This window comes from Mytilus californianus, unplaced genomic scaffold (genome assembly GCF_021869535.1).
Source record: "Mytilus californianus isolate M0D057914Y unplaced genomic scaffold, xbMytCali1.0.p SCAF_1, whole genome shotgun sequence".
NCBI lineage: Eukaryota > Metazoa > Mollusca > Bivalvia > Mytilida > Mytilidae > Mytilus > Mytilus californianus.
The window spans coordinates 78,907,565-79,042,318 of record NW_026262581.1 but is presented as its reverse complement, the minus strand read 5'-3'; the positions used below and the strand labels follow the sequence as shown (position 1 = coordinate 79,042,318).

Genomic DNA, 134,754 nt, shown 5'->3' with positions numbered 1-134,754 from the left:
CTCTAGTGATAAATGTCCGTCCACATTATTAATAAATGTTGTAACATTACAGATTTTGGCAAGTCCTTTTTATATCTAATACATATATTTAACACCTTAGCTGCTAAAAATCATCTAGACTTTAAAATTTAGAAACCCCTCTTTGCTTGGTATTCTTTTAAAATTTTCTGTGAGAACTTTTTTTTTCAATCAGACACAATCGTGCTAACATGCATTCATTTGTTTTAATCCCACCAATATTGAGAGTAATTGGAAATGTTTTTTTAGTGATAATAGTAACAAGGATGTGTAAGATTCTTGAATTGAATTATGTATTCAGATCTGGTTAATAAATGTACATACATAATGTTCAAAAATTGCCATTTGTGAAAGAATGAGCCACTAGGGATTCATTTATTTTTGTTGCTATCAATTTTCGTGGATTGAAAATTATATATTTCGTTGATACATGATTTTTATTGTCGAGCCTGCGACTTTTGTCGCAGAAAGCTCGACATAGGGATAGTGATCCGGCGGCGGCGGCGGCGTTAGCTCACTTCTTAAAAGCTTTATATTTTAGAAGGTGGAAGACCTGGATGCTTCATACTTTGTATATGGATGCCTCATGTTACGAACTTTCCGTCAGTCACATGTCCAATGTCCTTGACCTCATTTTCATGGTTCAGTGACTACTTGAAAAAAAAGTTCAGATTTTTTGTAATGTTAAATTCTCTCTTATAAGTAATAGGATAACTATATTTAGTATGTGCGTACCTTGCAAGGTCCTCATGCCTGTCAGACAGTTTTCACTTGACCTCGACCTCATTTCATGGATCAGTGAACAAGGTTAAGTTTTGGTGGTCAAGTCCATATCTCAGATACTATAAGCAATAGGTCTAGTATATTCGGTGTATGGAAGGACTGTAAGGTGTACATGTCCAACTGGCAGGTGTCATCTGACCTTGACCTCATTTTCATGGTTCAGTGGTTATAGTTAAGTTTTTGTGTTTTGGTCCGTTTTTCTTATACTTTATGCTATAGGTCTACTATATTTGGTGTATGGAATGATTGTAAGGTGTACATGTCCAACTGGCAGGTGTCATCTGACTTTGACCTCATTTTCATGGTTCAGTGGTCAAAGTTAAGTTTTTGAGTTTTGGTCTTTTTTCTTATACTATATATATGCAATAAGTCAACTATATTTGGTGTATGGAAATATTCTATGATGTACATGTCAGTCTCGCAGGTTTTGTTTGACCTTGACCTCATTTTCACGGTTCATTGCTCAGTGTTAAGTTTATGTGTTTCAGTCTGTTTTTCTTAAACTATAAGCAATAGGTCAGCTATATTTGTTGTATGGAAGGATTGTAAGCTGTTCATGTCTGCCTGGCATGGTTCATCTGACTTTGACCTCATTTTCACGATTCATTGGTCAATGTTTAGTTTTCTTGGTTAAGTCTGTTTCTTAGAAACTATAAGCAATAGGTCAACTATATTTAGTGAATTGAATGATTGTAAGGTGTACATGTATTTCTCGTTTGGTTTATATGACCTTGACTTCATTTTCTTGGATCATGTTAAGTTTATGTAATAGTTGTAGTAAAGCTTTCATTTAGGACTATCAACATAATATCAATGGTTAGTAAAGAAGGCGAGACATTTCAGCGTGTCCACTCTTGTGGTTTTACAAAAGTTTGTATACTTTCCAATGAGAAATTTATACTTCGCTGAACATTTAAATATTGGTTTATCTATCTATTCCCACGAAATCCATGAAAAATGGTATCCAACCCATAATAATGAATCCACAGTACATGTATAAAGGTACATTCTAATCAATCATAGCTTGCCGCCTCAACTTTGAATATAAAATTAATATCAAATCTATATTGAGTGAACCTACCAAGTACAGCTTTAATTCTAGTATTAATGTAAGTATTCTTGTAGTATACAATTTTAAAATCTTGTCCTACTCTTACTAGTAATTTTCCTCATCAACCTTGAATTCTTAAAACAATTTTATTCTTATTATCCACTGCAATTATCAATTGTGCAAATTTATTACAAAAATCATAGCCAGGGTGACAATTTGGATTTCTACTTCAAGAAAGTGTCCAGTTGTTTTGAATAGAACTAAACTTAATAAAAAATTAATGAATTTTTGTTTTAGAAAAAGAAACAACTTAACATTGTCAAGTTGTGAACTACATTGATTTAAGATAAAATATAGTTTGTACATATGAACACCTTTAAATTTATAATATAGAATACATTATAAATACGAGTTAAAGAGTGGTCAGGTGTACACATTCTTATATAAATTGAATATTGGTAGTTTAAATTCAGCAATTATATTTATGCATTTATAAAGGTTAATCTCTGAAGGCATAAACTAATATGTTTAAAGTTTATGTCATAATGTGTACACTACTGATGTAAAATTTTGAAAAAAATTATCGATATGATTTACTTATTTCATTGATAGTATTGTTACATTTTTTTTGATTTATACAATATTCACAGATCCATATATTTTTTTTGTATGAGTAACTGTCAGAGCTTTTCATCATAACTTAATTCTGTTTTCACCTTATCTGTCTGTTTATGATAAGTTTATGCTCCATTAAAACATTGTTATTGATTTCAATAAACTTGTGAGTTTTTGAAATTTTTTTTTTTGCCCCTGCCGTAGCGGATGGGGCATTAAGTTTTACCCTTGTCCTTCTGTACGTAAGTACGTCCCAAAATTGGTTTCCGTTCTCTAACTTAAGTTTGCCTCAACCAAATGTTATGAAAATTATACACAATGCTTATTACCACAAAACACAGATCAAGTTTGAATTTTGGTGGCGTCACTTTTACCGTTCTAGAGTTATGCCCCTTTACAAATGGAAAAACGCTGAATTTATCGTTTCCGTTCTTTAACTTTAGTTTGCCTCAACCAAATGTTATGAAACTTATACACAATGCTTATTACCACTAAACACAGATCGACTTTGAATTTTGGTGGCGTCACTTTTACCGTTCTAGAGTTATGCCCCTTTACAAATGGAAAAAATGCTGAATTTTTCGTTTCCAATCTCTAACTTAAGTTTGCCTCAACCAAATGTTATGAAACTTATACACAATGCTTATTACCACAAAACACAGATCAAGTTTGAATTTTGGTGGTGTTACTTCAACCATTCTAGAGTTATGCCCCTTTAGAAATGGAAAAATTGCTAAATTTTAATTTTAAATGCCCCCACCGTAGCGGAGGGGGTATTAAGTTTTACCCTTGTCCGTCTGTACGTACGTACCAAAATTGGTTTCCGTTCTCTAACTTTAGTTTGTCTCAACCAAATGTTATGAAACTTATACACAATGCTTATTACCACAAAACACAGATCAAGTTTGAATTTTGGTGGCGTCACTTTTACCGTTCTAGAGTTATGCCCCTTTACAAATGGAAAAACGCTGAATTTATCGTTTCCGTTCTTTAACTTTAGTTTGCCTCAACCAAATGTTATGAAACTTATACACAATGCTTATTACCACGAAACACAGCTCGACTTTGAATTTTGGTGGCGTCACTTTTACCGTTCTAGAGTTATGCCCCTTTACAAATGGAAAAAATGCTGAATTTTTCGTTTCCAATCTCTAACTTAAGTTTGCCTCAACCAAATGTTATGAAACTTATACACAATGCTTATTACCACAAAACACAGATCAAGTTTGAATTTTGGTGGTGTTACTTCAACCATTCTAGAGTTATGCCCCTTTAGAAATGGAAAAATTGCTAAATTTTTATTTTCTTCTAAATATCAAGTAATTTTATTAAAATTGGAATTATCTTCCTTTGTCCATGATTATAGTTGAATCAACTACAATCAATGCTTTATACAATGCAATGTTTAATTTTGACTTCCACTGATGAAACACAGATGAAGTTGAATTTGGATAGTGTCACTTTAATCATTATTGAGGTATGCCCCTTTATAAATCGAAAGATTGCAAAATTTTTAGTTTCCATTCTGTAACTTAAGTTTGCCCAAACCAAACATTATGAAACCTATACACAATATTCATTACCACAAAACTAAGATCAAGTACAAATTTTTTGTTTCCGTTTTCTAACTTTAGTTTGCCTCAACCAAATGTTATGAAACTTATACACAATGCTTATTACTACATAATACAGATTAAGTACGAAATTTGATGGCAACACTTTTACCATTCTTGAGTTATGTCCCTTTATAAACATAAAAATTGCTGAATTTTATGTTCCATTCTCTAATTTTAGTTTTTCTCAACCAAATGTTATAAAATTTATACACAACCGTTCTAGAGTTATGCGTGTTTACAAATAGAAAAATTGCTGAATTTTTAGTTTCTGTTCTCTACTTTAGTTAGCCTCAACCAAATGTTATGAGACTTACACACAATGCTTATTACCACAAAACTCAGATCAAGTTCAAATTTGGGTAGCGTCACTTTTACCGTTCTTCAGTTATGTCCCTTTATAACTATATGATATGCAAGCGGGGGCATCATCTGTGTCCACATTTATCTTCTAAATATCAAGTTATTTTTATACGACCGCAAAAAATTTTGTGGTCGTATATTGGTATGACGTTGGCGTCCTCGTTGTCTTCGTCGTCAACTTCGTCGGAAGACACTTTGGTTTTCGCACTCAAACTTTAGTTTAAGTGAATGGATCTCTATGAAATTTTACCATAAGGTTCAATACCACAAAAGAAAGGTTGGGATTGATTTTTGGGGTTATGGTACCAACAGTTAAGGAATTAGGGGCCCGAAAGGGGCCAAAAATAAGCATTTTTGTAACTTCCAGACATAACTTGTGTGTTAGTGTATGGATCTCTCTGACATTGTACCACAAGGTTCCATATCACAAAGGGAATGCTGGGATTGATTTTGGGGGTAATTTCCTCAAAATTTTAGGAATTAGGGCCAAAAAAGGGGCAAAAAACAAGCATTTTTCTAGTTTCATGACAATAACTTGTGTGTAAGTGTATGGATCTTTCTGAAATTGTACTACAAGGTTCCATATCACAAAGGGAAAGCTGGAATGAGTTTGGGGGTAATTGCCCAAAACGTTAAGGAATAAGGGGCCAAAAAGGGGCCAAAAATATGCATTTTTCTAGTTTCCAGACAGTAACTTAAGTTCAAGTGTATGGATCTCTCTGAAATTGTACTGCAAGGTACCATACCACAAAGGGAAGACTGGGATTGATTTTGGGGGTAATTGCCTGAAAATTGTAGGAATTAGGGGCAAAAAAGGGGCAAAAAACAAGCATTTTTCTAGTTTCAGGACAATAACTTGTGTGTAAGTGTATGGATCTTTATGAAATTGTACTAAAAGGATCCATATCACAACGGGAAAGCTGGGTTTGAGTTTGGGGGTAATTGCCATAAACATTTAGGAATTTGGGGTCAAAAAAGGGGCCTAAAAACAAGCATTTTTCTAGTTTCCAGACAATAACTTGTGTTCAAGTGTATGGATCTCTCTGAAATTGTGAAATTGTACTGCAAGGTACCATACCACAAAGGGAAGGCTGGGATTGAGTTTGGGGATGATGAATCATAAGGGGGTTCAAAAAATTTGGGGGAGGGATTTTTTTTTCCTTTTTTTCCTTTTTTTTTTCTTTAAAATTTTCTATTTTAGATTGGTTATTTTTTATTTATATATAAAAGCAAATAATAATGATATGGTTTGAATAGGTAAATTAAATTTTTTTAAGTTCTTGGACCACATTCATTCTGTGTCAGAAACCTTTGCTGTGTCAAATATTTAATCACAATCCAGATTCAGTGCTGTATCAAGCTTGAATGTTGTGTCCATACTTGCCCCAACTGTTCAGGGTTCGACCTCTGCGGTCGTATCAAGCTTCGCCCAGCGGAGCATTTTATTAAAATTGGAGTTATCTTTCTTTTTCCATGATTATAGTTGAATCAACTACAATCAATGCTTTATACAATGCAATGTTTAATTTTGACTTCCACTGATGAAACACAGATGAAGTTGAATTTGGATAGTGTCACTTTAATCATTATTGAGGTATGCCCCTTTATAAATCGAAAGATTGCAAAATTTTTAGTTTCCATTCTGTAACTTAAGTTTGCCCAAACCAAACATTATGAAACCTATACACAATATTCATTACCACAAAACTAAGATCAAGTACAAATTTTTTGTTTCCGTTTTCTAACTTTAGTTTGCCTCAACCAAATGTTATGAAACTTATACACAATGCTTATTACTACATAATACAGATTAAGTACGAAATTTGGTGGCAACACTTTTACCATTCTTGAGTTATGTCCCTTTATAAACATAAAAATTGCTGAATTTTTCGTTTCCGTTCTCTAACTTTAGTTTTTCTCAACCAAATGTCATAAAACTTATACACAACCGTTCTAGAGCTATACGTGTTTAGAAATAGAAAAATTGCTGAATTTTTAGTTTCTGTTCTCTACTTTAGTTAGCCTCAACCAAATGTTATGAGACTTACACACAATGCTTATTACCACAAAACTCAGATCAAGTTCAAATTTGGGTAGCGTCACTTTTACCGTTCTTCAGTTATGTCCCTTTATAACTATATGATATGCAAGCGGGGGCATCATCCATCTGTGTCCACATGTGGACACTATCCACAATTTTTGTTTTTTTTAAAAGAATCTAATTGTAATGCCGTGCTGTAAATGTTTAGGTAAAAGATTTACCGAAGTCATTTCATCCATATTTTTCTTTACCAGGCGAAGGGGGCATTAAGTGTTTCCCTTGACGATCCGTCTCATTTTCGTTTCCACACTCAACTTAAGTTTTCTTCATCTAAGTTTAATGAAACTCATACACAATGCTAAGAACCAAAACTTGTAGACAGAATTTGAATTTGGGCAGCGAGTCACTTACAGTTCTAGAGTTATGCCCCTTTTTAACTTGGAAAATTGCTAATTTTTATGCCCCCGCTGTAGCGGAGGGGGCAAAAAGTTTTACCCTTGTCCGTCTGTACGTATGTCCCAAAGTTGGTTTCCGTTCTCTAACTTTAGTTTGCCTCAATTAAATGTTATGAAACTTGTACACGATGCTTAATACCACAAAACACAAATCAAGTTTGAATTTTGATGGCGTCACTTTAACGGTTCTAGAGTTATGCTCCTTTACAAATGGAAAAATTGCTGAATTTTTCGTTTCCGTTCTCTTACTTTAGTTTGCCTCAATCAAATGCTATGAAACTTATACACAATGCTTATAACCACAAAACACAGATCAAGTATGAATTTTGGTGGCGTCACTTTTACTGTTCTAGAGTTATGCCCCTTTACAAATGGAAAAATTGCTTAATTTTTGGTTTCCGTTCTCAAACTGTAGTTTGCCTCAACCAAATGCTATCAAACTTATACACAATGCTTATTACCACAAACTACAGATCGACTTTGAATTTTGGTGGCGTCACTTCAACTGTTCTAGAATTATGCCCTTTTACAAATGGAAAAATTGCTGAATTTTTTGTTTCCGTTCTCTAACTTTAGTTTGCCTCAACCAAATGCTATGAAACTTATTCGCAATGCTTATTACCACAAAATACAGATCAAGTTTGAATTTTGGTGGTGTCACTTTTATTGTTCTAGAGTTATTCCCCTAAACAAATGGAAATATTACTGAATTTTTTGTTTCTGTTCTCTAACTTAAGTTTGCCTCAACCAAATTTTATGAAACTTATACACATTACTTATTACCACAAAACTCAAATCAAGTACAAATTTGGGTAGCGTCACTTTTACTGTTCTTCAGTTATGTCCCTTTATAACTTTATATGATATGCAAGCGGGGACATCATCTGTGTCCCTTGGACACATTCCCCATTTATTTTGTTTCTGCACTAGCAATGACATCAAATGCTCTCAAAAGGTATTTTCACGTATTATAAGCAAGCATGAGCGGGAGCATTCATGTTCTCAGACACTTTTTTTCTTTTATTTGTTCTAAGTTCATATTTCAAAATCCAATGGTTTAACAGTAATATTTCATCACCAAAGTTCTTTAATATAGTACAACATTACCAGGGTAATCATCAACAATGAAGTCACTGTTACTTATATGTCATGCTTGAGTGATTTAGATAAATACATGTATTGAAGTGTTTTTCCAGAAAAAGGAAGTAGGCATTAGCAGTTCACTTGGCAAATTTACATAAAACTTGAAAAAACTTAAAAAAGAGGAAATCTTTGACCATTATAATTCTGTTTTATATTTTTATTGAATATTAATAAAGAACTGTAACATCCTTGGCTCCACTGGATACCTACATTGAAAATGTGTTCTTACAAACTGAAACAGTGTTGTTTTGCACAGTGTGACAAATTCTCCATGAAACCAGAAAACAGTCAACAATTAACCAATCACTTCAGGGAAACCTAAAAAATGAGCAAAATTAATTTCCACCAAAAACTTGGGATGAACTAAAGCACTCTGCAAGAGTAAAAATGCAGGTATGTTCAAGGGAAAACATTCTTTTTAGATATTATTTTGGTGAAACAGCAGTAAAATATATCTTCTATAAAAAAAAATTTAAAAGTACACTAGAAAATCAAGAAATGGCCTCAGACTGTGATTTTTATACGACCGCAAAAAATTTTGCGGTCGTATATTGGCATCACGTCGTCGTCCGCGTCGTTCGAAGACATTCGGTTTCCGGACAATAACTTTAGTAAATGTTAATAGAAATCTATGAAATTTAAACACAAGGTTAATAACCACAAAAGAAGGTTGGGATTGATTTTGGGGGTTATGGTCCCAACAGTTTAGGAATTAGGGGCCAAAAAGGGGCCCAAATAAGCATTTTTCTAGTTTCCAGACAATAACTTGTGGAACGGTGTATGGATCTCTCCGAAATTATACCACAAGTTTCCACACCACAAAGGGATGGTTAGGATTTGCTTTGGGGTGTTATGGCTCAAATCATTTTGGAATTAGGGGCAAAAAAGTGAGAAAAAACAAGGGTGACCTGGTTAATGGACAATTACTTAAGTACAATGTTGTGTTTGAGTTACCTCCCTTACACAGCTTTTAAATTATGTATAAAGAAATGTTGTATTGTCTTGAGGTGATTTAAGCTGTCAATTTATTTTTAGAAGTTACTATTTTAATAGTTTTAAAAATGCTGATTAAGGTATATTAATTTTAGCCATGATTATGTATGTCATTTTCTATTTTAAGACTTTTATGATGTATTTAAATGGGTTATTATAGTTGCAAACTCCATTGGAAATTTGAATTGAGAATATGACCATATCTTGAGGGAAAGAATTTTTTTTGTAAAAGGGGGGCAACAACATAGTGTATTGCACAAAAGCAAAAAATTGAATATAAATTCAAATCATATAACCAATTCTAAGTTCTTTGACTACAGTTATTCTGTGTCAGAAACCTATTATGTGTCAAATATTTTATTACAATCCAAATTCAGACCTGTATCAAGCGCGAATATTGTGTCCATTTTTGCCCCAACTGTTCAGGGTTGGACCTCTGCGGTCGTATCCAGCTGCGCTCAGCGAAGCAATTTATTTAACCTGAAATATGAAAAAAATTGGATACTAGAACTTTTCTCATTTTTTGCTTTGTTTATTTTTGTTGTAGACCAAATAGTTCAGATTGACATACTAATAACCTTATATGTAATGGATAAATTCCCTAAGATCTGGAAGGAAATATAAAAGAAATTTTAAAATCGAAACAGGACTTTCTTTTATCAATCCCAACAACAGCATACAGTCATACAGTAAATTGATCATAGCAAACTGGAGTTAGTGTGTGATATGTGAAAAATTTGTCAAAAATCTGGCTGTTAAAGTCACAAAAACCCTGGAAAAACAAGGCAAACAATTGTTCAAAATAGAAAGGCAGCTTTCTCTTGTTAATCCTTATGTTGGGTTAAAATTTCATGAGAATTGATTAAAGCAAATTTATGTTTTTGTATAACATGTTGACATACAGACATATGGCGGGCATATAAAAAATGGTCAAAGTCCTGTAACAAATTGTTAAATCACACTAAATATATAGTATAGTGGAGAGAATATGACGAAAAATAATCCTAACAAGTATGCAAGCTTTCTGTCTCTGAGCATTGGCGTGTTTTGGACATATGGACAGACTGATGGACTGATACATATCCCAAGCGACAAGAGAGGGGGACAACAGTTAATATAAATATCAGAGGAGTAAGACTAGTTCAATGTTTATCATTTGTTTTTCAATGATTGGCACTGAAAGTGGCAACTATTAAAATGGCCGGCTTATGTGAATTTGTGATCATAAAAAATAACTCTCTCAAAAAGAAAAGAAAGAATATCGTGTATCCTTTGAAAAGGTTGGATTTTGAATAAAATATTTCGAATAGAGGTTAAATTTCGCTTAATATAATCTTAAGAATAAGAATTTGTGTCCATAGTACACCATGTTCTCCTCAAACTATATTTCTATGTTCAGTGTACTTTAAAAAATTGTCAGTGTTATATAATATATAGATTCCATAAAACATCAAATCTATAAATATAGGTAATCTATTGACTTCAAGTCAACTATTTTTCAAAATACAAGATCACCTTTTATACAAAAGATTAAAAAATATTTTTGTTATGCATAGTTTATTTTGAATTGTAAATCATTAATGAATTAAGAGGGTGATAAAAAACCCCATAAAAGAAATTTAAAATAAATGGGGAATGTCTCCATGGGACACAGCTTGCATATAACATAACTCAAGAACGGTAAAAGTGACGCTACCAAAAGTTGTACTTGATCTGTGTTTTGTAGTAATAAGCTTTGTGTATAAGATTCATAACATTTGGTTGAGATAAACTTAAGTTAGAGAACAGCGGAAACGAAAATTTCAGCAATTTTTCCATTTTTAAAAGGGCATAACTCTAAAAAGGCAAAAGTTACCCAAATTCATACTTGATCTGTGTTTTGTGGTAATAAGCATTGTGTATAAGTTTCATAACATTTGGTTGAGGCTAATTAAAGTAATGGAACGGAAACCAATTTCGGGACGTAGGATGGACGGACGGACATACAGACGGACAAGGGTAAAACTTAATGCCCCCTCCGCTAGGACAGGGGCATAAAACATCGTTGTAGAGGGGAAATAACTCTTCATGATGTTAACACAAACAGAGGTATAGTTTGCTTACTTTTTTTTAATTTGAAAAGCTGTGTAAAGGGTTATATATTTCATTTACTGCATTAACATAAATGACGTGATTATCAATTTTAAATTAATCTAAATTTGGGCTGATATAAATTCCTACTACAAGGACTTCAACTGGACTCATTTCAAACTTCAACATGTAAATTAAAATGCTCTGATAGGTGAAGCTTGATACGACCGCAGAGGTCGAACCCTGAACAGTTGGGCTACATTCAAGCTTGATACAGCTCTGAATTTGGATTAAATATTTGACACAGCCTAGGTTTCATAGTTTAATTTTGGAACTTAATGTGGACTAATTTGAAAACAGGCCCAAAATAAATATACTGCTTTGCTGAGCTCAGCTGGATACGCCCGCAGAGGTCCAACCCTAAACAGTTGGGGCAAAAATGGACACAATATTCAAGCTTGATACAGGTCTGAATTTGGATTGTATTAAATATTTGACATATTATAGGTTTCTGAATAAATGTAGTCAAAGAACTTGAAATTGGTTATATCAATTGAATTTATATTCAATTAAAGATTTCTTGCTGTTGTGCAATACACTGTGCTGTTGCGCAATACTTAGTAAATCTGTTGTCAGACTGTAAACAATTAAAGTTCAATTAATTCTCAAAGTCATATTAGAAATTTATTACAATGTAAAGTGAGCTTACATCAATAGATATAAACAATTCACCAAAGTTTCATGAGAATTGCTGACAGCATTTTTGAGTTATTGTCCGAAAACTGGAAAATCCCCCCTTTTTTAATGAATAAAACCCCCATAACTCAGAAATGTAAAATGTAAAATTTATAAAATTATAAACGGAGCTTACATCAATAGATATAAACAATTCACCAAAGTTTCATAAGAACTGCTGAAAGCATTTTTGATTTTTTGTCTGAAAACTGGAAAATCCCCCTTTTTTATGAATAAAACCCTGTAACTCGGAAACGTAAAATCTAAAATATATAAAAATAAAAAGGGAGCTCATGTCAATAGATATAAACAATTCACCACAATTTCTTGCAAGTTGGTAAAAGCATTCTTGAGTTATTGTCCGAAAACTGGAAAATCCCCCTTTTTTTAATGAATAAAACCCATAACTCGGAAACGTAAAATCTAAAATTTATAAAAAACGAAAGGGAGCTCATGTCAATAGATATAAACAATTCACCAAAGTTTTATGCAAATTGGTTTAAGCGTTTTTGAGTTTATGTCCGACATGTTGACGACGGACGGACAGACGGACAACGGTATACCATAATACGTCCCGTAAACGGGCGTATAAAAATCTAAATACACGGTTAGCAAAATGGTTAGATTCAGCATATCAAAGAACCCCAAGAATTCAATCTTTGTTGAAATCAAACAAAGTTTAATTTTGGACCCTTTGGACCTCAATGAGGACCAATTTAAAAACGGGGCCCAAAAATCATAAATCTAAATATATGGTTAGATTCATCAAATTAAAGAACCCCAAGACTTTGAACTAAACCCCATTGAAATTGGTCAAGAAATAAGTAATTTATACAAAGTATTAGAAAAGTATTGTTTTTTGCCCCTTTTTCCTAAACAGATAGGACCATAACCCCCAAAATCAATCCCAACCTTCCATTTGAGGTATGGAACCTTGCACAATTTCATAGAGATCCATACACCTTTATTATTATTGTTATTGTCCTGAAACAAGAAGAATGCTCGTTTTTAGCCCCTTTTAGCCCCTTAATTCCTAAACAGTAAGGACAATCAACCCCAAATCAATCCCATCCTTCCTTTTGTGGTATGGAACCTTGTGGTATAATTTCATTGAGATCTATGGACCTTTACTCAAGTTATTGTCTGGAAACCAAATGTCTTCAGACAACAACGCTGACAACGCCATAACATTATATGACCGCAATAATTTTGCTTGTATAAAAAATAAACAGATTTTTTAGGCCATTGACATTATCTGAAGTAGTTTCGAAGCATTAAACAATCTCTATGAAAATCAAATATAAATAAATAAAGAATGTGTCCATGGGACACAGATGCCCCCTACAAATTCTGCAATTTTTGTCGCAGAAAGCTCGACATAGGGATAGTGATCCGGTGGCGGCGGCTACGGCGGCGTTAGCTAACTTCTTAAAAGCTTTATATTTTAGAAGGTGGAAGACCTGGATGCTTCATACTTTGTATATGGATGCCTCATGTTACGAAGTTTCCGTCAGTCACATGTCCAATGTCCTTGACCTCATTTTCATGGTTCAGTGACTACTTGAAAAAAAAGTTAACATTTTTTGTAATGTTAAATTCTCTCTTATTATAAGTAGTAGGATAACTATATTTGGTATGTGCGTACCTTGCAAAGTCCTCATGCCCGTCAGACAGTTTTCACTTGACCTCGACCTGGTTTCATGGATCAGTGAACAAGGTTAAGTTTTGGTGGTCAAGTCCATATCTCAGATACTATAAGCAATAGGTCTAGTATATTCGGTGTATGGAAGGACTGTAAGGTGTACATGTCCAACTGGCAGGTGTCAACTGGCCTTGGCCTCATTTTCATGGTTCAGTGGTTATAGTTAAGTTTTTGTGTTTTGGTCTGTTTTTCTTATACTGTATGCAATAGGTCTACTATATTTGGTGTATGGAATGATTGTAAGGTGTACATGTCTAGCTGGCAGGTGCCATCTGACCTTGACCTCGTTTTCATGGTTCAGTGGTCAAAGTTGAGTTTTGGTCTTTTTTTCTAATACTATATGCAATAGGTCAACTATATTTGGTGTATGGAAATATTTTATGATCTATATGTCAGTCGCCCAGGTTTTATATGACCTTGACCTCATTTTCACGGTTCATTGCTCAGTGTTAAGTTTTTGTGTTTTGGTCTGTTTTTCTTAAACTATAAGCAATAGGTCAACTATATTTGTTATATGGAAGAATTATTAACTGTACATGTCTTCCTGGCATGGTTCATCTGACCTTGACCTCATTTTCATGGTTCATTGGTCAATGTTTAGTTTTCTTGGTTAATGTTAAGTTTATGTGACAGTTGTAATTAAGCTTTATATTTAGGACTATCAACATAATATCAATGATTAGTAAAGAAGGCGAGACATTCCAGCGTGTGCACTCTTGTTAATTTACAAAGAGATATAAAAAAAAAAATGACGCCACCCAAATTCTAACTTGATCTGTGTTTGGTGGTAATAAGCATTGTGTATAAGTTTCATAACATTTGGTTGAGGCAAACTCAAGTTAGAGAACGGAAACCAATTTTGGGACGTACGTATGTATGTACAGACGGACAAGGGTAAAACTTAATACCCCCTCCGCTAGGGCGCGGCATAAAAAATATATACATATATTAAAATATATTTCTTATATAATAAGGCAATCTGGCGCAATACCCGCAAGGGTAGTCGCCATTAAACTCTATTTACTAGTAGTTAAAGCTCAGTTCATTTTAAGCAAGGTATATTTGGCTGAGAATGGTTTGTCAAATAAAATCTATTTGATGTGAAGATGAATTATCTCTAATTGTTTTTACAACTGAGTACTATTTTCAAGATAAAACTATCAGAATGGTGAAGTGATTATTTCTCAATGAATGATATTTTTTGCTAAAACTGTAATCACATTTTTTATTTACTAATCTTTTAAATTTTAACTTTGGTAAAAAAAGTTTAATAGTATTAACAAATTTGGCAATAAAGCAAAAATGTATAAGGGTGAGTATTTTTCATGATCAGTACCACAGCGATCTTACATCCCAAGTCCTTTGTTCTAACAGGGGTGATCTGAGTCGGATAACCCCTTCCAGATCACCCTACCTTGAGTTTCTTTGTTCTGCATGCTTTCCTTTGTTCTGTAACATTTTTGTGGGAATGTTGAACACACAATAAAACTTAGAAATATTTATTCAGAATAAAGACTATCTTTCAAAATTTATGTAGAAAAAATCCACTAAAATTCCAGTGTCTATGCCGGGAATCGAACTCAAGACCTTGAGCATGTGATGCCACGATTCATACCCCTACACCAGGACGACTGGGTACAAACTCACATTGTTTCAATGGCTGGAACAAAATATAATGATCAATAATCATGACATTTTGTCCTGGGGGATATTTTTTTTATAGGACAATATTTTGCTTTAGTACATAAACACTGTAAGCATCAGTCATACATTTTCATGTGTTTTCACTTTGTAAACTTGCATGACTTACAAGGCCATCACTGTTACTTGGAATCTGATGTCTATCGACAATAATTTATTTCCAAAATGTATCTACCCCAATGGACATTAACTGCCAAATTGTTGAATTCCAAACCAACCTATCACTTCTGGTTTAACTTTTAGAGGTGAAGGATATGAGGGAGGGACAAGGCAATTACAATATAACCCCTACTTCTAGAGTCAAATGAACTTAACTAGTATAATCCTGCACAAAAGAAAGTTTTCTTCAGAAAATATTAAACACAACGTAAAATTCAATCAATTTATTTACAATTTTCATAAATAATTCATACAATTATACAAAAGTTTATTGCACTAAATCTGCTTCTTTGAGAAAATAAAAACTAACTAAAGTAAATTATGCATACCTTACTTAACACATTAAAGGTCAAAAGTAAACGAAAAATAACCATTTCATTTCTCAAATAATCAATTTATTTACCTTCAGAAAAATAGGATAGCATGTTTTCTCTTTAGCGTCTAAAAAATGTAGAAGTACATCTGAATGGTATAATACATGTATTATTATATAACAATATTGAATTGTATAATACATGTATTATTATATAACAATATTGAATTGTATAATACATGTATTATTATATAACAATATTGAATGGTATAATACATGTATTATTATATAACAATATTGAATGGTATAATACATGTATTATTATATAACAATATTGAATGGTATAATACATGTATTATTATATAACAATATTGAATGGTATAATACATGTATTATTATATAACAATATTGAATTGTATAATACATGATTCTGTGTTGGTTGCTTAATGTCCTGTGACTCATTTCACAAAAAATCTTACAAGAAAACATACTTGTAAGTCATGAACATTTCAGTATAACTTACAATCAATTTCGATCATTAGATGTTTTGTGAAAAGACCCCCAGTGTTGAATATTACAACAATGTGTACTGATGATAATGATACTACTAAGAACAATAGTGTATTTCTAGATTTACTTAACAATAGTAACTAATATCTTATAATAAAGCCTTTAACAAACTTTTTTTATGAAGATGCTGGTCTCAGAAAATACTTCAATATTAGATGACACAAGGGAAGATCTAATATGTAATTTTTGAACAACATACGGTACCTTGAAGAAAGTTAAATCTTCTATAAATATGGAGCATATAAAAGTGTTCATAAGAAATCAGTTTTGGTAAGAAATAACCTCATGGAAGTGAAGATATATGAATGATTTTTCACTTTGGCTTAAGTATTATATTATAAGTACTGAATAAAAAATACAACAAAGTGATAACTGAACAGGAATTCCTGTTCATTCAAATCTTGTTTCTGAAGCTCTCCATCAAATGTCAAAAAAGGACTGAAAATATCATCCAGTACATTTTTGTATTTTCATTTCACTATGTAAAAGTTTCCAATCAATTACAACAATGATCACAGACATCTTCACAACATTAAGTTCCTTAAAAAATCACATGGATACTGGACAGCTCATTCCGAGCGATTTTTAATATAGTTGGTCCTTCTAAATATCACATTTTTAATTCTATCATACATTTGAATCATTATATATGAAAACTTGAGCTAGTTCATCATGTTCATAAGTCCTTTTCAGGAAATTATCTGTTAACCGCAATCCTGATATTGTCTGAAAAAAGAGAATATTTGGATATTTTAATATAAAGTACCTAGAAGGTAAATTTATGTCTTCTTTGGTAACCTTTGAAAGTAACTTGAATGCCATATTTTGTACTCTAGCTTTTATTTGATTATTGAAAATATGTTTCATAATTTTTGTTAGGAGTGATACCATGATATGTTCAACTCCACAATTTAAAATAAACTGTTAACACAGAGATATGTCTCGCCTATTTGTTATTTTGATAATGCAAATGTTGAAATTAAAATAGCAATACTTTAACATGTAAGTTATGCAAATATTCAAAGTCAATGAACCATGACTGAAGGTACAGGGCTAAACAATCTCCATGGAAATGAGATGTGCCAATGCTAATACAACTGCATACCAAATACCATTGACTTTTCATAAGTCGTTCCCTTTAAACAAACCTTAACACAAACATTAACTTGTAAACTATGTAAAAGTTTCAAAGTCAATGAACCATAATGAGGGGGTGGGGTTATATAATCTCAATGGAAATGAAACCTGCAAATGCCAATACATTTGCATACAAAATATCATTGACTTAACATTAGTGGTTCATCTTAAACAGACCTAATCACAAACTAATACATATGTAAACTAAGCAAAAGTTTCAAAGTCAATAGACCATGACCGAGGGGGCAGGGCCAAATATTCTCAATGGAAATGAGATATGCCAATGCTTATACAACTGCATACCAAATATCATTGACCTACCACTAGTGGTTCCCCATAAACTGACCTAATCACAAACTAATACATAGATCTACAAAGATATCGGAGTCAATAAATACATGCCTCCTAAAACTTATATGCAGTAAATTAAGCATGAAATATAGGTCACCACAACCTTCTTTGGTGTTAAGCAGTCAGACAAGATGTGTCCTCATATGAAGTAACATAATTGCAGATTACTTAGTATCCCATAAATGAACTAAACTCAATGATATGTTATAATCCTTTACCAATTCAGGGGCAGATCCAGCCATTTTTAAAAGGAGGGGGGGTTCCAATCATATGTCCCATTCAAAAGCATAGATCGTCAAAAAAAAAGGAGGTTCCAACCCCCGGAAACCCCCTCCCTCTGGATACGCCACTGCAATTAAATTACATATATGTAGGTCACATAATATTCAATGAATGAGGTCTGAAACTTTAACAAAAAAATTTGTAATGGGTTCCGCAGAATCCTGTGTCTTGCCTGCGATTGCTGCTGTCAGTGCTAAAAGTGTAATGTTGACTTAAAAAGTGAGTCCATTTATCAGTAAAATACAGATTGTTAAAAAGATCCAAACTTTCTCTTTAGATGCTATTTCTTGGTCTTGTTTCTAAGCTTCTGTCAAAGTTTCATAACAATCCATGAAGGTTATCAAACTTATCAAAGCAAAAAAAAATAATTCCAGACTGTCAGTAAATGTTAACTGTCAAAAAAGTCCATCTATCAGAAAATACTGAAAATAAAAACAAATTTTCAAAAGTGTGCTTCAGACATTATCTCTTAATCATTAAAAAGTTTCATAAAATTTAATGAATATATTTTCACAATTTTGCTCTGGATACTGTATTTTGGTCATAAACAAGCTTCTGTCCAAATTTCATCTACCGGTAATTCCTTGTAGTTTTGACAAAGTTATTGATGTCCAAAAAACTTTAACCACAGACTGAACCTAAATGTTGAGGCTGCTCATGCAGCCAACGGAATCTAAGATCGCTATGTCTCCCTTTCGAGAAAAAAATTTCGCAGGCTCAACAAAAATGGAGAATGGACACAGATGATGCCCCTGCTTGCATAAAACATTATAAAGGGGCATAACTCAAGAATGGTAAATGTGACGCCACCCAAATTGTAACTTGATCTGTATTTTGTGGTAATAAGAATTGTGTATAAGTCATAACATTTGGTTGTGGCAAACTAAAGTTAGAGAACGGAAACCAATTTTGGGAAGTACGTATGAACGGACAAGGGTAACACTTAAAGCCCCCTCTGGTGATGGCAGGGGGATAACAAACTTATATATAAAATATAAGCAATGCTACTGACTATGGCAAACAAAGCAATGAGCTTATCCTTTATTCTGTTGGTAGGTTGCTCTCTCATTGATGTATACTAAACACAATATTTTATTGAGATACTAACGATCTTAAAATTTATCAAATTTACCTGTAGACCTGGAATGGTTGCTATGACATTTAATTTTAGATCCATATTTTCATTGGGAGGTAACTTTCCCAGCTGTCTTCCAGATATACCAACCCACACCACTCCAGTACTCTGGTTGTTCTGCAGTACTAATGTCAAATCCATTGTTCTCTCACTGAAAATAAATCAATCTTAGTTTTAAAATAATTATATGAATAAGAAGCTGCAGTCTTTCTTACACTTTTTCACATTAGATTCTATGCAAAACAAAATGAACCGCGAGCTATTGCCACCTAATGATATTTTCACTTTAAGAAATAGTAAACTGGAAGATGACGAAAAATGGATGTTAAAACTACCCTAACAGTAAAGCATGCTCACATGAGCATGATTCTGAGTTCAGGAAGCTCTGAATCAAGTAGTTCCTGAAAAATATGCCATGAAAATTTTATACATGGCCATTATGTTTAAGAATATATAAGTATATTATAAAACAAGAAATAATTAGCAGTAGATGTGAAAATGCCTCATTATCAATAGCATGCTCACATAAAGCTTAATACCAAATTTCAGGTAACTCTGATTTGTAGTTCTTGTAAAAATGCAATAAAAACATCATAATAGCATTTTCAACTGGTTAAAAATGGTCAGACAAATATTTACTGGTAATCAAAATCTTGCTCTCTATCCTTTTTCTTTTTAGAGCCAAATATCCATAATTACCAACATCTGGTCACCTTATTCTGTTTAATTGCTAAAAGGTTTTTTTTTTCATGATTTATTTTAAGTAACTGCTGGAAACATAGGATGAAATTTTGAAATTGGACTTCTTAAGGATGAATGTGGTCAATATTGGTTCTGAATGACCCCCTTTTTTCAAGGAGTACAGTAAACAAAGTGAAACAGTTAACACCAGACACCAAGTTATCATCATATTAGCCCACATTTATAAAGTTGGCAAAAACTACTTTTTAAAATAAACTGGAGAGAAAATATCACAGGGATAGTTTTGATATTTTATGTTAATTTGTTCCACCTAACAGAAGTTCTCCAGAAACTTTGTTCCACCTAACAGAAGTTCCCCTGGAAACTTTGTTATAAACAATGCAATAATATCTGTTTCTGTTAGAACAAATGTTCTATACCCTTTATTTCATAAGAAAGTAAGTAATTTCAGTGGAAAAAATATCAAGGAATATTTCTTCCACTTAGAAGTTATATTATGAAGGAACTTCTATTTCATGACAAATTTTCTCCTAAAAAAGTTTACTATTTGTTAATCTAAATGCAATTTTTACTAAAAATAAATTAAATATACACACATGATAGGAGAAAGGTTATATCAGTTCGATACTTTTAGTTTATATTAGACTTAAACTGTGACACTGAAGATTTGTATTAAAAATATAGTACCAGCAATTGGTTATTCGACAAACAACTTCAAACGTATTTTCTAACAACACTGTATCAGGAACCTTTTCAACTGTAACTCTTATATCACCATAGCCTGGAGCCTTAAAAAAACGAAAATATAATTATATGCAAATTCTTTACAACCACTTATGATGAATACATGCCTAATATTCAGTGGCAGCTATTACATGCATTTTCAGAATTACAGGCTGATGTCATATAATGTGAAGTTTCAGGGATCTGGGTTGAAAACTGTAGGAGTTGATAACATAAATGAAGTATCCACTTTTCCCAACCCCTCGACATCACAATACTATATGCCAGCATTGGACTTCATCCAACCCAGCCCATTTTTTAAGAATCCAAAATAATTTTAACATGAAAAATAACAGTAACTTTTTTTTTTTGCAAGACAAAATATTTAAGAATAGGTTCTTCAGTAAATCTCCTCCTTTGTTAATCATAAAAACATCTCCCTTGTTAAGTTTGGAAAAGTTGACAAACCAATTAAATTCTGGAATTCAAAACATTCCAATTACAATAATTGATATTTGTGTTTATATTTATGTAAATATGTTTCAATATTAATTGCTCAAATAACAATCTTTTTTTCTTAATAACCTGTTCCACTAATAAAAATTCCACTAGATTACACAATAAGTTGATATATGAAGGCATTACCTAGATCAATCATTAAAAGCCATTTTGATGAGTTCTATCCTTGTCCTATATTGGTTTCTGTTATAACTATTGGTTTTGTTCAAAAGGAATCCTTATCTCATTAAAGATTTTTTATCATATCTGTTCAATTATTGGAATTTTGCTTGTTATCAATCACAGTTCCTTTCTTCTGGAACAATCTCATAACTTTTCAAGGATGAAGTCTTGACATTCCCATGCTCTTAATAACAAGTGTTGACCATAAATACTCAGAAAACAAATAATATCATTTTTGTATGTCTTATATCACATTATTTGTATAATTTATCAACAAATTTGACATTTCCCAATTTTTCCCCAGGCTTTACCACAATTTCAGTACCTTTCTGAAACCTTATCAAAGATACTACTAAAAGTAATTTGGGCTATTATTTACTTTAGGGGACACTGACCAAATCGGGCTGGACCCTTTTACATTGCTAGCCCTTACCCTTACTCTATCCTTAACCATATCTTTTTTGCTGACCTTTACCAAACCAATCCCTAAAATATCCTAAACCCTTAACCTGAATATTAGTTGCGGAATCCTCTTTAGTATAATAGGTTGTAAACCATTTTACTTATATCCCTTAATATGAGTGAAAGGTGCCAAGTCCCCTTCAGTATAATACAGTTGTAAACCATTTTACTTATATCCTAAACCCTTAACCTATATATATTGTTAAAGACAAAACTGTTTTACTTACAACCTAAATCCTTAACAATAAGTTAAAGGTCCTCAGTCCCCTTCAGTGAAGGTGCCGAGTCCCTTTGAGCACAATAGGTTGTAAACTGTTTTCCTTACCGGTATATGCTAAACCCTTATCCTTAATATGAGTGAAAGGTGCAGAGTACCCGTCAGTATAATAAGGTTGTAAACCTTTTACTTACATCCTAAACCCTTAACCTAAGTATGCATGGAAAGTACCAAGTCCCCTTTGGTACAATAAGGCTGTAAACCATATTACCTATTTCCTTAACCCTTAACCTAAATATTAGTGAAAGGTTTCAAGTCCCCTTCAGTACAATAAGGTCGTAAACCATAATACTTATATTCTAAAACCCTTAACCTAAACTGAAGTTAAAATTGCTGAGTCCTCTTCAGTACAGTAGATCGTAAATCATTTTAGTTATATCCTAAACCTAACCTAAATATTAGTTAAAGATGCTGAGTCCCCTTCAGTTCATTAAGGATGTAAACCATTTTACTTATATCCTTAACCCTTAACCTACATATAAGTGAAAGGTGCCGAGTCCCCTTCAGTACAATAAAGTTGTAAACCGTTTTACTTATATGCTAAACCCTTAACCTAAATATTTGTTAAAGATGCCAAGTCCCCTTCAGTAAAATAAGGTTGTAAACCTTTACTTATATCCTAAACCCTTAACCTAAACAGAGTAAAAAATGCAGAGTCCCTTCAGTAAAATAAGGTCATAAACAGTTTTATTTACTTACTAAAATGTAATTACCAATACTGATATTTTGAAACCTACCACTCTCTGTAACTGACTAGTCTGTAATCTTCCTCTCTCTCCCATATTAGTTTTCCACACAATATCTAATTTACCGATATTTGTCACACCTTTCAGCACTTTCAGTTCTTTGATTACTTCTGGTTTGGGTGTCAGACAATATAAATACTGTCTGGTGTCCATGGCATTCAGATAATTTACTTTACCGAACACCATATCTGGTCTGAAATCATAAACACTAGTATAACACATCAGATAACAAGAGAATGATCTACTGAATGGTTTGAAGGAACATAAGTGTCTACTACATTCAGTCCTTGTGGATTTAGACAGTACATAATAACAATGAGATTTCTAATGACATATCTATTACTGAATAACAATTTATTTGCTGGATGACAGTAAAATGAGAATATATTTGCTAGATGAAAATCAGTAATTAAATGTGACAAATGTTTCCATTGCATGCTGGGAAGATTTTCCTGCAGTTTAATTTTACAGGATGATACTTGGACCATGTTCATTTTGGTTTTAAAATTATTTTGCTCAAAACTTTTTCATTTTTAACTCTTCAACCTCTCAGAAAATTTAAAGGACTAAAATAAAACTTTCCCTATTAACTTTAAGATTATCATGGGAATTATTTTAGAATATGGTCTAGGGTTAAAATTATGGATAACAGGCAAATCTTTCAAATAAAATGGGCAGGCTCGTATCCAGGATTTCTCTAAGAAGGGGGGAGGGGAGGGTATTTGGGTTCATGAAGCTCTGACGTTTTAAATAGTCAAAATTCAGTCTGAATTAAAACTTTAATAGTCTTTAATACTATTTTTTGTTTGGAGGTTGGGGGATTCTTCTAAACCCTCTAAGCCACCTGCCACCAAAATTCACCCTGAAAGCAGCATTTTGAAGGGAAGAGAACAATAATTTATAGACAAATGTATTATGTTTTCATATGATCTAAGTTACATTTTGAGGAAGAAGGCTACAAATAGCAAAAAGTATGATTATAGCACTTTATGAATTAGTAAGAACTTGGAACAGGCACATAAAGTATGAAGTTTGGTAAAGTTCTTAAGCCTACTAATATATCAGAAAATAAGAAACAGAATTTATGAATGGATATATATTCTTTTAACCAGCCTGTTTCACAGGGAGCACAAATAATTTCAGAATATTTGCTGAAGATCTGTATTACCTATGCACCATGTGAATGAACCAATTTAACCTTACCCCTTCCTAGCAATAACAAGTAGTCAATGAAAATAACTACAGCAACACTGATTCTTACTAGAAGAATACAAACACATGTTTCAGTTTTCAGATAAAGGTATCTAAATATGGCATATTAAATAACAGAACTTTGAAGTGAAGTTAGTGCTATATCATAAAATTAATTATTATCACATAGGTATTAACACCAAACAAATTTAATAATTAGAAACACTCTACCATGAAAGAATTTTAATGTCTATTAAATCTGCACTGGTTATTAAATATGGCAAGTTCAAGGCAATAAGAATTCATAATTAGCTGGTTAGACAATACAACAATCAACAATGAACATGTTTTCTGGCTGACCAATAAAAGTCTCTTTACACCTATACCCAAAATAGTTTTTATTTTGTAATAAATTAATTTGAACAATAACCACAAAACAGATGATAAAACTTAATAATTAATGTACCACATTTTCTACTTAGTATCAAACAGCTCTGCAATATATATCATGTGATTTCTTATTGCAGATCAATCAACTACCATATGCACAAATTTGAAGTAGGAATAGTCACAATATTATTACTAGTACTAAAATATAAATGTAAAGCCTTTTTACAAAATTTATGCTTTTTTAAATAGAAATCAAAATTTAAAGGTACATAACTTAAAACCAGGTCACCCAATACAGTTTGATCAAACAGAATGATGGTGGCCGTCTCCAAATGACAATAAATAATGTGCAGCAAACATTGCATTTGTTCCATCTTAATAATGTATCACTTCATACTAAGATGTCTACTACATGTACTTATAACTCTCTCAATATGGTCTGCATGAAGTTTATACTGGACAATCATGTCTATGAGTTATTCTCCATCTGACATTGTACACAGTCACTGGTCATGCCTGCTAGACTATTTAGAGGGCCTACTGACTTACATTTTACACGGTTGATCAGGTTAAATTGAATAAGATTTTTATGTCTGGTAAAGAAAACTTTGTATAAATCACATACACTTCTTTTCCGTCCAATGTGTTGAGTTCTTCGGCATTATACTGTGCAGAAGGGTCTAAAGTAACACGCTCCATGTAGACTGGGTTTGGTGTTATATTCTGAATCTGAGCCTCTAAAAACACCTCATCTGACTGTCAAAATACAAAAATAGCAATTAAATTGTAAAACTTTAAAATTCATTATAAATTCTACGATCTTTAATTCTCACAAAGGTTATATGTTGGATATGCTGGAATAACAAATTATGTTTAGCAGGAACAAAGGTGATTTTTTTTACTTTGTTGGGTACTACATGTAATATGACTTGGCAGTGATTATCTGCAACCTAATACTTGTTTGATAGTGCTTTATACTTATGCAAATTATTCCAAATGACAACTTAGTTTACTTGCAAATGCAATTCTATCAAAATTTTACCAGAAGCTATTTAAAAAATTATTTGGAAAAAAAAAAACTTTAAAACATTCTGAGTTCTGGTATCTTAGCTCTACCCAAGTTCTTCCTGGGAAATCTTATTCCAACAGACATCAGCTTTTTCAAAAAAAAAATCTGTAAATAAAGCTGACAATACTTCCAAGAAAATAGCTAACCTGATAAATAGCCTCTTCTGTGAACACAATGAGGGACAGCAGTGCCTATGGCTAACCTTTGACAAGTTTAATACACCAACTTATATCTTTCTTTATCTACTGCAGAGGATAGGGCTAACATTCTTCATGTCATATACAATGTTCCTAATGGTTATTTTAAAGAAAATTTTGCTAAAAGCAATATTTTTTTTTAAATTCAAACTGAAATCCAATTTTAACAATGCACTTTGTCTACATTGAAAGACTTCAGTGATGAAAAATGTAAACCAGTTATTTATTATGGTGGAAATAATTCTAATCTTCTGATGCAAAGTCAATTGTATAAAAACCATTTAACACTATTTTACATTACAAAGAGTGAATTTATAAACCATATCACAATATCATTCCATAAAACTCTGCACTGGATGGGTATAACATATTTCTGCTGACTTTTTTGTACTACAGCCCTATATCAATCGATGAAAAATGTGATTTTTTTTTCTGCTAGGAAATAATTGGCACCTTTTTATTCCATCATTATGCAACCAAAAAATATTCGGTATAGTGAAGATAGCGTTTCACATCACCAATTATCTTGCTTTGTTTCTGGTATGTTGGATAATGAAACTAATTGGTAAATATTGATAAAGTACAAGACTACCGAATGACTTTGGTCTATAGAAAGAAACAGAAAAGTACACTTTGTCAGGTGCATAAGAAAACAAAATATAAAATTGATCTTAACCGCAAATAATCATATGAATTCATTGCTAGAATTAAAACCACTAAGCATTATTTCAGTAGGCACGCTGGCTATGTAAAGCACATTTTACTGGTTATAGAAGCAACAAGAGTTCAAATTTAGCTAGAAAATGGAGACAAAAGGAAGAAGTAAATCTTAATAGGATAATTTTCAATATTTGTCATTTTGCAAGTAAACATTTTTCCATCAAATTTCACTCCCTTTAAATTTGTAAAAATAATCACAAGTTTAACATTGTAGTTCACAAATTCATACATGTGGCAAGTACGAGAAAGAAGAAAGAACTGCTTAGCTGTTTACATTATAAGAGCGGGGATAGTTTTTTCTGTTTATGTTTTTTTTTGTTACACTGTAAAAAGTAGACTGCTAGGGTGTTATAGAGCTGTGCAACCTTTTGTTCAAATTTCATAACGATCAGTCTAAAGATATCAAAGTAATTGTGCAAAAACATTCCAACAACAAAGACAAATAACCATGATATTATTATGAGTTAAGCCTTTTTCAACATATTTTTATAGTTTGTTCTTATGTTGTACTGTCACACCACTGTCCCAAGTTACGGGGAGGGTTAGCGCCTTCAAACTAGTTTAACCCTGCCACATTCTATATGTGCCTGTCCCAAGTCAGGAGCCTGTAATTAGGTGGTTGTCGTTTGTTGCTATGTTACATATTTGTTATTTGTTCATTATTTTGTACATAAATTAGGCCATTAGTTTTCTCGTTTGAATTGTTTAACATTTGTCATTTCGGGGCCTTTTATAGCTGACTATGAGGTATGGGATTTGCTCATTGTTGAAGGCCATACAGTGACCTATAGTTGTTAATTTCTGTGTCATTTGGTCTATTGTGGAGAGTTGTCTCATTGGCAATGATACCACATCTTCTTTTCATATGATAAAACATACCATAATTCAAATGCAAATATTTTATCTCTAGACTTTTATTGTATTTTTTTATCCTACAATCTATTAATTTTAAAATGAAAGTCCAAAGACAAGGCGATAATCTCCACTCAACTTTTCAAGCTCAGCAGAAAAGTCACCAGCAACAATTATCAATTCTTGAATTCATTGATAAAAGTTTACCCTCTATATGGCAAAATATAAAATTCAAAAATTTTTACTTCAATTAGTTGTTATTTTTTGTGAAAAGCACTTAAACCATTATAACTACGTAAAATAACCATTGAAAATTGTCAATAATACTTAAACTGCAGACATATTTTGTAAAATATGACAGTCAAGTTGTATTTATCTGGAAGTACAATAAATAAGGCATAAATATGATCTATTACACAAAATCTTGATAGAACAATTGGTATGGCTAGACTTAAAAGCTGAACTTTGTCACCCAGTCACGAATAAAGGTTATGACAGTCAAGAATTATGTCCACTGAGATTATACATCACAGATTGTCTATAGTGCTGGCTATATACAACATACATTAATATATATACAGACATGCAATATACCCATCACCCAACTTCAGGTCACATATGTGTCAATAAACATATATAAGTATTCCCATGTAATGCCTTAATCATACCAACATGCTTCTGGGTATTTTGGTTAGAGCATGATAATAAATCACAGAGGAGAAATAGGGAAAGCAAATTGTGGAACTGATTTATTCATTTAATATTTTAGCTTTTTATTAATATATCAAACGTGTTGATCATAAGTATATGAGAATTAAGGGTATGGAATTTAAACCTTAAAATAACATATTTGGATAGCTATTGTTGTTTATATATTCAATCAACCTGTTGTTTTCGTGTTCAATGAACATGTTGTTTAAATATCTAACACATTGCTGTTTAAATGTTTAATAAACCAGTTAAGTTGAAGTTTAAAAATCAAGTTGTTTTAATGTTTAATGAACTTGTTATAATGTTTTATGGACCTGTTGTTAAAATTCGTAATGAACCTGTTGTTAAAATTCGTAATGAACCTGTTGTTAAAATTTGTAATGAACCTGTTGTTTCAAAATTTACTGAACCAGCTATCATTCTAATGTTAACAGAACCTGGTGTTCGAATGCTAATTTCCATGTTGATGAAATGGTTAATGGACCTGTTGTTTTAATGTAATATTAACCTGTTTTCCCCCTATGTTTATAGGCTTGTTGCTTCTATGTTTGATGGACTTGTATTGTTTCCAGATCCTTTATATTCATTTTGTGTTTTGTTCTTAAATCTTAAAGTAAATTAACAAGTTTGATTATATACTGTTGATATAAATAGTCCCAAAGACATGAAAATATCTATATTTCTTAAAATTGATTAAATCTATTGCAGTTGTAACTGAAGCTATTTGAAAAACCTTCAGTTATTAAGTAAAAAATGCTTAACCTGTATATAGGTAATGTTATCCATGTTTATTTTTTAGGAGATGCCAAAGGTATGCATATTACATCTGTTCAACAAAAAGTTTAGAGGAGTCTGTATTGCTCACATAAATTCATTAGAATCTTAGTTGCAATAAATGCCTCTAGTCTGTACATAGCAAATTCAACATCCTTGTAAACATTTATGTTGGTTTATTTGTTGTTGTAAACTCCATTTTCCATGCCCATTGATATATCATAGCTGCCAGATTTTATTGGCGGAGGAACCAGGATTTCTAAAAAAATAAACTGTTAACACAAAGATATGTCTCGCCTATTTGTTATTTTGATAATGCAAATCTTGAAATTAAAATAGCAATACTTTATTAATATGTAAGTTATGCAAATATTCAAAGTCAATGAACCATGACTGAAGGTACAGGGCTAAACAATCTCCATGGAAATGAGATGAGCCAATACTAATACAATTGTATACCAAATACCACTGAAATCTCATAAGTCTTTCCCTTTAAACAAACACAAACATTAACTTGTAAACTATGAGGGGTTATATAATTTACATGGAAATGAAACTTGAAAATGCCAATACATTTGCATACCAAATATCATTCACTTAACATTAGTGGTTCATCTTAAACTGACCTAATCACAAGCTAATACATGTAAACTACCGGCAAGCAAAAGTTTCAAAGTCAATAGCCCATGACTGAGGGAGCCGGGCCAAATAATCTCCATGGAAATGAGATATGCCAATGCTTATACAACTGCATACCAAATATCATTGACCTACCACTAGTGGTTCCCCATAAACTGACTTAATCACAAACTAATACATGTTAACTAAGCAAAAGTTTCAAAGTCAATAGACCATGACTGAGGGTGCGGGCCAAATAATCTCCATGGAAATGAGATATGCCAATGCTTATACAACGGCATACCAAATATCATTGACCTACCACTACTGGTTCCCCATAAACTGACCTAATCACTAACTAATACATGCAAACTAAGCAAAGATTAAAAGTCAATAGACCATGACTGAGGGGGAGGGGCCAAATAATCTCCATGGTAATGAGATGTGCCAATGCTTATACAACTACATACCAAATATCATTGACCTACCACTAGTGGTTCACCATAAACTAGACCTAATCACAAACTAATACATTGTTGACGACGCCACCGCCGCTGCTGGAAACAGCATACCTATGTCTCGCTTTTTGACTCCGTCAAGGAGAGACAAAAATGGAAATCCTTAACTCGCCATAAGCAGGGGGGACGGCACATAGGAGATTGTGATATGAATGTATTTGCTTAGTGAGACCAATTTTTTTCTGCAAAATGCACTAATTGGAAGATTGTGTATGGAAACAAAGAAATGGCAAAAGCATATGCTGGCCTAATGAGCCAAGTGAGATAGAAACATAATAACTTTTATAATACTGCTGTTTTGGTATTCTAAGTTTCTTTTAAATGACATGCAAGCCAGACAGAAGCTGCATTGAAAGACCAGTTTTAATATCAAATATAAAGAATGACATTTAGTTTTGTTAACTTGTATTGTTAGGTTGATATCTTGTTTACATTTAATGCATGTCTTTTTGAAATACATAATTGGGATGTTTTGCTAATAAATGACTATATGGATCTCAATTTCAGCAGCTCTTGAAAAGTTATGACTAGTTGTAAGAAATATGTGAGTACTTCAGACATTTTTCCAATAAGTATGGCCTTCAACTAATATTTGCTTACCAATTTGTTATCATTGACAAATTGTGTACTCATATTAATAAAGCTGAAATTTCTTCATGAATAAACAAACAGAAATGTTTCAATATTTGGCACAATCACTCATCAAAAGATATTACCAATACTGTGAAATTTTATGGTAGACTGAACATATGAAATTACTAAAAGATATAAGATGATTCAAGTATCTAACATGCAATGAAAATAACCATGCTTTCATAACATCCACATAGACGTAAAAATACAAATATCTAACAAAGAAAATGCAACGTTTATGATGATCAATATTTCGATTCAATTTCTGTTCAGCAATATGATTTTTTTATGTGAATGCCAAAAATAATATAACAGATGACTTGATATGTTGACTTTACAAGAAGCTATCAGTTCTGTCTTCTGAGTTTTGTTTAAAACCAATAATTAGGAACTGAGAAACAGCTCTATTTCACAGCTTCAGCATATTATATTTTTCCTCTTGAGTAAAACACATCAAAATATTTATGGATTTTTTTTCAGTAATATCAATAATCAAAGCATAAGAAAATTTAAAACAAAGCAAAATAAAATAATTTTATTATTTTCTTTTTATCGAAATTCCACCTTTTAGAAATGGATTGAAATTATTGATCATGGAATAATTTTTTGACATATCAACCAAAGCATACTTTACGACAATGACATTGCTTGTTAAAACTTACGACATAATCCTGCATTGGCAAACAAAACACAAAACAATAAACAAACACCTTCATTAGTAAACAAAAATTATTAATTCTATAGCATGCAAACAAACAATCCTGCATTTACATTAAAAATATTTGCTAAGAAAATCATACTAAAAATATCAAAATTCAAGCAAAACCATTCTTTTATAAAATCCTTCCTTAGTTCTAACTTTTTGGAGACTACTTTTGTACTTGAAATACTGAAAGTAACATTTTGTATGTTTTTTGCTATATTTCCTATAACAGTGTGCCAAGACATTGTACAATACCTTGAAACCTGTGTGAACCAACCTCAAGTACACTAAATTCAATTGATTTGTTTTGTAAAGCTCTTACAAATGATCAGATAAAATTCATTGATAGAAAATGTTTAAAAATTGAAATTTAACTACAGAAATTTTTGTTATTGTGAAAAATTGTGACAGGATAAGTTTCATAAAAATAATAACTTGCGTTTACACATTATTAAATTTTGAAAGCATTATTTGTATACAGCATTTCTTCAAAATAGCTCTTAAAAAGTTCTGACTAGTTGTAAGAAATATGTGAGTACTTCAGAAAAAAAAAATCTCACACTTTTGTTCTCGTTCAACAATTACAAAATGCATGCAAAAATTTCTGAATTTACAGTACTCAATTTTGTGTAACCTTAAATCTCTTGTATCTGAACATGAACACGGTATTCACTAGAATACATAACTCATGAGAAATATAACCTGTCTAGCCCGAATCAAATCTCTTGTTCCCATGAGGTTAATTTAAACTGGTCTCAAACATACAGTGCAACTTTTACTAATGAATAATAATCACATATAAACCTACTACCTGCATTCATAGCCATAGCTACACTGCTACAGTACATATCTACCAATTCTACAATATTACGTGCTAGAATGGGTCCAGGTCATTGGTTTAATATTATTCTCAGTACTTTTAAAACACGTGACCAAAAGAGCTCACATTATCAGCCAAATCTTTTTGATATGACTAGCAGTAAATTCCTGCAAAGCATGTGAAGTGATCTGTATCTGTACAGTCTAGTCCTTACTGCACAGACCATTTAGGAATAGTGATATTTTGGTTAAAATGTATTGCATAAGGAAGTCTTTAACTAAGGTACAGTAGGGCAAGGGAAGGACATTTTTTTAGACAATTTATAAAGATTACCTTTATCGATATAGATTTATAGTCATCTGCTACCTGGATAAATAAAGGTATGAAGGGAAGATTACCTTTTCAAAATTAATTTTTATAACCTCCTCTATTTGAAGCAGAGGTTGTATAATGATTACAGTGTCCAAAATTTAATATAGAAATAAAAGATCAACATTCCAATGTTCCCTGTTGAGACACGTATTTTACTCTATCCTAGGGCAAAAACCTTAGATAGTTTTCATACATATCCTACAACAAATTTAGGCAACACAGATCTCTTACAATGAAATTTTCCATGTAATTTGTATTTCATAGGGACATAACCCTAAAATAACCTTACAGGATGAATTTTCAAATTGTTCAAGACATTGCTGATATAAACCTTTTGATATGAATTTTAAATAAATTCAGCAAGAATTGTAGCCCGAGAGTGCTTACGATGCAATTTTCTAAGGAAATTCCAAGGGACAAAACTTCTGTAAAAGTATGTAATCAGAACTAATTTTCAAACTGAAACATTGCTGATATAAACCTTCGATATGAATTCAATAAAATCTTTACAGACATGAAGGCTTGAGAGAAATTTTCCATAGAATGACTTCAATGCATATTTCCAAGGGCCTAACTCCTTTAAAAATAATTGATTGGCACTGATTTTCAAACTGGTCCAGTACACTGATGATATAAACCTTTGATATAAATTTCATAAAAAATCTTGCAATAACTGCACAAATGAGTGTGCCTACAAGGCTAGAAGGACATACAGACAAATGGATGTACACCTGGTATTTCTTTGTCCCCTGAGCTCCCTTGTGTTGGGGTGCAATAAGAATGTGGTATTGTTTGCCAATGAAACAACTTTCCATAAGACACCAGATGACTTGGATGTTAGAAAGATAGTTTACTTTATCTTTTGTTTATAATCCAGTCTGTTTCTTAAATTTAATGACATTTAGACTATCTTAAGTACTTAAGGCATTTTGCACTTCCTAATTTAAAAAAAAATCAAAATGAAATTTGCCTTTGGCATAGCTTCAACAGGGGTAGACAACTCTTCCTTAACAAAGGACTGGATATCATAGACAATTTCTATGAATCTTTCTTACATATTACCATTATGCACCTCATGTCTTAGCTGTAGAACTGTAGCTCTTATATGGTCCTTGTGAAATTTTTGACAATTTGAGGACCCCAAAGACCATAAAGCTATGACTCCACAGCTACTGCTATGGTTCTATATCTACAACTATTCTTTTATCCAAACAACTATTGAGGTCTGTCATAGCAATGCACCGACAATTATACAAGTGGAGAAAGCAAAGAGTATGAAATTGTAAGTTTATTAACCAGGAAACTATATACAGATTGTTTTTGCAGACTTCAACCATTAACTTGTCCAGTAAATTTATTTGCAAATAAATCCTATACAGACTTGTCTAATAGGAAGACTAACTGACACGTATCAATACTCTGTGACAAGACTTAGGTGCTAGAACTGACAGCAACAATATAATTGTCCATATATGTTGTCTAAATCTAAACGAAGACAGGAGAAAAGATCTGATGTTTATCTTAAGGATTAATCTGATATGAGAAAACAAGGATTTTTTAATGGTGTATCTGATTTTTGTACAAATGCAAGAATAAAACAGGGTTTGCCTAATATGCTTGAAAAAAAGGACATTGAAAGCTAGTATGAACTTTTTTTAGCCCTAAAATCAATTTTTGCATCAGTTAATATGTCAATTTTTATCTAAGCCTGTTAAAACTAAATATAAGTTATAATACATATTACACACACATTACCTCAGCATTATAAAACTTTGTTTTTACATCTAATGGTTTCAGCACCTTAAATAGAAAATCGTACAAAGTTATTATTATAGGTCATATGTAACACTGTTACCACAGATAGTGATGACTGCATAAAATTGAATCAAAATGTGTTGAATACAGTTCAAAAAATCATTGACAAAATGCCTAGAGACCAAATATACATTACTAAAAATAAAACATCTGTTCCAGGACTGCATGATGTGACTGTCCACTGAGACATTGTTTGTAGATTTTATGAATTTGACTACTAAAGTCTGTCTTTGATAGGCATATAAAAACTAGAGGCTCTAAGAGCCTGAATTGCTCAATTGGCAAATTTACCCCTTAATTGCCAGATGTTAACTTTTCAAAAAATTCAACTTGATGGAAAAGAGAACCTTCAGAGCTTAATGAGAATTTTTTTTTTGTAGAGGATCTATTCCTGGTGGTTGAAATTGATCATATTATTTCAGAGAAGGAGAAGAAGACTTAAATGCTATTTTCCACCATGTCCAATTGGAACTACCAGCCACAAATGGTGCCACGTTTGCCACCAATTAAACATTAAACTAGAGGCTCTCAAGAGCCTGTGTCGCTCACCTGTATTTACTGATGCTTTGGAAATCATGTAAAATAAGGTTAAAATCATAATTAATAGTATTAGATATTAGATATTATAATGATATCTAAGATAATAACAAATAAAATGCTCTGCAGGGCGCAGCTTGATACGACCGCAGAGGTCGAACCCTGAACAGTTGGGGCAAGTATGGACACAACATTCAAGCTTGATACAGCTTTGCATTTGGATTGTGATTAAATATTTGACACAGCATAGGTTTCTGACACAGAATGAATGTGGTCTAAGAACTTAAAAATTTAAATTGGACATTCACCTATTATGGTCCAATATCCAAAATCTAAATACATGGTTAGATTCAGCATATCAAAGAACCCCAAGAATTCAATTTTTGATGAAATCAAACAAAGTTTAATTTTGGACCCTTTTGACCTCAATGTGGACAAAGTTGATAACAGGGCCCAAAAATCAAAAATCTAAATACATGGTTAGATTCAGCATATCAAAGAACCCCATATATTCAATTTTTGTTGAAATCAAACAAAGTTAAATTTTGGACCTTAATGTAGACCAATTTGAAAACGGAACCAAAAATTAAGAATCTAAATACACGGTTAGATTCGGCATATCAAAGAACCCCAATAATTCAATTTTTGATGAAATCAAACAAAGTTTAATTTTGGACCCTTTGGACCTCAATGTGAACCAATTTAAAATCGGGGCCCAAAATCCAAAAACTAAATACACGGTTAGATTCAGCATATTAAAGAACCCCAAGAATTCAAGAATAAAACCCCATTGAAATTGGTCAAGAAATAAGCAATTTATACAAAGTATCTTCTTTTGCACAATACTGTGCAATTAAATATTTCTTGCTATTGCGCAATACTGTACAATTGACAATTTCTTGCTATTGCGCAATATTGTGCTATTGGATATTTCTTGCTATTGTGCAATACTGTGCAATTGAAGATTTCTTGCTATTGCGCAATACTGTGCAATTGAAGATTTCTTGCTATTGTGCAATACTGTGCAATTGAAAATTTCTTGCTATTGCACAATACATATTATATAATAATTTACACATCCTCTTTGGTGTGTATCTCCTACCATATCATTATTATTTGCTTTTAAATATAAATCAGAAATAACCAACTTAAAATGGAAAATTTTAAAAGAAAAAAAAAAGGAAAAAAAGAAAAAAAAAAATATCCCCCCCCCCCCCAAATTTTTTGAACCCCCTTATGATTCATCACCCCCAAACTCAATCCCAGCCTTCCCTTTGTGGTATGGTACCTTGCAGTACAATTTCAGAGAGATCCATACACTTGAACACAAGTTATTGTCTGGAAACTAGAAAAATGTGTTTTTTGGCCCCTTTTTGGCCCCAAATTCCTAAACGTTTGGGGCAATTACCCCCAAATTCAAACCCAACTTTCCTTTTGTGATATGGAACCTTGTAGTACAATTTCAGAAAGATCCATACACTTACACACAAGTTATTGTCCTGAAACTAGAAAAATGCTTGTTTTTTGCCCCTTTTTGGCCCCTAATTCCTAAAATATTGAGGCAATTACCCCCATCATCAATCCCAGCCTTCTCTTTGTGGTATGGTACCTTGCAGTACAATTTCAGAGAGATCCATACACTTGAACACAAGTTATTGTCTGGAAACTAGAAAAATGTGTTTTTTGGCCCCTTGTTGGCCCCCCAATTCCTAAACGTTTCGGCAATTACCCCCAAACTCAATTCCAGCTTTCCCTTTGTAATATGGAACCTTGTAGTACAATTTCAGAAAGATCCATACACTGACACACAAGTTATTGTCATGAAACTAGAAAAATGCTTGTTTTTTGCCCCTTTTTTGGCCCCTAATTCCTAAAATTTTGAGGCAATTACCCCCAAAATCAATCCCAGCATTCCTTTTGTGATATGGAACCTTGTGGTACAATGTCAGAGAGATCCATACACTAACACACAAGTTATGTCTGGAAGTTACAAAAATGCTTATTTTTGGCCCCTTTTTGGCCCCTAATTCCTTTACTGTTGGTACCATAACCCCCAAAAATCAATCCCAACCTTCCTTTTGTGGTATTGAACCTTGTGGTAAAATTTCATAGAGATCCATTCACTTAAACTAAAGTTAGAGTGCGAAAACCAATGTGTCTTCGGACGACGACGACGACGACAACGACGACAACGACTACGACGACGACGCCAACGTCATACCAATATACGACCACAAAAATTTTTTTGCGGTCATATAAAAACTGCAAAATTTTTGTAAAATTACTATCTCAGGGGCAGCAACCCAACAACAGGTTGTCTGATTCATCTGAAAATTTCAGGGCAGATAAATCTAAATCTGATGAACATTTTTGCCACCTGTCAGATTTGCTCTAAATGCTTTAGTTTCAGAGATATAAACCAAAAACTGCATTTTACCCCTATGTTCTATTTTTAACCAAGTCGGCCATGATAGTTGGAGGCGGGGTCATCGGACAAATTTTTTAAACTAGATACCCTAATAATGATTATGGCCAAGTATGGTTAAATTTGTCTCAGTAGTTTCAAAGAAGAAGATTTTTGTAAAAGATTACAAAAATTTACAAAAAATTGTTAAAAATAGACTATTAAGGGCAATAACTCCTAAAGGGGGTCGACTGATAATTTTGGTCATGACAACTTATTTGTAGATCTTACTTTGCTGAACTTTATTGCTGTTTACAGTTTATCTCTATCTATAATAATATTCAAGATAATAACCAAAACTGCAAAATTTCCTTAAAATTACCAATTCAGGGGCAGCAACCCAACAACAGGTTGTCAGATTTGTCTGAAAATTTCAGGGCAGATAGATCTTGACCTGATAATCAGTTTTACCCTATGTCAGATTTACTCTAAATGCTTTGGTTTCAGAGATATAAGCCAAAATCTACATTTTACCCCTATGTTCTATTTTTAGCCATGGCGGCCATCTTGGTTGGTTGGCGGGGTCTTCGGACATATTTTTTAAACTAGACACCCTAATGATGATTGTGGCCAAGTATGGTTAAATTTGGCCCAGTGGTTTCAGTGGAGAAGATTTTTGTAAAAAGCTAACGACGACGACGACAACGGACGACGGACGCCAAGTGATGAGAAAAGCTCACTTGGACCTTCAGGCCAGGTGAGCTAAAAAGGGTGTTTTGTAGAGGGTCTTTCAATCAATAATCACCTATGTTTGAAACATTTCGGCATGTTGTTTCAGTTGAGATTTTGTAAATTTGCAAAAGGGAATCAAAGATAGTATCTGACAGCAATGTTTTATCATCTGATTTGAACCAAATGAGTACTGGTTGTAGAAGACCTTAATCACATCATTCCTGCAAAGCTTAGCTAAAATAGGATGAGCGGTGAGATCATTAAAACACAATTATTAGAATAAGGAAAGGGGACATAAATATAAAGCTAAATGTTTGAAATATCTTTTCGTATACAATTGTATTTTTAAAATTGTCTTGTGTGAAGTAAGGATCTTTGTTACATCCATTGAAAATACAGATTTATTGTAATCAATTGAAGGATGATTACCTGGAATTTGAAGAACTTTCTGAAAGCCATTTTGTCACCAGTGTTTGTTGTGTAACTAACAGCACATACCAATCTGAAACATAAAAAAGTCGCATTAATCTTCAAATCTGAAATACCTTTATTATATGACAATTGTCAGTTTTCTGGAAACATATGAAATCATAGTAATAAATGTAACAGATAAAATGATGTTTTATTGTTTGAAACTTAACAAGCAAAAAACACCAACTATTAACCATGACAAACCAACTTTTAACCATGACAAACCAACTCTTAACCATGACAAATCAACTTTTGACCATGACTAATGACTAGACTATGCTGATGGCATTTTGAAAAAGAGAAATTGAACAGTTATATATCAAAAGCATCTTCAGACACAGTATTATGCTTGATACATAAAAAGGCTTGATACATAAAAAGGATTGATACAATAATCTAAGATTCATGTGTAAATTTGGGACCTTTTTTGTTCCTCATAACTTGGAATTTATAAATATAACACAAAATTTGTTTTGATTGCCTAAAAGAATTAATTTCACCCAGTTTGGATGATATAAAAATTGTGAGCACTAATTAAAGGTACAATTTCAGGCCTTTTGATCCCTTGAAGAAGAAAAAATACAAGACTTATAATTCCAGCTTTTCAGATTTTTCTTTTTGTCTAAAGACATCAAAAAGACAAAAAAACAGACCATCCCACAGAAAGCATTTAAAATGTATTTTTCGTTTTTTCAAAGTTTTTTCACTATTAAATGCCAAGTTTGCTATATAATGTATATGATTTATCACACAATATTTACATATGAGTTCCAAGCTCTTTGACTTCATGATGTATGACATCATCTATACTGTGGTCTGGACCCAATTCACCAACAGGGTCTGAATTGGCACCTGATAACATCAATCTTTGTGAACTGGTCTGTAGGTCAACCTGCAAATTGAATTATCTTTGCTTCTGAACTTGCTAACAATAATGAAAGGATGTAAATAAAAACATTTTAATGGTTATAACATAAGATTTTGAGTCAAATTTGTAATGTTGGCAGGATAATGATACACAAAGAACTTGAAAGAAGGGTAGATAAAACATTCCTTTTCTTTATGAAAAAAATAAAATAATGTGCACTATGGTATGTAGCTTAAGGATATTTCCAAGTACTAATAATTCAGAAATTATTGCAAGGTTTTTATTAATGCAAATAATGGGACTGGTTGAGTATTGCAATAATAAGAACTTGCATTCTGAATTGGATACATATATCTGTCTGCAAATTTTCCTGAAATCGCAATAATTAATTTTGCATGTTTGTCTATTCTTAAAAAATTGCAATAATAAATGCATGCAATAATTTCTGAATTTACAGTACAGAAAAATGAATCATAATCAATTCTTCGATATTAATTTCTAAAATAAGCAAAATTTGATCAGTTCTGGAACCTTGAGATTGTCAGCAATCATCTTTTATCAAATCTAATATGTTTTTCCTAATATTTACAGATATTGGTGTTAATGACAGATCTTAGATAGTCTATATCATATTTATTAACAACTTTTGTAGACTGTGTGATTTAGAGTTTGAAATATTTTACAGACATGTAAATATTGTTGAACTTTAAATGCCTTCCGTTTTTTTAGTTACTGGATTGCTGTCTCATCAACATATACCCACACCTTCTTTTATTCATATCAAACACTGTAAACAAGAGGCAGGTATACCAAGTGACATTCAAAACTCATAAGTCGAGATAAACTGAAAATTCCATGGCTAAAAACAAAAGATGGTGGGAAAAAAACTGAATAGAAAAATAAAGACTGAGCCACACAAACTCCACCAAAAACAGGGGGTGATCTCTGTTACTTCTGTATTATTGTACCAGATAATATAATATTTCTTCTTTATTCTTATAATAATTATTATTACAACTATGCTATATACAATTACTGTATGATCTCCACATGTTCACTCTATGTCCTATTACTCACTCTGTTGTGACTTTTATGTAACAATGGTAATGTACCTTGTTTGCTTCTGTGCATATAGTGCACTATGCAGACATAATAAAATTGGTGGCAGAAAAAAAATTTCATCCTTTTTACAGTTATGTCTGCTTAACTGAATTTTCAATAAATAGGTGACTTTATTTTTTTCTTCTTGATAAGAAATATACTTCCTGATAAAATTCAGGAGGCTAATCATGCAATCATTAATGATATTGTTTACGAAATAATTCTATATGATGTAATTTTAATATTTAAATGCAAATTCTGACTCAACTTAAACTAGTAAAATTTTAGCTTTACCTCAAAAAACAATATTTCAATGCAGAAAATATTAATTTTAAATTCAAATCCATACTCTGCACAATCTTTCTCTTTTTTTATCTAATGAAAATTTCAGATTGTGGTCAAAATGAAGCAAGTCCCAATTGAATAGCATTGGACAAATGGCTGATATGCTTCTAACCACACTTAACAATCCTTGCTTAATCAAGTCTGTTTCTCTAATTTTGTGGCTATTCATTGTAAAAAATACAATTCATAAATCATATTTTGACAAGATCTTTAGATACACAGTGAGAATCAAGTGCATTGTTGATGGTTCATTAGAAGTCTTTCGAAAACACCAGATGAACTAACACCAAGAGTTAATAACCCTTAGCCATCTTTTTACTGAGTGGACCATTCTTCTGTTCACTCTTTCAATAAGGCATGGTAAATATTTCTTATAGTTAACTTAAGACATTTCAATGCCACTCTGCAACAATTGTTTTCATTTAAATTGTTATGAAAATAAATGCTATTTCAATTTTAGTAAAAAGTGTCATAACAAAATATACCAAGCCCAAAGGTAAATCCAAAAAGGGAAAGTTGACTGCATTAACCAACAAAATGGCTGGAAAATTATTTTGAGAGACACAGTTTCAGTAAGAAAAAGGCTCAAATACCATAATTATTTCCAGAAGTCTTTTTATTTTGTTTTGAAGTTCACTAGTGATATCATGACATGTATCAAATAATAAGAAGACAAGTTAAACTGAGTGTACCTCCAATAGACACTGTGTCCTGCTTTCACACATAGGTCTGTAGAGTGGGTGGCGCATATTCGCCTTGGACACATTTTCGCCGATTTGCTATTTTTTCTGTAAAATTTGTGTGCCTTTACCCAATATTTGCCTAAATAGATGGTAAAGGCTGTTTGTAATGTTACAACTGTCGATATTCCTCTTTACCCCATTTCCAAGGTTATTCGCACATATTGAGAAATACGCAGGTGTTTTTAAATTATTTTGACAATTATGTAAGATTTATATGGCAATCATGCGCAGTCTTAAAGTAAATATTTGTGAGAAAAATCGTATAGGAATGATCTCTCAAGCTAATTCATGTAATTGCAAACATTCGTTTTTATAATATACCAGGATAATGAGGATGGTCATATCATACATTGCGGCGAAAATGTGTCCCCCATGGTACACGAACAACTTGATTTCCTCTTGAGTTTGCGTTCGTTTTTAGAACAATTAACCAATGTTTTGAAGATAATTTCTTTATCAAACATTTTTTTCATATAGTTAAATTTCTGAAACCTTCATAAAAAGTTCCAAATATTCGAATGTAGGTCGGATGTAAGTGGAAATGAACGAATTATGCGGCGAATATGGGTCTCTCACTCTATAAAAATGAGCTATGAGTTGGTATAGGAATACTATAACCCAAAATATAAATAACTTGTACTTTCCCATTTATTACTAACTATTACACACTATTAGATCATCAAACTGACCTATATTTCCACTTCTTTATATCCGAATGGATTCAACAAAGAAGTTCCCTAATTTGAGCTTTGACTAAACAATGACCATAATCACTTGACATACATTTTCTGTTGTTTACATCTTAATGCCATTGAAAACCATATACTTACTAGTATACTTATCAAACATTCCTTAACCTAAACAAAAGTTTAACTTTATCATTAAATCATGAAATGTAGGTCATACAATCTTGTTTGCATATATTTCAGGTATATTTGAAAAATCTTCGTGTGATTAGCACATATACTTCATTTCAAACTTGCCTAATACTTAAACTTTAATCATGATCATTGTACAATAAATTGTAGTTCAAATCATCCTTTAGTTCATAGTTCACATCAATTAAATCATTATACAAAGGTAAAGTTTCCTTTTGATAGCACATGCATTTTATACAAAACTCCTTTAAGAAATTTTAACCAAAAAGATCAACTTGGACAAATTAATACAAATAAATGTGGATTGTGTCCACATGTGGACACAGATGATGCCCCCGCTTGCATATCATATAGTTATAAAGGGACATAACTGAAGAACGGTAAAAGTGACGCTACCCAAATTTGAACTTGATCCGAGTTTTGTGGTAATAAGCATTGTGTGTAAGTCTCATAACATTTGGTTGAGGCCAACTTAAGTAGAGAACAGAAACGAAAAATTCAACAATTTTTCTATTTGTAAACACGCATAACTCTAGAACCATTGTGTATAAGTTTTATAACATTTGGTTGAGACAAACTAAAGTCAGAGAACGGAAATGAAAAATTCAGCAATTTTTATGTTTATAAAGGGACATAACTCAAGAATGGTAAAAGTGACGCCACCGAATTTCGTACTTAATCTGTATTATGTAGTAATAAGCATTGTGTATAAGTTTCATAACATTTGGTTGAAGCAAACTAAAGTTATAGAACGGAAACAATATTTGTACTTGATCTTAGTTTTGTGGTAATGAGTATTGTGTATAGGTTTCATTATGTTTGGTTGGAGCAAACTTAAGTTACAGAATGGAAACTAAAAATTTTGCAATTTTTCGATTTATAAAGGGGCATAACCCAACTAGAGGCTCTCAAGAGCCTGTGTCGCTCACCTGATTCTACTTTGGTTTTGGAAATCATGTAAAAATAGATTAAAATCATAACAGATACCCTAATAATGAGTGAGGCCAAATTTGGTTTAATATTGGTCCTGTAATTTAATAAAAAATCCTGGTGGCCATCTTGAACAGTAAATTGGCAACAAAGTAGCAACACTTAATCAGCACCTCATAAGAAACATTTATGCCATGTTTTGGTTTCATTCCATTCAGTGCACCTCTAGAAGAAGCATTTGTATGTATTTCCCATAGAGTCTTATGTTAAAGGAAGTCCCCCCATTGGCGGCCATCATGGATGAAGGATCAGCTTCAAAGTAACAAAACTTAGTCAGCACCTCATAAGGAACATTCATGCCATGTTTGGTTTCAATCCATTCAGTATGTGGTTCTCTAAAAGAAGACATTTGTATGTATTGTCCATAGGGTCCTTTGTTAAACATTGTCCCCATCTGGCAGCCATCATGGATGAAGGATCGGCTTCAAAGTAACAACACTTGGTCAGCACCTCAAAAGGAACATGCATGCCATGTTTGGTTTCATTCCATTCAATGGTTCTCTAAAAGAAAACATTTGTACGTATTTTTCATAGGGTCCTATGTTAAACTAAGTCCTCCGCTGGCGGCCATCTTAGATTATGGATTGGCTTCATAGTAACAACACTCAATCAGCACCTCATAAGGAACATTCATGCCATGTTTGGTTTCATTCCATTCAGTGGTTCTCTAAAAGAAGACATTTGTATGTATTTCCCGTAGGGTCCTATGTTAAACTAAGTCCCCCGCTGGCGGCCATCTTGGATTATGGATCGGCTTCAAAGTAACAACACTCGGTCAGCACCTCATAAGGAACATTCATGCCATGTTTGGTTTCATTCCATTCAGTGGTTCTCTAAAAGAAGACATTTGTATGTATTTCTCATAGGGTCCCATGTTAAACTAAGTCCCCTGCTGGCGGCCATCTTGGATTTATTATGGATCGGCTTCAAAGTAACAACACTCGGTCAGAACCACATAAGAAACATTCATGCCATGTTTGGTTTCATTCCATTCAGTGGTTCTCTAAAAGAAGACATTTGTATGTATATCCCATAGGGTCCTATGTTAAACTAAGTCCCCTGCTGGCGGCCATCTTGGATTATGGATCAGCTTCATAGTAACAACACTCAGTCAGCACCTCATAAGGAACATTCATGCCATGTTTGGTTTCAATCCATTCAGTATGTGGTTCTCTAAAAGAAGACATTTGTATGTATTGTCCATAGGGTCCTTTGTTAAACATTGTCCCCATCTGGCAGCCATCATGGATGAAGGATCGGCTTCAAAGTAACAACACTTGGTCAGCACCTCAAAAGGAACATGCATGCCATGTTTGGTTTCATTCCATTCAATGGTTCTCTAAAAGAAAACATTTGTACGTATTTTTCATAGGGTCCTATGTTAAACTAAGTCCTCCGCTGGCGGCCATCTTAGATTATGGATTGGCTTCATAGTAACAACACTCAATCAGCACCTCATAAGGAACATTCATGCCATGTTTGGTTTCATTCCATTCAGTGGTTCTCTAAAAGAAGACATTTGTATGTATTTCCCGTAGGGTCCTATGTTAAACTAAGTCCCCCGCTGGCGGCCATCTTGGATTATGGATCGGCTTCAAAGTAACAACACTCGGTCAGCACCTCATAAGGAACATTCATGCCATGTTTGGTTTCATTCCATTCAGTGGTTCTCTAAAAGAAGACATTTGTATGTATTTCTCATAGGGTCCCATGTTAAACTAAGTCCCCTGCTGGCGGCCATCTTGGATTTATTATGGATCGGCTTCAAAGTAACAACACTCGGTCAGAACCACATAAGAAACATTCATGCCATGTTTGGTTTCATTCCATTCAGTGGTTCTCTAAAAGAAGACATTTGTATGTATATCCCATAGGGTCCTATGTTAAACTAAGTCCCCTGCTGGCGGCCATCTTGGATTATGGATCAGCTTCATAGTAACAACACTCAGTCAGCACCTCATAAGGAACATTCATGCCATGTTTGGTTTCATTCCATTCAGAGGTTCTCTAAAAGAAGACATTTTTATGTATTTCCCATAGGGTCCAATGTTAAACTAAGTCCCCTTCTGGTGGCCATCTTGGATTATGGATCAGCTTCATAGTAACAACACTTGGTCAGCACCTCATAAGGAACATTCATGCCATGTTTGGTTTCATTGCATTCAGTGGTTCTCTAAAAGAAGACATTTGTATGTATTTCTCATAGGGTCCCATGTTAAACTAAGTCCCCTGCAGGTGGCCATCTTGGATTATGGATCGGCTTCAAAGTAACAACACTCGGTCAGCACCTCATAAGAAACATTCATGCCATGTTTGGTTTCATTCCATTCAGTGGTTCTCTAAAAGAAGACATTTGTATGTATTTCCCATAGGGTCCTATGTTAAACTAAGTCCCCCGCTGGCGGCCATCTTGGATTATGGACGGCTTCAAAGTAACAACACTCTGTCAGTACCTCATAAGGAACATTCATACCATGTTTGGTTTCATTCCATTCAGTGGTTCTCTAAAAGAAGACATTTGTATGTATTTCCATAGGGTCCCATGTTAAACTAAGTCCCCCGCTGGCGGCCATCTTGAAATATGGATCGGCTTCAAAGTAACAACACTCTGTCAGCACCTCATAAGGAACATTCATACCATGTTTGGTTTCATTCCATTCAGTGGTTCTCTAAAAGAAGACATTTGTATGTATTTCCATAGGGTTACATGTTAAACTAAGTCCCCCGCTGGCGGCCATCTTGAAATATGGATCGGCTTCAAAGTAACAACACTCGGTCAGCACCTCATAAGGAACATTCATACCATGTTTGGTTTCATTCCATTCAGTAGTTCTCTAAAAGAAGACATTTGTATATATTTCCCATAGGGTCCTATGTTAAACTAAGTCCCCCGCTGGCGGCCATCTTGGATGATGGATCCGCTACAAAGTAACAACACTTGGTCAGTACCTCATAAGGAACATTCATGCCATGTTTGGTTTCATTCCATTCAGTGGTTCTCTAGAAGAAGTTCAAAATGTAAAAAGTTTACGCCGACGCCGGACGACGGACACCAAGTGATGAGAAAAGCTCACTTGGCCCTTCGGGCCAGGTGAGCTAATAATGGTTAAAGTAACACTACCCAAATTCAACTTGATCTGTGTTTTATCAGTGGAAGGCAAAATTAAACATTGCATTGTATAAAGCATTGATTGTAGTTGATTTAACTATAATCATGGGCAAAGGAAGATAACTCCAATTTTAAAAATTACTTGAATAATGACATTGATATTTTTGGAAAAAATGAAAAATTTAGCAATTTTTCCATTTGTAAAGGGACATAACTTTAGAACAGTAAAAGTGATGCCCCCAAAATTCAAACTTGATCTGTGTATTGTGGTAATAAGCATTATGTATAAGTTTCATAACATTTGGATGAGGCAAACTAAAGTTAGAGAACGGAAATGAAAAATTTTGCAATTTTTCCATTTATAAAGGGGCATAACTCTAGAACGATTAAAGGTATGCCACCAAAATTCAAACTTGATCTGTGTGGTAATAAACATTGTGTATAAGTTTGATAACATTTGGTTGAGGCAAACTTAAGTTAGTGAAGGGAAACCAATTTTGGGATGTACGGATGGACAAGGGTAAAACTCAATGCCCCCTCTGCTTCGGCGGGGGCATAAAAAACAGACATGCATACAAAACAATTTGTCAACTTGTACTCTCAAAGGACACATGACTCAACAGTGGAAAAATGGAATAACCACAAAATTCTATATAGTACCTAAAGCCTGGTAAGAATAGCTATCGCAAAACAGTGTCATAGAAAGTGTGGAAAGTAAACATCATTAGTTGCAAATAAAACATAATTTGATGTTTGTTGCCAGATTACATTTGAACCTTCAATTACAAATCATTGACACAAAGATTTCCAAATTACTCAGACAAAAGATTTATCATCTGAGAAAAAAAAAGATGATTATACCATAGCAAAAATGTTTCAAAAACACATTTTTCAAGATATTAAAAACTATGTTTGTCTGTTAAGTTTCATTCTGACAATATGAGTTAGAACATCCAATTCTCATCACAGCAGTAGAAGACCTTGAAAATATAAGTTTTTTTTTTGGTTTCGGGATAGATTATGAAATAACTACAAGTAACAATAGTAAAACAATGGTAGATGCTTTGTAGGTAATTACTACAAGCGTGTAACATTATGTTGAAGTTGTGGGAGTTGATGCAAGGATAATGACAAGACAATATGGGGGAAACATCTCTCTTATCATCTAAACACCAACAATTGCACTTCTGACAGATGAATTTATATTCCATCGTTAAAAAAAAAGAATGCATTGCAGGGGAACAAAAAAACCAGCGCAAAACCCAGTGCAATATCTCTTGATGACATAAAAATGGTGTAATAATTGTACTCCAACTGTGTACACCTGATAATGTAAACCATCAAATACATATCTTAACTATTATCATGTAATTATTGGGTTCGTAGACAAATACTGTCATGAGTTATTAATTTGGTTCTTATGACAGAAAGGTACTTCTAACATGTTTATCTTGAGTCAATTCAACATACAGTTGATGATGGTCAATGTTGGATACCAATTAAGCAGTCATGCACAATTTTTACAAATAACATTTAATGCAGCTAGACACCACCAAAACCCATATATTATGGTTTCCGTTCATTTTTCTGGAAATATTTTTGTATGGATTGACAACAAGTTATTTTTAAGTGGGCAATCTTTCAGTATTAAAGTATCTAAATATCATTGACTTTCAAATATTTAGGTTTGAATGTTCCTGGTAATGAAACATCCAGAAAAGCACTTCTGATGCACAAAATGTATATATAATGTGTTATTTTTATTTTCTTGCACTTGGTTGATACCGCTGCTGGTGGACTGCTAGTTCCTGGGGGTATCGTTAGCTCAGTAGTCAGTGCTCCCGTTTTGACATGGTTAATAACATATCTTTCTGAAAATTAGAAATGATTAAGAAACTATGGTTTTTCCCTCAGGCAATATTGACCTTAGGTGGATTTGACTTTTTGGTCCTTTTTGGTCATTGCTCCTTCAGTTTTTAGGTATTTATACATCTTTGGCTTTAAAATAATTGGGTTTGAGCATTCTTGAAGGTCAATTCAGAATAAGAAATAAGAACTCAGATTCTGATATCTGGAACATATATCTGTATGCAGATTTTCCCAAAATGGCAATAATAAATCTCACATTTTTGTCCATTCTTCAAAAATTGCAATAATAAATGCAATAATTTCTGAATTTACAGTATATCTTTTAAATGTCTTTATGATAGATGTAATATTTCAATCATTCTGTTTGAAGGGGACTCGGGGTTATGTCTCTTAAATTAAATGGTCATATAGTAAAGTATACCTACTTTTAGTACTATTTCTTTACATGTATGCATACTATCATTGTGCACACTAATATAACTAGAAAATGTCTCTCCAAGGAAAATGTTCCTAAAATATATAAAATTATAATAAATACCAGTTGTATAATAATATATGCAATAAAAATCAATTTGTATCATTTAAACAGACAATATGGGAAAAAAATGGAAAGCTGTGACAATGTTAACCTAGCAATAGATTCACAGTGACCTTAGACTGGAAAAGTCAAATAAACTTGTACTGATACACATGAGCTTGTTTTAAAATTCCAATATATTTTTATAAGGATTTATATGTACTTTTCCAGCATTTGAATGTATATCACAAACCAAAACCACAACCATTGATTACAAGCATGCCATAATCATGTTTAGAATGCATGCATGCTGCATGCTAGCAGTTTGACAGTAATTGAAACAGTGCATAATGGTTGATTGCGCAATCAAACTGCAAGCAAACTGCAATCTTATTTGATTGCGGTTTTATTGTAGGATGATCATGGTTTGATTGCAGGATGATTATGGTTCAATTGGCTGATGATCACGGTTTGATTGCAGGATGATTGCGATTTTAATGCAGGACAAGAAATGATTGTGCTGTTACAAAGTCTCCTAAACAATGCCCCCATAAGTATAAAGCGCTTGGGATCCCCCATATTATTCATTCAATTCATCTCACAGAAAATATATGGTTTAGGGGTGGGGATCTCAGCCATTTACAAGATATAAAAACATTCTCATATGACAAGGGTGAGGATGACCCCATGGGACTTCTTTTATTTATACCCAATGCAATGTCTCAAATGACAGGGGTCGGGATGAACCCTTGGGTCTCAGCCAATATATCATTCAAATCATAGTGACATGACAAACAGGAATATATATTCATGAATTAGGTGTGGGGATCTTGACCATTTACAAGATATTAGAACATTCACAAATGGCAGGGGGTGGGGATGACCCTTGGGGACTAATCCTATATTTCATTTGATATGTTTTACCATGTAGAACATTTTTAATTCCTTAGATTCTCCAATTTTTTGTTATTTTTGTCTTAATTGATAAATAACGATTAAAGTAAAGTGTGAGTGTCATAAGTGACCCCTAACCAATGAAGCCATTACTTTAATCAAGAAATTTTGTCCCCCCCCCCTTTCCCTTTATATGTTCATAAACATCATACAATGTTTAAATTATATGCCAGCTGAAAGTACACTCAATAGGTACTACAGGATAAAATGTGTCTGAGGACACGAATACCCCTGCTTAAGCTTGCATAAATAATACGTGAAAATACTTTTTGAGAGCATTTGATGTCACTGCTAGATTTTAAAGAGTTCTATTGATCTTGTCATAGGTATTTTTGTGCTGTGTGTTATTTTCATATTTTCACTGTTTTGTTTTTATTTCTTATGTAATAAGTTATAAGTTTTGTTGTTTCCAGTGAATTTCTCAGTTCTTGAATAATGCTTTGGTTCTTCTACTTCTAATTTCTTTGTTAACTTTACTTGTTTATTTGGTAAACTAAGCATTTATGACCTAAATAGTATTTAAGTGAAGTTCACAATTTTTGTCCTGAATGAAAAATCTGAGCGTTGTGCTTAGCATTGTGTATGAGTTTCATCAACTTTAAATGAGTCAAACATATTAAGTTAGAGCTCGGAAAAGAAAAAATTAGCAATTTTTCAAGTTTTAAAGGAGCATAACTCTAGAGCAGTCAGTGACTCACTGCCCAAATTGGAACTCTTATGAGTTTCATAAAATTTCATACGAGTGTGGAAATGAAAAAAATTGCAATTATCAAATTATAAAGGGGCATAACTTAAGAACCGTAAGTGACTTACTGCCAAAATTCGAATTGTGTATGAGTTTCATAAAATTTGCATGAGAAAAACTTTGCTTAGGGGGGGGAGGCATAAAAAAATACTAGTATTAGCTGCTTGCCTCTCCCAATTTGACCTTGATTTTGTAGAAAAAAGCATAATTTGACAATTATTTTAAGTGCATGAAACCAAAAAGAGCTCCTTTTTCTGCCTGCTATTCTTCTCAAACATTGCTGTCAAAACACTGACGACATCATAAATGACATCACTTAAAGTTTTATCTAAGTGCATATCAGTCAAAATATGTTATGCATTCCCTGTACTACCTTCCTGCAATCATTGACTGCCAAAACACTGATGACATCATAAATGACATCACTTAAAGTTCTATCTATTAGTAAGTGCATATTAATCAAAATATGTTATGTAAACCCTGTACTACTTTCATGCAATCATTGACAGCCAAAACACTGATGACATCATAAATAACATCACTTTTAGTTTTATTAAAGTGCATATCAGTCAAAATATGTTATGTAATCCCTGTCCTACCTTCCTGCAATCATTGACTGCCAAAACACTGATGACATCATAAATGACATCACTTAAAGTTTTATCTAAGTGCATATCAGTCAAAATATGTTATGTATTCCCTGTACTACCTTCCTGCAATCATTGACTGCCAAAACACTGATGACATCATAAATGACATCACTTAACGTATCTAAGTGCATATAAGTCAAAATATGCTATGTAATCCCTGTACTACCTTCCTGTAATCATTGACTGCCAAAACACTGATGACATCATAAATGACATCACTTAAAGTATCTAAGTGCATATCAGTCTAAATATGTTATGTAATCCCTGTACTACCTTCCTGCAATCATTGACTGCCAAAACACTGATGACATCATAAATGACATCACTTTAAGTTTTATCTAAGTGCATATCAGTCAAAATATGTTATGTATTCCCTGTACTACCTTCCTGCAATCATTGACTGCCAAAACGCTGATGACATCATAAATGACATCACTTAAAGTTTTATCTAAGTGCATATCAGTCAAAATATGTTATGTAATCCCTGTAGATCCTTCCTGCAATCATTGACTTGCTTGCAGTTTGCATGCACATGCACACAGAAAATTACATAATCATCATCTACCTTGCAGCAAGCATCTTGCAATCAAAAATTAAGCTTTGTTATAGCAGCATGCTTGCAGCAAGCTTGTGACAAGCATAATGTTAGTCTTCAATGCATGCAGTTTGCTCACAGAAAGTGCTAACATCATCTTGCAATAAAAAAATATGATGTTAATTGCCGCAAACTAGCATTCTGGAAGTATGCAGTTTGGTAGTTATTACCCTGAATTTTTACTTTCTTTTAGTTATGTTGACACTGTCTTCACTCCCAGGGGCATATCCAGCCATTTTTAAAAGGGGGGTTCCAACCATATGTCCCCATTCAAAAGCATTGACCGTCAAAAAAAAGGGGGGGGGGTTCCAACCCTGGAACCCCCCCTCCGATACGCCACTGATTCTTAACCATAGACTGCAAATGCCTGTGAATGATCTATACTGGTCTATAGGAAATTTCCAAATACTGTAAACCAACTTATTTTCGCGAGCGATTTATTTTCGCGACTAGAAACTTAACACGAATATAAATCGTTGCGAATATGTAAAGCTTTGATCTTTGCTTATCTTACTACATCAAGTAATTTTGAAAATCGTGAAATTAAATCGTCGCTTAGTGGGCTAGAAAGGGCAAAATGCGAAATAAAGTATCCCCGAAAATAAGTAAGTTTACAGTAGGCCAGTATAATCTATTTAAATATTTTTTTTGATAAAGATGATTTGTTGGGAAAAAAGTTGATCATTTAGTCAGCTGATAAGCAAAATGTTGATTTTCCATATAATTTACAATTCCAACTGTTTTTTTTATGACACTAATGATGAGTCTTATGATGTTACACATGTCTGCCATACCTAATCATCTTTGATTCGTTTTCTTTGTAAATTATTGACAATAATTTTATTGAATTTCAATAGGAAATGTTGCTTGAGAACGCCTACAAAGCTGATTTTCTTTCTTTATTTAAATTTCAAAGTACTATCATATAACTCTGAAAAATAATCCAGCTTCTCTTGATATATGGGTAATGCTGATGTAAACCTTTGACATCATTTTATTGACATCTGACAAGAACTGTAAAAATAACTGACCATGTCAGAGGGATGGACAGGCAAATGCTAGGACATCAGCTTTTCCATATCCCTGGGTATGCTTGGTGGCACGTGAAAAAAAAATGTAAATGGATATAAGTAGAAATGGCTAAGACCATGTTTTGGTATGTGATAACACCAACAATCAATAGGATAAAGAATTCAAATTGCATATACACAACTGTATATCCTGAATAAGAATCTGTGTTAATCTGGACAGAGAACACAGTTATTTCATAGTGCATTTTTTTAAGACAATAAATTCGTGCGTTTCTTTAAGACAATAAATTCAAATAAAAAAATCACACTTGCTCTATCTCAAAATGATTTTTACAGTGTAGTGTACAACTTTTCGGACAAATAATATCAAAATTATAGAAAAGTCTACCAACTCTAACTCAAAATATTGACAATTCTATGTTAAGGGGGTCTATAATTCAGTTTGACAGCTTCAGACATACTAATTTTTTACCTTTTTTAACAGGACCAAATCACTACTTTACATAAAAATTCATTTACACCCAAATTCTTTTAACATGTAATTTCATCCCCCTGCTTAATATTTCATGCATAAAATATAAGGAGATAAATTTGGAAAGTGTATGAAAAAAATTTGCAAGTTATACACTGTCCATACTATAGGGACTATATTTGTAGACAATGAAAATCAAAGTAGGATAACTGTGTTCTCGGACCATCTAGTTGAATTTAGTAAAGCTGTTTTTAGGGTGTAGACAAGGTGTGACACATAGGACAAAGATGATGATGACAACCCAAGGTGACAGAAGTGATCGATATGTGTTACTGGACAATGCAAGGCAACACACTATCAAACTTCTTGGATGTTATAACACTTAAGTGGCTTCTATGTATAACTCTGATTCAATAAGGAAAAATATGTTTTGGGAATAATATATCATGAATTACCATATTTAACAGTGAGAACAATACTGCATCATTTTGTGCCAAGTCATTTTCAGCTGATTTTTACATTTTGTTCTTACATTGTGCTGTCCCAGGTTAGGGGAGGGTTGAGCGATCACAAACAGCTCAGTCTTAGAACTTAGCTTTTAAATTACTCTTATAAACTTAAACATTGCCAATGACCTGCATAATTTGGATCATTAAACCTTCATATTATTTCAAGTTGTTAAATTCACAAAATGCATTTACACACCAAATTATATGGCTTTATGTCAATGAATCAATATGAAAGAGGTGGTTTTGGATGCACACATCAACATGGACACCAATGGTACTCCAATTTTTTATTCAACTAAACACCCTATTCTTATAACCATAATGTACTTTCATCAGTTTTACAAAAATAAGAAAATGCAGTATGATTGACAATGAGACAACTCTCCACCAGAGACCAAATGCATTAGAAGTAGCCACTATAGGTTACGGTGGTCATTCAACAATGAGCAAAACCCATACTGCACAGCAAGCTATAAAAGGCCTGATTTACAAAAATATAAACGAAAAACAAATCTGAGATACAGCAACAAACAACAACCACTTTAGTCTGTATTTGGCAACTTAATGGAGTTTCCTTTAATATTCATAAATTTGAATCCATACATCAGATTACAGCATATTTACTTTAATCCCTGAAACACTTGATATGTTACACAAGGAAATTTAACATTTCATAAAAAGAGGTCTGCAAAATCTTTAAACACATTTTTCTTTTATAAGGAAAAGATAATTTTCAACATTGAACAAAATCATATAAAGACGAGTACTTACCCAAAGTTTTGTGGCAAGGTTAGAAGGTCATCAAGACCAAAGTACGGAAGACCAATAGGTTTGGCTATATCTGTATCATTCAGTTTAGAGAACAGCTGACCAGGCAGATCCCTGTTGTCACTAATCAAAGGGTGGAAAGCCATCAGGCCAGGCTTAGTCAGCCTCATAACTGGAAAAGATAAAAAAAAATCGTTGTAAAATATTATCTCTTGTATTTCAAAGGTAAAATAATAAAGCTTGGCTTGGTTAGGTCATACTTGAAAAGGTATACTGAGTACTGCATTTTTGAAGATGTCACCCATGTGTCTAAACATGAAGAATAATCATGAAATTAATTATACTGTGTGGCAAATACTGGTGTTATTGTATTTGACATAAGGTAACTCTAATTGTAAAATTGATAAATCATAGAAATAAATGTACTGAATTACGTAGAGAAATTTGGATATCAAAATATCATTGTCATATTGGGATTTGGATATTGAGTAAGAAATTTCCTACAATTTTTAGCAGGTATTTCCCTTTTCAAGTAAACAAAAGACATCAAATGATGACCTAAACAATTCCTTAAATTAAACCATGCAAACTACATGTCAGCAAAGCCCTGATATGATATATTTTTCTAAGAAATGTTATTTGTAGAGTGTGGTACAGTAATCTCATTCAGATGATCTAAAACTTATCTATATAGTGTTTGAATATCAAAATAATACAAGAAACCACAATATTGATATTTAAAAGACCTCAATAAATGCTACCTGGAAAAAAAAAGGGGAGAGGGGGTGTCAAACATTCTAAGAGCAGAAAAGGGAAAAATATTTCTGTAAAATTTAACAGGAAACTAGTTTATATACATTTAGTAGTATTTAAGAATATTGAAACATACTCTCTCACTTGACAATTAGGCTAAGCACATGTATACAATATTGTTTGTTGACAAGTGTGGTTACAAACATATAAATCTGTAATTGTAACGCAATGCACAGGAACAATAAAATTTACTTTTACCTTTCAATTTGAGCTGTTTTCCACCAGACATTTTAAAGCCATCTATATGTTCATTAGCATTAAAAAGCATGTCACATCTGTGACACAAGGGAAATCATACAATATACATGTATTTATTGTATATAATTTCCTGAATCATAATTACCACATTTACTCTAATCTTCACCAGACATAAGTACATGTTGTATTCATTTTATCCTTCTGTGTATACCACTTATTACAAAAGTGATTTTATTAAAAAAAAAAAAAGTTAATGTTTATTATGTAGCTACAATTTATTTTAGACATTTAATGGGTTTTAATCTCAAGATGCAAAAAACTTTAAAAGCTTGCATTTGTGGTGTTTATTTTTTGTGTTTGTCATCAATTGTTTCAGCAAAAACAAAAACAAACGTACTTTTTAGAATAAAAAACTATGTTGACACTGGATACAGAATGATTCGGTACAAAAATTAAAACTACAGTATTTTAACTCTAGATTGCTATTAGTTCATGTATTGAAATATTCTGGAGATTGTGGGGAAACACAACATTATCTAACAGTACATTCACATCATATTAAAAAAACTAACCAATGTATAAATGTATTTTAAAAATTTTGCTTTTAGTAAATTACTGGTATTAATTTAAGATTGACTTCTGAACTAAGGTTCATCACTGAAACAAACTTCTTATAGCCAGTAGTCATTTATTCACATATTATTTTAAAGAATTATGAAAATGGTCACCAAGTACTGCCAACTGCCTTAATTGTACCTTTATTCCATTCATTCATTAGAAACAGAATGAGACCATTACAAATTTTACAGGACTCCCCTAATTTCAGTATATTATTCTATTATTGTATTTATCACTTTTACATTTCCTTATAACTGATCAGATAAAAGATGAATTTCAATAAAGGGCTATAAAAACTAGAGCTGCTCGCATAGCCAGACAAATACCCCCTACATACATTTGAGTTGTTGCTGTGAAAATCAGTTTTGAGAAAATGACATTTTGAAATTTTTGGCTTGCAGCCATATGAAGGTTAATGGTCAATCAACTTTTTGGGGTCAAAGGTCAAAACCAGAATGACCTAATCTTACTGACAAATCACCTTCCCATAAGGCATCTGCACTTAGTTTGACAGTTTGGTTAACCTAAGTTCTCCAGAGAACAGTTATGCCCCCAACTCAAATAACTATCATAGGATCAAGGTCGAGGTGACAGAGTGACATTATTTTGGTCTTTGATAGTACAAAAGTCAGAGTCAAAGTTAAGGTCACAGAAAGACAGACAGACAGATGGACAAGGTGATACCTATATACCCCCTACCAACTTTGTTTGCAGGGTGTAAAAAATTAAGCTGTGAGCTTTTCCTGTAAAATTGCAGTAAAATCTAAAATTATAAGTGACCAAGTTTGTTTTTTTTATTTTTATTTAAGGCATTCTGCGTACAATGTTCATTTTCAGCAGCTATGCATTAGTCTAAAATTCTTTTACCAAAATTAAAATATATCTAACCAGCTTCAGAAGCTGTATCTATTAGCCTTCAATCATTTTTTTGCTTTAAAATTATATAATCTAAAATGCATTAAAATAAGTATGCGTCATCCTATCAGCTTTTTGCTGTCTAAAATTTATTATCATCTATAATATCTAAAACGAAGAAAATTGTATCAATTTGAAATGTTATTAAAATGATCTTGTTCAACTGTGTTTATGAATGTGTTACATCTATATTAACAGGCCTTATATCTGTTGAAATATTGTGGCATTTTCAAAAAATTTGACATTTATAATAAATGATATTATGTTTTCCATCTAAATAATCTGTAAAACCAAATTTAAGTGCACATCAAATAACAGACCGAGCATAAATAATTTGTAGGATAAATTCAATACATAGTGAATTAAATTACATGAACTACCATTTAATTGATTTCTGGAAGCAAATACTGAATTTGTATTTACTTATAAAATATATAAATACAATAGGTTTGTTATTTACTGAATTTTACTAAAAGTTAATTTTTATATAATATATGAAAAAAAAATATTGGAAAGTAAAGCCTACTGCATAAAGCATCAAATATTAACAATCAAATTGTCCACTAAGGTAAAACAGATAAACATATGTTAGACATACACAGTGTGTGTGTGTGTGTGAGTGTGCGCAAGGGGGAGGGAAACACTCTCTCCCACCCTAAAACCTCTTTTCCAGTGAAGAGCAAAGGATGTAATTCAACCAGATATTTTGCATACAATAAGAAAAACCAACATAGCACAACAGGTTGCACATGACTATAGAACACTGTCATACATATTCTTTCAATACATATCAATAATACAGAAACATTCACTGCAACATGTTTTTTTTAAACTAAATTTTTTGGAAGGAATTTCAAGAAATTGCAATTCAAATTGAAAAAAAAAATCATTTTTCCATGAATTTGATACATTTATAGATATGTAGTCAAGTTTTTAATTGATTGTTTATGTGGAAGTATAACTATCACATATTAAATTATACATATCATTTTTTCAATAATCAAATGTAGGTCAAGTTCTACATGCATGCAAAATTTCATAAAAATCTGGGGAAAAAAACATGTATGAATTAGTAGGTATAATTGAAGTTAAACTTTATTGGTTTACGTTTGTATTTTTAGCAGCTTTAAGCATTTTAATCAAGGAAACTTATTTCAATTGAAATATTTTAATTCATTTTAAAAAAAAGTTATGTTTGGTTTTCCATTTTTTTTTTCAGCTTTAGAGAATAAATCTATACTAAAGTATCTTAGCAATCTAGCAAAAAATTGAAATTTTCCTTCAGCCAAAAAATCTTGACTTTCTTTTTCTTATATGCTTGGTTAACATCTAAACAGAAATAACATGACAGACTGATTTGTTTGTATGTTACCTCCATCTAACCTGCAAGTCATATTCAAAAACCAATATTTGTTTACAGAAAAAGTCAACAAACCATTGAACATTTGTTACAACGATGATAGATCTAATTGAAGCATACAATGGAACAATGCCAGTAATCAAAAGTCTTCTCAATAGTGAAATTAAAGGAAAACCAGGAAAGTTGCTCATCAGCTTATAAATCAAACTTTGGTTGCTGTCAGCGTTAAAAGGTATATATGCCATGTAAGGAAGGGCCTGTAGGTAGTGAATTTGATGTACAGGCCATTATGCAATTTAAACAATATGGCATTTTGTGCTTTAATTTAAATTATTTTATTTTTCTCTACATGAACATACCACTTCTTTTTAATGGGAATCTGTAATGCCCAAAGCCAAGCATGTGGCCAGGATGTCTCTTATTTGGGGTCATGAGGCTCAGACTTTAATTGTCAAAATTCAATCTGAATCTCAACTTTAATAATCTTGAATTGTATTTTTTGCTTTTAGGAACAGTGGGAGGTGACATAACCACCCCACCCTCCTTTTTGACTGCAGGTGTTGTACCTGTGATTTGTGTATGTCAAAAGGCAGATTGATCACATGAAATTTTTGCTATCATTGTTAAGACAATTTTCACTTGATGATAATCATATACAGACTCCCACTTAAAGCAGATTATTCCATTAACTCTTGAGTCTACAGAGTTGACATTATTCCAAAGTGCAAATGCTAGGTCACGTGTATTCATATACTATTTTCCATTTGATATGAATGGTAATTCCGGAATCAGAAAACAAAATGGATAAATATGAAAAAAGACCACAAGCCTACATCTAAATCTATACATCATTAAAATAGCCAATATTTTCAAGGTTGTATACAAAGGTACTTAACACAATTAATATATGACTGTTAATGTGGCAGCAGTAAGGCACTAATGTACAAAGTAATATTACAAAATGGTTCATAATGAAAACCATGATGACAATTACGAAGAGAAGACACAACAGTTAATAGAATTATATATGAAAGAAGAGAGTGACATTATCATTAACCTTATCCCCATTCCATGCCAATGTTTTCTTTAATCGAGGTAGCATAAAGTTCAGAATATCCTCCAAGTCGTAGCAAAATATTTGACCGGACTCATGTTATTAATTTATTTGTAATGTTTATCCTTCATTTTGTATATCATAGGGAAAACTTCACTTGCTATTAATAACATTAGAAATAAGTTTCATATGATTCTGGCATTCTTATTGGTTAATAGCCTTAGGAACTGAAGTTTTATGACCAAATAAAACTCACATTTATTGGACACACCTGCATTTACTGGCATTACTTTTTTCCTGTTTTTATGTTTTGTATACACCTGAATACATGTTTGTTTTATAATATTGTGTTTAATTTATTGCTGTCCATTGTTGTTTCGAAAATATGCAATTACAAGATTTTTAATTTATATTTTTTGCAGTTTTATTGGCCTGTCATTGGGTAGATCTTGCATACATTTTTTACATGAAGCGCTTGTGCACGTCATCCAAATGTGCTTCAGGCAAAGCTTTGAATTGCCAATAAAGCTACTTAACTTTATAACATAATACTTCCTAGCATCTGATCAAAAGCTACCTCATAAGCTGTTTCAACACGAGTATGTATCATTCACATGGCTTGTAGCTCTCCTTGGTTAATACATAAATGGTTTGGTTTGATTTAAAAAAAAAAAAATAAGAAGATGCTTTTGACAAAAGTAAAAGAAACTAATGAAATAAACATAAAGATTATCAGTTTCACTGTTTGATTTGACTATAGCAAATTAGTTAATGAAATTGGTAGAAAAAACATTTCCAAGTGGTCAGTTTTATTTTTAAGGTTAATAGAACTCTCTGTAATGACTTTTTTCAGCAAGTAACTCACATTAGCTCATTATGTAGCTAGATCTATTCCACCTTGCAATTTTCCCTAGTAAAGGCTGAAGTGAACTGTACAAGTCTAATGTACACTATCAGGCCACAAAAGCTTTTAAAAAGAAAGAAAAAACACTGACCATTCAAATCAAAAAGTATATGCTTTTTTCTTATTGGAATAAAATGGTAGTTTTTATCAAAATCCCTCCATGTGAGGAAACACAGATATTGTGTATATGTAAATAAGAAAACAATCCAAATGACAACTCAAAAACCAAAAGGTCAACATACAGTTTTGAACAACAGGCTAGAGTTTATACATATGTCAAGCTCTAAATCACCCCTTCTACAAAAAAAGCATTTTTCCTGATAATGTGTTCAACTTTTTCAAAATCAATGATAAAATTAACCTTAAAGCATCTCAAGCGGCAATCACAGTGGTTAAATTACATGACTGCAACTTTAACCATTTTAATTTCATAAATTTTAAATGTCAATCAGCATCTCTAAATACCTCATGTCAAGCTCTAACATTTCCTTTGGCTGAAAAAAATATGAATGAATTCAATCAGAAACTATCAAAGAACTACCATTAAGAACTTTAATGATGTTATTTACATGTCAATTGCATATATATCTGTATTTCTGCAGTCCTAAACCTATTTGAAGTCAATGAAGTAATTTGTAATAAAAAAAAATCAATATCATTTACCTTAGAAAAAACTACTTAAATATGTACAGTTAAAATCAGGATTTTCATTTATAGGCACATGTCAATGCAGTAATTTTTACTACTTAATTAACGTTTGTAAAGTCACTTTACATGCATACAAATGATGCAATAAAAAACAAGTACATTCAGGACTAGAAACAAACAAGTATTGACAAATAAATACAGAAAATTTGAATCTGCACTGCTAAAATATGTCAATGCGGGACATTTGCAATTTTTGATATGACATTTGTGCTTTTTTTAATGGACATTTGCGCTTTTTAAAAAAAGAACATTTACACTTTTTCAATAGGCGCAAATGTCCTTTCGTGTTGCAGGTAAAACATCCTGCGCTAAAACATGTACAGTCAATTGGGTAATATTTGAACCATGAAATTTATGAAACACTAATAATCATAATAACATCTTAAGCATGGTTATAGAATTTTGGTTTGTAAGAGTATGAAATTATCATCAGTTAATGAAGAATGTTCATGCAAACCCACACTGTCCCTTTTATAACAGCTCATCAACATCAACTTTAGAAATGTATAGTAAATATAGTCAAAAGAGAAATAATGCCCATCAGGAAAATTTAGTGTGTCTCTATTTTTGCTATTTTCAAGGTAAACATTTTACTGCAAAATTTACCCTATGCAAATATTTCATCTTTCATTCAAATACATTGTACAAGGCCATTTAAAGTTAAAATGGGATACAGCAAAGATTTAACTGCCCAATCCTAGGCCAAAACTACACACACAACCCCATACTAAAATAACCCTATATACAGTAAATGATGTGTCTGTAGGACAGATCGATAATCTACAATATATGAACTATATGTAAAAGATAAAACTTAGACCAAGATGAACCCAGTCCAGTGGGGGCATCCAACTGTAAAATAGTTAAATAGATGGTCAATATGCAAGAATGAATTGTAAATCAAAAAGACAGCAACCTGACAATAAGACATACTATACACTAATACAGCTCCGGGGTACAATAAGTATAGAAACAAATCAATAGTGCTGACAATCTATCTGAATACAAATGCAATTTTCTCAGCATAAAAATTCGTAAGGGTTCCGCGGAACCCAGTGTCTCGCCTACTTATTCTGTTAATCGCAGGCTCAACAAAAATGAGGAAGTAAATCAATAAAAATATTCCTCTTGATACTATCTTTTGATTGTAAGAAGCTTCTGTCCAAGTTTGGTAAAATTCCAGGATAGTTTATGAATCTAATAAATGTTTAAAAACTTTAACTGCAGACTGAATGTAATGTTAACTGGAAGAAAACAAAATTTCCTTCTAGGTACTAGCATTTGATCATAAACAAGCTTCTGTCCAAGTTTGGTACAAATCCAAAATAGTATAAGAAAGTTATTAAAATTTTAAAAACTTTAACCACAGAGTGAATATGTTGTTTCCTGGCAGAAAATCTAAGTCCATTTAAAAGTAAAATACGGAAAAAATAGATTTATTTTTTTACAAAATTTCCTTTTAGATACTAGCTTTTGATCATAAACAAGTTTCTGTCCAATTATGGTACAAACCCAGGATAGTTTAAGAAAGTTATTAAAATTTTAAAAACTTTAACCACAGAGTGAATGTAATATTTACCGGCAGAAAAACTAAGTCCATTTATAAGTAAAATAAGGAAAAAATGGAATTTTATTTTTACAAAATTTACTTCTGGATACTATCTTATGATCATAAACAAGCTTCTGTCCAAGTTTGGTAGAAATCCAGGATAGTTTAAGAAAGTTATAAAAATTTCAAAAACTTTAACCACAGAGTGAATATTTGTGGACGCCGATGGAATGTAGGATCGCTATGTCTCGCTTTTTCGACTAAAGTCGAAGGCTCGACAAAAATAGCAAAATTGTTTGTTGGATTATTTAAGGCTGTTATAGATCTTATTATGCATGGCAGAATTGCTGACTATTGTTATGAAGAAAAAATATATTGAATCTATGTGAGAAGTTCTATTGTTCCTATCACAAAACCAGGCTAATAAAACAAATTCTTTTCAATATCCTGCTGACTGAATACAACAAGAATGTCTTGATATAGATTTAACATATATCAACCCAGTTTTACAAATTAATCACTACTTTCCTATATAAGAAAGCTTAATAAACCGCACTATAAAAAACTAAAATAAACAATTGATCGATAGTTAAATCTAGGCAGATCAAAGCTAAAAGTATCTAGAAGTAAACAATTTTTTTTTATATAAATATGTAATAAAAATTCCCAAATTTTACAAATTATATTATTTGTTTATTTTTTACCCTGAAGTCACTCAATACTAAGCAGTTGTTCAATATATTGAATTTGATACAAAAAATATATAGATTGCATTGTTTCAAGCAATAACCTATATCAACAGTTGCAAATGGAAAACCAGAAACGTTTATTCAATTGCCTCAGCCTTCTGGGAAAACTGCTTCCTATTTTCATTTAAAGGTAATCAATTCATATTAAGATAATTCAAAGTTAATTGATTTAAATATAAAAGTCATTAGTTTAAACTATAGAATTTTATTTGATGAAGAATATAAACCTCTACGTGAAAGTTATATCAATAGAACTTCATGTTTGGAAAACGGTAAAAATTCATTTAATTCGTTGAAAAGGAAACAATATATTGGTAGTGACACAATCTATTTCAAAGGATTACTTCAGAATCCCTTGCGATTTGTTGACAGTAGTTATCTAAAAATGAGATTATTTGATAGTTAAGACTGGTAGGAACGGTTTGGGTTTTGCTTCAGTTCACATTACCGTAAACTCTAATCAACATTGATCATGGATATTTACTCAAACATCATCCATTCTGATTTAATTAATTATTGGGTCCCCCTACCACTTGCATGACTGAATGAAAGTATTTTTTCCGTGCCTGAAAAAAAAACACCAGGTAAGAAGTTTAGCGTTTGATGTAGATAGGCTTTAATGAGATATTGGAGGAATCAATGTTATAATCAAATGTAGTTTTATATACAAGAAAGATTGGATGTGATTAGCTTGGTGAGTATGATTACTCGTATTGATTTTTCATTTTCAAATATTATTGAATTATACAGGTCACTATATATACATCTCTAAACTTGTTTGATGGTAATGACTTTAATTGATATAGCCACTGAAAACATTTTAGTAGGTGTTTTGTATATACTAAGTGCACAGAATCTGTTTCTGCTGTTTACCATTTCTAGTATTTGTTAAGTACGGGTACTTTAGATCGTGCCTCTTTGATAAAGTTAGAAAAGACTTTACAAACGTCATACTTTTACTTTTTTATTATATATATTTATTCGTTCTAACTTTTATAATAACATTTTAGGTATTCTTTAAACAAATTACAAGTTTGATTAAATATACTGTAGATTTGTCATTATTCAAAGGGTAATAACCTTTGTGGATTTCTTTGATATACTGCACAGTGAATTCATTTATTTTCGTGGGTACCAATTAATTTTCATGGATTGAGGGAAAAATGTACGTTCTAGGATATCTGATTTCCTGGTTTTGCCACAGCCTGCATACAAGTTCATGCTAAATTTGTTCTTCGATGAACATTTAATTCATAGTTCACCTATACCCATGAACTCCACAATATTGGTATTGGTACAAATAATAATGAATCCACAGTAGGTGAACTGTCAACATATATTTGTTCCGCCTAATAGAAGTTCCCCTGGAACCTTTGTTATAAACAATGCCATATAGTATCTGTTCCAGTTGGAACAAATATTATATACCCTTTATTCCCATAAATAGGTGGGTCATCAAACTACATATTTTAAAATGTTCCCGCTAAATAAAAATTTCTTTATAGGCTTGTATGCAGAATGTCAAAACCACAAAATCAAGTATCCACTAATATCCATTTATCCTCAACCCATGAAAATTGGTAACCAGGAATATAAATAAGTCCACTGTAATGAAATAGAAGTTTCTAAATATAAAATAGATATAAGACAACATGAGGCTTATTTCATTTGGTCCCTTTCCTCTAATATTTACCATTTCCCAAGGCAGACAAACTGAGTATCTACATTTATATTTTTTTCCCCTAAATCTATAATAATGTAGTTAATGTATACCATGAAATTTTTGAATAATTAGATGCAGTTTCATGTATCTATAGATCCCTGATGTAAATTGATTGATTGATTGATTGGTGTTTAATGTCACTTCCAGCACTATTGCTCTTTTTTGAGGCGAACAATTTTTATTGGTGGAGGAAGCCGGAGTGCCAGAAGAGAACCACCAACCTTCGGTAGGAAAACTAACAATCCTAGTCAATTAAGATTGGAGTCGAGCGCACCTGCCATGTGCCTCACAACCTTAGTTTTGAAAGGCTAGTGAAACAGTAGTTCGACTTCTTAGACCACTCGGTCACTGAGGCCCCCTTTGTAAATTGAAAAAAATATTTTCTTTATAGTCAAATTTTCATCAAATTCCAAAATATGAAACACTGCTGACAATAGTTGACAATAGTAACAGTACTTTTAGCAAAATTTAAACATCAGGCATTCTTCAAATAGAAAGCATTTTAAATTAAAAGATCTTAACAGTTAAGATTAACACTAGCTAGAAAATTGTCAATATAGTGTAACTCATTACCTAGAAAGTGACATTTTACCTAATGAGCTAATTATACGCAATTAAGAGAAAAAAAATATCTCTAAGAATCACATCTTATATAATATCGCTCCCAAATCAATCGATCGATTGGATAAGCTGCCAAACTTCTTATCCTAGTATATTTATGTTGTTTATCCCTGTAATAATGAGATAATTATGTATGATTTCTGCCAAGTATAAATCAATTAAATAATAATAAAGTAATATAGATAAGGTACTCTGAGGGGTTGCCTTATCTTAGGAGAAGGATACAGTAGATCAGTGGCGTAATTATTGCAATGAGAGAAAACATCTGTAAGTCTCTGCACCATACAGGTGTAAAGTACATTAGGAATTTTGTACAAGGTTATTGTTGTTTGTATCATACAAAAACCTACCTTACTCTTTATAATACAGAAGTGTTTGAAATGGATTCATTAAAAACATAATTAAATAAGGTAAGGTCATGTTCAGGTTCAGATTATAAAGTTCTAAGTTTTTATTAATATTGCAGGCAATTATTGATGCAATTAACCTTTTTGAAACTTTTTTTACAACTGGCAATTTATTCTCCATTTGCTTTTATATATTTCAAGACTTTCTAGCAGGATATTACTGCTTCCATTTGATATACAACTGTAATTACTTCATTTTACCATTTTATGCAATTGTTGGTGGAAAATGCAAATTTCTTATTGGGTTTTCAAATATATCCATGCCCAACAGCTCTTCTTAATAAGTTAAATCTAATGCTTGTGTAGAGAGAGTGCCATTATCTCTACATGTTGAAGAACTCTTACATAACTCTTTGAGGGGTCCACAGGTGACATGTTGCCCTGTAAAATATCCCCTGTCCAATATATCATTGTTTTCTAGTGGCAGTCCAAATTTCCTGCTTTCTATCCCTTTCTTCCAATCTTACAGAACCTACCTATCATATCAATTGTTAATAATGTCTCATGCTTAATTTGCATGAAATAGTTGCCACTGAACATAGAGAATGTTCATTAAATTGTAGTCTTTGAATATTCAATTTGTAAGTCAACATAAATATGATTTGATCTATTATTTATGTGACATACTTGTTCTTCTCATGCTACAAGCATAATTGATGTACAATTGAATGCTCTAATTTCTTCACACTATTGGTTAACACATATCACTTTACAACTCAGTTGGTATCAAATAGTCATGAATATGTTTTATTTTGGAAGTCATATTAAAAATTCCATCTAATTCATTAGGGTAAGTGCAACTTCTCCAAGTCCAATCTATATGAGTTAGTTATCTATTCTATACCATGGGTTGTTAAAATTTTTGCATATGGGAACTTTAATGATATTACATGTTACATGTGTCAATGTATATTTGTTCCACCTAACAGAAGTTTCTCTGGAAACTTTGTTATAAACAAATGTCATATTATCTGTTCTTGTTAGAACAAATATTCTATACCCTTTATTCAGTTAGGAAAAAATACTGTAATACTTGTGTTAGTGGAAATAATATTACAGAATATTTCTTCCACATGGAACTTATATTATGAAGGATCTTCTATTCCCTGACAACTGTGGTAGTTTTCTCTACAGATACATGGATTATTCAGGTTTAAATACAGTATAGCTACATTTTTTTATCCCTTTGATTTTGGACAAAAGTTGGACCAACATCCGAGTACACAGTTATCGTCCTTTGATTTTCGTTGTCCACGAATATAGTCCCTAGTGTGGACAGTGTGTTACTTGCCAATTTTTTTTATACCCCTTCCAAATTTATTTCTCCATGTTTTATGACTCAAATAGCAAGAAGGGGGGTGAAATGACACTGTAAAAAAATTTGGGTCATGAATTTTAAAGTAAAGTAGTGATTTGGTCCAGCTGAAAAATGTTAAAAATTAGCACTTCGGAAGCTGTCAAAAGATTTGAAGACCCCCTTAACATAAAATTGTCCATATTTTGACTTAGAGCCAATGAAGTTTCTATAATTTTGATATAATTTGTCCCAAAAGTAGTACAACACACTGTAAAAATATTATTGAGAAAGCGCAGGTGGGATTTTTTTAATTTTCATTTATTGTCTAAAAGAAATGCACTACGAAATAACTGTGTACTCGGACCATCCCTGAACAAACCAAGAACTAATTTCATCAACCTTTGAGTTTTTTGTAGAGCAAATTACACACTAAAAAGAATACTTTAGCTCACAACAGTGTTTTAAGTTTTCAATGGTTCCATTTGTCTATATAAAACAACAAGTCCCTTGCAGCTTGCATTTTTTTCTCTGGTACTTCAGGAAATATATGAATACATAATTGATTACTTTTGATGAAATTGTTTTATTTCTCATACACCACTATAATTTTGATTATTTCTTATCTAATTGTTATCAATTTAGTGCCACTAGAAGCAGAATCATCACAAATTTATTTGTTTATTCTGGTAAATATCTTATTGTAAAGTGTTTTCATTTTCTGATTATGTAATAAACACAAGTATTATAGTTTTTTTTCTCTAGATTTGCTATATTTTAACAAAAAATAAACTCATAAATAATCATGTGTGTTTACATCAGGAGAAACTAAAAACAACTGAAAACAAAATGATCACATAATAAACAAATAAATTTTAGATAATTTTGTGTCTTTTCAACACTTTGTTAATCAAAGAATTCATTCACAAATCCCTTCAAAATATCTTTATGTGTTATATGAAATATGAAGCAAAAATTATAGTTGATGGATAAAATGTGATGAGCTGATTTTTTTAAGGCGGTAATCTTAGACTTGTTGAGAAGTTTGGGAGTTTTGTCAAAGACCTTAGAGTGATTTCCAATGTGCCAGTCACCATATTTCACACTGATCCATAAAAAATGTTTTTCTTTACACATAGGGATTTATCAACCATATCATATCATGGCTGGGGAGGGAACTGTGAGGCAGATATTAACAAGAATTATGTGTCCATAGAACATCACATTTTTTCGATATTCCTTGTTTCGGGCGCCATGAAATCTCGGTCAAATCCCTAATTTGGTATATTTTTCAAAATTTCACATCATTATGACATTCTGTTCTAAGTTTCAATTTGATGTGACCTTAACTACCTTAAACCAAAACTTTTAACCTGATAAAGAATGAACGAATGGACAGACGGGGAAAACACAGTGTCCCCTTACTATTATAGACTGGACATATAAAGTAATTATCCAAACTAAAGTTTTTACAGGATTTTCAAATAACAAGCTTCTAGTACTTGACATGTTGCAGAAGTACAAAACGTTTCGTGCGTACTAACATTGGTTCAGGTGAACTTAGTACAAAAATTTTCAATACCCATTGTTAAGGGGATTGTGCTATATAATTAAATATTTCTATATTAGTACAAGTCCAATTTGATCATGTAAATTCTGTAAATCATTCACCGATCCTGAGTCTCAGGCTGTATTCCCAGGTTACAATTATCTTACTCCATCCTTGCGTCATTCAGTTAATTACATGACACTAATGTGTATGTGTAAGGGTTCTAAGTAGTTAAAGACAATCTCTATGTAAATCTACAGAATATCAGATGTGACAGTACTAACTAGACGTTAGATTCATTCTAAATTAGTTTTATGAAACAAACATTATCTCATAGCAAGAAAGACCAATTCTTGTCAACTATAATTTGTCACACGGCAAAATGTCTCATCATGACACACTTCCAGTGTTTAACTATATATTGATTAGAAAAAAAATATGATAAAATAAATTCAAATAAACAAGTTTGTTGGATGGAGGAAATAACTTTGTCCTTGAAAGAAATTTAAAAAAAAACTGTATTAAAAAATTCTTGGTTGGACAAAAGTTATCAACACGTAGCAATTCTTGCTGAATATTTGAACAGTCTAATAGTTTAATATGAATATTATACCAGCTTTTTCTTGCTAGCTAATAGTAATACAAAAAGACCAAATATGATATCTCTGTCGAATATAAATCACTGGTCTATCAGATGGCTTTTTTACAAGAACTACTCCCTTGCCAGTAACAATTTGAACAACCACCAACCTTGCTGCTTGCTTTCAAAGCCATATGTACCAATATTCAAGGTGACTATCAGCTATGGTTGTTATAAAAAAGCATATTTTAAATTAAGATCATCTAGCTTGAAAGCAAATCCTGGTTACTGATGAGTAGCAGCATCAATTATACTGTATAAAATAAGAAGATGAGGCCTAATTGCCAATGAGAAATATATCCACCAAAGTTCAAATGATGTAGATATAAGCAAATATAGGTCTTTTGTATGGCCTTATACAATGAGCAAAACCCATACTGTATTTTCTTCCACTCAATGTCTGGTTTATCCATTTGTATTATTTTTAATCAGTTGTTAGAGTTTACTGGTTTTCAAAGTGAAATTTGATCAAAATGGTTAATAAAATCTATTTCATAATTGAAATACACTGTATGTAATAAAATCATAATCAGTCAGAAATCTAAACATTTCATTTATTTATACATCTACTAGCAGTTTCTTTTGAAATGTATGAGCAAGTGTATTTTGAAATGCTATTTTTGGCGTGTTTGATGTTTATAAAACAACAATAAAGTAAACAAATGACTTCATTAATGCATTTGATTTAGTTACAGCTAACATTTTGCAAAGAGATTTATTTCATAATCAAAAGGGATGTTATCTGTAATAAACATGTAAGACCAATATTTCTGCTGCAATTCATAATAAAATGACTTTCAATGGACTCAGTACTTGATAAATTAGATGACATTTGTGTCTCTATTACGGGCTAGTGTATATCAAAATTCAGAAAGTTTTCTGATAACAAAATAATACATCAACTGCTATTATATCGAAAGTTTGAGTGATTAATTCAGATTGTTTTTTGCTTACTACAATTTCTAGTCTTGAATGGTTTTGAGTGAAACATGTACAGAAAAGGCACATAATTTTACGTCTGTATTTTATGCCTGTAATATATATATATTTCTTTTTTGATTATAGTTCTTAGCATAAATCAGGCCAATGGTTTTCGTTTTGAAATTTTTCACAATTTATCATGCTATACAGTATGGGTTTTGCTCATTGTTGAAGGCTGTGTGATGACCTATAGTTGTTTACATCCTTGGTCAAAGGCCCTTTACAATCTTCAAGATTAGCCACAGGCCCAGCAGCACAGGCTTGTAATATTGCTCTAAGGCCTGAAAAAATCATCTCTACAGGTCAACAGAATCTAACTAAAATTTTCTAAAATTGAGCTCCGGGGCTGTAGATTTAAAAGTTTATCATGAAGACTGCCTTTAGTCTCTGGTGGATAGTTGCATACAGCATCTCCTTTTTATATATATATTAAGGGCTATAAGTACATAAATGAGTTCTACCGATAGTAAATCATAGTGGGGACCACCTAGAAATTGTTTAAGCAATGTACAAGATTAATCCTATTCTGAAGCCTCGTCTAACTTGCTTAATGGATTACAACAATGTAAGTAATTGATAATACCATAGAAAATTTTCTGTCTAATGGTGTGGTGAAAACTTGTCATTTTTTGGCAAAATGAAAAACATATGAAATGTATCAAACCTGGATAAAAAAATAAGTATATTTCTTGATCATAACCAGCTGCTTACTGTTTACACAGCCTTTGACATGCAAGTAGAAAAAACAAATATTTTGGCGAAGTTCTCATCCTGCTAATTACTAGATACATTTATGTTTATCCTTGTCCCTAAACATTCAAAACAATATGGTAATAATTACCTCCCTTTCATTCCATTGACAAGAAAAGAATTGCGGTAAGAAAATCTGTTTGGCTTTATATTAACCTTTCAATGGATGTAAAACTGTCCGACACATTCCTTCATAAAATACATGTATTTGATACATAATTGTGCAGTAAAACAAATTCATTCCATATAGATATGACTGGAGGTTTGTTTTTTGTCATAGTATGATATTCTTTTTCAGATAAGTATTTGCATCTTTTATTATTCTCTGCTTTATAAAAAAAAGGTCCATTTTCAAATTTTTTTCATACCTCAACTATTCTACTATCAATTATGTTAGACTGAATAATGGTAGCTATATATTTAAAGGTCAAGATCCAAAAATATGAAAATAAACAATATGATTTCGTGCATACAACATGTGTTTCTGGAATAATCTTCATCTGGTTTGCTCGTGACATTATGCATTTCAGAATGTTGGATTAAAGAATGAAGATTAAGCAGTAAGGTTAAAAATGTCCCCCCTTACAACAAACCACTGACTGAACTCTCATTGTAAATTGTTGCCAAATTTTTGAACTTATGATATGACATTTTCTCATAACAAGACTTCTGTATTATGTATGATTCAAAAATAGATATTAGTTGACATCAATGAGATAGCAACTATATAACATATCTTTGCCAAAATAGACATACATGTTTATTGTACAACTTTTAGTGCAAATATCAAACGATAAAATCTAATAATACCCCAGAGTCTGCAAAATCTTTGATGAATTCAATGGAAAGAATGGCAATATCAAAATAAGAAGAAGTGGTATGATTGCCAATGAGACAACTCTCAACCAGAGACCAAATGATGTAGAAGTTAACAACTATAGGTCACCATACAGCCAAAATGAGCAAAACTCATAACGCTACAAAAGGCCCCCAAAACCACAAATGAAAAACAATTCAAACTAAAAAAAAAACAACAGTCTGATTTATGTACAAAACAATAAACGAATAACAAATGATATATAAGCAACAAATGACAACAACTGAATTACAGACTCCTGACTTGGGACAGGCATGTACAGTACATAATGAAACCCCAAGCACACTAGCAGGATTATGATGAGTTGAACATTATCATCCTTGCAGGTACAATGTACAATGTTTGCTTCTGCTCAATACTGAACACAAACAGTGAAATTCAGAGGTTCATGTTCTTGTCATAATCTTTCTCCTGGGTTGCTATTTCACTGACAAACACACTAAATCTCCATTTTTATTCTCCTCTTGATACTCAAAGCAATACTGAAGAAATCGTTTAGCATTTTACAAAAAACTGAAAATCTACATTTATTTAAAGCCTTTAAAGCTAGCTGTCATTATAGTGATAATAGTCTTGTCAATGTATCAATATAGTGTGAAATTTAGACCTGTATTCAATATTAAATCTGATTTTCAATTAAATATTAATGATGGATCAAATCTACCAATAACTACTTTAATGAAACAATTTGGTCAACATGGAATTTCAATTAACATTGGCTATAGATTTCAACATGATTAATTATTCACAAAACTAATAGTGTAGTGGCTTGAAGCAGAAAACATTCAAACTTAGCTTAACTTTGTAAAAAAATAATGCTTAGCTGATACATATTCCTCATTATATCAATTGATGTATTGAATAACCTGACTGTGGGTTACAGGCATACAATTTGATATGTAAAATGGGTAAAATTCATTAAAAGCGATGTTATAATAAATCTTTCATGGAAGACATGTGTCACCTGAAACAGATATTCATTGAATGGCATATTTCATTAGTCCGTGCTTTAGTTTAGGACACCCCTGAAATCTAGGTGCTAAAAAATTCAAATTGGAGTTATACATCTTCAGGCCCAAATCGAGAAGAGCCTGTGAAAGTTTGGTTGGTTTCTAAAGAAGTCTGGGAGGGGATGGAGACTATACATGTATTCCCCTTAAATCAACATTGTAAATATTTGGCTATTGGAAACCAAAGACCTAAGTGTGATCTAAATTAAGGTAGGAATGATGGATTGATTGATTGCTGTTGATATTTAATGCCACTTCAAGCACACTTGGCTATATCATGGCGGTCAGTACTTATTGATATGGGAAGTTGGAATACATGGAGTGAACCATCAACTTTGGCAGGAAAACCCAGTAAATAGAGATCAGAGTCAAATGCACCATGCCACAAGTAGGAATAGAATTCACAACCTCAGTGTTGAAAGCTTTTGATCACTGTAGAATAGTGTGTACAAGTTTGGGTGGTTTCTGTCAAGTGCAGTAGAAGAAGTTACAGATAATTTTTTTTTTTACTAATGACAATAAAGCAAGCAATACATAAAAGTGAGGCGAAAGATACCAAAGGGACATTCAAACTCAAGTCGAAAATAAACTGACAACGCCATAGCTAAAAAAGAAAAAGACCAACAGTACACAAAACACAACATAGAAAAATAAAGACTGAACAACACATACCCCACCAAAAACTCGGGGTGATCACAGGTGCTCCAGAAGGGTAAGCAGATCCTGCTCAACATGTGGCGCCTGTCGTGTTGCTCATGTTAGTACAAACCAGGTAATAAGTCTAATTCAGTAAGTCACATTCGGGGAAAAAGGGATGGGATTGTAGTTACGACATTTGGAACATATCCGCTATCATCTGTGAAATGGATATTCCATGATGGTCAACCAACTCATGATGGCATCCGTAAAATTAACGAATGGATGATTTCAACTTCACCACTTGGAACTCTTGGTTTAATAGCTTCCTTGTGAGCAGCAACCCTCAATCAAGGAAATACAAGCCCTGGAATATCATATCAACTGAGAGATATATACTTTGTAAGCAGGTGCTGCTGGAATGTTGCTACATAGAAATGGAAAGTTCACAATTGGGAAGCTGAAATCATCTCTTTTGTCGTAAAGTTTTGTTTTCAACCGACTCTCATTGTCAATTTCTAAATGTAAGTCAAGATATGAGGCAGACTAACTGTATCTGTTGTATCCTTTATCTCAATGCAAAATGAAAAACACTGACCCTGCAATGTGTAGACAACAGAGAAAAATTACTGAACTAAAAGACTGTCAGAGTTTTATTACCTGAGAACTATTGACCCCTCTCTTGTCACAAATACTGGTACTTAATTTACACAGGAATCTTTCCTTCTAGATTCAATTTCAATTAGTAAAATGTATTAAAGAAAAGGTTGGAAGGAAATTAAGATAATAAGAAAAGCCTCTTTTGGACATAGTGGCTATATTCAATATCTGAAAGGAACAAGACTGATGAACACTTGTACAATCAACTTTAGGTCAAATTACAGTATATGAATGACGTAAAAGATTTTGTTCAAGATTTCAGGTTGTGAAACTTCAAAATGGAAAAATAATTCAATGATCTCTTTCCAGAAATAATACTAAATGAATTTATTTTAACAAGATGCACACTGTGGATTCATAAATATTTGTGGGATACCAATTTTTGTGAATTTATGGGTATAGGAAAACCACAAATTTAAATGTTCAATAAAGTATACATTTTCTATAGGCTTGTATGAAGATTTTGCCAACTCCACAAATTCAAACATTACGAAAATAGATGTATTCCACAACCCACAATATTAGTACCATATAGAATAAGTGAATTAACAGTAATTGTATAATGCAAAAATAATTAGTGAAAAAAAGAGTTCTTAAAATTATCTTCAAATCATTATTTTACAATTACCAATCCACAGATTATTTTACAAAGAATGATAAGTTTTTGTTAATTATAAAATAATCATAGGGGCTTTGATGTTATCAATATATGTATACAAATAAGTAGATGTAGTATAATTCTATAACTATGTTTGTAGTAAAAAACGTTACGTTTTCAAGCTTTACGACATTATGTCAAAAATACCATGTGCAAATGGATTGTAGATGCATTAAAAATGGTACTGTAAATTCTGCAATTTTTGTGATGTTTTAATCATTGTGAAAATTGCAATGGGATAGTTTTCACAAAAGTAAAAATGTGCATTTCAAAGTTTTATTACATTCAGGGTTCTCACTAAGTTAGTCCATGAGTCCTGGACTCATGAAAACCTTTCTGGACTCAAAATTTTCAAAAAGTGCACGAGTCCAAAGAAACATGAAGATTGTAAAATGTTGTATCAACTGAGCATTACAATCATCATTCAATAGCAAAAGTTAAAAAATTATCTAAATTTGATGTTATTTCCTTACTCTGTTTTGTCATGGAGACTAAATGATAAATCATACAGCAATAAAATATCTTCTTCTCACTGCTGAACTTGCCATGGCCAAAAATGGTGAATATTTGGCCTTGCTGTCATATAACTTTCGAGTATGATTTTCCTACTCAGACTTGGAAATCAACCAATCAAAACACTTGCTTTGGTGTTCCGAGCACAAATTTTGTACTCCGAGTACTAAGTAAAGTTTTATGACCGAGAGCCCTGGAATGGCCTTCTTAAATCATTAGTAAGAGTCCTGGCATTATTTGTTTCCTGCATTTATTGAAGTCGCAATGATTAATCTTGTAATTTTGTTCATTGTTAAAAAAATAAATGCATGCAAAAATTTCTCATTTTTACTCAAATTTGAAAAAAAAAAGATAAAAAGACAGATCAGCAAACAGGATATTAACCAGATTTAACAACCCCATCGTCCCACAGTACTTGAAAACTGATAACATGAATATCTCTGCTATACAAGCTGTTCTTCGAGTGCTTCAACCTTGACACACTTGACTCACAACATTCAATAATGTTTGAAAATTAGTTTTATATTGATTCATGCAGGTTTCAATCAGATATCAGTTACCTGTTTCTTAAAATTGAATCAAATGAAAATTATTTAAAATTAACTAGTTAACATTCTTTAAATTTTTTAATGAAGAATTCCATTCAGTTTGGCAATACTTCCTTTTGAACACCCTTCATGTATGTCTATGCCTATTCTTCCAACAGAGAAAATAAAATGCTTCGCTGAGCGCAGCCTGATACGACCGCAGAGGTCGAACCCTGAACAGTTGGGGCAAATTTGGACACAATATTCAAGCTTGATACTGTCTGAATTTGGATTGTGATCAAATTTTTGACATAATATAGGTTTCTGACACAAAATAATGGTGGTCAAAGATCTTACAAATCTATTGCGCAATACTGTGCAAATGAAGATTTCTTCTTGAAACTTTTCAAAAATTCGAAATTTGAAAAATTTTGAAAAAAATATGAATCCCCTAAAAAAATCCCCCCCCCCCAACTTTTTGAAACCCCCCTTGAAGCAATAACCCCAAAACTCAATCCAAGCATTGCCTTTGTAGTATGGAACCTTGTAGTACAATTTCAGAGAGATCCATACACTTAAACACAAGTTATTGTCTGGAAACTAGAAAAATGCTTGTTTTTGGCCCTTTTTTGGCCCCTAATTACTATATGTTTGGGGCAATTAACCCCAAACTCAATCCCAGCCTTCCCTTTGTGATATGGAACCTTGTGGTACAATTTCAGAGAGATCCATACACTTACATACAAGTTATTGTCTGGAAACTAGAAAAATGCTTGGTTTTGGCCCTTAATTCCTAAACTGTTGGCCCCATAACCCTCAAAATGAATCCCAACCTTCTACTTGTGGTATTAAACATTATGGTACAATTTCAGAGCAATCAAAATACTTATACATAAGTTATTATCCTGAAACAAGAAAAATGCTTGTTTTGGGCCCCTTTTGGGCCCCTAAATTCTTAACGGTTGGGACCATCATCCCCAAAATCAATCCCAACCTTCCTTTTGTGGTATTGAACCTTCTTAAAATATTTCATAGAGATCCATTCACTTAAATTAACGTTATTGTCCGTAAACCAATGTGTCTTGGGATGACGACAACGACATCATACCATTATACGATCCCAAAATTTTTTTTGCGGTCGTATAAAAAGAGGAGTTCAAAAAGAAATCTTTTCTTAATTTTGATATAAAAAATTTCATAAGAAAGCAACAGACAGCTTAACCTTCTGTTTGACCCATTTTGAGGGAGGCAAGTGGTTATGACGGTCATGTTTATTAAAAATTCTGTTAGAAAATGTTAGCAATAACTGATACCTTCATGACAATACCAATAGGCACATTCTGAATTCATCAAAATTTTTGTAATATCAAATTTAATTTTTTTTTTCATTTTTCTATTATGAAATTCCCAAATTTTGTAATGCTGTGTCATTTAGTTCTATCTAAGTTATTGGAAAACAAGGTTTGAAAATAAACTTTAAAAGAATGTTTTTGAACCATAGTCTCGACTTTAAATCCTTGAAAAAAGTTTAATAAACTGGACACAAGAAGTTATTTATTATTATTCTTTATTAATAAGCTCTTTTTTTTCAATATATGCCTTTTCCTTGCCCTTTGACCTAGCCTCTATCCTTGATTTTGATGGTGATGGATGGCTGTTTAATGTCCAGTGGCAAATTAATTGCATTCTCAGGACAAATCCTTGATTTTAAAGAAGGTCTCATGTTTTCCTAATTAAGGATTGATTATAACACCTTAATTAATATAATGGAATATAGGATGTTAAATGATGTTAAGGGCTCTATATTGCCTTCAAGCTTTTCCTACAACAAATTATTTTGACCTTTGACCCTCTCAAATGGGAACCACAAATGAATTGCAAAAGGAAAGCTTTATGTTTCCTATAAGATTTGTTCCTATCACTATCAGGTAACCATGATCTTTGAACTCTGACCTTGACAATAAAAATATGTATGTTCTTTACATGTACAAGAATTTTTTTCATCTTCATGTAACAAACAACTCTGAGTACTATTTCAAGGTAATGTTTAAAAATATTCAAGGTACATAAATCATTGTAATATCATGCTATGCAATCAGAAATCCAATTCCTGGTACAAGGGGAGAAAACTGCAAATATACTTTGGTTGAAAAATGTAATGGGAGGTCACTCTTTGGGGAAAATACTCTACAAACATCCTAGATCAATATACAGCAAATCTATTCACATTGGCCATTTGATACCTTTTTCTCTAATTTTATTCCAATATATTACATTTTTATCACGGAAATCCAGAACAACTTAGCCAATATCAATTACAAGCGAGGAAATATGATTGGGAAAAAATCACTTAACCATCTCAATAGTAATTTCTGAGATTGAATCTTTCTATATCAATATATTACAGGTCACAGAAACAAAGATAGCAGCACAAAAGTGTTTCATTGATAGATACTGTTAATTACAAAAACACAGCAGAATTTTTTCTTCTTCAATAAACCATGCAAAGTTTGATTGGAAAAGGTAAAAAACAATGAAACATTTGGATACCAACTTAATTCTGGACATAACTTACTTAAAACTCAACAGAATTATAATATATACTTAAAACAGAATGGAATTATCGTATAAATTTTGAAAAATGCAGAAGGAACAGAAAAATGGAAAAGTTTACATGAACTACCTGTGAGGGAGCTCAGCATATAAAAAAAAAGAAAAAGAAAATTATGTTTTAGTGTTCAAGTTCTATAAATATCAATGGATATACTATTTTCTATAGAGAATAAACACCAGAGGAATCAAGTTACTATTATAGCCAATATGTAACTCTGGAGAATAGTAAAATAATGATATTGGATCATAAAACTAAAGCCATTTCATCATAAACCTATAATCACAGGAAACACATTGCCTGATTGTCTAATACCACCTGATAGTCTATGTGAACTGATTCATAAAGGTTAATGGAACCGTGTGCAGGAAATATACAGATATATATGGATTAATCCTGTATTTACGTAATCTACTATCGTCATAACCGATTTAAAACTACCTACAGAAATGTAACATCTATGAAATGGTGTAAAATACAAGGTAGTACCTGAAAAATCAATGATGGATTGTTTTGCTTTAGTTTATCATCTGCTAGGATATAATTAATTTGTACATAATCAAAGACATTTAAACGTAATCGATTTTCATGATTTTTATGTTCATTCCATTGATGAATTTAGTACTGACACAAATTCTAAGCAAAAATCAATAGCAGATTAAAGAAACACAGATTTTTATAAATGGGATGTTTTGATATGCCCAGGATCTCAGGCATGCCTTATTTATTTCTTGCATCACACATTTTAATGGTGCTTGTCAATAAAATGAATGCCATGACCATTACAGAGACCATTATTTCCATTGTTGACATTAAAACCGACTCGTACACTCCAACACAATCCTCTCTGACCAGAATAATCCACAGAAATTCAATCAATCCAAATACAACATTCCAGCCTTATCCTTATTCCATTTTTTCCGATTTGAATGGAACGTTCCATTTTGACATCAGCCCACCTTCAATCAATGATTTGCTGGTAAATTCCAATCAGACTGTTAACTTCAGCTGCAATGTCGACCATCAATTTCCTAATGTGCTAAATGACAGTATTGGGAATAGGAATCTAATACTGAATAATGACCATCTAAATACCTCACTGCTTGTCACCGTCACATCTTCAGACCACAATGTGGCTAGTATTGTCTCCTATCGCATGGTACAGGGACGGAAACGACTCGTACGCACACCAATACTACAGGAAACAATATCTATGCAAGTAGAATTGAATAATGACCATAACTTTACAATAGAGGCGATGAAAATTGGCTATGTGACATTTTTACTGACACTTTTAGAATCTGAGAGCATTGACATGGCTAAGGCGGGCTATTCTAAACAATTGTCCTCCACAGAATATAATGTGCAAGTTGTACGAGCAGAAAAATTAGCAGATTTTGTTTTTGACTGCAGTGCTGCTGCCGTAGCTATTCTGATTAGTTTTGGCATAGGATGTGTGACAGATACAGATAGTATTAAAAAACAGCTAAAATATCCTGTGTCACTTCTAATAGGATTTTGTTGCCAGTTCTTACTTATGCCTGTGGTAAGTTATTGTTTTTCATAATTTGTTTACATAGTTTTGAAAGATTATGTAAAGGAAAATAGAACTAATTTAGTAAAAGGAATGAATGTAAATGCCGTGTTTTATTTCAACTTGTTATCAACTGACATATTTCATATTTCATTTTATTGATGAAATTTAGTTCTTCTTGAATAAAATTGTGGGAGAAATGTCAATTATTTGACAGCAATCCAACAATAAAGGCTAAAAAATACATTCACAGGTCTTTTTTATATTTGTTTTTAGAGAATACTTATAAAAACACCAGTATATTATATTGAAGTATATAAAACATACAGAAAAATGTATATCATTATTCATGGGATAACAATTATTGTAGATTTTCTTTGGTTGGGAAATATATCTATATGCCACAAATATATACACTCATCAAAATACAAATTTTAGGTTATTTTATTAGGAGCAAATGATAAACTCTCAAAATGGCACTTTTTCTCAAACCCATAAATGTGATACCATAAAGCAGACCATTATTTTTTTCTGGGCTCTTTGATAACAATATATAAGGTTTATGATTTGCTCATTGAGGAGGATTGTACAGCGACCTTTAATAATTTGCATTCTCATCCTTTGGTCACTGGTGGTTAGATGGCAATCTTACCACATCTCCTTAATTTTTTTCCCAATCATTGAAAATAAATGATTCATCAGTATGCTTAAAATATGCAAAGTGTAACTATTTCAACCTTATCTATGTTTTTACAAGAATGAAAAAAAAAATTTTCTTTTTTCAGCTTGCCTTTGGTATTGCTAAAATACTAAATCTGGAGAGAAATGTACAATTTGGATTGTTATGTGTGGCATGTGTACCAGGTGGTGGGTTTGGCCATGTTGCTGTGATAGTTAGTAAATCTGATCTTCCACTCAGCGTCACAATGAATCTCATAAACATTGTAGCCATGCTTGGTAAGTTAACTTACATTACAATGAATCTGACAAGCATTGTAGCTATGCTTGGTAAGTTAAGGGTGGCAATTAATCTAATATAAACAATCATAGCTATGCTTGTTAAGTTAACTTAGTTCTAATGAGGGTCATAACCATCATAGCCATGCTTGGTAAGTTAACTTAGTTCCAATGAGGGTCATAACCATCATAGCCATGCTTGGTAAGTTAACTTACAAATGTAGTCCCAATGAGGGTCATAACCATCATAGCCATGCATGGTAAGTTAACTTACAAATGTAGTCCCAATGAGGGTCATAACCATCATAGCCATACTTGGTAAGTCAACTTAGTTCCAATGAGGGTCATAACCATCATAGCCATGCTTGGTAAGTTAACTTAGTTCCAATGAAGGTCATAACCATCACAGCCATACTTGGTAAGTTAACTTAGTTCCAACGAGGGTTATAACCATCATAGCCATGCTTGGTAAGTTAACTAATTTCCAATGAGGGTCATAGCCATCATAGCCATACTTGGTAAGTTAACTTAGTCCCAATGAGGGTCATAACCATCATAGCCATGCTTTGTAAGTTAACTTAGTCCTAATGAGGGTCATAGCCATCATAGCCATACTTGGTAAGTTAACTTAGTCCCAATGAGGGTCATAACCATCATAGCACTGCTTTGTAAGTTAACTTAGTCCTAATGAGGGTCATAGCCATCATAGCCATACTTGGTAAGTTAACTTAGTTCCAATGAGGGTCATAACCATCATAGCCATGCTTGGTAAGTTAACTTAGTCCCAATGAGGGTCATAACCATCATAGCCATGCTTTGTAAGTAAACTTAATCCCAATGAGGGTCATAGCAATCATAGACATGCTTGGGTAAGTTAACTTAGTCCAAGTGAGGGTCATAGCCATCATAGCCATGTTTGGATAAGTTAACTTAGTCCAAATGAGGGTCATTACCATCATCGCCATACTTAGTCCCAAGGAGACTTATAACCATCGCAGCCATGACTTAGTCCAAATGAGGTTCATAACCATTATAGCCATACTTGTCCCAAAGAGACTAATAACCATCATAGCCATGCTTGGAAAGATATATAAGTCCCAATGAATGTCCTACCCATCATAGCTATGCTTGGTGAGTTTTGAGTTACATTATGAATCTCATAACCATCATAGCTATGCTTGGTGAGTTTTGAGTTACATTATGAATCTCATAACCATCATAGCTATGCTGGGTAAATTATTATTCCAACAAATGTACTACCTGTCATAGCTATGATTGGTGATTTATGAGTTACAATGAACCTCATAACCATCATAACCATGCTTGGGAAGTTATGAGTGGCTATGAATCTATAAAAATTGCATTGTAGAACTATGCGGAGTACAACAGACCATATTATGGCCAAAATTAAACACAAATTGACAAACAAGGTACACAAAACATTTACACAGAAAGCTAAGATTGAGCAATATGATCCATCTAAACAATAGGAGTTTGCTATAGGTCTTAGTAAGCAAATCTTTCAATGTCAAGTAAGGATAGTAAATAAATCATTAATTATCTCTCTGACCATGCTAGACTGTATATTTAATACCCATACAGGGCCATACTGCACTGTGTGATTCCCCTGGTAATTTTTTAATTATATCTTACAAATGAAATGAAATATTTACAGGTAAGTAAATAGGAACATACCATTTTTTCAAAGGAGTTTTTCTTGTTTCTAAAGATTCTCTCATTCAATAATAATAGTTTCAAGGAAGTTGAAATGCATAGTTCCAGTATAGAAGATATTATTTCCACAATGATTTTCATGTTCAAGATGTTATTCATCATTTCAAAATCACTGATGACTTAAAAAAAAAACTTTTTAGAGACAGCTTCCTGACATACTTAGTCATGACTTGCTCAGTCGTGCTTTCACAATCTCATTAAAAAATTTACGCCCTAAAATGGATTTTAATCAGATTGAGTGCTTTCAGAGCAGTAGGTAAAGGTGATAATTTTTTACATTAAGTTACCACGTCTGCAATCTATATTGTAAAGAATTGCACAGTACTGTGGATTCATTATTGTTCCTGGGATACCAATTTTCGTGGATTTCGTGGGTACAGATAAATCACGAATTTAAATGTTCAACGAATTTCAAATTTTGTATAGGCTCATATGCAGACTTTGGCAAAACAACGAAATCAAATATCCACGAAATTGTAAGTTTCCCTCAATCCACGAACATTGGTATCCACGAAAATAAATGAATCCACAGTATCTCTCATTCCCAAAAGCTTCAGTGATAATAGTTTCATTAACTGAGCACTTATGTGTGTATAGAAAATATACCATACAAAATGAACACTTTTTGAGAAATTCACAGTTCGTCTACATGTAGATCTGACCAACTCATCAGGTATAGAGTATTATGGAAAACATTTCGTTTAAAGGCAACCTGTAACCTTTCATCGTACATGGAATTCATGAAGAAAACAAAATGAGATATGAAGTGCAACTGTGACTTTCATTTTTCAAAATTTATATAACAGAAGATATAATTATAGATATAGATACATTTAATTCATTGAATATATAATTTCTATGTCACTGATTAAAGTTGTTTGAAAAAACACTCTTTTAAAATGTAATTATATTACAAAATTCTGTATTTCCTCATTGAATTAATAATATAATACTGTAAATTCATATTTTTTTTGTGATGTTTGTAGTATGATTGCAAAAAAATACTACTGGATAGGTTTCACAAAAATATAAAGTTGCATTAACATTTGATAGTATTATTTCTTTGCAACTTTTCCTAATTCTGGCATTTTTGTCCAAAGCTCAGCATTTGCAATAATAAATGCATGCAAAATTTTCTGAAGTTAAGTATTCTAAAATTGTTCTTGATTTGGTCAGCAAAAATATAAAACCATTAGCATGCTAAAATTATAACATTTTTCCCACAACAGAGGAATCATTGACATTAGGATACCCTTATAACTCAAACCACTAAGTACCAGAAGTAATATTGGACATCATTATATATTGACCTAAATTATTATATCTATAGCATCCTCAGCATGAAATATATTGATTCTACACAAGGAAATACCATCTATCTGAATGATAATACCAGCATTTAAAATTTTAAGCACTAACTTTTATTTGGTTTTGATAAGAAAAAAAACATTCCTTTGTATATAACTTGTACATGGTAATTTTTTCAATATCAGTTAAAGTGTCAACGTATATTTGTTCCTCCTAACAGACGTTTTCATCTCAGAAGATATCTATATTTAATTAATATATTTTGCAAATCCTGAATAGATCCTAATAGATTGCTAACCATGTAAAGACAAAAGGAAATACAATTCAATTTCAATTGTGTCTACTGTGAAGTTGTGTTGTCTTGAATTAAAATACAATCAACAGTTGTTCAACAGTTATTCTTTTTTAACAATTTTAGGAGTGTATTGAATAACATCCTTTCAGGAAACTGACGCCAATCCTTACGTAGAATAAATATCCAATTATAATTTTAACTTATTCTCATAACAGCAATTAATCATGATTTCACAAGGGACTCTTTACAACCAACGTCACTGCAATGGCTCTGTGTTTCACTGTGGTGGCATACAAATAGTAAATAAGTATGGATTTTCTATTACTTTCCTCAACAAAGAACACTGAGCAAACATATTTTCCAAAAGCAGATGTGGTATCAGCCATAATTGGAAAAGTTTACAAAACTAGCTTTAAATTAAATAAAATCTTTGTTAAGCAAAGTAAAACAACCAAACAGATGAGAACATTGACGCAATAATTACAAAGAATTGCCAGATAATATTTCACTTTCATGCTAAAAACAGCAAAAGGTTACTACAGTACAAACATGGTGTCTGAGTTAAAATTAAACTTTTCTCCTGTTGAGTAAATCATTGTGAAAACCTGGTGATTCCTTGTGTAATTAATAACACCCTAATCATAACCCTGTCATAGATTACCTATTGAATATAGAGAGATATTTTGGAGTGAATCGTCCACAATCACTAGTATTCACAGTGAAAATTCACCAACATCACTTACAACAGTGATTTTATCTTGTCCTTCTTGAGAACCATAAAAGGGAAGGGAGGGCTGGGTATATACACAGACAAACAGGGAATAAAATGACAGTTTCATGATTGATGAATAAAATTTTACAATAAATAGCTTTACAAGTTGCTTTTTTACCAATTTGCAACAAAACAGCGAAAAATCAGCATCAAGTAGGAATACAAGTGAAATAAAAATTGTTGCACGAAAATAACTCTTTACCACCTGCTTAACTGCATAAGCAGCTGAAACTCAGTAGGAATCCTTATAACTCAAATTGAACTTTCAAACTTTTTGAGAGATGATGCCATCTATCCCATTGTGAATTTCCCATTTTTAGGTAGCAAAATTTCATCCACACTTCCATATTAAGTGCACATCGACTTAAATGGTACAACAGAGTTTGCATTCCTTATCACAATTTTCTTGCATAATGCAGTTTCTGAACAAAGGGTTCGTAAAGTTCAAGTTGAAAACATCTCTCAATTTTTATCAAATGCTAGAAAGTCTAATTTAGGGAGTATTGTGTGGTACTTTTTCCTCTTATTTTTGATCTTTGTGATGTCTGTTCTTTTTGACCTTGTGATTCTTTTTATTCCCACCTCAATCCCCATGATAGTTCCTTATTATAAAAATTTTGATGAAATTTCAAACATTTAAAAAGCTTAATAAACAAGTTTAAATCTATTTGCCTATCTCAAGTGTAAAAAGGTTACACCATATGGTTGCAGTGTAAAAATCTATGATTCTTTGCAGTAAGCTACTTTATTAGTTTGTGTATTTCAGTAATGGCCCTGAGACAAGTTGTTTTGCTACAAGAGACCAATTATGGACAAAAACTGCCAACCAATTTTTCTCCATTGATTTGAAAACTGCAATTACTGCTAATCAATAGAGACAGAAGCTTAAAACCAGCCTAGCTAACAGATACAAATTGTTTACTAGTGCTCCATCCATCTATGTATTCATATATCATCAGAATTTTGACATCAACAAGACCATACATTCAATCTTGCATTAAGACAAACAAAATCAGAGCTGAACATTATTAATATCAAGATCAATAAATTTGTTAAATTTTACATCATTGATGAATGGTATCAGACAATTCAAAACTTTAAATATTGAAAAATTGAAACCAATTATTTATTAAATCAATTGCCAGCACAGTAAAATCAATCGGAACTAAAATAGGATATAGTGGGAAGCTCTTTTCAAATATTGTATTTTAGTTGCATTGGTATGTATAATTGCTGCACTGAAAACATGTCCTGCATGTCCTAAAACTATGTTAAAACTTAAAGAAAACTAAAACTTTTAAACGATATATACCTCCTCAAAGCATGAAAAAAAATCAAGAGTTATTGAACTAAAATCCTCTTATATTTGAAAATGGTAAAAACTTTTCATTCATAAAGTACTCGAACTACAAACTAACAAAACTAATTCTAAATCAAAAGGAACCATAGTTTCATGAATTCTCAGACTGTCTACATTTTTTCAATAGCCATTGTTGGAGGGGTAAATTCAGTAAAAAATCTCCCATTGACTGTAATGCTAATCTATGTCTTGAATTAAATTTATACCTGATTTACCTTTAGAAATTAGAAAATTTCATACATCAATCATGAAAGTACAAATGTAGCCCTATCATATGCAACAATAAAAACATAGGGTCATGCGGCATTTTTGGGCATTCACATGGCCTTGTTTACAAACACTGTAGATTCGCACTTAATTCCTTCACTGACCCCCATTACTTTTCAACCCTGTAGTAAAAAAATTTAGTACATTCAGCATTTATTTTTTATTTTTTTTCAACTCTAGTTTTTATCCATCTATCAAAAAATATTTATTACAAACATTATCTACCAATCAGAAGAGCACATGACTTCAGTTTTATACAGAAAGCTCTCCCCCAAATGGGCGGTCCCTGATGACGTATATTTATTTACTGAATTTACCCCTGGACATGGAAGAGGAGTTCATTTTTTCTGGGTGAACAAAGTCCTATAACTCTGATGCATCAAGGTGAAAACAGTAAAAAAAAAGTTGGATTTTTGGAGATAACTTTAATAGATCTTACAATTAAATGAATTTCTTGAGAAAGTTTGAACAAACCTCATACAACAACACATTCTTTTCAATAATAAAAAACGGATTTTCTGTGTTTTGAAAGCTATATAAAAAAGACAATTTTTTCTAAAATGACAGAGCGCAAGATGTGTTAACTGTAGATCCATTACGGGTAATGATTATTCACCAATACAGAACTTATTTAAAAGCCTGAAAAGACCTGCTAGACATATCATCTCTTTATTTCATTACATGCAACATTGCAATATATATTTTAGCAACTCATCAAGAAGACATTAACAATTGTGATAGACAGTCTAAAAGATTCTTCAGGAAATCTTTTCAAATTGTCAGTTTTATCCCTTTTTCCATTTGTAACTGTCAGAAAGCAACGAGTTTCCACACCTTTTTCATTTCCAACCTCAACACATTATAATTAATTATTTATACTTTAACAGATACTAAATGGTAATATGCTATTAGATACCTTGCCTTTACAACTAAAAAGTCAAAGAGAGACATAATTTTGTATTTTTACGTCTTCCCAATCGTAGCAACAATTGTATTTCAGCTACAGACACATAAAGTTTCATTAAAAGTTATCAATACAAACAAAGAACTAATGTAATAAATGTGAAATAACATTTTACTGGCATGAACCACAAATTAAATTAAGTTTATTAATGGTCAATACAATAGAATCTGACATATTGATAAAGTAAAATAATCCTGCCGCAAGCACAAGAAAGATTTGACGCAAACACAAGCAAGATTTGACGGTCAGAGATATATTGATAACGTAAAATACTTAAGCCTCTAGCGCATGAAAGGTTTGACATTTCAGAGATATCTATATTTGTATTTTTTCCAAAGATTAAAAAGCCACATCCATAAGACTTAATTTCCCAGTGGTTTCGATGGATCTTTTTATGTATGGAGTTGATTTATTGAAACTAATGCCAAAAGCTAGAAATTAACTTTTTAGTGATTACTTTTTGCCATTTTGGTATGAATTTTTGTTTTTTGTATTAAACAAAAAATGTCATTCCCTGAGGAGCTTCATTAATAAGTAATAAAAATGTAACAGGAAAAAGAACCCCTAGCAATCTACAGAATTCAGCTTTTTCGTTTAGAACTTGTTTCAACTCTATAAAAAATTTCTACTAAACAAAGATATCCTTTAGTCTTATGTAAATTGCTGATAATCATATCATTACAAGCATGAACTACATGTATTTTAAATAGTTATCTTGGCTTTTAAGGTATGGCATCATTTCAGCTTTTGTCTACAATACCTTGAAGTGGTCCATTAAAAAAATACACAAGGCATTCTCAGCCTTTGGTAATCATGTACATGTTTCGTATGCATTCATACAAGAGTCTTTCTAATTACATGTGTACTATCAGCTTTCTTCTTTCTGCTTTCAGGTACAGCTCCACTGTGGATTTTTGTGCTGGGACAGTATTTTCAGAGTAATCAGGGAATCAGAATTATTCCAATATATAATTTTGAAATATGGCTGGCATCTATATTTTTTGCCTACACCGCTGGATTGGTTATAAACCGGTTTAAACCAGTTGTAGCAGATGCATTAATGACATGGATAATAAAGCCATTCTTACTGCTTGCAACTATTCTATATATTACACTAGGAGTTTACATCAATATGTATGTCTTTGATCCCGTGGACGGTTGGGCCTTTTTCGCAGCACTTCTGCTTCCACTGTGTGGATTTATCATGGCGTATGTTCTAGGCATCATATTCAGGCAAAAAACATCATTTTGTCAATCACTTGCATTGGAAACATCTAGTTTAAACTGCCTTATTGTACTGGCAGCTATAAGATTTACGCTTCAGAAACCAGCGGCAGACTTAGCATCAACTATTCCAATATGGACAATGTTTACTATACCAGGACTGTATGTAGTTTTGTCAATTCTAAATTATATCAAATGTAGTTTATGTAGTTTTTGTAAGAGCCGAAAAGAAGAAAAATTTAGACATTTTAGTATTGCATCTGGAATAGTGAATCAGGCAAATATGGCTGCTCTTTCAGCGCCATTGTTTGTGACAGAAGTTACCGATGATGAACAGGCATCAATGAGTGAAAAAATAACTGTTTTGTAGCATTTAGAACTCAGTGATGGAGAGTTCATTCCCGTGGTTTGTTGCCACTAATGCCATAAAAACTGACCATGTTTTTATTCCTTCCTATCATGTTTTCTGTGATTTTTACCAAATAAAACATTGTTTCTTACTTGACTTGTTCCAAGTACAATAGTGATAGTTATCTGCCAATATCTGGTACTATTTGTATAGTTTTACTCAACATAGTAAAGAAAGGTTAAAATTATTTTTCTTGTTTTATATCTGCAATGAATGGAAGATTAACATGCTATATTAATTTCCATCACTATACAGTGTAATATTTATATAGAACATGTATCTGATTGACTGACTGTTGCTTGCATAAACTCGAGGGCAATTATTGCTTTATATCATCTGTATATATAGTATAATCATCTGGTACAGAGGAAGCTACTGGCACAAATGCATTGTGTTGCCTAGACACATATTTTGGATGAATTCTTATGGTATAGGAATAAAAAAACAATTATCTATCTAATAACCTGAGAACACTTCTTAATCCTTGAAAATTTTCAAAAAGAAGCTGTTTCCAAGTATTTCTGTACAATTCCATGTATATAATTCTGGTACTGATGGCCGTCTTGGATTTTACATTAGAAGCAAAACAAAACCTTAAATTTACAATTGTTATGTTACCATTCTTGCTAAATATGCTAGAATTGGGTGCAATCTGACCAAAAAAAGTTTCAAAAATGGACACTTAAGATATGTTGCAGCAAGGAGTCTCCAGGAAGAATCATTTTAGGTTCATATGTTTTACAAAACTTCTTGTCAAAATAACTCCAATTTTACTGAATAGTTTGATGTTAAAGTACAAAAAGGACAATAAACAAACCACATGCATTGATTGAGCTGTACATTAATAACTAAATGGAGATGTTGGTAGATCATATCAATGAGACAGGGACCCAAAAACACAACTAATACATAAGCTACATCTCTGTATCTGTTGTGCTTAAACTAGACCCATGGGAATAACAAAATCCATCATATTCTCTATCATATAAATCCACTCAAAACTTGCTCTTTCCTTACTTTCCAAAAAGCTTCAGCTCTCTTTTTCATTTCCCATTATCAGGCATGAGTTTGTAAGCCTTGTCCTCCCAGTAATACAAATGTGGCTGATTGACTTGCTTTTATGTATTACTTTTTTTTCCTTTTCCCATAGTTGATAAGCCTTGACCTCTCAATAATGTAAATAGGGCTGCTGTTATTACTTAAATGTACTAACTCTTTTCTTTTTCCCATGGTTAATAAGTCTTCGCCTCATTCCCATTCATGTTAATGTTGCTGCTGTTTTTACTAATGTATTTCCATTTCATTTTAATATCATGTTTGATCATGTTAAGTATGAAAAGCTCTAAGATTAATTTGAGCAGAGGAATATGAGATAGGACACAATTTTGATTGGAATCCATAGCTCATGTAGATTGATTGATTGATTATTGCTTAATGGTACATAAGCTCAAAACCACTGTTACAAGAGCCAAGTTGATTTAGGGAGAGGTCATAAATATCAAGACAGACTGGTGCATTGGATGGGTGCCTTAAACCTTTGATCACATAATTTTTTATTTTCAGTTTTTATATTTTTACATGATCTCCCAATCTGAGCTCAATTCAAGCTTACAAACATTGGTCTGTTAACAACAAACTGGCCCTATTTGAAAGGGTGATTTTTTTTTTTAATTGTAATAAAAGGTAAAAAAAACATGAGTGCACCAGGCACACACTGAATTTACTGACCATGACTAAATTTCATTATGAAAGTCCAAGTCTACAGAATAAGATCAAGTTTTAAAGTACAGATATCACATAAACTTTACATTATCAAGATAAATCAAAATAAGTTCAAGGTAAGATCTGCTAGAGGGATGTGTACACCTTATAATCATTTGGTACATCTAATATTGTTGATCTATTGCTTACAGAAACTGAGAAACAGACCTAACCATAGAAACTTAGGATTGACAATTGAAGCATTAAAATGAGGTCAAGGTCAGATGAGGGCTGCCTTACATACATTCATGTATACATCATACAACCATTCTTACATCAAATATAGTTGACCTGCTCCATGTAGTATCTTAGAAACAAATCTATTCAGGAAAACTTAATATTGACCAAAGAACCATTAAAATGAGGTCAAGGTCACATGAAGCCTGCACATGAGACTGTACATCTTACAATCATTTCATATAACAACCATTGTTGACCCATTGCTTAAAGTATCTTATAACTGACCTAATCATAAACATTTGATGTTGACCATCCAATGAACCATAATGTTTGAGGTCAAGGTAAGATGAACCATTCAAGACAAATATACCTCTTTCAATCATTCAATATATCAAACTGCTGATAGTATATGAGAAACCAACCAAATCATGAATACTTGACATTGACCAATAAAAGGTGAAATGAGGTAATTATAAAGGTCAGGTAAACACTGTCTGCTGCAACAATTCTATATACTAAATATAGTTGTCCTGTTACGCAAAATAACTTAAAATAAAATGCTTCTCAGGGAGCAGCTTGATACAACCGCAGAGGTCCAACCCTGATCAGTTGGGGCAAGTATGGACACTATATATAGCTACATTCAAGCTTGTTACGGCTCTGAATTTGGATTGTGATTAAATATTTGACACAGCATAGGTTTCTGACACAGAATGAATGTGGTCTAAGAACTGAAAAATTTGAAATTGGACATTTACCTATTATTGTCCAATATCCAAAATCGAAATACATAGTAAGATTAAGCATATCAAAGAACCCTAAAATTTCAATTTTTGATGCAATCATAAAAAGTTTAATTTTGGACCCTTGAAACCTCAATTTGGATCAATTTGATAATGGGGCCAAAAAACAAAATCTAAATACACGGTTAGATTCAGCATATCAAAGAACCCATATATTTAATTTTTGTTGAAATCAAAAACAAAGTTTAATTTTGAATGATTTGGACCAACTTGAAAATCAGGCTCAAAATCCAAAATCTAAATATACCGTCAGATTCAGCATATCGATGAACCCCAAAAATTTGTTTTTTGATTAAATCATACAAAGTTTAATTTTGACCTCAATGTGGTCAAAATCCAAAATCTAAATGCACTGTTAGATTCAGCATATTAATTTATAATAAAATGCTCCGCAGGGCGCAGCTTGATACGACCGCAGAGGTCGAACCCTGAACAGTTGGGGCAAGTATGGACACAACATTCAAGCTTGATACAGCTTTGCATTTGGATTGTGATTAAATATTTGACACAGCATAGGTTTCTGACACAGAATGAATGTGGTCTAAGAACTTAAAAATTTTTAATTGGACATTCACCTATTATGGTCCAATATCCTAAATCTAAATACATGGTTAGATTCAGCATATCAAAGAACCCAAATATTCAATTTTTGTTGAAATCAAACAAAGTTTAATTTTGGACCCCGATTTGGACCAACTTGAAAACTGGGACCATAATCAAAAATCTAAATACATGTTTAGATTCAGCATATCAAAGAACCCTAAGAATTCAATTATTGTTAAAATCAAACTAAGTTTAATTTTGGACCCTTTGGACCTTAATGTAGACCAATTTGAAAATGGAACCAAAAATTAAGAATCTAAATACACGGTTAGATTCGGCATATCAAAGAACCCCAATATTCAATTTTTGATGAAATCAAACAAAGTTTAATTTTGGACCCTTTGGACCTCAATGTGGACCAATTTAAAAACGATGCCCAAAATCCAAAAACTAAATACACGGTTAGATTCAGCATATTAAAGAACCCCAAGAATTCAAGAATAAAACCCCATTGAAATTGGTCAAGAAATAAGCAATTTATACGAAGTATCTTCTTTTGCACAATACTGTGCAATTAAATATTTCTTGCTATTGCGCAATACTGTACAATTGACAATTTCTTGCTATTGCGCAATATTGTGCTATTGGATATTTCTTGCTATTGCGCAATACTGTGCAATTGAAGATTTCTTGCTATTGCGCAATACTGTGCAATTGAAGATTTCTTGCTATTGTGCAATACTGTGCAATTGAAGATTTCTTGCTATTGCACAATACTTATTATATAATAATTTACACATCCTGCTTGGTGTGTATCTCCTACCATATCATTATTATTTGATTTTAAATATAAATCAGAAATAACCAACTTAAAATGGAAAATTTTAAAAGAAAAAAAAAATCCCCCCCAAATTTTTTAAACCCCCTTATGATTCATCACCCCCAAACTCAATCCCAGCCTTCCCTTTGTGGTATGGTACCTTGCAGTACAATTTCAGAGAGATCCATACACTTGAACACAAGTTATTGTCTGGAAACTAGAAAAATGTGTTTTTTGGCCCCTTTTTGGCCCCAAATTCCTAAACGTTTAGGGCAATTACCCCCAAACTCAAACCCAGCTTTCCCTTTGTGATATGGAACCTTGTAGTACAATTTCAAAAAGATCCATACACTTACACACAAGTTATTGTCCTGAAACTAGAAAAATGCTTGTTTTTTGCCCCTTTTTGGCCCCTAATTCCTAAAATATTGAGGCAATTACCCCATCATCAATCCCAGCCTTCCCTTTGTGGTATGGTACCTTGCAGTACAATTTCAGAGAGATCCATACACTTGAACACAAGTTATTGTCTGGAAACTAGAAAAATGCCTATTTTTGGCCCCTTTTTGGCCCCCAATTCCTACACGTTTCGGCAATTACCCCCAAACTCAATTCCAGCTTTCCCTTTGTGATATGGAACCTTGTAGTACAATTTCAGAAAGATCCATACACTTACACACAAGTTATTGTCATGAAACTAGAAAAATGCTTGTTTTTTGCCCCCTAATTCCTAAAATTTGGAGGCAATTACTCCCAAAATCAATCCCAGCATTCCTTTTGTGATATGGAACCTTGTGGTACAATGTCAGAGAGATCCATACACTAACACACAAGTTATGTCTGGAAGTTACAAAAATGCTTATTTTTGGCCCCTTTTTGGCCCCTAATTCCTTTACTGTTGGTACCATAACCCCCAAAATCAATCCCAACCTTCCTTTTGTGGTATTGAACCTTATGGTAAAATTTCATAGAGATCCATTCCCTTAAACTAAAGTTAGAGTGCGAAAACCAATGTGTCTTCGGACAACGCCAGACGACGACGACGACGCCAACGTCATACCAATATACGACCACAAAAATTTTTTTGCGGTCGTATAAAAAACCTCAAGAATTCAAGACTTTGAATTAAACCCCATTGATATTGGTCAAGAAATAAGCAATTTATACAAAGTATTAGAAAAGTATTGTTTTTGGTCCTTATTCCGTTAGGGCCATAAACCAGAAAATCCTTGTTTTTTTGGCCCCTTATTCCTAAACAGTTTGGGCCATAACCCCCAAAATCAACCCAAACCTTCCTTTTGAGGTATGGAACCTTGTGGTACAATTCATAGATATCCATACATTTATACATGAGTTATTGTCCTAAAACAAGAAAATTGCTTATTTTTGGCCCCTTTGTGGTCCTTCTTCCTAAACAGTTAGGACAATAACCCCCAAAATCAATCCCAACCTTCCCTTGTGGTGTGAAACCTTGTGATCGATTTCATAGAGATCCATACACTTATACTCAAGTTACTGTCTAAAAACCAAATGTCTTTTGATGACAACCACACTGTCATACCATTATAATACTGCAAAAATTTTGCAGTCGTATAAAAAAATCACTTGACAATATCTATACAGTGATTTAATCTGTCGCTGAACTATGAAAATAAGGTCAAGGACATTGATGTGACTGGACAAATGCCAGCATAAATTTCAGAAAATAAGGCATCTGTATTTAAGATTTAAAGTATCATGGTCTAATCTACCTGCTGAAATATAAGAGCTAACCCCTAGGAGCCCTATGTCTTGCAAGGCAGGAAAACAACACATTTCTGCTAATAATGCTCTTAATAAACTGTAAGCACATGACATGATTGTACATAACGTCTTCTCTTTTTTTATCTTCTTTCCACAACATAAATATTTTAAATGAAAAGGTAAAAAAATCAAGTCATTATTACTGTATATGGAATCCGAAAAGCTCATCTTTTCATCAACAATTTCCACAACTCAGAAAGAACAAAAGTGAAAGGAAAGTTTATAATTTTTTACCAATCTGTTACACTTAACAAACATTTTATTGGATATAGCAAAACGCCAGTGGAAACCATCATTTTTCTAATGAACGAAATTAAGAAATTGTTGAACAACAAAAGTCAAAGCCCCAAAAACTGAAGGTAAGACATTACATTCTAAGATTGTGTAAGAATTTCCTGCAATACAATCATTGACAATGCAAGCTAACATAAGTTATTGTACAAAATGAGGGAAAACACACACCTTTTTTATACATTTTGTTGAACAAACTCAGTGTAAATTTGATTAATTCCATTGTCTATCAAATGGAATGGTGGATAAAAAGTTACCATATTAGTGTCACGTTCTTCACAGTTAATTTTTGGTGCAAGCTGCTTGCTATCTGTGTGTTAAATGTTGTATAGATTAATCTATAATTATTTTGATGTGATACATGCAGAAAAAAAGCTCATATACTATTCTGACATAGCATAAAACCTTGTAGAGTCTCTTTATGATCCTAAAAGCCATCTACTAGTACATGGTCATGCAAACAACATACATCAAACGATTTTTTTCTACGGGCATTATTAGTCCAGGAGGGAATCATCAGCTCAGTAGTCAGTGCTTTGGTACATAATGTACATGTACTGATATTATTTATAACAAACTTTTCTTAAATTCTCCCATTGATAAAATTAAAATTAGTATCAAACTAAGGTTCCAACTCCCTCAGGCAAAGTTGACCTTAGATGGATTTGGCTATTATTTTTGGTCACATGGATTTTCAAGTGATTCAGGTCTTCTACATCCTTTGCCTTTCAGAGTTTCCTATGAAGGCAAATCGAGAAAAGGGCTTTGTTATTTTCATTTACATCAAAATAACCTATTTATTATAATCAACACATATTCATATTCACCTCTTAATAAGCAATGAATAGCATGAAACTACTAATAGTACGTATATATAGTCAATTTTGTCATACACCATTACATTGACTCACAATGGGTTTTTCAGGAATCTGCATCAAGATTGTTCAGGACAGCTAGCTAGTGGAACAACAAAAATGAAAATCATATAAATGAAAAGAAATCCCCCTGTTTTCAATCCTAGACAAAAACAAAAATAATTCAGATCAATAAACAAAATAGAAGGTGCACAATATGGCATTTTATGATGAAGATTCTGAGACAGTTTCATTAAATTCTAATAAGGGGTCTAAAAAAAGCAGTTATTCATGTTTAACTTAGTGTGTGGATATGATGGGCCATGTCATGCCAAATATAACCCCTAAAATCATTTAGACCAAGAAATGAAATAGGAGGTGCAAAAATGCATCATGTGAGTATTATGCAATAATTTGACAAAATTTTTCAAGCAGTTCAAGGGCAGTAGCAGATACACACATTAGAGTGGACAGACATACAGATGAATGGACACAGTCATTATAATATACTGCCCACTCCAACCAAAATGTTATGATAATCTATCAAAGCATCCTTGAGCTATCAAGCAACATGTTAAAATTTGGACAGACAATTGTATATCATGATACATCCTTCTTTGACAGTAGTACAACATTAGGGTTGGTAGCTAGGTACTTATAAAACATTCTGTTATTTTTTTCTTGTCCAAATATATAGGTCTTATCAAAGGGAATTAATTTTCATATAACTAAAAAACTTAAAGAATGTTTTATTAATTTGCATTAAACACATACAAGATCGCTTCATCTTGTCTATAAATAATCTCAACTACAAAATATGGCTCCACCAAAAACCTACTTGTACGTACAGCATTGTAAAATTTCAAAACATATAAATATCATTTAGGACATTAAAAAACCACAGATCAATATAAATATTGTCACTGACACAAAATACAATATAAGTACTATACTCAGTGAAAATATTTACTGTTTTTTATAAACATCAATATTTGACAAGACAGATTTATTAACGAATCAAACAAAGAAATCTAAAAGATCCATCATGAAAAGAAAAACCAAAATCAATATTTTCTTAGTATCTGAGCACACTAATCTGAGAATAGACCTGACATTTCTCTTCATGATATACAACAATCTATAATTGTAAGCTTCCATTAGCTTACTACCAAGCTTGTCCATTATCTAATGTTCTGTGACAATTACTATCTTGACACCAAATTTATCTTAAATTCATGCTGTTTAGAACAACTGGTACATTAGTATTGTTTTACATCAACAGGAACTAGCCTTGAGATAACAAGAGGTTCCCTGAAGTCTGTATTATTCAACTGAGAAAGCAGCAAAATGCAATTTATAAAGAAAACTAAACTGAACTATGACCCCTCATAGGATATGGATACAGAATTTTGAAAGACAATTATGTACTCAAAATGAGAAATTTCCTTTAAAACTGGCTAAATTCAGCAACAATTTCTATGTAAAATTTAAGAAAATCAAAATCCTCTCTTCATGGATATATTCAAGTCAGGTTTATATGTACAACTTATCTAGAAAATAAAAATATTTTGCCTTGGCTTGTACACTGATGAGATGTTGAAATATAATCAGTGAACAAATGCTGTTCATTTGGATATGCCTTTCAATAGTTCCATACATCATTTCTCCCAATATTGTTTAAAATTGCCAGCTTGATTCATATGAAAGATGAAAAATGATTTTCCATAGGTTTCTAAGGGAACTATATGCCTTCAATCCATGTTTCCATGAATGCCTGTTATATCAACATTTAATAAGGATATTTGTAGATCATCAATCACCCAAAGTTTCAGAAAATTTTTTTCACCATCCAAAATGAATTAAAGATTGCCTCTAAATGTGGCCATGTTTTCAATCTGATCAAAATCAGATAAGGACCATTTGTAGGAGACCTCCCATACATAATTCCCACCAAGTTTGGTTCAAATTATTGTCCCAAAAAAACAAATGAGATTTCCAGCCTTTCAGATTTTTCTGATTATCAAACTCATCCATGTTTTTTTCTTATGAGGAAGTCTTAATAAAAATTTAAAAAACATTTGATAACTGAAGGCTCTAAAGAGCTGGTATCTCTGACTTGGATCTATGTTCATCTTCAAAAATGGCCACTCTGCAACATTGTAGACTAAAATATAATTCATGACTAAAATCTCTTTTTTTGTTGATTGTGTCTTGCTTATAATTTTAACTGTAGCAGTTTCTTTCTATCTATTAAAATTATCAAGATAATAAGCAAAAATGCAACAAATTGGTAGAAATCGTCATTAAAGGGCAATAACTCCAATAAGTAGTTGACTGACAATTTCGGCCATGTTCACTTATTTGTAAATCTTGTCTTGCTGATAATTTTTGCTATATAAAAAAGTTTCCTATTATATAATTGTTTTCAAGATAATAGGCAAAAATGAAAAAAAAAAAGGTAAAATTTGTCATTTAAGGGCAATAACTCCTAAAAGAAGTTCTATTTTTTAAGCCATGTCAGCCATGTTGGTTGGCAGGACGGATTATTGGGCACATTTGTTATAAAACTAGATATCCAAATGATGATTGTTGCCATGTTAGGTCTCAATTGACCCATCTGTTTCAGAAGAGATCGATTGATTGATTGATTGGTGTTTAACACCACTTTCATCACTATTGGCTTTTCCGTGAGGGTCAGTTTTTATTGGTGGAGGAAGCCTGAGTGTCCAGAGAGAACCACCAACCTTTGGCAGGAAAACTGACAACATTAAAGTCAATTAAGATTGGAGTCGAACGCACCTGGCATCTGTGGAATTCGAACTCACAACCTCAGTGTTGACAGGCTTGTGATACAGTAGCTGGACTACTAAAACTACTTAAGAGAAGATTATTGTGAAAGTTAAAGGATGACAGATAAGAGTTGAGAATAGCTCCAGACAAAAAAAATTTAAGATTGAATATTTTACAAGTCCTACTCACAGGTAACTTACTAAGTGTGGGCAGGATATCCTTTGTGTGCCCTGAGTTGGAGTACCCTGAATGACCCCTATGTAGTTAATTTTTTTAATTTAATTTTTAATTGAACGTTTATGTATATTGTTTTTCCTTGGAATACAAGTTGAAATACATGCATGAGGATACCCTTAGGCATATCGATATCAAATTCCTGAATGACAAACAAGAAATTTTTCAAAATCAAAAGTGAATTCTACATTCACCAATCCTAACAACATTGTTAAGTTTGCAGTAATTTGATCCAAGCATTCTAGAGATAGTGCATGATATTTAAAAAAATGTCATAAATTTATTCATCTGATGGTCAAAGTCCTACAACTCTGCAAGGACAAAGCACTTTTTTTTTTTAAAAGTCCTACAACTCTGGAAGGACAAAGCACATATTTTTTTTAATCGAACAGTGTGTTATATTTACCTATTCCTACAATCCTATAAAGTTTCAAGTAAATCAATCCAAGCAAACTCAAGTTATGGCACAATATGTGAAAAATTAACTTTCATCTGACAATTAAATCCTGTAACTCTAGAAAGGCAATTAAGAAAATGAAACACAATCGAAAGGGAGCTTCCTGCAATCAATCCAACAATAATGTAGTTTTGAGGAAATTAATCAAGGAATACTGGAGTTAGTGCATGATATGTGAAGAATTGCCTAAAACCGAACACCCCATTCAGATTTGTCTTAATGATGAACTTATCTATGGCTTAGTGGGAACTTTCAAACAAATTTGAAGAGGATTTGATAAGAAATTGATGCACTTTCCAGGTAACAAGAATAATGGATATAAGTCCCCCTCACTAAAAAAAATGGTTCTCGATTTCATATTTTTCTTATCATTACAATCATCTATGGTGTTGATGAATTCTTTCCTCAAATTTGAAGAAGATCGGACAAAAATGAAGGCCCTAGCTAAGCAACAACCAAATGATGAAGGATGTTACATGTAACTTTAACAAGTAATGCAAAGTCTTGTATATAAAGATATTTGTAACTCATGAAGAAGAGCAGAAGCAACATATATTTAGCTTGATATGTTGTGATGTCCATGAACATTAGAATTTCCATTTGTTCTATATATATGTTGTAGATGTTGTTCTTTGAGTCTGATAATGTACATTCCCAAAAATATTAATTCTTGAAGTTTTTATGTCTCATTATTGAGCTTGAGTGAGAAGTGGTCAATATACATGTAAAACTACTGTAAAAATGGAAAAGAAAGGATATGGCATGAAAATCAAAGTGCTTGTAAGCACTGAAGGGTAAGGCTTACTTTCATTTAGCCATTTTGTGAATTTATAATAAAACATTGAATTGTATTTAGCAAGGCAAATGATAAATTTGAGTTGGAGTTAGCATACCTTATGTAATAAACAAAATGTTTCTTGTTTTCTTGACAAGTATGGTAATTCAAATAAACATCATATTGTAACTTAGATAGTATAATATGTCATCAATTAATAGCAAGACATTAACTGGATAGGATCTAAAGAATGATCACTTCACTGCACTATTTTGTTTGAGCTATCAAAGGTAGTGATAACCTTGGGAGATATACATATCAAGTCAGTACCATAAGGTTTTGATTGCATTTCATGCAATCTTTACCCTAAAAACAATAGCAAAAGATCAGTGCTTTAAATTTCATTGTCTTTATCTCAAAATCATCATGATCATAGTGAGGCCTTCTACATGGAACAAACTCTCACCTCACTGCAGTTTCAAGACTGCCACTATAAACCAGTTTGAGCAGAATTCTTTAATAGATGCTGATCAAGCTAGATCTGTGGATTTTGTGCATTGAAAAAACACTGATGTGTGGTAATACAAACAATTATACATTAAATATGTTGTGTATCTGGCAATGAAATCTAACAAATATCGTCATAAACTGTCAAACAATCTTACCCAACTGTAAAAAAAAACAAACAATAAAAAAAGAATGTGTCTGAGGATACGAATGCCCCCACTCAAGCTTTGCAACGAAAATGGAATGGACAGACGGTCAAGGTTTACACTTAATGCCCCCATCGCCTACGTCGGGGGCATAAAAACAGTACACAACCATTGACCAATTGGGATAACTCGAATTATGTTACTAAAAGATGAATTGGAGTACTGACTGATCATAAAGTATGATAGGGTGTTAAAAAGTATGAAGGTAAAGGACAGGGCACCAAATATTTGTTTAAAACTGTGATTAAAATTTCAATGTCATTAATGGACTGTAAAGTTAATTTTATATATTTTATTTTCACAGAGACTTTTATAATTCTAAAGTTATATTATTCTCTTTTCATGGGTCAGAGAATATTGGAAATCACACACAGAAGAATATGTTACCTTAATATGGTATTATTGTACATGTATCTTACATCGTATACTTATGACATTATTAATTCTTAATTCATCAAGACAATTCATACAGTTTAGAAGTCTTTTGTTCTATGCATGCAGTTTTAGTATAACCACTTTACAAAACCCTAAAAAGCCCCATAAACATATACAAATGTAAAATTACAAACAACAATGAACCAACGCCTTGTAAACCTTCAATACGATAGAATCCCTAAATGTAGTACAATGTATACAGTTTTGTATGCCCTTAAGTCAGTAAGATGAATACAAATCACATATTATGTGATACAGGTTAGATGAAAAAGACAATTTATATACATCTGATATTAAAGTTTTTAACAGGTTTCAAGTAAAACTGTGTTTTCTTATATGATTATAAAAGAATTCTTCGTACTGTAAATAACATTTATACCAAATAGCTAAGGCAATGATTGCAAATTGTGGTCATATGAAAAAATAAAATAAAACTGAAATGTCCGCTGATTAACCCTTTTTAAATTAGCTAAATTTAGGATTATGTAACAAAATTTATTACACCTGTTGTGACTGTAAATTGGCTTGGGGTGATAACCCTATTGAGAGGTAAAATACTGTAAAAATGTATTTTTTAGTATGCATTTCTTTCTACATTTACAGATTTAAGTGACAAATGTGATCAGAAATATAGATTGTAAACTGTGAAAATGAGGAGCAATGGCAAAATAACTGCTGATTTGCGGACATAGGTATCATTAACGTGGTTGTATCTACCAGCTATTCTACCTGTAATTACTGCCAGTAGCACTTGCCTTATATTATCTTGTAAGAAGTTGTAACTAAGTGAATTTAAATGAAGCTCGATTGTCAATTAGTTTATCACCTTTATAGTTGGTTCCAAATCAAGTTATTCTACATGAGGCTGGACTTTGGTAACTAGTTGCTCTATACTCTATGGAGTAACAATTTATGCAGAGGAAAATATTCAACTCAAGCAGACGATACCATGTCACATATCAAAATATCACGTGTACCACTGGCTACAAACACTACTGTCTACTAATTAAATTTTAGTTTTGTATTTAACTTTAATATGTAAATACTTAAATGATTAGATAATCGGTAAAAATTACCTTTTAACGCCAAAAGGTGTTCTTTCTCTCTTGCACCTTCCATCTTCTTCAGCTACTTCCGGTATAGAGACAGCTAAACTAAGGACGCATTAAATTTATAACGTGTTGTTTTCTAAGGAAGCTGTATAATTTTTATTCGAGGGTTTGACCATTACATCACATTCAAGTAGTTTTGTTAAATATAAAAAAAAGTCCTTATCTAAATAATGAACAGTTATCTATACTAGATTGGTTCTAAAATATAATTTTGAAATGATCGAAAATACATAGTACCCGGAATATGTAACATTTAATTTAGAATCTATCCTGGGACAAATGGTTGGGGAATAAAAACAAAAAGATAAAGAGACCTCAGACGAGGGTAATTGGAAATGAATAACCAGGAAACAACAGACAGGGTTTGTTTTAAGCATTAAAAATACATTGGCCTTCATTTGTTCATAATTTAGATATCTATTACAGCAGATATTTTTAATGCATACATTTTTATAGACTGACCAAAAATTGGGGACAAGACAAGATTGCCATTGTTTCAAATACTTTCCATCCTCAATCTTAAGCCTAATGGCACTATATAATATAAGGCAGGTGTTACATTTAAAAGAGGACGAAGTCCCGGCTTGGCTATCTGTATAATTCAGCAATACTTTTTGGTAATCAGATATACTGTGTACAAATAAATTTTACCGGAAAAATGTACAAATAAATTTCATGGGTAATCATATGCTTAACAGCAAGGTAGCCTACGTCAACAGTGTGAATGCACAAATGCAACTGTTGTGGAAAAAAGCTAACGATTTAGGATTCACTAGTATATTGATTTTTCTTTTTATTGGTTTTCTAACACGATCTTACATAACTGGGCAACTAGGGCAAAGAAGACGGTAAGAGTTCCATATGGCACCCCCACCATACTAAAAGAACACAATAATGTATTACAGTTTATTCTGTGGGGGTGCCATATGGAACTCTTTCCAACTACTAGTCTGAAGACCAATATTCTGACATTATTCTTATGTGTCTAATAAAATTGAGAATGGAAATGGGGAATGTGTCAAAGAGACAACAACCCGACCAAAGAGCAGAAAACAGCCGAAGGCAACCAAAGGGTCTTCAATACAGCGAGAAAATCCCGCACCCCGAGGTGTGCTTCAGCTGGCCCCTAAACAAAAATATGTACTAGTTCAGGAATAATGCGTTCAAAGTTTTGCAAATACTTACTAGTCTGAATACAATTTTTCTAGCCTAGGGCATCAGACTAGTGCCTAACGGTGCAGACTGCTGTTTGTTACATATAATGTTATTAAAAAGGAATAACTTTTTTATGCAAACAATATTATTTTCTTTCACTTTGGGCTCTTGATATACTGTCATACATCAAAAGATTCTGATTTCAGGCAAAATAAATTTGTTACTTCTTTAAAATGTGATTAGAAATGTGTTAACATGGTTAAAAACTACAACAACAACAATAATTTATTATTATTATAAGAAGGTTACACAGTTAGTTATATAACTAATATTCCCTGAGGCCCTCATCTTAGAAAAGCATAAAAAAAATCGTTAAAAACAGATACATGGCAATCATTAGTATAAAAGTCAAGTACAATGATAATGTTTATTACAACTGCATAAGATATTATCATAAGTTAATGTCTGATTCATTTATTGCATTAAAAACACCATACTCCTTCCAAATAGCAAATGTCATCTTATAATTGATGATAAAACACAATGCACAAGCATTCAAATGACAATGGTGTTTAACCTTTTCTTTATCTTATTGAACGTTTTTCGAACATGATATAATACATGTATGCTACCAAGTTACCAAATCATCACAGATTTTACATATTTTGAAGTTTTAATTATTTCATCCAGCCAATAAGATTTATTGTATATATAATGATGGATCTGCATGTTAAGTTATTGCTTGAAAACAGACAGTTCATTCCATAGTCAACCCATCACAGTCAACTGAGTATTGTATAATTTTTTTCTTTGATATAGTACAGGTACTTTGAATCATACTTATGTAAGTTTAATAAAATTGAGAATGGAAATGGGGAATGTGTCAAAGAGACAACAACCCGATCATAGAGCAGACAACAGCCGAAGGCCACCAATGGGTCTTCAATGCAGCTAGAAACTCCCGCACCCGGAGGCGTCCTTCAGCTGGCCCCTAAACAAAAATGTATACTAGTTCAGTGATAATGGACGTCATACTAAACTCCAAATTATACACAAGAAACTAAAATTAAAAATGATACAAGACTAACAAAGGCCAGAGGCTCCTGACTTGGGACAGGCGCAAAAATGCGGCGGGGTTAAACATGTTTTTTGAGATCTCAACCCTCCCCCTATACCTCTATAATAGTATGCATTATGATAAAGTCACAATTTTGCATGCATATATGATTTTATTTTTCAGACAATACTTGAATGTAGAGTTTGTGATGACGTGTTTCGTTTCCAAGGAGATAAGGTTCCACGGTTGTTGATGTGTGGTCATACAGTTTGTCATCAATGTCTAACCAGATTGCAAGTTCATGGCACTTCTATCCTGTGTCCATTTGACAGACAGCCCACAGAAATTGGTGATTCTGGTGTATGGGGATTGAAGAAAAATTTTGCATTGCTAGAATTGCTAGAGAAATTACAGTTTACAACTCAAAATGCATCAAACATAAATCTCTTTGCACAACAAAACTTAGATAAGGAAAAGGAGGTAATATACAAAATTGATGTGTTTTAGTAAATAGTTCTTTATGCCCAAATCAAACATACTTCTATACAACTAGTGTTCATACTTGAAATGATTGTTAGTACTAAATCTTTTGTCAATGTGTTATTTTTCAATTCATTCAGACCACAAGGCAAGGAAATAATACATTAACAGTTGTCATGCAAAAGGCTCCTCAAAATTACAAAATATGCTGGGAAATTTAATTAATAAAAAGCATTTATGTGATCCCTCAATTCTCCCTGGAGTCTTCCTGATGAGTCTTCACTTGTCCCTGTTTGGCTGCCAGGGAGAAGTCACTTTTTAAAAATTAGTACATTCATAGAAAATTGTCTTATACTACTTGTTTATGAAAGAAAATCAGCACACATATTTAAAATTTTTAGGGCATTCACAAACATTGGTGAATCCCTAGTAGGATATTACATTGCACTAGCTTGGGAGTGTATTGGATAGATCTCCTAAGAGGAATAAGGTTCTAACATATGATTTAACCTTTTTAGTATATTGCAAAACTTACAAGATGACAAAAACAATGTTTACCTACTGATGAGGTTATCTTTTTAAAGCAAACTCACAAATGTTATGTTTTACAGGGAATATAGCATATCTATTCAATAACATTGCATTATGTGGATTCATTGGTGGCTCAACTTGTGTACGGTACTACTGAATTGTCTCCCTTAGCACATTTAAAAAAAATATTATTCTTTAACATTTATACAATCAAAACACAAATCTGATATGAAAAAAGCACCAATTTTTTTTCTGTATGCAAAACAATATTAAAAAAAATAAATACTGTAGGTTTCATCATTTGTATTCAAATGATATCTAATAACATTTATTTCAGTATTCAAATTCAAATGATTTCTAATTACATGTATTTCGGTATTTAATTTCAAATAATTTTTAATTACAGTTGGATATTCCATGTGATGAGAATGAACTTCACACGGCTGTTTTATACTGTATGACATGTAGTACACACTTGTGTGTAGAGTGTGCAGAACTTACACATTCCACCAGAACACTGGCGCGACACAAAAGAGTTCCATTATCTGAAAAACCAAAAGAGAATCCAAAATGTCCATATCATCCAATGCATTTGGTAGAATTTGCTTGTTTAGAAGAAGATTGCAAAAATAATCCTTTGATGTGTTATATATGTAAAGATTATGGTAGACATGTTAAACATAGGGTAAGACTTAAATTGCATTGTTACTATTAGTGAAACTAGTTAAATAACCATACATTGTCTTATGGTGTAATACCACCAAATCATAGTATGTCACATCCGGTTGCATATGAAAAAGGGTGGAAAAAAAATATTCCCTTGAATTTGACAGTTGTAGGAAATTAATCCTACTTTTCATTGCAGTAAAATATTTCTGAGTCATAAACATATATCTTGTGTGTTTCAAAGCACCATTCTTTTTTTATTTGGTGTTTCTATAAAATATTTTGGAAACTTGAGGTTACATGGTTACTAAAGCTTGTAAATAGGAAAGAAAGGGGTGGAAATTTGATTGGTTAACATCCAGTGATGGTTATTATCTTATATGCAATGAAATGTTATATAAAATTTTGTCTGTAGTACTGGATAGGATAAAACTTTACTCATGCCAAGTATTTCTTTATTTGAAACAAAGATAAATTCTGCACAATTTTTTGAAAAGTGCAAATTTAACAAAGACTAATAGGGGAAAAACAATGGCAGTATTACACCTTATGATATCAAATTAATTTGTGTTAAATGAAGCTGGTTGAAATGTGAAGCTCACCAAGCACTCATCAAGAGAGAGGAAAATCAGGTAGATATTCATAATGCATCAGATCTTGAAGTACAAACTAACCATAAAGAAATGGACCAGCTTTTGTTGTTCTTCATCTGGTCAGTACTTCATTAAAAAGTAGATGATGTTATACAAAGCATAAATCATCACATGAATACTGTTATTTTTGCAGTTGGAAGACATTTTTTCCTGTTTTCTCAGGAAAGTCAATTTTGCTTTAACTGATATTCAAACAAAATTCATAGTTGATTGACTGTTATGTATTTCTTTACCACTTACATAATTATGGGTAAGATTATAGTTTTAATTAAATTTATTTATAATTATAAAATGACAGTTTTAAATCACACATTGGTCATCAATAATATTATACAATTTGTATATATATATTATTCTCTGTAGAACTTCTACAAACAAAATGTACAAGATTAGGCACTGTTTGCTACCTCATGTCTTATATTTTCATAAAACTGTTATTTTGTAGCATTCTCTATTGGACTCTGAAGCAACGAATGTAAGGACATCAATAACAAATGCTGTACAGCAAATCAAATCCTTTGGGGAAGAAGTAGCTGATTCAGCAAGAAAATTGGGTGTGACCATACAACAGATAGAGGGTGGTGTGCAATTATTACAGAGTCCTGATGGGGCTACATCTACACAGAGGGTAGGTATATGGACTAATGAGTCACAAATTGAGGGCATTGTATATTAACTACCGTCTTTATAATTCTATATCTCAACATTTAATGTCACAAATATGTATACTAGGTACTATGATGTAAAGACATATCCAGTTGTGTTTTACCATTGTTTAGTATTGCAAATAAAGATCTCCCAGATCCTTTTGTAATCTGTGTAATCAATTATTACTGGACATGATAATTAACAAATGCAGGATATAAAGTTATTAGTGTCTCCCTTTACATAGATACAGTTTTACAGATATTATAGACAGAATGGAAAAATCAATTTCCATGGCATAGAAGAAATTGTTTATTTTCCATGAAATGGACTCGCAAGGAGCACAGTTCAGTGTCAGACATTACACAAAATAAGGTACAAAGTTCAAAAACTTTGAACATATATTATGTTGTACACAATTATTTCCTGCATTTTGTGTGGCAGATTATTCATTCTAATCCTATCTTGGGCAAGATTAAGTTTTTATAATTCTTACGAGGCCAGATTATTCATATTGGAGTTCCAAATCCTCCTCCATCCTCCCGCAGCTTGCAATGGTTACTTCCTATTACTTATTTAAAAGATCTGATGGTCCTACACCTACACAGAGGCAGTGTATATTTAGAATGACGAATGGATAAATAAATAAATGTTGAGGATATATGTAGAAAGATTGCATTATTAAAGTATAAAATATATAAAAAGAACACCAGAAATTACCAAAGTACAACAGGTAACAATAACCACCAAAAACCAAGTCCTCAAAGAAAATAGAGAAAAAAACAAAGATCATTGAACAAGACATGGTCAAGATGCCTCACTTAGTACAAGCACAATATGTGTTTGGGTTACACCAATTTTACATGTGCTCAATCCTCCACATTTACCTATCTAGACCATATATCATGAAAGTAAAACACACAATAAAAATCTGCCCAGTCCATGTACCTACAGGATGAACACCAACTTGAACAAGAAAATAAAAGAAGGCACATGGAAAGCAGAGTGAAAATGTGCTTGTCTCATTGGCAGTCATACCACTATTTTTATATTGCTATTACAGGAAGCTAGCTAATGAATGAACGAACAAAGAAATTACTGTACTTGTTCATGTAATTTGTATTCTATTGTTGAATTTAGAAAGATTGAAAATAACATATTGTAATAGTAGCATTTTCTTACCTCTAATTTTAGGTTCCAGGTACTGCAGAACAGTCAAGGGCAAAAATTAAACAGTATTTTTATGATTTACGAGAGACATTGAACAGACAGGAAGTGGCTGCCTTGACAACTGTTGACACACATATTCGTGAGAAACTTTGTATGCTTCGACAACAACAGGAAGATATGGCAATCTTGCTGTCCCAAATATCTGCAGTTTGCCACCAGTGTGAAATCACATTGCAACAAGTAATATTATGTTTGTTTTTTTTCTAAACTGGATTCTTATCTTCGTAATAACATGAAATTATGTAATGGATAGAATTTTAAAAATGTATAAAGTAGGTTCCATGGTTTTGACTGTTTTAGCAATAATCTTTTATTAGCTTTAAGTGATTGAAATACTATTATTTTGGATCTCCACTACAACTAACCTTAATTTTGTACCCTTTAACCAAATGACTGGTAAAAATATCCCTTTTCATGTTTTTGATTTGCATTGTTGCTAGTGAAAGAATAAGTAAGTTTGCAGGAACATGTTTTTAATTTTTGTTATGATGAAACACTGGAAATCAATATATTGATGTTTTTTCATATATGTAAGAACTTTTTTTAACATATGATAATTTGTATTTAGTTACGGTTAAAATTTCTCTAGGAAATGTTTAAAATGCTGAAATATTCAAAATAATCTTACTGCAGGATATGTATTTCAAGAACATAATAACAAAATAAATACATATTTATGAACAATAAGTTTATCTAACATTTTGTCTAAACATAGGTAAAATAGTATTAAAGCATATTTCATTGGAAAAGAGAAGAAAACATCCTCGTAAAATTTATTTAACATAAAAAAAACTACAGGATAAAAAGAGTTACCTCCCATCTTATAGTTAATCTTGAATTATGTATGATATTTTTATATCCAACATATTTTTAAATCATATTTTGAATAGGATAACCTGAAGTAAAAAAATCTTAATTGTTTCAGGATGCAGCTAAGATTTTGTTAGCTAAACAAGACGTGAAGACTTTATTGGAGACAATACAGAAACAACAACAACAGTTTTCTGATGTTCCAGAACAATTGCCATTAGATCCTGCTATACCAATAACATTTACAAAGGTCATCGTTTTATATGTTTTATTTATTTGGAAACTCATGTTCTGCTTTTATGCTGTAAACGGGTACAGATAATAACTAGATATATGAAGATGTGGTATGAGTGCCAATAAGACAACTCTCCATCCAAGCCACAATTTGTAAAAGTAAACCATTATAAGTCAAAGTACGGCCTTCAACACGGAGCCTTGGCTCACACCGAACAGCAAGCTATAAAGGGCCCCAAAAATGACTAGTGTAAAACCATTCAAACAGGAAAAGCAACGGTCTAATCTATATAAAAAACGAGAAACAAGAAACACTTATGAACCACATCAACAAACGACAACCAACGTAATCCATTAAAACCTAAATTATTTAGAAATAAAAAAGTTTGATTGGCAGTATTTGAAAAAAAAAAAAAGCAACACACATAAATGTTTGTCACGTTCCCCACTTTGCATTTTAATTAGAAGATAGAGGATGGGTCCAACTTTTCATGCTCCAGATCTCCTGAACCTTGGTTATACATGAAAAGGGGATAAAAATATATGAAAATTATACATTGGAAATGTATGACGTATGGCCATCTTTGAATTCTTGAAAGTCTTTCCTATGGAAGGCTGAAGTTCAGTTTGAAGAATTTCTTGAAGGAGCAGGATCAGCAAAGCCTTAATTTGGCCCAATTCATTTTCATGTTTATTTTGTTCCTTTCAATGAGAAATATATGCAATTTTGTAACAAAAATAATGAAAAGAAATCATTTTGTACAATATTTTTAATGGAAAAGATGAAGATAATATACAAGAAGACATTTTTTTCAAAGACGTTCATATACGTAACAGTATAAAGTACTAATGGACAAATTTTTATTTTTTTACAAAACAAAAGGGGCATGTCATAGATTGATTATTTTTCACATTTATTTTCTTTTTCAGGATAACCGTGTTCATATTGGTCCAAAGATAGAGATGAGGGTTGTAACCCTTGGTTTAGATGATGCTGGAAAAACTAGTATCTTATTTAAATTAAAACAAAATGAATTTATACAAACTATTCCAACAATAGGTAAGGAATGTTTCAGATTTTTGATTGTTGCCCTTTTTTGAAAGGTTATTTTTTTAATTGCATATGCACTTGGCACTGTCAACAAATAATTCTGAATACTTGATATGGAGATTTTTCTTCAAATTTTACTTATAAAAAGAATTAAGAAATAATGAAAGTTGTTCTGCAGGTACAGATGGTAATTATATTAATGACATTAAAATGATGTCTGAAGTTGTATAGCCAGAACATTTTTGCAGTAAACAAGAACTACAAATGCTTGAAACAAACTTGGCATATATCTCACACATGATGGAATTTTACAGGCTACACTTTATAAGAGAAGAGATAACAACACACAATGTAGTGAACTGTATTCAACACACAACGTAATAACTGTATTCATATCTGTGATACATATTACATCACCACACTGTTAAGATATTTTTTTAACATACGTGCTTTCAAGCAGTATTTATTTAATAGATTGTCAGCTAAAACAAAGGTATCCATACCATTATTTACTCAGAATTGCAAACATATTAAGTTAATTAGTGTTGTGACATACATCTGAATTTCTTGCGGGTGTTTATTGCAGATTTTCGTTATGTTTTTTGTTACTTTTTTCTTGCAGACTGCTTGCCTATACCTTTGTATTAGATTCTGACAGTATATTCTGTCACACTTACCAAATGCCTATTGTTTCTGCACACTTTAAAAAAGAACTTACATATCAAACTGAGTCATATTCTTTTATCTCCTAGGTTTTAATGTAGAAACAATAGAATATAAGAATTTGAAGTTTACAATTTGGGATGTTGGAGGACAACATAAGATAAGGCCATTGTGGAAGCATTATTACTTCAATACTCAAGGTAATAAAACCTTCATATATCAGTGTTTCTTAAGGATGTACTTAGGTGAAATTAAAAAAATCTAGAATTTAAAATTGATACTATAAGACAGAGAAGAGCATTAGTTAAGGAAAAAAATTAGCTTAAAATATTGATAGGTTATGGAGCTCCTTTTCGAGATAATTAATTTTTAAAAAAGGCCAGAATAGGCTGACTCTGACTTTTACCTTATGTTTGCATTGGTATTATTTGGGTCTCAAATTGAAAGAAAAGAAATCTAGAATCCGCTTAAATTTTGGTAAATGACCTTTTATGAGGTATTGACGTCTTATATGAAAAGAAAAATGGGTGTTATGGGGCAAAATATTTTACCCTGTAACGTAGGAAAAAAACCAAGGAGTCCGAACATCTGACAAAAATTCCGAAACCTGACCTAAGTACATCCTTAATACATATTTATAGTGCTTATGAAAACTTCTATCAGGAAAGAATGTAAAAAATGATGAACAAATACTTTGTATGATTGAAACTTTATTTAACTACCATTTAATGAAGTGGGTGTGTATAGCAATCATTGTGTTGTTCACTTGTCCTCAGTCTGCACATAGTATACCTTACTCTTCCAAAACCAGTAATCAGGTGTAAATAAAACTTTTAGAATATATTGATAACTTATGTCTTTGTGCACCTTTTACTTTATTCTTTATGTTGGCTACGTAACCCTCATTAAAACAGATACATACATGTAGCCATATCTTTATAAATTTGTGAGAGGGATGAGAATTTGTTAGCACTTCTCCTAGTTTTTAACTGGATTTTCGAAGTAAAAATCGGTTATTGATTTAATCCATTTCTGTACAAAGGGAAATAATTCATTTTTTAAAAGATTTTTAAAAGACATGTATTAATGATAAATGACATTTTGGATTTTTTTTTCTTTTCTTTGGTAAATTGTTTGAAGAATTTTGTGGTAGGTTTGTTTGTTATTCTGTATAAACTAATTTTCTGAATGCTAAATATATATATATTTTTTTTATGAAGTGAACTCCTTTAATTAGATAATAATCTATTTTTATTAAAGGATATATTTCATTACATTTAAAGTTGTTGACATTGATAGATAAGTTACAGATCTATATTAGTTTGTGACAAATGAAAGAAAAAATATTTGGAACTATTAATTATATTTGATTATAATTTGAAAATAGATATACATTGTGTTACATCATATCTAATTTTAGAGAACTATTTTTAGTGATTAAATCATATCTAATGTTAGAGTACTATGTTAAACCTTATTTCTGTTCGAAGGGAAATAACTCAAACTTATTCCATGAACCAGTAATGATAACATCAAAATTTCTTTATAACTATTTTTTTTAAGTCATGTGTGTTTTGAAGGTAGATGTCACAGTTGTTATGTGGTATTTTATTTTTGTTGTGTGTGTTAATGTTTAATTTTTACATGATCCTGTTTGGGGTTCAGATTTGCAAATATCATTTTCATTATTAATTAGATAATAATCTATTTTAAATATTCAATCACAATCCAAATTCAGAGCTGTTTTAAGCTTAAATGTTGTGTCCATACTTGCTCAACTGTTCAGGGTTTGACCTCTGCAGGAAAATCCAGTTTGCTGTCACTTGACAGCCTCTTGTTATAATTGAATTTGAAATTCATTAAACTGCTTTTAATCTACATTGTACTACTTCAATGATAATGCTAATGATACTTGATTTCTGGTAGATACCACCTTATAAAATATCTTCAAAGAGAGGTAAATCAGACATGAAAGCTGTAATATTTATTTTGGTCCAGAATGAATGAACTGCCCTATTGACCTGGGATCATTTGGGGGAAAATGTGTCAAGGACATTGTGTCGTGAAGATATTTGCATTGTGATGTCAAATTTTTCCAGGAAAAAGCACCAATTGCAAGACCTAAGTTTTAGGTCTTGAATTTTTTTAGTGTAATTTAATTTTTAAATATTCATATAAACATATCATCTCCCTTAAGGACCTCCTCAGTTTAACTTTCCTTAAATTTACTGGAAAATAATTTTATATCACAAGAAAAGCTTTTTCATTGTTTTTCTTCATCAAGACATTGCTGAAAGGTCTTCAACAGTGTGTTTAAGATCTCACTCCTTATAATAAAGTCAGTTCAGCTCTTAATGTTGACTAATATGTTGTTTTAGACTGGGCCCAAGTTAGTGGTGTAACATCTTACAAAGTCTACCCGAATTATTTGCCCTATACATACCTTATTTCCTGCCAAGTTATCAAACATATACCTCAATGTGGCCCGTGGTTGTCTTGTATTTTTTTGTGCAGATAATTTTGTTTTATGATTGTTTTATTTAATTTTTAGCTGTAATATATGTGATAGACAGTAATAATAAAGATCGACTAGCAGAAGCACAAAATGAACTTGCCAAATTAGTACAGGAAAAAGAATTGAGAGAAGCGTCATTGCTTATTTTTGTTAATAAACAGGTAATGTATAATTCATACATTTAAACATAGAATCTAAAGTTGATATACAGTTATTTGACAGTAAAATGAAAAGATATTATTTGGATGTGACGGATACAATATTTCAAATATATAAAAAAAAAAAGAATACTACAGAATATTAAAGATTATATAATAAAGCAAGCCTCACATTTCTACCAGTTTAAGCATCATACAAATAAATTTTATATTCCATGACAATGTATGGTAATTCCATTTATATGTATCAACATTCCCTATGTTTAAACTAGTAAAATTCTTTTATAATTTGCATACCTACAAATACTTGAATCAGACTGGTTTGTTAATTTTTTTTCCCTTGGTTAGATAGACCATGTTACCGAAACTACTTTCGTGACCTATATTAACACTATGTTGATTTCACTGTGTTCTAGTCATGCGTGGTACACATGCATGGGATCCAGGGGTTCCAAGGAAAATTGATATTGAAACTGTTATTTCTAATCTTATGCATAGCAAAAAGATACAATGCATTAGAGCTTGGAAAATGTTTAAATTAAGATCAAATAATATTCTGCAAAACATGACTTCATTCAACTGAAAAGTCTCAAGCTGAAGGTTATTCCATTACTTTTAGTCTTCAAATTCAGATAATATCGCATTAAAAGGGAGTTTTTGAGATAGGTGTTATTTCATTTTAGATTGAATTGCATTAATCGAACATTTATGCATTTGTGCAAGTCAAAATTGCTGCTAACTCCTTAGTTACAACATGTAAATTGTGGAATTGACTGTAAATGGTAGCCAATGAACAAAAAATCATTATTTAAAAATTGCAAAATAATTGGGTTAAGAATTATAAGGATTAAACACAATTTTTTAGAGGTTATTGATGTGTAAATTGGGTGGCTGACATACAAACTTAACATAAAAGTCCTTGGTACTTTTAAAATTCTGCAAAACATGATGTCATTCGACTGAAAAGTCTCGAGCTGGACTTTTATTTAGTTTTTGAATTAATCGCCTCAGTTTACACATCAATAACTATAATTCTATAGTAACATCATTTGTTATTTTCAAATATAATACCAAAACACTAGCAGAAATATTCATTGGTTTTGCTAGGGACAAGTATTTCTATGGTGATGTCTACATTTAACACAATAATGTATCTTTATTACCTCTAGGATATACAACCATGTGTTTCAATAGAAGAAGTAACAGAATCGTTTGGACTTTTTAAGTTATGTTGTAATCGTAGTTGGCATATACAGGCCTGTGATGCTAACAGTGGATATGGACTAAAGGATGGATTAGAGTGGTTATCTAGACAGATGGTAGCTGCAGGGGCACCAGATCTGGCATAAAACGGGTTTACAGTGGGGAGTTTTGTGTGATTAGGACATTTTAAGGGTTTTTTAAATTGCTATTTTGTTTATTAGCTTATAAATAGATAAATTCTCCTGCTTCTTGAATCCTCCCAAGACACTTACATTTTGATTAACATCACAAATAAGTTTTGACCTTCCCAGTAACTGAAGTCACCATATGGGAGCGACACAGATATTGATACTAGCTGTACATATTAATATATAAGTAGCCGCACACTATCGAAACTTTGTCTTTGTGATTTACATAACTTTTAAAGACAATTTATAAAATTAATGTCTTGTGTATTTATAGTGGGTCATAATTGGATAATAGGAAGAAATAGCCAATCTTTAGAAGCATTAAACCTGCTACTTTTAATCTGAAGACATCTGTGCCTATTTTTCAGGTACTAGATGGTAGTTTTTTATGCCCCACCTAGGGGCATTATGTTTTTTGGTCTGTGCGTCTGTTCGTCCATCCGTCCGTTCGTCCGTCTATCCCGCTTCAGGTTAAAGTTTTTGGTCAAGGTAGTTTCTGATGAAGTTGAAGTCCAATCAACTTGAAACTTAGTACACATGTTCCCTATGATATGATCTTTCTAATTTTAATGCCAAATTAGAGTTTTGACCCCAATTTCACGGTTCACTGAACATAGAAAATGATAGTGCAAGTGGGGCATCCTTGTACTATGGACACATTCTTGTTATCTCCAGATTTAATTTATGCTGATGTTTAACATTCCTAAATGATTTGGAGAACAGGTCAATTCCTAACATATCATTATACAAATCTTTTAGACATGTGCAACAATTACAAATGCACTAAAAATTGGAGTTCTTTCCTGTGATTAAAAAATTTTATAACCTCTCCGCTTCAGCTAGTACCAATATCTGGTGTCGCTTCCATACGGTGAAAGCAAATACAAAAACAAAATATCTTTAAAACTTACTTGTATGACTCCCTTAACTTTGATGAAACCAGCTAATTTTTTTGTCAACTTATCCTACAAAATATATGTACAGTGTATAAGAGATTTACTACTTGTTCAAATGAATCTTTGTACATATACTGCAATAGGACAATTTAGATAAGAAGTAACCATATTGCTAAAAGATACAATTTGAGAAAAACTACTGGTATATTGAAAAGTTCACATGTTACTGAACATATTTTAAAGCTATATAACAATAATTGTCTTACTATTTAATTATGTCTCCCCTTCAAAAAAGGGAGACATTATGTTTTAGTAGTGTTTCTTCTTCTTATGGTTTTTCAACCTTGTCAAGGCCATAACTTTTTTATCTTTTGACACTGGCTTTATATATTTGGCATGATGGTGTATTACTAAAAGATGGTGTGTCCAATATCATCATGACCTCAAGGTCAAAATACTTGATTTTTTGACACTTTCGTTTTTATGACATCATCAAGTACGCACCAGAATCTTCAGATCTTGCTTGCAGTGGAAATATATTTCCATAACAGGATTTATAGCAGGAGGGTAACTTATTATCATCTTTATTAAAAAAAAGAGGCTACATCAGTCATCAAAGTTCTTCCTAATACAGCTTCCACAATGTTAGAAAAGGAAGATTCAACTTAAATCCCTAATCACTCACAATCTTCCAATATGTATGAGTGTTCATATTTGTCATCAATAGCATTCTTGGCATGGCAATCAGAGCTGTTGTCAGAAACTTGAGAATCTTTGTCATTAAAATGTTCACCAGAAAAGGTTCACTGGCAGTACTGGTTTTATATGAGCTTTAAGATGGACATAGCATTATGAATGGCTCTTTTTGAGCTGGAGATGGACACAAAGGATACAAAATGTACATATCAAATCATAATTGAGATTGACCAACATGAAAGTAGATTTTGGTTTGATTATGTCTTATAAACATTATAAATATGAATGTAATCTAAAATATTTATTGTATTATTAGATGGATGAATTTAGTTTATCGAGTACACTTCATATAGCTGTATTTTTCTTTTAAAAAAAGTCTTTTGAAGTACATTCTCGTTCATTTTCACAATATTTGAATGTAAGGTTCATTATGATTTTTTTTATTTTGATATGCATAAGAATTAATGAGCATTTTATTGATCAATAGGTAAAACATTGGGGGAAAAAAACAATAATGACAAATTCAAGAAAAGTCGTTGGATGACCTAGGCAATATGTCAAAGAAGCTTTTGTAATGATGCTAGCTGAGGTGCTTAAGTGGTAATATTTGATCATTAGAAGTTTTTTTGGGTTCTTGATTTTTTTTAATGGTGATTTGAACATGAAAATACTTTCTGTTGTTATTATTATTTGTTAAGTATTTTGTTATTAGCATTTTCAATTTGTACCTCTATGAATGTGCTGCTGTTATATAATACTGGTATTAAATTATAAAATAGTTATATTCGTTTTTATTGATGTTATTTTGTTGCCAGATAAAGGAAGGGTACAAAGACTTCTTTTCAAGCAGTAATATATTTTTTTAGTTTGACTTATAAACACATTGTCTAATTTTTCCCAAATCATGTTTATAGTTGGTGAGTTTTGTTGAGTTTTGTTATGTCGAGCAAAAGGTGGATGGGAAAAAGAAGGTACATATTGTGTAATCATCCACCTACAGTTCTTAACCCAGAAAAAAGTCCCAGATCCTCAAACTTAAGCATAAATTTTCAACATCATTCTACATTGAGGATACTTATTTTGTGTAATCAACACCCCTGCAGTTGTCATTCCTGGACCTTCAAACTGTTTAAATGCTTGCGTATAAAATAAAGATGTAAATCTCACTTTTTTACACAGTAAAGACTTAGAGACTGTTAGCAGCTTTCTCAAAAGATTAACCTTAGTAATTTTTCAGCAGCATTTTGATATAGTGACTCCTATTTGGTCTGTTTTAGCTTGTCTCTTTCAAGGCAGACTGTAGTTCCCTTTGATTCATAAAGTCATCACTGGATGTTAAACAACAATTCATCCATCAATGAAAAATGCTAATGTCATAATCATTTATCAAATTACAAACTAAGTACTGCAACTTTGCAAATTTGGGTCTTTTACCTATTTTTATGGCCCTGCCACAAAGTGGTCTGGGCCATATAGTGTTACCCTTATCCGTCATTCCGTCATTCTGCAACGAACAGTTATACAGACTTATTTCTAAACCCCTTCACATATTGAGCTGATTTTTAGTATGTGAGTCTAATATGATAAGTTACAGGTTGGTTCTGATCCACTGATTTTTGCTGAAATTACGGGCTTTGGACTGAAAATTACGTTAAAATAACAGTTTTATAGATTTTTTTTCTTTATGCCTTCACATATTGAGATGATTTTTAGTATGTGAGTCTACTATGATGAGTTATAGATCATTTTTACATTTAGTTCTGCTCCGCTGATTTTTGCCGAAAAAACGGGCTTTGGAATTTGAAAATTTTGTGAAAATAACAGTTTAATATAGACTATTTTTCTATACGCCTTCACATATTGAGCTGATTTTTAGTATGTGAGTCTGCTATGATGAGTTACAGATCTAGTTTACGTTTGGTTCGGCTCCACTGATTTGTGCCAAAATAACGGGCTTTTGACTTTGAAAATTTCGTGAAAATATCAGTTATACAGACTTTCATTCTCAAATTTCCACTCCTAAAAATGGCTTCAAAGTTTTTTTGTGAGTGGGGCCATTCGTGTCATTCCGACACATCCATTTATACATCTGTCATAGACATGATTTATTGTGGTACACTGTTGTTTGTCAATCCACCTGTAAACATGTCATACGAAAGCTAAAGAATTCTTTGAACAATTTCGTGATACTTGTATGGAATATACAAATCGCTGGAAGAAAGCTCCCATTGATTTTGAAATTTTTTTAGTTTGTTATTCTAGAGTTATGAGAGACTTTCATTGTCAGATGTAAGGCAATTTTTCACATATAAATCACTAACTCTGATCAAAAATACTTGAATTTTTATGCTACTGTTGGGATTGGTAAAAATAAAGTTCCATTTCAATTTGAGGAAAATTGTCTGGTTTGTCATTCCAGAGTTGACTTTAACAATCAGTTTTATGTCAATTTTTCACATGTTTTGGTAGAAGCAAGCTCTCTTTCTTGGAAATGTTCCGATTTTTTTGAGGTAAAATTATCGAATTATACTTTATTAAGCTGAGGACAACCCATGCTTTGCAAATTTTAGGGGGGGGGGGGGGGGGGGGGGGGGGTGCACGCCCGTCACGCCCCCGCCTGAATCTGCCCCCAGTGATAAGTGAACTATTTTCTCCATGTTCATTTGATTTATTCAGTTTGCATGAACTTGATTCTGTTAGTTTTATAATCAATTTTATATTTTTATATGACTGCAATAAATTTTGCGGTTGTATATTGGTATCACGTCGTCGTCGTCAGTGTCGTCCGAAGACAGTTGGTTTCCTGACAATAACTTTAGTATAATTAAATAGAAATCTATGAAATTTAAACACAAGGTTTATAACGGAAGGTTGGGATTGATTTTGGGGGTTATGGTCCTAACAGTTTAGGAATTAGGGGCCAAAAAAGGGGCCCAAATAAGCATTGTTCTAGTTTCCAGACAATAACTTGTGAAACGGTGTATGGATCTCTCTGAAATTATACCACAAGTTTCCATACCACAAAGGTATGGTTAGGATTTGCTTTGGGGTGTTATGGCTCAAACCGTTTAGGAATTAGGGGAAAAAACAAGGGTTTCCTGGTTAATGGACAATTACTTAAGACAATTTAAAAGCAGTGTAAGGGAGGTAATCCAAACACAACGTTTTGATTACCTCCCTTACACTGCTTTTAAATTATGTATTAAGAAATGTTGTATTGTCTTGAGATGATTAGCTGTCAATTTATTTTTAGAAGTTACTATTAAGAAATATTAATTTTAGCCATGATTATGTATGTCATTTTCTATATAAGACTTTTATGGTGTATTTAAATGGGTAATTATGGCTGCAAACTCCATTGGAAATTTGAATTGAGATTATGACCATATCTTGAAGGAAAGTAATTTTTGGGGGAAACAGGGGGGGGTGGTCAAAAAAAATTGTGGGGGGTCAATTTTTTCTCATTTCAGATTTTAGAAATTAAAAAGAAAAATTCTTCAAACATTATTTTTTTTGCAAAAAAAAGCGTGGGGGGGGGGGGGGGGTGTCAATATGCAACAGCATAGTGTATTGCACAAAAGCAAAAAAAAAAAAAGGGGGGGGTAAATTTTTTTTTTTTTTGTAGGGGGAGAGGGGTCAATTCGCAACAGCAAAGTATATTGCACAAAAGCAAAAAATTGAATATAAATTCAAATCATATAACCAATTCTAAGTTCTTTGACTTCAGTTATTCTGTGTCAGAAACCTATTATGAGTCAAATATTTAATTACAATCCAAATTCAGACCTGTATCAGGTGCGAATATTGTGTTCATTTTTGCCCCAACTGTTCAGGGTTGGACCTCTGCGGTCGTATCCAGCTGCGCTCCGCGAAGCAATTTATTTACATTAAGCCCATTGTGTGGTGCTATTTGACCTATTCAATTTCATGCAGGTTTGAAATAGTTCATTAATGTTTGGATATTATTTTTATTTTTAGTCATTTCTTTTGTCAATGTACTTACATATACATGTATTCACCTGAGTCCGTTATTTGATTTACACTTTATAAGAACTTTGTGGTGCATTGTTGTTTGAAATGTTAAGTTGAATGAGGTAATCTTGTGTAGTTACCGATGTCTCCTTGTGTAGTACTTATATCATAGAAACCTCTTTAATGTATAACAACATACAAAAAAGTAGATCAAATGATCCTGAATTGAGATAAGAATTAAAACAAAACAATTTAAATTAAAAACCAATTGTTCAGAGAACAATTGAAGGTCTTTCCACTTCTTACGATTCATTTTGATATGAAAATATTAAAATACGGTTTAAAGTGTCATATACAGTGTCACATGATACCTTAATGTATGCTGATTCCAAAAATATGTGGTTTCTAAACAATTTTATTGAAATAAGGGAGATAATTTGTTACTTACGGCCTGAAAAATGTCACTTCCGGTATTATTTGATAGTATACTTGACACTGATTCCCAAAGTATATGGTTCTATATACTTTAACATCAAATAAGTACAAAACAAAGCTACTTCTGGTTTACACAAAGTCATTTCCGGTTGGATTTTCAAGCTCATGTAAATTGCAACCTAAAGAAAAGAATCCCATGGCTTTATCGTGTCTAAATATGAAGTTAAAGCAAAGGTCAAAATCTAGAACGTCAATTTCAACTTTGACCTTGAGCTCAATTTCAAGGTCATAAACCAAGGACCTTTAATCAAATTACCCTAGGTCTTTATTATACTTGGTAAATGAGTTATACCACCATACATGTGATTTTAAAAATAAAAAGGGAGAAAACCCTCCTTTACAGTCAACGTACCCTTGCAATCAAAATTTACGTGTTACGACATGTGGCAACTAACAATTTAGTAAAAATAATTTGTCGATATCTTATACGGTTTTTGGAAAGAAGTGAAAATAAGCCAAAATTTTGAATATGACCTTGACCTTTGACCTTGACCTAACATTCATTTTTTTGGACCAAGGACCTCAAATCAAGAGACTCTAGGTCTCTATCACTTATGGTTTACCAGTTAGAAATTGCATAAGGGGGAATAACTCTCATATGGAGTCTCCAGATAGCTTTGATCCAAATGGTCATCCTAATCCTGAAGATGTAATGAGCAATTTGGTAAAATAAATTTGTCATAAACTTTTACGGTTGTGAAGGAGTAGTGGCCACAAGAAAAACAGTGTTTGGGGAGATAACTCTTACAACGTAAAGTGTCCGGTTAAGCAGTGTTAGTTTCAAAAGCGTATAAACTGTACGATATCATATTCCAAATATATAAGCGACATCTTATAAAACAAGAACACTACGAAAGAAAAAAATTAGGCGGAAGGAAAAAAAAATAATTAAAAACCAATTGTTCAGAGGACAATTGAAGGTCTTTCCACCCATAAAGATCTATTTTGATATAAAAATATTAAAATTTGGTTTAAAATGTCATTTCCAGCGTCAAATGATAGCTTATTGTACGATGATTCCAAAAATATATGGTTTCTATACATTTTTTTTTTAAATAAGGGAGATAATTTGTCAGTTCCGGTTAGAAAAATGTTACTTCTAGTATAATTTGAATGTTTACTTGACACTGATTCCAAAAATATATGGTTCTATATACTTTTTATATTAAATAAGTGCAAAAAATAGCTACTTCCGGTTTACATAAGGTCACTTCCGGTTGGATTTTCCAAAGTCAAATGGCTTGCAACCTAATGCAAAAAGGTCCCAGGGCTTTATCATGTATACATATGAGGTAAAAGCAAAGGTCAAAATCTAGAACGTCAAATTTACCTATGACCTTGAGCTCAATTTCAAGGTCATAAACCAAGGACCTCAAATCAAAAGACCCTAGGTCTTAATTATATATGGTTAATGAGTTATATCACCATACGCGTATTTTTAAATACAAGAGGGGAGAAAACTCCCATTTAATGTCTATGCACCCTTTCAACCAAAATGTATGTGTTACGACAGGTCGCAACTAACAATTTAGTAATAATATGTTGTCGATATCTTAAAATAAGCTAAAATCAAAATTTAGAATATGACCTTGACCTTTGACCTTGACCAAATTTTGCTTTTTTGGACCAAGGACCTCAAATCAAAAGACCCTAGGTCTCTATCACTTATGGTTTACCAGTTAGAAATGCATATCACTTATATCAAATGCATAAGGGGAAATAACTCTCATATGGAGTCTCCGGAACGCTTCGGTGAAAACCAAACTCAACATCCTGAAGATATAGCGAGCAATCTGGTAAAATAAATTTGTCGTAAACTTTTACGGTTGCTAAGGAGTAGTGGCCACAAGAAAAACAGTGTTTGGGGAGATAACTCTTACAACGTAAAGTATTCGGTTAAGCGGTTGTCAGTTTCAAAAGCGTATAAACTGTTCGATATCATATACCAAATATCTAAGCAACATCTTGTGAAACAACAATACTACGCAAGAAAAAAATTAGGCGGAAGAAAAAAAAAAAAAAAATTAAAAACCAATTGTTCAGAGAACAATTGAAGGTCTTTCCACCCATAAAGATCTATTTTGATTTAAAAATATTGAAATTCGGTTTAAAATGTCAATTCCAGCGTCAAATGATAGCTTATTGTACGCTGATTCCAAAAATATATGATTTATATACTTTTTTTTAAATAACGGAGATAATTTGTTACTTCCGGTTTGAAAAATGTTACTTCCGGTATAGTTTAAATGTTTACTTGACACTGATTCCAAAAATATATGGTTCTATATACTTTTATATTAAATTAGTACAAAAAATAGCTACTTCCGGTTTACACAAGGTAACATCCGGTTGGATTTTTCAAGGTCAAATGGCTTGCAACTTTATGCAAAAAGTCCCATGGCTTTATCATGTATACATATGAGGTTAAAGCAAAGGTCAAAATCTAGAACGTCAAATTTACCTATGACCTTGAGCTCAATTTCAAGGTCATAAACCAAGGACTTCAAATCAAAAGACCCTAGGTCTTAGATATATATGGTTAATGAGTTATATCACCATACGCGTATTTTTAAATACAAGAGGGGAGAAAACTCTAATTTAATGTTAGCACACCCTTTCAACCAAAATGTATGTGTTACGACATGTCGCAACTAACAATTTAGTAATAATATGATGTCGATATCTTATACGGTTTTTGAAAAGAAGTGAAAATAAGCCAAAATCAAAATTTAGAATATGACCTTGACCTTTGACCTTAACCAAATTTTCTTTTTTTTTTGGACCAAGGGCCTCAAATCTAAAGACCTTAGGTCTCTATCACTTATGGTTCACCAGTTAGAAATGCATATCACTTATATCAAATGCATAAGGGGAAATAACTCTCATATGGAGTCTCCCGAACGCTTCGGTGAAAACCAAACTCAACATCCTGAAGATATAGCGAGCAATTTGGTAAAATAAATTTGTCGTAATCTTTTACGGTTGCGAAGGAGTAGTGGCCACAAGAAAAACAGTGTTTGGGGAGATAACTCTTACAACGTAAGGTATTTGGTTACGCGGTTGTCAGTTTTAAAAGCGTATAAACTATACGATATCATATTCCAAATATCTAAGCGACATCTTATGAAACAACAAAACTACGCAAGAAGAAAAATTAGGCGGGAAAAAAAAATAATAATAATCAGAAGAAAACCAATAGGTCTTTCCACGGAAAAGTGGAAAGACCTAATAATAATCAGAACAAAATCAATAGGTCTTTCCACGGAAAAGTGGAAAGACCTAATAATCAGAACAAAATCAATAGGTCTTTCCACGGAAAAGTGACGGAAAAGTGGAAAGACCTAATAAAGCTGCAACACATTTTTGTCAGATGAAACTGTAATTAATAACTTGAAAAAAGAGACGTTATTCGGGCAAACTTCAAAACAATGTTTCAGTGGACAGTATTCTATTCTACAGACACTGTGACATCAAATACATTTTTGTACATCTATGGTTCTGTTTGAAGTAAAGGCAATTAAGCTAGCCAATAATGAATCAATGTATTAGGATGTCCATATTGCGGGACCTATCTATTGTATTTATTGCTGACTTTTTTCTCGTCCTAAACATTGAGCTGTAGGGTTTGTAGGAAGACATTATCGATTGGAATGTAATAGATTAAATTATCTGGCAATTTCAAAATGAGGTCACGGTCAGTTGAACACTGTCAGACAGACATATATACCTTACAATTATTCTCATGATAAACCAAATATATTTGACCAATTGCTTGTAGTTAAGGACGTATAAGTCCTTGAAAACAGTTGTAGTTCATGAAAAATTGATACTTAATTTTCAGTTGCGTAGCTTCCATAGAGACAGTGAGGGCAACCGTCTCATTAAATTTTTTACCAAGAAAGAGAGAGAGAGATGAAATATAGATCATGTATTAAGTACATGTGTATTTCTCATTCTAAACAGATTGACAGAATGTATTCAATGAACTCTGAAAAAAGACCAACATAGTGAAATGTCTTGTTTTAGGAAGGGACAAATCATACTCTGTACGAGAATGAAACGAAGCTAGCGTTGTCCATAAACTTCAGGTTTCCCTGTTTTAGATGATGTTTTCTCACTGAATGATTCGACGGTTGGTGACTACTATATGTTGAGCACACCTGTCCCTCCCGTTGAACTTGAAATAAATTATACCACATAAACAGTTAGATCTTACATTGACTTAAATCTAGAAATTGCCATTAAGGGTCCGTTGAGAACTAAACTTTACAACAAAGAGATCATTTCAACGGTATCCTTTGTCAGCAGTCCATTTTCATGTATCAAGATTCTAACAGCCCCAGCCACCTGCATATGGAATATATTATATCTCATATTTGTCACGATTTCCTAAATAGAGAGTTTGTCCTTACACGAAAGCTGCTAAACCAAGGGTTCGTAAATGGCAAAGTTGAGCTTATCAATTTGAAGGTTTTGCAACGCTGTCATGATATGGAATACTGATCTGTGACACAGATGGCCAATGGTTTGTTTCGATTGTCGTTCCCGTTCGGCAGTAAATCCCTTTCTAAAGAATGGAGCGTAAGTTTTGCCATTTGGAATGTGCGTATAATTACGCAGACACGTCCGTTCAGAATTTGGACGTTAACTCCGATGCCTCGTGTAGGGAGAGTGCCGTGCAAGCACTCTGCACGTTAAAGAATAGTTGCAACTACTCTCTGACGAGTTCGTAGGTTGGCTGTTGCAGGACATTATTTGTGCCTCTATCAACATACCATAACCTCTTTTTCAAGCGGCATAAAACACTAAATCCCGATCGTTCCATTCTGTAGAACCTATACCTACTGGATTCGTTGTTGATTTGTTCTCGTCCTGTAAATGCATGTAAAAAGTAAAATAGCAAAAATACAGAACTCCAAGGAAAATTCAAAACGGAAAGTCCTTTACCAAATGGCAAAATCAAAAGCTCAAACACATCAAACGAATGGAAAACAACTGTCATATTCCTGACTTGGTACAGACATTTCCTCATGTAGAAAATGGTGGATTAAACCTGGTTTTATAGCTAGCTAAACCTCTCACTTGTATGACAGTCGCATAGAATTCCATTATATTGACAACAATGTGTGAGCAAAATAAACAGACATAATAGGTAAAATTGTAAAAAAAAAACCAACAATCAATCAATCCTAAATAAAATTCAACGTTTTGCAAATGTTAACAAGAGTGCACACGCTGAAATGTCTCGCCTTCTTTACTGACCATTGATTTTATATCGAAAGTCTTAAAGATAAAGGTTTAACTATAAACATCACATAAACTTTAAATTTTTAAAGATCCATGAAAATGAGATCAATGTCAGATAAATCCTGCCAGACAGACATGTACACCTTACTATTATTCCATACACCAAATAAACTTGACCTATTGCTTATGGTAATTGAAAACAGACCAAAACACAAAATCTTACCTTTGACCAATGAACCATGAAAATTGGGTCAAGGTCAGATGATACCTGCCAGACAGACATGTACACCGTACAATTATTCCATACACCAAACAAAGCTGACCTATTTCTATTAGTATTTGAAAAAGAGACCAAACAGAAAACTTAACATTGACTAATGAACCGTGAAAACCAGGTCAAGGTCAGATGATACCTGCAAGACAGACATGTACACCTTACAATCATTCCATACATCAAATATAGTTGGACTATTACTTACAGTATTTGAAAAACAGACCAAAACACAAAAACTTTACGTTGACCAATGAACCATAAGAATGAGATATGTGATAAGTAAAACTATATAGTTTGCAACAGAACCATGAAAAGAGAGACTAAAGATATCAAAGGGATCATAAACGGATAATGCTATGGCAAGAAAAGAAAAACAAAAGATAAATAACAGTATACAAAACACAATATAGAAAAGTAAAGACTAAAGAAAATGAGACCGATGACAACGGACGTATGATAGGACGACCAATTCGAAACTCCACTATAAGGCATCTTTAAACAAGATACCAGCTCTTCTACGGTCTGAAATATAAAGCTTTATACAAATAGTTTACGCCGTATCCTCTTTTGGTTCGCACTCTGCAACATTCGTCGCAGGAGAGACAAATGCTGTCACAATGACCGTATCAAACATAAGCTAAAAGAACTCGCCAAGGAATTTGTTTTTGTCCCGGCTGATAAGGCTGCCAATAATATCATTATTGTTTAACGTAAATTTTACATTGAGGTTCTGCAAAAGGAAATCACCAATTTACCTACATTTCAACTGACTCCATTTTCGGAAAATGACATCTGTAACAAACATAAAGTTTTAGCTACCTCTTTACAAGCAGCGCCGAATAACACGAACGTTCCAACTACCGGTATGTACTGGCTTCTGAAGCTGCACAAAACACCTTACAAATATAGATGTATTTCGTCTTCACGCCATTGTTCCACTACTAGACTGTCTATTCTACGTACTAGTACACTTGGTACAATCAAAAACCTGGTAATAAATTGTTCAAATAAGGCCTTTGAAAATAGTGGAATTAATTACTTTTGGAGTGTCAAAAATTCGTTGGAAGTACTTGATAAATTGCATGCTTATATTGGTGATTTCTAATCTGTTCAAAGTTTTGATTTTTCTACCCTATATACAACGTTGCCTCATAATCTCATTAAGAAATAAATGTGGATAGTGTCCACATGTGGACACAGATGATACCCCCGCTTGCATATCATATAGTTATAAAGGGACATAACTGAAGAACAGTAAAAGTGACGCTACCCAAATTTGAACTTGACCTTGTGGTAATAAGCATTGTGTGTAAGTCTCATAACATTTGGTTGAGGCTAACCTAAGTAGAGAACAGAAACTAAACATTCAGCAATTTTTCTATTTGTAAACACGCATAACTCTAGAACGGTTGTGTATAAGTTTTATAACATTTGGTTGAGACAAACTAAAGTTAGAGAACAGAAACGAAAAATTCAGCAATTTTTATGTTTATAAAGGTACATAACTCAAGAATGGTAAAAGTGTCGCCACCAAATTTCGTACTTAATCTGTATTATGTAAAGCATTGTGTATAAGTTTCATAACATTTGATCTTAGTTTTGTGCAAATGAATATTGTATATAGGTTTCATAATGTTTGGTTGGGGCAAACTTAAGTTACAGAATGGAAACTAAATATTTTGCAATCTTTCGATTTATAAAGGGGCATAACTCAATAATAGTTAAAGTGACACTACCCAAATTCATCTTGATCTGTGTTTTATCAGTGGAAGTCAAAATTAAACATTGCATTAAATAAAGCATTGATTGTAGTTGATTCAACTATAATCATGGACAAAGGAAGATAACTCCAATTTTAAAAATTACTTGATATTTAGAAGAAAATAAAAATTTTGCAATTTTTCCATTTATAAAGGGACATAACTCTAGAACGGTTAAAGTGACGCCACCAAAATTCAAACTTGATCTGTGTTTTGTGGTAATAAGCATTGTTTATAAGTTACATAACATTTGGTTGAGGCAAACTCAAGTTAGAGAACGGAAACCAATACGGACGTACGTTTGTATACGTACGTACGTACGAATTTTTATGCCCCCGCCGTAGCTGTGGGGGCATTAAGTTTTACCCTTGTCCGTCTGTACGTACGCATTAAGTTTTACCCTTGTCCGTCGGTAAAACTTAATGCCCCCACAGCTACGGCGGGGGCATAAATATTCACACATCTAATTAAATGGGCATTAAAAAAGTCGAAATGCGAATACATATGTTCAAACTCTTTTAGGTCATTGTTTAGTAACAACAAACAACAGAACTATGTCAATTTGACCTGCTTTGATACGATAACTGCACTTGAATTTTTACCAGATAACATTTTTGTTCGCTATGGAGATTCCGTATATCGTCAAGTTATCGGAATTCCAATGGAATTCGTGGCGGCCAGTTTTTATTGGTGGAGGAAGCCGGAGTGCCCGGAGAAAACCACCAACCTTCGATAGGAAAACTGACAATCCTAGTCGATTAAGATTGGAGTCGAGTGCACCCGCACGAGCGGGGTTGAACTCACAACCTCAGTGCTGACTGGCTAGTGATTACAGTAGTAACTACTTAGACCACTCGGCCACCGAGGCCCCCCTTATTGCTAGAAAGCGCGGACTTAATACATTTCGTGGAATCATGTCGGCAGGAGTTTAATCAACATATTTTGTTGTTTCCCAAATGATGCGGCAATTTCTTATCACTTGCCCCTCTCCCCCCTCTAATAAAAATCAGAAGAAAGTAGTAAACTTGTTAGCGTTTGGGGAAAACGTTTAACTTCGAATAACATCTTATGAATGTGCTACTATGAAAACACAAAATAAATCACTTCTTACTGTTCAGTTTGTTTAGAAAAGTTATGCTTGTTTGTTCCCACGTGTGTAATTGAAAGAAAAATTGAACGTTTCAATCCAACTCTGTCGAATTAGACTGAAGCGAGGGATGAAGCTGTTTAGTCTTATATTTTCATCGAATAAAAACTGACAATCCTAGCCAATTGAGATTGGAATGAACGCAACTGCACACAAATTGTAATTCTCTGTATATTGAATATGGCAATGTAGCACTTTATGAGTGTACTATTCTTTTTTTAATTTATTGTAAGATTCAACAGGGAATTATGCTTCTAATACTTAGAAATCATACTGAATTAAGAGCTCTGTCACAACTAGTAATAGCTAATTTGTATATATATAATTACTAAATAAAAATAAAATTTAAATATAGAATATGAATCAGATTTAATACACTTCTTAGCTTGGAGACTCAGCAACATGTCACTAGTCAACAAATCTTGTATATTAAAAAAAATGACAAACACAATGTTTTTTTTACCTTATTTTAATTTCTTTTTTCTATTAATGTTTGTTGTTTGTTTTTTTTATAATTTCATATTTAGAACAACAAATTTTGCAAGTATTTTACCATACAGAAGTGTTCTATTGCATCATGTCTCTCAATTTTTGTTCAAATTTCATATTTACTACAACATAATTTTGAAAGTATTTAACTGTTGTTTCTAATTCCAAAGGAGTAATTTTAAAATACTGACTGTATTTTGCCTGTCATTAATTATTAATTGTTATAACAACACCCATTGTATTTTGTTTGAAGGCATAGGTTGAATAGATGTTTTTCAAATGTTGGCATAGGTTGAAGATACAATAAGGTGTCATCGAGACATAAATTGTATATTCCAATACTTCAAATATACAATATAATTTGTCATAAGCTTTCCACTATTGGTCCTTTGATTGAAACGAGTAAGTGAAGGTGGCTACTATCTGTGTTTTTTTCTTCAAACTTCAATATTCGGTCAAAGGAGAAAATGTTATCTGCAATTTGATGTAAACCGCATTAAGATAAAAATGGTCGTTTATTTTAATCCTTTCACGTGAAACCTTATTGTAATATCTGGCTCCAGTTTTTAGTGAAGTAATAAGATATACCCCCCTTCCTTTTCGAAAAGAAAGAAAAAAGAAAAGTATCCGATTTCTGGAATATTTACAAATTACATATCATAATCTGATCGACGCGAAAGTTGCAAGACGCGAATTTCAAAAGAATATTTTGTCATTGATGGGTCTCATGTGGTATAGTTGTTTCAACTGCAAGATTTTATAGAGGTATTTCTTTCTCGCCTCCAGTGGAAAAACAAATCATTTCGCCAGGGCATTGCATATGATTTTTCAATTTGCGAAGAAATTTAAAAAGAAATATCGCTTTCTTTGTTTCTTTTAATTGGTTCATTGGTTATAAAGAGTTCGTTGGTATTTCAGCCGGATCGGATTCAGTCAAACTTTTGCTTAAAATTTATATTATAAGAAAATTATCTGTCATGTTCGGTTGCTTTTTCCCCAGTAAGTTTTGGATCAGAAGTTCAAGATTTTTTAACGAGCTAACAAACAATATGCAGCCTGCAGAAACACATGTTATCGCTGCCCCACAATTTTTTTCTGTCCCGTCGTCGCACTGTGTTCACCATTACTCCTGGATTCCGCGCATTTGAGGGAATGTCAGGAAATACCAATCTTGTTTGAATACACGTGGCTTGGTCATGTCAACGACTAACCCACAAAGTTCCGTATTCTTGAAAGCTATGTATGCCTTTCAGCAAACTACGTAGGTCTGGCTCATTCTAATAGTATTTATAGATTAAAAAATTTAGAACCCCCCTTTGTTTGACGATCAATGCTTTTGAACGGGGACATATGGTTGGAACCCCCCCCCCCCCCCCCCTTTATCCTGGTCTGGAACCCCCTTTTAAAAATGGCTGGATCCGCCACTGAAATTTGTGTAATTTACTCCAAACAGACTGATATTAAACGGCATATGGAGTATATATCTCCCAGTTGATACGATATTCCAGAGCGTGCATTTCCTATCGCGATTTCCATGATAGAGGTTTGCTGTTTACAAGGAAGCTTTTAAACCAAGAGTTCCAAACGATGAAGATGAAATCATCAATTCGAAAATTTGACGGACGCCTTCACGAGTTTGTTGACCGTTATGGAATATCTGCTTCACAGATAGCGACGGATATATTCCAATTGTCGTAACCCCAATTCCGTCCTCTTTTCTTCGAATGTAACTCGCCGAATTAACTTATCACCGGGTTTGTACATATACATGAGCAAGACGACGAGTCATGTGGAGTAGAATCTGCTAAAGATTCCGGAGCACCTGAGATCACCCCGGTTTTTGGTGGGGTTCGTATTGCTCAATCTTTAGTTTTCTAAGTTGTGTTTTGTATACTGTTGTTTGTCTTTAGGCCGTTTTTTGCCATCGCATTGTCAGTTCGTTTTCGGCTCGTGTATTTATTATCCCTTTCGCCTCTCCTTTTTCAATAAAAAAAATCTAAGACAAATTTTCAAGCCGTGTGACTTGAGAATAATTAATATACATGAAAATTCCAAAATTAGTTTTGTTTTTCTTCAAGCGTTCATAACTTTCTGTCATGATCTTATATTGTCTTCCTTTAAATTACGAGCTTCCGTTTCTCCATGCTACCTTCTGATTTGTAAAGACTCACCCAAAGGATGTCTTGGGAATAGAAATATGGTCACTTTTTGTCTTCTTCCGATCGGCAGAAAAAACTCTTGCCAAAGTGGGGCGTCCGTTTGCCGGGTTGTTCGAGATGTATAGATACGCAGCCACGTCCGGTCAGAATTGGGACGTTAAATCCGACGCCTCGTGTAGAGATTAACATGCTATCTATACGTTAACAAGAGTGCACACGCTGAAATGTATCGCCTGCTTTACTGACCATTGATTTTATGCTGATAGTTCTAAATATAAAGTTTGACTACAAGTATCACATAAACTTAACATGATCAAAGAAAATGAGGTCAAGGTCAGATAAACCAAGCCAGAAATACATGTACACCTTCATATCATTCCATACACCAAATATACTTGACCTATTGCTTATAGTATACAAGAAACAGACCAAACCATGAAAACGTTAATTGAGAAAAGAACCATGAAAATGAGGTCAAGGTCAGATGAACTCTGCCAGACAGACATGTACACCTTACAATCATTCTATGTTTTAAATATAGTTGACCTATTGCATATAGTATCTAAGAAACAAACTTAACCATGAAAACTTAACATTGACCAATGAACCATGAAAATGAGGTCAAGGTCAGATGATAACTGCAAGACAGACATATACACCTTACAATCATTCCATACACCAAATATAGTTGACCTATTGCTCATAGTTTAAGAAAAACAGACCAAAACAAAAAAATTAACATTGAGCAATGAACCGTAAAAATGAGGTCATGGTGAAATAAAACCTGCCAGACTGAAATGTACATCGTAAAATATTTTCATACACCAAATATAGTTGACCTATTGCATACAGTATTAGAAAAACAGACCAAAACACAAAAACTTAATTTTAACCACTGAACCATGAAAATGAGGTCAAGGTCAGATGACACATGCCAGTTGGAAATGTACACCTTACAATCATTCCATACACCAAATATAGTAAACCTATTGCTTATAGTATCCGAGATATGGACTTGACCACGAAAACTTAACCTTGTTTACTGGTCCATGAAATGAGGTCGAGGTCAAGTGAAAACTGTCTGACAGGTATGAGGACCTTGTAAGGTACGCACATACCAAATATAGTTATCCTTTTACTCAATATAAGAGAGAAATTAAGAATACTA

The 134,754-nt window shown here is 32.4% G+C and overlaps 3 protein-coding genes across 6 annotated transcripts; 2 read left to right on the top strand and 1 right to left on the bottom strand.

Annotated features, from left to right (window-relative positions):
- Positions 1 to 15,651: 15,651 nt before the first annotated feature.
- LOC127708537 (trafficking protein particle complex subunit 13-like) lies at positions 15,652 to 103,238 on the bottom strand. Of its 2 annotated transcripts, none has more exons than XM_052213447.1 (11): positions 103,177 to 103,238; positions 54,496 to 54,664; positions 48,677 to 48,761; positions 39,110 to 39,240; positions 38,307 to 38,379; positions 34,145 to 34,189; positions 25,028 to 25,158; positions 22,813 to 23,014; positions 20,620 to 20,720; positions 19,228 to 19,381; positions 15,652 to 17,051 (listed from the first exon to the last, which is right to left on the bottom strand). In XM_052213447.1, exons 1-11 carry the CDS (start codon positions 103,217 to 103,219, stop codon positions 16,953 to 16,955), a joined length of 1,233 nt encoding a protein of 410 aa, XP_052069407.1. In that variant the 5' UTR covers positions 103,220 to 103,238; the 3' UTR covers positions 15,652 to 16,952. The 2 variants fall into 2 exon arrangements, with proteins under 2 accessions (XP_052069407.1, XP_052069398.1); XM_052213438.1 differs by lacking the exon at positions 103,177 to 103,238 and adding an exon at positions 55,504 to 55,623.
- Positions 63,833 to 89,828, top strand: LOC127708351 (uncharacterized). Of its 3 annotated transcripts, none has more exons than XM_052213215.1 (4): positions 63,833 to 63,944; positions 78,614 to 80,363; positions 81,137 to 81,308; positions 88,902 to 89,828. In XM_052213215.1, the coding sequence occupies exons 2-4, from the start codon at positions 79,500 to 79,502 to the stop codon at positions 89,600 to 89,602; spliced, it is 1,737 nt and encodes a 578-aa protein (XP_052069175.1). In that variant the 5' UTR covers positions 63,833 to 63,944; positions 78,614 to 79,499; the 3' UTR covers positions 89,603 to 89,828. The 3 variants fall into 3 exon arrangements, with proteins under 3 accessions (XP_052069175.1, XP_052069168.1, XP_052069181.1); XM_052213208.1 differs by lacking the exon at positions 63,833 to 63,944 and adding an exon at positions 65,963 to 66,114; XM_052213221.1 differs by lacking the exon at positions 63,833 to 63,944 and adding an exon at positions 71,433 to 71,451.
- A 185-nt stretch (positions 103,239 to 103,423) lies between the features above and the next one.
- LOC127708372 (E3 ubiquitin-protein ligase TRIM23-like) lies at positions 103,424 to 118,825 on the top strand. Its single transcript, XM_052213236.1, has 10 exons — positions 103,424 to 103,574; positions 105,608 to 105,904; positions 106,842 to 107,120; positions 108,200 to 108,382; positions 109,594 to 109,809; positions 110,555 to 110,689; positions 111,604 to 111,733; positions 112,477 to 112,587; positions 114,939 to 115,063; positions 116,230 to 118,825. The coding sequence occupies exons 1-10, from the start codon at positions 103,548 to 103,550 to the stop codon at positions 116,407 to 116,409; spliced, it is 1,683 nt and encodes a 560-aa protein (XP_052069196.1). The 5' UTR covers positions 103,424 to 103,547; the 3' UTR covers positions 116,410 to 118,825.
- The last annotated feature ends 15,929 nt before the right edge of the window (positions 118,826 to 134,754 follow it).

Bases quoted from the DNA above. Each gene is read 5' to 3' on its own strand.
- LOC127708537 (XM_052213438.1), bottom strand. From the start codon at position 55,573: ATGCTTTTTAATGCTAATGAACATATAGATGGCTTTAAAATGTCTGGT. The intron at 34,190-38,306 runs GTAATCATCCTT...TTTCTATTTAAG, and splicing joins GAAAGTTCTTCAAATTCCAG to GTGCTGAAACCATTAGATGT. The intron at 19,382-20,619 runs GTACTATATTTT...ATTTATTTTCAG, and splicing joins TGTCGAATAACCAATTGCTG to TGAGAGAACAATGGATTTGA.
- LOC127708351 (XM_052213215.1), top strand. From the start codon at position 79,500: ATGGGATGTTTTGATATGCCCAGGATCTCAGGCATGCCTTATTTATTT. The intron at 80,364-81,136 runs GTAAGTTATTGT...TTCTTTTTTCAG, and splicing joins AGTTCTTACTTATGCCTGTG to CTTGCCTTTGGTATTGCTAA. The intron at 81,309-88,901 runs GTAAGTTAACTT...TTCTGCTTTCAG, and splicing joins AAACATTGTAGCCATGCTTG to GTACAGCTCCACTGTGGATT.
- LOC127708372 (XM_052213236.1), top strand. From the start codon at position 103,548: ATGAATAACCAGGAAACAACAGACAGG. The intron at 110,690-111,603 runs GTCATCGTTTTA...TTTCTTTTTCAG, and splicing joins TACCAATAACATTTACAAAG to GATAACCGTGTTCATATTGG. The intron at 111,734-112,476 runs GTAAGGAATGTT...TTTATCTCCTAG, and splicing joins ACAAACTATTCCAACAATAG to GTTTTAATGTAGAAACAATA.